The 101,232-nt window shown below is 29.1% G+C and overlaps 7 protein-coding genes across 7 annotated transcripts in view; 4 read left to right on the top strand and 3 right to left on the bottom strand.

Annotated features, from left to right (window-relative positions):
• The first annotated feature begins 2,573 nt into the window (after positions 1–2,573).
• Positions 2,574–6,061, top strand: LOC113385535 (alpha-mannosidase 2-like). The gene is made up of 8 exons (XM_026623388.1): positions 2,574–2,611; positions 2,998–3,136; positions 3,465–3,659; positions 3,804–3,956; positions 4,534–4,573; positions 4,646–4,764; positions 5,309–5,515; positions 5,806–6,061. The coding sequence occupies exons 1-8, from the start codon at positions 2,574–2,576 to the stop codon at positions 5,956–5,958; spliced, it is 1,044 nt and encodes a 347-aa protein (XP_026479173.1). The 3' UTR covers positions 5,959–6,061.
• Positions 6,062–6,722: 661 nt separating this feature from the next.
• Positions 6,723–8,803, top strand: LOC113386786 (spindle and kinetochore-associated protein 1-like). The gene is made up of 2 exons (XM_026624541.1): positions 6,723–7,280; positions 8,324–8,803. The coding sequence occupies exons 1-2, from the start codon at positions 6,815–6,817 to the stop codon at positions 8,656–8,658; spliced, it is 801 nt and encodes a 266-aa protein (XP_026480326.1). The 5' UTR covers positions 6,723–6,814; the 3' UTR covers positions 8,659–8,803.
• A 1,687-nt stretch (positions 8,804–10,490) lies between these two features.
• Positions 10,491–36,907, top strand: LOC113386974 (serine/threonine-protein phosphatase 2A 56 kDa regulatory subunit epsilon isoform). The gene is made up of 9 exons (XM_026624731.1): positions 10,491–10,844; positions 11,240–11,704; positions 30,024–30,223; positions 33,706–33,900; positions 34,218–34,408; positions 34,622–34,835; positions 34,945–35,064; positions 35,441–35,670; positions 36,478–36,907. Exons 2-9 carry the CDS (start codon positions 11,569–11,571, stop codon positions 36,641–36,643), a joined length of 1,452 nt encoding a protein of 483 aa, XP_026480516.1. The 5' UTR covers positions 10,491–10,844; positions 11,240–11,568; the 3' UTR covers positions 36,644–36,907.
• Positions 36,908–39,622: 2,715 nt separating this feature from the next.
• On the top strand, positions 39,623–67,246 carry LOC113384669 (THO complex subunit 2-like). Its single transcript, XM_026622419.1, is given in 26 exon segments — positions 39,623–39,828; positions 40,151–40,316; positions 40,383–40,505; positions 40,667–40,785; positions 40,856–40,989; positions 42,239–42,369; positions 43,302–43,415; positions 43,483–43,671; positions 43,746–44,438; positions 48,284–48,555; positions 48,707–48,824; positions 49,060–49,276; positions 49,466–49,593; positions 50,013–50,294; positions 52,279–52,587; positions 52,842–53,143; positions 53,442–53,643; positions 53,834–54,009; positions 54,453–54,487; positions 54,490–54,617; positions 56,616–56,862; positions 58,463–58,497; positions 63,065–63,247; positions 65,652–65,709; positions 65,777–65,841; positions 66,951–67,246. Coding segments are annotated over 26 exon segments (4,587 nt in total). The 5' UTR covers positions 39,623–39,766; the 3' UTR covers positions 67,050–67,246.
• Positions 67,247–67,504: 258 nt separating this feature from the next.
• On the bottom strand, positions 67,505–68,454 carry LOC113385369 (trafficking protein particle complex subunit 2-like protein). Its single transcript, XM_026623216.1, has one exon. The coding sequence runs from the start codon at positions 68,116–68,118 to the stop codon at positions 67,702–67,704; it is 417 nt and encodes a 138-aa protein (XP_026479001.1). The 5' UTR covers positions 68,119–68,454; the 3' UTR covers positions 67,505–67,701.
• Positions 68,455–71,184: 2,730 nt separating this feature from the next.
• LOC113387052 (ras-related protein Rab-1A) lies at positions 71,185–74,180 on the bottom strand. Its single transcript, XM_026624806.1, has 7 exons — positions 74,002–74,180; positions 73,070–73,142; positions 72,952–72,999; positions 72,821–72,868; positions 72,352–72,579; positions 71,792–72,012; positions 71,185–71,529 (listed from the first exon to the last, which is right to left on the bottom strand). Exons 1-6 carry the CDS (start codon positions 74,022–74,024, stop codon positions 71,815–71,817), a joined length of 618 nt encoding a protein of 205 aa, XP_026480591.1. The 5' UTR covers positions 74,025–74,180; the 3' UTR covers positions 71,185–71,529; positions 71,792–71,814.
• A 20,164-nt stretch (positions 74,181–94,344) lies between these two features.
• Positions 94,345–101,232, bottom strand: part of LOC113385534 (THO complex subunit 2-like) — a 21,786-nt gene continuing 14,898 nt past the window's right edge. The window contains 1 exon segment of the mRNA XM_026623386.1: positions 94,345–94,437. Coding sequence (XP_026479171.1) covers positions 94,345–94,437 — 93 coding nt within the window.

Raw genomic sequence — 101,232 nt, 5'->3', positions numbered from 1 at the left:
TTTTTAGATTACCTTCTTTCGCATCTGTTACTCTTTTGACAGATGAAAATTCTGTGCTTCATCAGCAGGTGACATCTGAATTAGTGAATATCCTGGTGCACTGACATTACAACCTCAAGAGATTTTACTGTCGATGTTTGCCTTGGACAAGCGATGGTGTGGTTACGCAAAGCATATCATTTGCTAGTGATGGTACATTGAAATCCATTACAAACCTGATGATGAACCTATGCCAATTCATTTGAGTTTTGTAAAGTGAGTAAAGTATCTAGTCAATAGTTCTATATTAGTATTTTAGATCAATGTCAATATAATTTTTATATACTATTGTATATTATATACATATATAATTTAATTTAGTTATATATATATGTATTAAATACAAGATTTAGATTTTTTTTGTATGACATTGAGGCATATTCTTGAAATGTTAATTTGCAGCCAATCGTCGAAGTAAATGTGTAATAAATAATGATCTATTTATTTAGTACGTTTCGACATGGTATGTGTGTCATCATTCAGCAATTTTTTTTAAACAATATTACACCAGGAAAAAATTAAACCACAATTATTTAAAAAAAAAACAAAACTTAAAATGAAACTACTTGGTATTGGTATTTTGCTTTGAGGGAAGTTACATGAACTTTCCGATGTGTGTAAATAATCGACTTAATCAATGAAAAAATAAATTAATTTATGAGTGATTGAAAGTATTCTGAGTGTATTTATTACACATAATTGAAAACGAACGAACACGTTAACTGGGAGTATTTTCTAAAAGCAAATTTTCAAAAATCAATAATTTTTATAATTGAACCAGTTTTCATAGGACTTCAATGGTTTAGTATGTTCATTAAGACCAAGTACTCTATCGTTATACCAAGTACATCGTCTAATTTTAATATTAACAAAACGTCAAAAATACTACTCATTTTCTCAAAATTTGATGAATTTTTAAAATTAAACTACTTGTCGTAAGGCCCTAATATTTCAGTAAGTTCTATAAGACCATGATACATTTTGCCAAAAAAAGTTCCATAAAAATCGGTTCAAATTTTTTTTACAACTGTCAATTACAAGAAAACGGGTCGGTAGATTTTCACTTAAAACTAATAGTATAAGGGCCAGTAAACTATTTGACTAACCTGTTTTCTCAGAGCTAGAATTTTTTTTAATAATATTTTATTATCAACCCATTAAGAAAGTACCAGTCTGGCAGTCATTCCGCGATTGCGTCAACATCCCTTCTATTCTTTTAACTGTTCAGAAAGCATATGTAAAAAGCCAGCCCATTCTGACGGTTGCAAGGGTCTGCCAGTCGAGTACATAATTGTCACGACGCGCAAGGGTGTGGGTGCATTGCCATACATAATCAACTAACACCCTTGTATTTGAATAATTTATACGCCATTTTGAAGGTCATTTTGAAAACATGCGATATACCAAACTTCAACTTTGTATCTCACCTTATGGCCGAGATATCATTGAAAATATGCCAAAGTGGCCCCTTTTTCAAACTCAATTTTTGGCGTAACAAAAAAAACGTGATTCTACTCATATTGGCTTAGACTACATAATGTATATTAATATATGCTAAATAATTCTTTATTATTAGCTAAAAAGGATAAAATAATTTTTCAATTAATGTTTTCGGATAGTGCGTTTTGTTTAATTACTTTATTATTAGCGTTATTCAAAAGCCCATTGTTTTCTCTGTTAGTACTGCAAAAATTAAACGATTTGTCGTAGGACCGTAATATTTTAGTATGATCTATAAGAATATGATATCCACTAATATGATCTTCTTTTATCTATGATATCCACCGTCAAAAAAAAGTTCATAAAAATCGTCGATTTTTTTTTTTATCACCTTATGACGAGAAAACGGCCCGGCCGATCTTTGCCAAAAACTAATCAGTTCGATTCCCAACCAATATCTTTCGAGCGGTTTATGAATTTTCAAAATCGATTCAGAATTGCGAGCTAAATCGTCGACGAAAACTTTTTCACTTTTCTGCGATTTACAAAGAAACGGCTCGGCCGATCATTGCACAAAACACTAGCCCTCATCGAGATACATCGAATGGCTTTTAAATTTTTGAAATCGGTCCAGCCATTTTTGAGAAAACGTCGATTTACGGCAAAAAATCTGTTCACACACATACACATACTTTTTCTAAATCTAGTCTCATTCGATTTAGAATGACTTGAAACGTCGAGAAAACATAAAATTAGCGAATCGTATTTTTTATGAAAACATAAACTTCTCCTTCGGGAAGTTAATAAAGTAAAATATTTAAAAGTTAAAACAGAAAGTTATGTAGTCTCGCTACATGATTAATAATGTATCAATATATATATATATATATATATATATATATATATATATATATATATATATAATACACACACACATATTATATATATATATAGATATATATATCATATATATAATATATCATATATATATCCTATATATAATATATATATAATATATATCTATATATCCTATATATCTATATCTCTATCTATATATCTATATATATTATTATCTATATGTATCTAATATTGAAATGATTTTCCCAGAGAGATCCATTCCACGAAGTTTAATGTGAGATTTTTATTGCCTCTCATACTTTGTTTTTAGTAAAAATATTATTTTGATGTCTATTCTGATTATAATTATATTTATTAATATTATTATATTTATTATTAATATAATTATATTAGATTATATTAGTTATGCTGAATGATAGCTTTCATTTACCTAATTTACGAAGATCAGCTCAATAGGAAATTTATTGCTTACATATACAATATTTAATATGGACTAGGGAGAAAGAATGATTAGTATATGTCTTGTGACATCATTTTTTGGATGTTTTGATGTCGATGAGAAATTTGGATGTGATGTGAACTAGAAAACTTGTATTAGAAATTTAATAACTAATAAGGAAATTAGTAATATTATATAAAGTCTATATATTAAACTGGTAGATATGGCGCTAGAAAAGGAGGTGAGAGAAGTGGAGCATATCTGTTTCTACCTGATTTGCCTGCCCAGACCGTACAAAATTCACTTGATTCAAAATCCGTTGTGGTTATTATTAAAGGACCGTTAGAATCTAGAGTTCAGGTAAATTATCACATTAACATTCTCATTAGACCATTAGGTTTTATGAAGTTTTCATTGTAACATATTTATTTTTATGATATAACACTTTAAAAATATAATCAAACTAATTTAAGTAAAAAGCAATAGTGTGTTTTACTTGGAATAAATCCAAAATATCATCAACTTTTTTACTTTAGTTTATCTTTTTACTCATAATGAAAAGTTCACAATCATAAATGCATAAAATCATGTTTTAATAATTATGGTATGTAAACTTATATTACACACTGAAATGAAAAAAAAGAGTTTAATATAAAATAGTTTCTTATGTAAAATAATATATATGCAGGTCAATTTACCTTATGTATTGCATGAAACAATAATGAGGACAATTCAGTCTTCTGACCTAGAAATGAAGAATCTACAATATTGGAAATACGAACACTTGGTGTTTGCTAATACCCATAATGCGGAATTAGCTATGAGAATTGCTACCGACATTTCAAACAAAGATGAATTCTTTACTGATTTGAATGGTTTGCAGGTAAATATATTAATAACTTTACTTAAATAAAGAAGTATTACTTTTTAAACAAAATATAGTAGACATTGTTTTTAATAGTAAATTTTATTATGAATTTGAAATAGTGTTTGAACATTATCATTTAATTACTGTTAAAAATTGTAGATGATTAGAAGAAAGCGTTTTGATAAATTACCTTTGCAAGCAAATTATTATCCTGTACCATCCGCCATGTTTCTTCAGGATGAAACTAGAAGGATGACATTGATATCTGGACAACCTTTAGGAGGAACATCACCTCGATCTGGCACTTTAGAGGTAAAAGTTAATAATTTGTTTTGCTATAATTCAAATAAAGTACATTATCATGTAATCAAGTATATATATATATATATATATATATATATATATATATATATATTCTTAAAAAGTTTATTTGCAACCAAATAGTTGTTATGAAAAGCAATTGATGATTTAACCATTTATTATGTATCTTTGGACACTGTATATGTGTCATCATTTAGCAAGTTAACAAGTACGAACTAGATAAAATACACAAAATTAAAATTTTATATATATTTTTTATACTGTTGTTCCAATCCCTCTGCCAGCCCTGGCTTTGCATTCACTGATCATATATTTTTTTTTTTTATGTTATGCTTTTAGGGTTTTAGTCATGTTGTCATAACTAGTAGTATTTTTATCATAATTGATGGTATTAAGTGTTTCTACCAAAATAAAAAAAAACGGTTGTTAAAATTAATTTCTGAAGCAAGATTCAAATAAAGTTATATTTCTATTTACAAAAATTTTTCAAATAATCACAAACTGTAGCAATCCAAAGTGAGAGTTTATGAAGCTATTTAATGAATGCGGCATTTAAATTCTGTTACAGATAATGCAAGACAGACGTTTGAATCAAGATGATAATAGAGGTTAGATCAGGAGTACTGGATAATAAACCAGTCTTAAATCATTTTAAATTGATCTTAGAAACAAGTGAGAAGTGGAAGCAGTGAGAGCAGCACGACGAAGAACCAGCAAATCCGCTGGATATTTGTCTAAGGAAGCATTATTGCAGAGAGACTTAATGCACTATCCAATTGACAAAATGTTGTATTCACAGGTATTAGGATTTTTTAAAATTTAAATACACTAATAAATGACATATTTTATAAATTGAGTAAATAGTGATTTAAATTATATTAGAGCTTAATAGAAATGGAAGGTTTTAAATTGTTCTCAAAGTTTATTTTTATATTTATTATTATAAACTTCCCGAAGAGTGTTTTTGTCTGATTTGCTAATTTTATTTTTTACGACGTTTCGAGTTTTCGGAATCGTTTGACACCAAAATTGGAGCAGGTTTAAAAAATTATGGAGTTTCATCAAATCTTCATAAGATTTCGCGTTGATTATTTTTGCGCGATGATCCGTCGAGCCGTTTTTTATAATTAGAAAAAATGTGCAAAATTTTTGTCAAAAATCCTGAACTGATTTTGAAAATTTTAAATTCATTGAAAAGATATCAATTGGTGATTAGTTTTTGATATATTCTTTGTTCTTTTGTTACATTGTTATCTATATCACATTTTCATTATAACTGTAAATAATATTTTCATATTTATCTCACTTAGCTTTCATCTAATATATATTTTTTAATTAATTAGGATGGTTGGCCTGAACATATGTTAAGAGAGTCTTCAATAACCAAAAATCCATCAGATTCATTACCTCCGGGCAAACTACCTACAGATGTATTCCTTGCATCAGTATTAGTAGAAGAAAATACACCTTCTGCTACAACAATTGGAGTTCTAATGCATAAACCTCAACACGACTCCTGTATAAGACAACAAAATGATGATGATTCAATGGTGAGAATACTTCACATAATCATATTATACTAAACATAATCATATTATTGCTATTAAAGTTCAGCTATTATGCAATTACTAAAATATTGATAGTGAGAAGAGCTGTAGGAACTTGTTAAAATCGTTTCTTTTTTGTTTAAGTCCCATATGCGCCATTGGGATATTGAAGATCATTCAACTACATTCATACAAAATAATAGTATAATATATTTAATTAATAAATTTCGAGTCAATTTTGAAATAATAGTAATAAATAGCATTGTAATCTCATAATAATTTTTGTTTTATAGATGAATTTTTCAACATTGTTTAATGTTCGAAGACCAAAATCTTATGTCGAAACGACTATTACATTTTTGAAAACATTAAGCGAAGCTAAAAGTGCTTTCTCTCCATTAAGATTTTGCCCCATGGACATCAAGGCAGTGCATGTTAATTTTTGAGTGGTATACAAATAATAATAAGCATAAAGAATTAATAAGCACCAGTGATTTATTTTTAATTTATTGTTGTATTGTGTTGTGCGTGTACAGAATGTTTGAGCAGGTAGAGACAAAGAATAATTTATATTTATAAATGTAGGTAATACAAATATTAAATAATGAATAAAAGACAACTGTTTCCAATTTACTTGTGTATCAAAATTATTTTAATAATAAGTTAATTAAATTACAAGCTATTCTATAAAAAGAGTTCAATATAAACATGCTATACTGTGACTATAAAATTTTATAAGGATATAGATTATATCAGAGGAAAGTGTTATAACTTAATGCTACACTGCATTATAACTTTTAATACTACTGCCAACTACTGAATTATTATTTTAGAATTGTTGGAAAAAAATCAAATCATATTGGAGTTTTCATAAACTTAGTTTAAGGCTTTGTGATGTCTTTAATTTTATATTTTGTTATTTGGAAATAAATTTGTGAAAACTGGATGAAATTAAATTTATTATTGTTGGATTAATTGAAATCAAATGATTTTTTATTAGTACCAGCATTTAAATTGCGCGCTTTTTATTTATGTTAATACATCCCTAACTTCATTTACGATTTTTGCGGTTGAGCTGACACTTCATTTGATTATTTATATTTTGACAACTCAGATAAATTTGTAAATCAAAAGTGATCCTTAAAGTGAAAAAAAAAGAAAAACAAAATTTTGCAATAGCTATCTTTCGGTCACATTCGGTTTAGTTTATTACAGTGCTGGTTTCTAAATTACTTTGCTCAAAATAAATGTTATTACAAATCAATTAAACACCGATATACTTTATAAAAATAATTTATTAAAATGTCTGAATTAGTTCAAATATATCAGCCTCTTAGAAAAAAATTAGAACTCATTGAATTATCAATAAAATTATCTAGTTGCTCAGAACAGTATAAACGTGATTTCGAAATTAAATTGAGGGATTTTCAACGTACTATTGAGGAGATAAAACAATTAGCACACGACAATGTCAGCATACAAGAACAACTACGTGATAAGCTGAAAATACTACAAGAAAATAGAAAAAGTCTTGATCAGTTGAGACGTTCGAAACCTGTGGTTATTGAAATTAATTCATCCTGTGCCAATATTAGTGATACTCCAAACTTAAATTACTTGTCGATGGGAGAAAATAGACACAATTTTGAATTGAGTCCTATAAATCAAAGTAATCTTCCTGTACTTACACCAGTAAGCAGAAAAATTTCCTTTGATGGAGTACCTGAAATTTCTTTCATTGAACCTGAAGAGTTTGACTCAATCCCACGTAAGTTTTTGAAAAAAAATTGCCGTGCATGTTATTTTTATAATATATATATATATATATATATATATATATATATATATATATATATATATATATATAATAAATAAAGGCAGCTTAAAAATATTATATTTATTTATTTAATTTAATAAATAATATAGCTCGAACTTGAATGCAATACAAAGATCATTATTATTTTAATTTTATACAACTCTTGGAAATATTATGTTGATTTTGATTAAAAACACGTAAGAACAGTTTTTGGGTCCTAGCCAAGATATAGTTTTTACAATTACAAATTTACTAATTTGTCAGTTTGATTAGTAAAGTGTATATTTTGTGTATATAACAATTGTTATAGGATCCCAAGCAAAAAAAAGATATTTATGTAAAGAGATTAATCAATAATAATTTGAAGCAAACAAATAACACATAGTTTATTCAAATAAGCAAACACGAACATAATTTTTAAAACACATAAACAGAAACACATACATATGCTATCATTTTTATATGTTAAATAAAATTAATTAATTTTATTTAATAAAATCTAAATTGTTTATTATATAAAGTCATAATAAACAATTTAGTTTTAAAATGTTAAATTCTCAAACTTATATATACAAAATGTTACAATAATATTACTTGGATTCTGGTGAGTTTTTTTTTTTTTATTTATAGAATTCTTACATTCAGTTTTCAAATAAAATTTGAGTTTAAATCTTCCTCATAACAATTTATCTCCTTTGCTGAATGTTTAACACTCAATTTATAAATTTATAAATGACGTTTTGTGGTTTACTGGGTATCAACATATATTTTAGTAATTTGTTTCTTTTTTCTTAATCCCCTTGAATGTTGAAAAAATTTATTTAATATTTATTTCTCTCATAATTTTGAAGTATTGAAAAAACAAGAATTGGGAGTTGAATTTTATCATTATCATTATTTTTATTATTACTAAGTATACTAAGCAAAATTTCTAATCTGAACAAATTAAAAATTTCTACACATTCCTAAAATTAATTGATTATTTAAATTTTCAGAGTACATGCGAGGCAGACAGAATGTGGAAGCACTTAACAAATTCATCAAAAGAATCAATGAGGCAGTTTATGATAAATACACTTTGATAAAGCTACCAAGAAATCAAGTCTCGAAAGACAAACTAAAATTGTATCTTGAATATAAAAGATTGCAGGCGACAACTGATAAGCACTTAATATTCATTACGGCCAGTGACTTAGGTTTAAAACTTCTTGATAAACAGACAAATAATTTTTTTGCAATGTTACGTCATGTAAAGCGTATTAAAGAAATGAGGGATGGAGGGGTAACAAAAATTTGCTTACTGAATACTGATTTCCAACCTTTAGTGTAGTTTCTCATCAGACATTTTAGTAATTCAATTTTTAATTTTATTTTCTTATTTAAAATAATAACTTGTGATATATTCTATTTAAACTTGTTTTCTTGCATAATCAAGAAAATAAAATGTAAATTATAGTCCTCTTATTAAATCATGCATCAACTCATCATTCGATATTAATGTTTTTTATTACAGTTTATTTTTTTGGGTTTTAATATTTTATCAAGTAATATAAAGCTATAAAAACTAAATTATTTCAAATTTAAATTAAATTAAATGAATGGTATGAATATGGAAACGTATTTACTGGTATGTTTTAGTTATTATTGATATTTTTATTAGCACTGCAGAGCAACTTGTTGGTAATTTCTATTATTAATTTTATTACATAAATTATTTAAATAATGTTTCATATGAATTTTTTGAATCATATTAGAAATATAAAATGATAGTCTAAGATTTTTAAGCACCTTTATTATACACTATTTGAAATTGTTGGCAAGTAGCAAAATATAAATCGAAACAGTTTTTATTATATCATTATGTACTAACAGAGTGAATTAAAATTTTGTCTTGAATGTTATGTATTTTATTAAATGTTTTGTATAAAATTTGTAATAAGATTTACTATTCTTAAAACAATAATACAGGCTAAAAGTAGAATTAAAGTATATCAGAATTTAAGCTTCTCATTTGAACTTAATTTCAATGATACTTTATTGATATACTTAAGCCTTGCTATACTTTTCTCATCACTTTATGAACTTTTTAGTGATTGAGTGAGTGAAATTAAATTAATTCAAAAATGATTTGATTTAAAAAAAAACATAAATTACGTGGGAAAGAAAGCAAAAGAACAACAACAAATTTTGACTAAAAATTACACTGGTCACATTACATTCCATGTAATTTGTTTCGATATGACTAAGCAAGGTTCATGATATCTAGAATGTCAATTACATATTTTTTATTAATCTACAACAGAAAGACATCAAGCTTGTTCTGGTGTCTGATCATGCCTTAGTTTGATTAGTCTAAATTTAATGTAGGTTTGTGTAACAGATGTTTGCATTCTTTTTTTCAATTTATTTCTTACCTATTTAAATTTGTTCGATGTTCTGTACGTATTGCAAAAGATAATAAAATTGTAATAAGTATTGCAAAATACAATAACATTGTAATAATAGTAAATGGACGATTCTGCTTAAAGTCATTGAAGTACTGATACTGAATGAGTACTTGTAAACTATACGTAGTTTGTTCTTGCAAGAAAAGCCAATTTGATAATATTATATTATTTTTTAGTTTGACATCAAAATTGTAAATAATATGTTAGCCAAAATTTGATCCTTGGTCGACCTTTTCCCGATAAACGGCTGCATCAATTTCGAAATTTTAAAAGCCTTTGGTTGAAACTTGATAAGGCGCTCATTATTTTGCAAAACAATCTGTCGAATCGTTTCTTTAGAATAAAAAGGATAGTTTATTTCAGAGAATTTCTCCTTCGGAAAGTAAATAAATAGCCAAATTATAAATATCTTATTTTATGAATTTAAGCAAAGTTAAAGACAAATATTTGTATATGCCGCCATTTTATTTCTATTTTAGGTCAAATGAGTTTAGCACAATTATAGTTTCAATACAAAAAATTATAATACGATATTAGGTTTTGTATCCTTTATACTTGACTATATTAATCACTTGAATCAATAATTATAATTTTAATCAATAGAACAACTAAAATTAATAATAAGCCTATCTGTGACTGTGATGTTTTCTAGTGTCCATCTATTTTCAGCCATAGGTACTTTCCGTGTGCGGCAATCCTATCTCAGTCTCCCCTGGTCTCGTCCAATCGAAAAATTCTTACTCGGTTTAGTAGTGTGTTGGTTGAATTAAATTACTTGCTTTAAGTAAAGAACTGTCAAATAAGTGTATTTGTAATATTATTTCAGTGACTCGTAGTTATTAGGATATGAATGTGATCATTTTCCTCTTTTACCGTTAAATGGTGTCTGTAAAAATGAAAAGTATTGAATGGGCCTCGTACTTGACGGCCCAATGTACGTACCTCAGGCTTTCTCGTCGCCAACCAAAAGAGTTTTTAATTTAATTTAAATTATCATATTTACATTCGCTGTGAAATAAAAGTATTCTCTAGCATTAGTGTTTAATTGGATAAATGAATCGTTTCAAAGGTGAGATGAAATTATTTTTGGGTGTATTTTTTCGTATTCAAGCGGCCAGTCAAAATGCAAAGCCACGATTGACATTGTAAATGCGGTGGCGGCACGCCTATGTGGAGCGATTTCTTTGAATTTGTCTTAAAAATATCATCATAAATAACTGATGTAATACAACGAATCATCGATGTAGTATTTTTTATTACTTTTCTACTTATGTGTCTGTATTAGTATAAGGAATGTCAAACTCTAGGAATAGATGTCGCATTCGTATTGCATTTTCGGGCTGTCTTATTAACACATGAAATTAAGGCTCATTTTATAAGGCCATTGAAATATTATTGTTGTACAATGATCCGAAATCATATTATGCAATATTGAATATAACACTAATTGCTCTCTATTTGCAGTTGGTGTCACTGAATTTGTCCAGCATCTACCTAACCTATCAACTGTGGTGAAATATAAGTGAATTTAATCAAAAGTGCAAACATTTTTCTACTACATCCATTATTATTTCGTGGACCAATAGTCATTTTAAAATATAAATAAGTACATGTGAATCTAAATTCTTCAGTGCCAAATTTTTTTAATCAAACACCAAACCAATGCATGGATATTGAAATATATAATTGTAAAGTTAAGTATTTATACCAATGACTATGAAGAAGTGATATTGTTTATTTTCTGTTTCTGATATTCTTCATCGCACCTATTGAGTATTTACAATTTAGTGAAGATGTCGGGTACATTTGTGGATCGAATAGACCCATTTGCAAAGAGATCACTTAAGAAAAAAAGTAAAAAGTCTCAGGGATCATCCCGATATAGAAATTCACAGGATGTCGAATTACAACAACTGCCACAACTTAAAGGTAAACTATTATATTCTTTTTGACATTTTCATATAGTTTAGTGATAAAAACAAAAAGTAAATCAATGTAAAACATAAACATAACAGATATCTTTGATCCAATATTTTTTCTTCAATATTAAATAATGGTTTATTTTTCTCAAGAATAAATTAATTAGGATAAAGAACGGGTCCGTAAAATATTAACCAGTAATAATTTGTAAGTTGATGATTTATAAATAAAAGTAGCTAAGATAATCTTAAAGAGATTTTAAGATTTAATATCTTTAAAAATGAAGTGAAATGAATTTTTTTTGCTGGCATTGTTTTGCTTTTCTAAATTAAGTTAGGTAAATATTGACAAAACTATCAATGTATTGAATACATCAAGTAATATTAATAATTCTTTGTTTATTAAAAATTTGTTTGTCGAGTTTGTTTGAATTTAAAATCTGGAGAGATATATTACCTTTAAATGATCCTTTGTTTTACTGGCTCATTTTTCGTTGTTTTTACTAACATAATATATAGTGTGATGATTTAATTTCATTTTGTAACATATTATCAAGCACGATATACCAAAAATGTACTAAAGGAATATATATATTAATAACTTTGGTTTACTTCCAGTACTAATATCGGAATAAAAAGCTTTTATTGTAATAAAACCAGTTAAATGATTTCTATTGATGTTCAGTAATAGAACATTACTCATTTTTTCCAAAAATTTGTTCGTGCTTGAAAGAACTGCCGACACTTTTTCCATTGCACATTGCACAATTTTGAGAACACAATTCAAAAATAAAATTATTAAACAGATAAAGTAAAATTTTTACTTGCAAATTATGAGTTGTTATTGTTTTTTTGAAGAATTTATCTGAATACTTGCACAGATGTTTCTCTATCCAAGTTTTTCTTCATAGGAACTTTTATCCATGATTATTGCACTACTGATATGCAATATATCTTCTGGTAAAGTCGCATATTGGATAAATAAAGTTTTTTTAAAAGACAATAGATTGAGGTTATTAAAATACTTGCCTCAAATTGTTTCCTCTCGATTGCTGGTTTCATCTAGTTGATGAAATACCATTAGTTATATTCATATCCGATAAGCAAATAAGATTGTATTACAATACAAAAGTAGAAACATTAAATAGTATTAAATCTGTTAAAATTTGTTATAAATTTCATAGCAATTTTCAAGTTGATGAGCATGTTGAATAACAGTTTGTGATTGTTTTGATGGAAGATTAATTGGCCCATCATATAACATAAAATTAATATTGGTATAATTCTACTATAATTGAAATAAATAATTGGTGAGTATATACGCTTTTTGATCGCCAATTTGCACTGATACGTTGATCTTGGTTATAGTTGATTTTGACAAATTAATTCAAGTATACAAGTTTTCATGTTACTTTTTATTTAGAATATTTAGTACCTATAGTTGGTTTCGAATATATTAAATTGCACATATGCCGCCAAAGGCGAGCTTCGACATACGAGCAAACTTTGAGATACGAGCTTTCGAGCGATTTTTTTTTGAAAAATCTTACTGGCAGAATAAAATATGAAATTTTTTGATATTATTGCTATTTTGTGATATTATTTTAGTTTTATGTTTTAATGATTACTCATGTCAATATATCTAGGATTATTTTAACGTTTGAAATTTTAACTATACAAACTTTAATAGTGACTGTACAGTTATCTATGTTGAGATTGCATTTTTTGCTTTTTGTATATTTACAAAATATAACCAAAGGGCTGAAGAAAATAAGGGATGGCAAGGATATACGATTGTTACACATCATAGTTATGTACTGAATTTAAATAGCAACAGTTGATAAAGGGTATAACTCCATCTAAGGCATTATAATAATTTATAAGCAGCTTTTTGTAAGGTGAGCATAAGTCGCAGTTTGGTCGGGGGCAGGCCCAGATTTGCACCTTGTGTCCCGGGTTTTTCTAAAAGCGATTTAGATCTGATACCGGATTGTACTGGTATTTCGAAAATTTATAGGTAAATTATCAAAAATTATGAAAACCGAACTGCTATTTTTTTAATTTATCATGAAGTAAGTGGAATAGAATTTTATACAATGCTCAAAAGCGAAAAGTATGAGATCGAAAAATATAAAATAAAATATCGTAGATAAAAAAGGTAATACATATAATCTAAAAATAAAGTTCTTACTAAAAGTCTGCAATTATGATATAAAAAAATGGTTCATAAATTTTTTTTATTGTATATTTAAATTGTATATGTTGTTTTAGAAACTTATTTTCGAGTTCTATTGTGGTAATAATGCTCAGCCAAGTGGCTTTTCAGAAGACAATCCATTGTTTTTCTTATTTATTTAATATTAAAAGGTTGCTTGAACTTTTTCCAATGGTGATTTTTTTAAGGGCTATTTTCACTTGGAAATATATTTTGATTTAATAACAATAAGTATGAAAAGTGATAAATATTTTCTAAATAGAGATTTAAGACATTTTTAGTAGATTCTATTGTTTTAAATGATATTTTAAATTTCAAACGGTTTTATATTTGGATTTAAACTTTATTAAATATAACTTTGAGCACATTAATTTAGACTTTTTGGAACATGTCAAAGTTCTCGTGTCACTTTTTTATTCAAAAACCAGTATTTTGTCTAAATAATGAAACCGGTTCATTTGCTACTAAATATAACTGTTTTTTTGTACAACTTGTAATATTTTAATTTTAAATATAATTAAAATTGCTTAGATCAATGTCACATTCGTAAAATTTATGTTAATTTCGTTTTTTTTTGCATATTAAAGGAAGTTCAGGGATGTAATGTTAAATTTTATGCATTATATACGAATTTTCGTTTTTTCAAAAAAATATTTATTTATTCGTCTACATTAATGTGGTCCCCTTCAAAGTAGTCCCCCCCCAGATATAATACACTTATGCCAGCGTTTTTTCCAATTTTCGAAGCACCCTTGATATTCACTTTTTGATATGTCCTTGAGCACTCTCAGCGATTTTCTTCAATCGAGGAAAACCGCCGTCCTTTCATGGGTCTCTTCAACTTTGGGAATAGGAAAAAGTCACACGGAGCCATATCTGGTGAATTTTTGCACTTTGCAACACTTTATTTCATTTTTTACGCAAAATTTAATACAAATTCTTTGACTTTTCAATTCTTCCATTGTAAAAATCGCCGAGCTCAGAAAAACACGTCGAACCTTAGCGACTACCACAGACAAAGTAAACAGTGAATATAGCTGAAAATTTCATCATACTTTAGGGGCATGTATACCAACACAATAAAAAAAAATTTTGACAATCAGACACTCCAGACCCGCGAAATTTAATTATTAGTAATTCCGGGTACTTTTTGAACACACCTCGTATGTATCAAGAGAAATATTGTGCGATAGATCACACATTTCTTATTATTAACAAAGGAGAAGTTTGTTTTTATCAAAAAATCCGATTCGCTAATTTTGTTTTCTCGACGTTTCAAGCTATTCTGAATCGAATGAGACCAAATTTGGAAAAAGTGTGTGTGCGTGTGCGTGAACAGATTTTTTGCCGTAAATCGACGTTTTCTCAAAAAACGGCTGGACCGATTTCAAAAATTTAAAAGTCATTCGATGTATCTTAATGAGAACTATCGTTTGTCAGGTTTGCGCTACGATCGGCCAAACCGTTTCTTTGCAAATTGCAGAAAAATGGAAAAAAGTTTCGTCCACGTTTTAGCCCCTAATTCTGAATTGATTTTGAAAGTTCAAAAACCGTTCGAAAGATATTGGTTGGGAATCGTGCTGATTAGTTTTTGGTTAAGATCGGCCGGGCCGTTTTCTTGTAATAAAGTGTTAAAAGAATGTTTTTCGTCGATTTTTATGATGTTTTCTTTGACGGTAGATACCATAGTCTTATAGATCATACTACGACAGGTCGTTTAATTTTAAAAATTCGTCAAAGTTTGCAAAAATTAGTATGTTTTTTTTCGGACGCTTAGTTCTTTCAAAAACTGTCATTTTTTGCACATTTAGCTCTGTATCTTCGAAATGGCTAGACCTGCCTTTGCTAAAAACTAATCACCTCTTCTCCCAATCTACAAATTAAATGTTATTATATTATTATAATTAATTAAATTCATTACAAATTGAATGTTTTTTAAATCATTCGAAACGGATACTCCGTTTTCTCAAAAACTCGATTTATATTTTCTGAACTCTTTGTTCCGTATCTCCATAACGGCTGGACCTGCCTTTGCCAAAAACTAATCAGCACATCTCCTTATCACTATGAATCGAATGTTTTTTGAACCATTCAAATCGGTTGATCCGTGCGCCCGAAAACGTGAACCAAAAAATGTGGGCATACAAAACACACGCACATACACATCCATTTTTTCTGAGGTATGCCAAAATGTTCAGAAACCTTCAAAACGTCGACAAATGTAAAAAAAAATATTTTCGATTTTCGGCCCAATACTATAAAACTATCCTACGGGAAGTTAAAAATCAAAAACTGTTCAAAAGATATTAGTTGGGAATGATACTGATTAGTTTTAGGTGAAAACCTACCAGGGAGTTTTTTTGTAATTGTTGAAAATAAAATTTAACGATTTTTATGGAACTTTTTTTGGCGATATATGTCATAGTCTTATAGAGCTCACTGAAATATTACGGCCTTACGACAAGAAGTTTAATTTTAAAAATTCATCAAAGTTTGAGAAAATGAGTAGTTTTTTGACGTTTGTTAAAATTAGATGATTTACTTGGTATAAAATTAGAGTACTTGGTCTTTATGAACATACTAAACCATTGAAGTCCCAAGGAAACTGGTTCAATTATAAAAATGATTGATTTTTGAAAATTTGCTTTTAGAAAATACTCCGAGTTAACGTGTTCGTTTGTTTTCAATTATGTGTAATAAATCCACTCGGAATACTTTTAATGACTGATATTTTTTTTTTGATTAAGTCGATTATTCACACATATCGTTATGTTATTATTTATCAATATTACTAGATGTTAATTATTTAACAGTTGTAATAATTATTGAAATTAAAAAAAAAAACACATATCGAGAAGTTCATGTAAGGCAAAATACCAACTTGTTACTTGTAAACAAATTGAGATATATAATTTCACCTATTTCAGTGTTTGGTTTTTCATGGATTGGAACAGTATTGATTTGCAATCTAATTTTCAAAATTATTTTGCTAGGAAGCAAAAGTGAAAATTGAAATATATTTAGCTAAATAATTAATAAAATTTTAATAAAGACGCTGTTTTACATATCTAACAGTGAATGACATACGACAAAAGAATCTCTAAAATGTGCTGGGCGCTTTTCTAATCTCTCAGTGCTGATACTCTATAAATGCTTTTTGAGTTTTTGTTTGATTGTTTTTCTTAGTCGAGACAAATTCGAAATAAAATTTTTATCGCATGTGGGAAACGGTGATCTAAACTGATTTTGTCTCGTTGTCAACACCTGATTCAGTTTCTGTACTATGTATACAACATGAACGCATTATTTTATAAAATATAACATAACAGTAAGTTTTCTAAAAATAGTATACGTGGAACAAATTGTGAAGCTCAAACCAACCAACAGCATTAGCGTAGCCTTCAGTCGGTGAACAATATTGTCAGCTTTTATTTTCGTAAATTTATGCAAATAGTGTTTTTGTTAATGAAAAAAGTGGATAATTTTTAATGAAATGATATAACTAACAATAAGCTTTTTATGTAACATATGGTATATTGTAACTCGTACATTTTTAAATACTTTATGTAAATATATAATTTAGTTTAAAATACTGTTTTCTTTTTACAAATATGTTATATTGAGATGATTTAAATATATTCTATTTTTATATTAAAATTATTTCATTATGACAATATGTAATTATAAAATAATGTTATGTAAATGAAATTAATTTAATATAATCTAACAAACTATGCTTTATTTTAAATAGTTTTTTTAGTTGAATTAAAATGCAAAAGTTAAACTAAAGGGGGTAATCTGGTCTATAATTTATAAAAAAATCGTTTTTTTATATATATTTTCGAAGTTTAACTATTCAAGAACATGTATACTAGAGAATTTTTGAAAACTTATTTTCGGAGGTTTGACCATAATAATTCTCCTGTATTCCCATCCTCCGAGAAACATTAAAAGCATTTTTCTCTAAACTGTTTTTTTCAACGCGATACCCACGATTTCTCAACTTCTGCTGATCCGATTGTATTGAAATTTTTTCAGTCTTTATGGAGTTCTCATCAGTGCGCACTAAGCTCATCCCTAAATTCCGACTTTTACTATTTTTACGAAATTCAATAATATCAAAGAAAGTTGTAAAAAACACTTTTTTCAGACATTTGCTATTTGTAAAAAGAATAACTTGCTTGTAGTTCATACGACTACGACAGTATTCTAACCTTTTCCACTCAGATTCCGCTGCTCCGGCGGTAATATAGGAATCTCGGAATTCGAGATACCCAGCTGTAAGTCTGTAAATATTTGTATATTGACACTAAAAAGTTGTCTCAAAACCTACATATGGTAGGTACACTCTTGGCATTGGCAGGTCTAGCCGTTTCGAAGATAAGGGGTAAAAAGTGCTACAAACGGTAACTCAGTCTTTAAGAGAACGGAGTGTCCGATTTTAATAATTCAAAAAACATTTTCTTTGTGTTGACAAGATGAACAACTGATTAAATTTTCATAAAGGTCTTGCGGTTTCGGAGATCTAGTGAAAAAAGTAAAAAAAGGCCATTTGGCGGTCAAAAATGATCATTAGGCATATGCACATACAATTATCAGATATTTTATAGAGATTTTAACAAGTATAAATTTTGTTTACATTCCTGTGGGTTCCGTACCAATGTTTATCCGTTTTCGTCTCGATGCAGTTAAAGTAGTACGATTGCTTTGAAAAAAAGTTCAGTACTTCCAAAATATTTCAAAACAAAGAAAACACTTATTTCAGTCCTTTTTCAAAAAAAAATTTTTTTTTCAAAAATTTGTAGTTTCTCAAAAATCAAATTTTTTCAAAGTATTTTTTTTTTTCAAAAATATGAATCTTCTTAAAAAAACTAATTTTATGTACGGGAAGTTTCAGCAATTTGCCTTAAAGCACGATGCCATGCGTCTCGCTAGTATAAAAACTATTTGATAAAACTGGTCAGTCGAATCATTTTTTTGTAATTAACAGCTAAATTATTAGGTAGGTTTTCACCCTTTTCGGTCTTTTGCCCACTCTGTCACCAAATAAAAGCCTTTTTACTGTTCCGGACGTATGTTTGCTCTCAGCCACCACGGCGACGTACTATACGAATCGTGTACTGTATGTATTCATACAGCCTTTAGTAATTATAAAACATAACTTCTATACAAAAGCAACACTATATAAGTGTATTGAAAAAATATATCTAAAGTTCACAAACAATCATTAAATCCTTGTTTCACATTCTAAACTTGGGTGTTCTGCTCTATCGACGGAAAATAATCCCGAGTACTACGATACCCATCTCCAAACTTAGGGGTAAACTTTCGTTACATCGACTTACTAATCAATTAAGTTTTAAATAAAAATTGCGCTAACAAATCATACGAAATTACCTGCTATTTCATTTTATCTATTTCTACCAAAATCAGTCAAAATAATTGTTCTATATGAATCTGCATTTGGCTTTTGATAGATTCACTTGGATTCACTATACTATAAGCTCCTGAATTGAACAATTTCTAACAAATTTGTTTCCGAACTGTTGAAACATTGTTTGCAAACATTGATCTCGTTTGTCTTCTCGATAAATCTCTGATCTTGATAAAATTACGTGATCTTTGCTTGCGCGATTGACCTGTTTTTTCTTTAAACTCAAGTAGCTTGTATTTCTACACAAATTCGAATATATTTTAAAGTATAGATGTCAATCAGTAATGTGCTTACATTCGTGATCCTTTTAGCATGTGCCGTTGGCCGTACTTGTTAGAAAGCACTACCATGTGCTTATAATCTACCATTTACCTGTGTAAATCGTTTGTTGATCTTGTATCGTTCACCAGTCTTCAAAATTGGAAGGAAATTGCTTAAATCGTCTTCCCGTTTTTTGGCCATTTTTGCAATTGGTGTCATTTTAAGAAATTCTACTCACCATATAAGGGGGGCAGATCATTATTCACGTGATTTTCTTTCAAGCACTTTTCACCCCTCGTCTCTCTTGATACCTGGTGTTTGAAAACTATTTTTCGGTAATTTTGAAAATTCAAAGAGTATTTGATAAGTTAGAACGACTGGTCCTGAATTAGAGGTTCCGGGTCGATCCAGCTTCAGGCAGCTTAATGTCAAGCAGTAGTGACAAGGATTTTCAGTTGGTAATGTGATAATGTAAAGTGATAGCGATATGTTCCCAAGTGAAAATAGCCTTCGTCTGCTATTGCTGCATTAATAATAAGCAATTACTATTATAGGGATTGTATAATAATCAGATTTATCACATTGAGATGAGACAACTGTTCGGGTTGTCAAATAACGAACGTCAGCTCATAGGACCCCAAAAATAAATTATTAATATACATAATTAAAACTAGTGGTGTATGGCATCGTGCCTTAAGACAAATTGCTGGAACTTTCTGTACCATGAAATGTTCGAGGAATATTAAATGTTTTCAATTAGATTAGTATAAATACTGTAACATTGTCTAATATTTATATAAGGATTATATAAACTGAATTAAAAGTTAAAATTATTTATTTAAAGTATATGAGTTTTAGAACTTTAGCCAGAATTAAAATTAAAATCTGAATTTTCAATATACAAAAAAATTTATTGGAGAAAAAATTGAGATTTTTTCACACCCAAAAACTAATCACCACTTCTCCCAATCTTTACAAATTGAATGTTTTTTGGACCGTCCAAATCGGATACTCCGTTCTCTCAAAAACTCGATTTCTATTTTCTGCATTTTCTTTGCTTCGTCTCCGTAACCGCTGGACTTGACTTTGCCTTGAGGTATGCCAAAATGTTCAGAAACCTCTGAAACGTGAACATATGCAAAAATTTTCATTTTCGATTTTCGGACCGTTACTATAACTTACTCTAGGGGAAGTTAAAAATGTTAATACCATCAATCATTTGTTGGTTTATTATAAGGTGACCATATTTTTTGCATGAAATCCGGGACGGATTATAATCTGTATGAGAGCGGTGGTAGGGGGAGGGGGTGTTGGTGAGCTAAAAATTTATATGCACATTTTTTTGGTTCCAATTTTCTAGTTGAGATATATTTAAAAAATATTGGCAATCAAAAAATTTTTAAAAATCCGGGACAAAACACCTAAAACCGGGACAAATATTGCTTTTAGAAAAAGTCGGGACGCAAGGCGGAAAATCGGGACTCTCCCGGCCAATCCGGACGTAAACGATATATTAATTAACTTCTTGCAGTATTGGGTCCCTTCTACCTTATGTTTTTTAACTTCCCTTAGGGTAAGTTATAGTATTCGCAAAAAAATCGAAAATGAAAATTTTTATATATCTTTACGTTTCAAAGGCTTCTGAATATTTTGGCATACCTTAGAAAAAATGGATGTGTGTGTGTGCGGATACAAATTTTCGTCGAGGGATTCGGGAACACGGATGAAGCAATTTGAATAATTCAACTAGCTGTAAGTGGAATTCTGTCTTAAGGCAATTAAGGCATCGTGCCTTGAGGCAAATTGCTGGAACTTCCCGTACCAAAAATTATAATTTTTCAAAAACAATTAACATTTTTGAAAAAAATTTACTTCGAAAAAATAAAATGTTTGAGAAACTATACATTGGACAAAAAATTAATTTTTTTTTGAAAAAAAAATTCAATTCTTTTTTTTTTAATTTTTTTTGAAAAAAAAATTTTTTTTCTTTATTTTGACATATTTCGGAAGATCTAAACTTTTTTTCAAAGCAATCGTACTGCTTTAACTGCATAAAGACGAAATATCAAAGCGCGTGAGGGCCGCGTCGCCGTGTAACGTGTATACATTGGTACGGAACCCATAGGAATGTACACAAAATTTATACTTATTGTTAAAATCTCTATAAAATATCTGATAACTTGATGTGCATATGTCTAATGATCATTTTTGACCGCCAAATGACATTTTTTTTTACTTTTTTTATTAGATCTCCGAAACCGCTAGACCTGCCTTTATGAAAATTTGATCGGTTCTTCACCTTGTCAATACAAGTAAAATGTTTTTTGAATTATTAAAATCGGACGCTCCGTTCTCTTAAAAACTGAGTTACCGTTTTTGGCACTTTTTGCCCCGTATCTTCGGAACGGCCAGACCTGCCTTCGCCAAAAACTAATCAGCACGTCTCCTTATCAATACGAATCGAATGTTCTTTGAAATATTCAAATCGGTTGATCGGTGTTCCCGAAATCGTCGACGAAAATTTGTATCCGCACATACATACACACACATACATACATACACACACACACACACATCCATTTTTTCTAAGGTATGCCAAAATATTCAGAAACCTTTGGAACGTCGAGAAATGCAAAAATTTTCATTTTCGATTTTTTTGCGATTACTATAACTTGCCCTACGGGAAGTTAAAAAACATACGATTTGTATTGATAAGAAGACGTGCTGATTAGTTTTGGCGGAGGCAGGTTTAGCCGTTCCGAAGATACGGGGCAAAAAGTGCTACAAACGGTAACTTAGTTTTTAAGAGAACGGAGCGTCCGATTTTAATAATTCAAAAATATTTTATGTGTATTGACAAGATGAATAACTGATTAAATTTTTGAGAAGGTAGGTCTAGCGGTTTCGGAAATCTAGTAAAAAGAGTAAAAAAATGCCATTTGGCGGTCAAAAATGATAATTAGACATATGCACATCAAATTATCAGATATTTTATGGATATTTTAATCATGCGTATCAATTTTGTTTGCATTTCTATGGGTTTCGTAACGTCGATTGTCCGCTAGACAGCGACGCGGCGCTTACGCGCTTCGATATTTCGTCTCTATACAGCTGAAGCAGTGCGATTGCTTCGAAAAATAGTTCAAAATTTCCAAAATATTTTAAAATAAAAAAAACATTTTTTGCCAGCAGTTTTTTTCTCCAAAAATTTAATTTTTTTTCAAAGTTTAAAGTTTTTCAAAAATTTAATTTTTTCAAAGTTTAAAGAAAAAAATTAATATTTTGTAAAAAAAAAATTAATTTTTGGTACGGGAAGTTTCAGCAATTTGCCTTAAGGCACGATGCCATGCGCCCCACTAGTTTAAACAAATATTTAAAGTGAGAAAGTAAAAGATGAAAATTACCCAAAATAATCATACCCGAAAAGACAAATGGGTTATATATTTTACAAATTATGAATTAGGAACTACCTATGCGAATATGTTAGTAAGTTGTAATAAAAAAAAGTAATTCCATCATCTTTGTAAAATAAAGCTAGTAATAAAGCTAGCAATTCAGCGCCACATAAAGGCTACTCTAAATTTTCATTCTGTATTCCTATATATGTATCAGCCGCCAACTTTGTTACGTTTAACAGCTGAAACCATATTTATTCAATTAAAGTCGGGCAGCTCTTGTTCGGAGAGGTCTCGTTCACACAGCTAAACAAATAACGTTCACGGCCGTGTATGTCAGCAGAGCTGGTCAAGATTTCAGTCCACGATATACATTATCTTTCCAGCATATTTAATAATAAAGTCTATATAATCTAAATCTAATGAAGATATGTGTAGATCTCTGAGATAGAATTTGATACTTTTTATAATGTGTAAGGTACGGGAAGTTTGCAGTAAATTTTCGTTTTTAATTCAATTTAGAATTACAAATTCATTTTTTTGCAGGTTATTTTTTTATATATCATTTCTTTTAAAATCTGAAGTTTCTAGTCGCTTTTACAAAGACAATGACAACACAATCTATATAATACGTAGTTAAATATATATTTTTAAGGGGGTTGTTCAAAGATGCTGATACATTAAAAAGGTCATGTGCATGAGGTATTATAATGAGAAAGAGAGCAGCTGGCATACAATAGCTCGCGGAGCGATGTAAAAATCGGTTTCAGAGGGTCATACATATATATATATATATATATATATATATATATAATATCAAAAAATCTCAAAATCGAAAAAAAAAATAAAAACCGAACAACCCCCTTAAATCTATAATATCAATATTTTATTTATTTGTTACTAGCGTTACCCGATCACCCGTTGCTTTGTTATACATATAAATAAAAATCAGAAAAAATGCTATTCTGTTACCAAGTATCCTTCGTCATTGATCGTTGAGCTGTATTAGATGCATCATCGAGTGAAATATCCCACTCAGCATCCAAATATATAATATAGACTTAGAAGCATATTTGCAGTAGTTAAACTGTAAAAACCCAACAACATATATCCCATTCTCAGTTATTTTTTAAATGTAGAAATATATTGATTTGCTATTTTTTCCAAAAAAATTTATCTGTTCCCATATGGGGCAAACACGCCCAATCCCTTAGTTTTAATTGTGAGGCGGTTGCCGAACTAAAAGCTACAATATTTACCCAATGTCAAATTCAAATTTCATGAGCGCATGTTTTTACAAATATTTACCAAATACTTATTGGTAGAATTAAAATGACTATTAATTTAATTCATCTCTTTGATAAAGGTTATATAAAAAATCAGTTGAATCTGAGATCAGATTAACTAATTGACCTTTTTACCCGCGGACTTTTAAGCCTAGCTCTATCCTATATTTATATTGTCTAAATTAGAATGTCTGTCTAATAAAAAAAATAACAAAAATGTCTTCAAAAAATAAAGATCGTTAGAAGTGATCAGCCCGTAATAAAAATATAATAAAACCGCAATAAAAATGTAAGCTTCTTGATTAACTTTAAAAAATACCAATCGAAATTCTCGATAATTAATATAATACCCCTTATGAAATAGGGGTTGGTGGTAAGAAACTTAGTTTCATGTGTTGAGACAACTGACCAAAAAAAACGAGGTGGCCAACCCCTACCACTTAGTTTCAATCAGAAAATGCGAAAACGTATCCGGGGATATACCTAACATTTTTTCAAATTTTCACGGCGCGGATGCACGGTTTATGATAATATATGTAATCACTATAATATTTAAAAAATATGGGTATATGGCAGGGGATTGAAAATTTAGGGTCATATAAATATTAAAAAATGAAAATTGACCGATAAAATAAAAAAAGTCTTCGAGGCGGCCAACCCCTACCACTCGAGTTCAATCAAAATATCCGAAAACTTGTCCGGAAATTTTCAAAATTTTTACGGCGATATGGTATGGTTTAAGAATGCATAACAATTACGTACACAGAAATATATCCATTTATATATATATATATATATATATTATATATATATATATATATACATTAGTACTACATGTATTAATTCAATCAATAATTTTATATCATTTTTTTATAATCGAGTTTTTTCGAGCCTTAATTTGTAGACCTGTGCCGGTATTAGATCACCAACAATGTGACGTCACAGACAACGGCTACCATGCGAATTTCGCGCGAATTTCATTGGATTTTTGCTAGAAATAAATTTGTAAATTCGTAAAATCGATTTTACGCTAGAATAAAGGTGTAGATGTTGGACGAATATTTGTGAAGATTTATTAATGAATTTTTAACAAATGCAGTTCTTTTACTCGTCATCTTCATTGTTTAACTATTCATGTTAATAATTATTAAAACTAAAATAATTATTATTGAACTTAAGTTAACTTAAGTTCAATTATGTAGTAAATTCAAATGGAATAAAAAGTAATCGGAAAATGAGATGAAATTGACTTGAACCGAATTTAATATTTTCACTTTTAGTGCAAATAGTAAAACAGCGTTTATTCTTGTAAGCTCATTTTTCTCACATGTTGTAATTCAAAAAGAATTTATTTTGTTCACAATTATCTAGCTTTCTTTAAAATATTCGATATGTAGTTAGGACAACGATTGCCTCTTAAAGACACCTAGCTAAGAGGTATTACAACACCTTACACGAGAACAAAATTACTGTGAAAAGTCGTCTTAGTAATATTTATAGTAAATTACTTAGAAAAGCACATGGACGACCCTTTGCTTATATCCTAATGATGTTTCTACCTTCTACTTACTTATTGCTTCTCAAACTATAGTGCAATTTTGAAAAACATGAACAAGAGTGATTTAGGTAATAAAATGATAATTTACATGCTCAACACATGTCTCTTTGTGCGAACATTCCTTATATGTATGCACGCACACACACACATACTATTTAATATATATATATATATATATATATATATATATATATATAAAATATTATTATTTTATATATGTTTTCACTTAAAAAACGCACCTTGGGTATCTTTAAAATACCGTCGTTATAAAGGTTACTAACTAGTTAAACAGTTATAAATAGCTCTAAGCTATATAGGCTAGCAAGTTTCTTCAAATAGTCACTTATTTAATTGTAAGATAAGTAGATTTACCTAATTGGTTATAATTAGCGGTCTATAATAAACAGCAAGTAATTAGGAAGGTGACAAATTATTTATAAATAGTTAAAGGTTAGCTTTAAATAGTACTGTTAGAAATTATTGCAGTTGAATCTAGTTATAATTAGTATCTTATTAGTTATATAACGCTTGTGTAATTTGTATTACGAAACCATAATAATAATTACATCACTAATTGGTAGATTAGGTTTGCAACTTTGCATCGTATACTTCAAATTCGAACTGGAGATGAATAATTGATTTGCGAGGTTAACTCAGGCTGAGAATATTTATCAAATAAAGCTGTAATTAATGTAAATAATATGTTGATTAATTCTTTCACCAACATTAATAATTGATTTCTTATTTTAATATTAACTCACAATGTTATTTGCCATTAAAATTTGAATTTCGCGGTATTAATTTTTAGGTGATGTCTCTAATTTGTATCAATGAAACATAAACAATTTATAAGATATCGAAATGGGCATGCAGTTTTACAGCTAATAAATTAATGTGTATGCTAAAAGTTATAAAATACATAAGCATTTTTGATAAATAGTAAATACGTGATTAAAATATCTATAATCAAAAAATTACTAATTAAAATATATCATTAATTATGCACGATACAGTCCAATCAGCTGATTGAGTAGGTACAGTCATTCATCGAATTCTGTCATTGAAAACAAACATTTCCTTAACATATTACTTTTATTTTGTTTTCATATAATTCATGATAGTTTTATTGATAAAACTAGTTATCGATTTTGCGACAAATAGCTCTTGAAATTTATTTGGTATTAAATAACCATTTTTTTGAATAAAGCGATGAGTTAAAAAATAGTAATGATTTAAATCATTTCGATTAAGTTATTAAGTTTTTAATATTCTAATAACATAATCCGGTTGGAAAACTTGTTTGCTCATAAAATTGTTTTAAAATAGGGTTCTGATATATTTTGCTTTCTATTTATAATTTTGTTAAAACTACATTCACTTGGTATATTTTTATCTGCACGCTTTGTATCTGTCTTATAAACAAAGAATGCTCATAACACGTTAAATAAACATTAGTTTGCTTCGCTGCAAATTTTACAATATGTAAATTACTTTTAAAATTGATGTTTTTACAATTTTATGTATACACTAATACTGGAATTAATAATATCAATTAATACACATAAGTATTCGTGTAACTAGTATTAAAGACACATGCAGAAATGCAGAAATCAATGCACTTATCCTGATAGTTCTTTAATTGAATTTGTCACAGAAAATCAACCATCAAACTTACGTATTTCAACATTTATGCTAGTACTTTTCTTCCTTCAAATCACCGTCTTGTACGTGATACAGGCATTCATTTATATAAATACATTAAAATATTTAATATTTTCGTTTGATTAACTTTTATTACGATCTCATTACTTTTTATTTTCTAAAATATAGATTTTTTTTTAATTTATATAGTAACACCAAATTAATGAAAACAATTACCAATTAAACTAGTATATTATCAAGTTTCCTTATCAAAGAAATATTAACTATTCTCATTACAATCCTGTTTCTCATGATACGTTTGCCGGAACTTGAATCGGACTGCAGATCAATTTTAAGAGATTTTTAAGTATGACACGTAAGTACTCGTACTAATATAAAAAACTAGTGTTGCATGGCATCGTGCCTTAGGCTGAAACTTCCCGTACTAGAATTAAATACTCCACAGTAACAATAAATATTGATTAATGATTAATAACAATTGTTTTATCTATTTTCAAATAGATAAATATACTATATACTTTATCGCTCATATTATATAGCGACGATCTTATCGCTTAAAACACTTGAAAATGTTTACATTAAAAAGAGATGCGGAATGAATCTATCTGAGGATATATTTCTTACGATTAGAATTATTATGGAAATTAGAATTTTCTATAAATTAGAAATTTATATTCAAATATAAAACTTTGTATATCTTTGAAAATTTTGAAATAATTTTTTTTTCTGAAAATTTTGATATTTGTTTGAACCGTACAAGTGAACTTTAAAAATTAAAAATCTTCGTACCGGACCCAAATTAAAAATAGTAACAAAATTAGTACTCATTTTTAAAATATTTATAAAATACCTGATAATTTGATGAACATATGTCTGATGATCATTTTTGACTGCCAACTATTTTATTTTTTTACTTTTTTCTCTGTATCTTCAAAACCGCTAGACCTACCCTTCCAAAAATTTAATCAATTCTTCATTTCGTCAATATAAGTAAAATGTTTTTTGAATCAAATTGCGCGCTTCGTTCTCTCAAAAACTGAATTACCGTCTTTGGCACCTTTTGCACCGTATCTTTGATATGGCTAGACATGCCTTTGCCAAAAACTAATCAGCACGTCTCCTTATCGATAGGAATCGAATGTTTTCTTAATCATTCAAATCGGTTAATCCGTGCGGCCGAAATCGTGGAAGAAAAATTGTTTCCAAATATACATACACACACACACAAACATCAATTTTTTCTAAGGTATGTCTAAAATGTTCAGAAACCTTCGAAACGTAAAGAAATGCAAAAATTTTCATTTTCGATTTTTTTGCGGTTACAATAACTTCTATGGGAAGTTAATAATTTTTCATGAAATTGTGCGTTTGGATAAATGGCGATATGTAATTTATACACCAGGTGTTCCTTGACAAAAGGCCTTATTATTATGCCATTTATCTTCTATATATATAAAAATAAGTCGGGTTTTCCTTCCTGACGAAATAACTCCAGAACGCACGGACCGATTTCGACAATTTTGCATTCGTTGGAAAGGTCTCGGGCTCCGCAAGGTTTATAGCTAAGAAAATTAGTGGTGCATGGCATTGTGCCCTAATGCAAATTGCTGGAACTTCACGCACCGTAATTAAAAATTCGAGTAATCATATTAGTGAGAATTATCAGAATTATGCTTGGTTAAGTCAACGAACAATTCTTGCCGCAAAGTATAATGATGTACACGCACTGAATTTCACCATTAAAACAAAAATTGCTGGCGATTTGGTGACATACCAATGATTCCGACTGGTCTTCCGTTTGACTTCAAACGATTGCAATTTCCAGTTCGCCTTGCGTTCGCAATGACAACTAAAAAGTCGCAAGGCCAATCGCTTAGTGTTTGCGGGATAAATTTCAAATAGATTATTTAGAAAATCATTGTTTTTCACATGGGCAGTTATACGTTGCCTGTTCACGAGTTGGAAAACCATCCGCTTTGTTTGTGTTAACGTCAGAGCAAAAAACAAAAAATGTGGTTTACCAAAGAGCACTTCAATGAAACGGATAATTTGCGGATTCACTTTCATTTACTTAGGGAAGTTCAACTAAAAAACACTTCATTTTTGTAATCGAAATAAATTCATTACTGTTGTATAATAAAATCAAATTTTTCCTTTTCAAATATAAAACAAAAAAAAAATTTCTTCATCTTTCTCACGAAACCATCTGGTGGCGAAACGAAGTTCGTCGGGTTTGCTAGTAAGATTATAATATAGCAATTATTATTGGTGTTAGGGCTATAAAATATATATTGTATAATTTTCAATAATATTTAGAAATAGTGGCATAAACATAAAATCGTAGTTTATATTATAAGGTGTTTCTGCAGGCTTACAAATCTTTTTGTTTTGAACACGATTTCAGGTGAATTGAAACTTATCAAAGCACGAGCACAGGTCTTATGTGAATTTAATTTCTTGTTGTACTATGTGCAATTAAATTTTGTTGATTCACTAATAATGATTTATTTCGTTACAGTGGAGGTATCCAGTGGTGAGCAAGAAGAATTGTTCATTCGTAAGCTGCGCCAGTGCTGCGTGGCGTTTGATTTCATGGACCCCGTGGCTGATCTGAAAGGCAAAGAAATAAAGCGCGCTTCTCTCAACGATCTAGTGGACTATATGACACACGGCAGGGGTGTACTGACGGAGCCTGTTTATCCAGAAATTATTAAAATGGTAAGTTGCAATTGTTACAACTATTATGCACTCTTGAGTCTTGGGATAGCATAGATTAGTCTTGGTCTTGGTCTTGGTCTGAAACGTTTAAGGTAAATGTATCTATATTCTGTTATTTTATTCTGTCTTGACTAAAATATAAGTCTGAACACGTCTGTGTATATATATTATGCACGTGGGTACTACCAGGGCCGCTGCTGGGTATGTGGACGCCTGCGTGCAAGCATTTTTGGTTGCCCTTGAAAATAACATAATAGGAAAATATCAAATATGTTTTCACAGAAAATTTGACCTTAAATTTTATGTTTTCTCTGCGTTTCTAGTCATTCTGACTAGAATTTGAATAATAAGTGTGTATATGAGCCGATTTTTGATTTTTTACCAATGTTTTCTCTTAAAAACGGTTAAATCGATTTCAAAAATTTAAGTCATTTGATGTAACTAGATAACGACTACCGTCAGTCAGTTTTGTGCAACAATCGGTCTCGCCGTTTCTAATCTTTCTAAAATTTTGTACACGTTTTAGCCAAAAATCCTGCATCGTTTTTAAACATTGAAAAACTGTTTGATAGGCCGGATCGTTTCGTCGAATTTAATTGTTAAATATTTCTTCTCGATGATATTAATAAAACTTTTTTGGCGATAGAGATCATAATCTCAAATATAACTAAATATTTCCACCTGACGACGATACGACAAGTCGTTTTAATTTTCGGAATATTATGTGAGGCAAAATTTATGTGATGCAATAGGATAAGCACTCGTACTGGTTAGTTTTGCCACACCATCGGCCGAGCCGCTTCTTTAGTATTGTCAAAAGTGTCAAACTTTTCATCCACGTTATAGTCTAAATTCGGGAATCGATCTTGAAAATTCAAAAACCATTATAAAAGGTACTATTTGAGAATTGTGCTGATTAATTTTTGTCAATGATCGGTCGAGTCGCTTTTTAGTTATTGATTAACAAATTTTTTTGGCGATTTTGGATCCTGTTCTTAATGATCATACCACATGTTTATTTCTTGTTCAATAATATTTAATTTTTAAACCATTACATGAATGATATGAATTAATATATTTTTTATATATAAGTCGATTATTTACACATGTTGAAAAATTCATGCATCTTGCTTTAAGGTAAAGTTGCACCTTACACCAAGTTTATACACTCGTTAAAAATTTGGAAACAAAGCTTTCAATAGCCGCTTTTTGATTCGATCTAGCTTTGAATACGTCCGCCTTCAGCTGATTTTGACTACGGTCGTCTTAACTCAGCGGATTTTCAACACAGCCGCACATGAGTTCAGCGGACTTTTTGGCCGCCTCTTAATCCAGCGGTCTTTCAATTTGACCGCCTTTTAATTCGGTGGACTTTCAATTCGACCGCTTTTTATTACGGCTGATTTTCGTGCATGGCCGCCTTTAAAATTGTTATTTTTGATTTGGCCGCCCCAAGAGGCGACAGAATTTCCCTGCTTAATTCTCTAATTTTTGAGTTCCTAATGCAGCGTGTGGTCTGGCGTTATTCTGGTGCAGTATGATGTCCTTCTAATTAAAGATTTCCTTCATCTTTTTTGGACCGCTGTCCTTAAATTATCCAGTTGCTGATCACAATTCTTCGAATTGAGCTTTTCGTTTGGTTTTAAAAGCTCTAAATGTAATGTTAATCAAATTCTTTATATTTTGTTTATTTTCTACGTCGATATGTGTACATTTAGAATAAAAATATAGAGCCGAACATGTAATAAACATGACAAAAATGAACAAATGTACTATAAGATTGTTCGCAAAGTCACTTCGTTTTTTTACCACCTGAATTTAGCTATATTTTTTTGAACCTAACATCACACACTTCTATAATTATCATATTATTTGAAAACTCATATTTTAAGGCTTGTGTGTAAAAAAAATTCTAATTAATGACATGCAGTAGTTATTGGATGGTGCCACTTTGAATACGGAAAGAATTAAGCAGAATTTTTGACATATTTTACTCTTTTGCTATAGAAAAGGTAAAAAACTGTTTAAGTCAAAATGAAATTGATCGATGTGTACTGGATTTTTTTTTTTATATTTTATTTGAACAGCGATCAGAACTTATGGGTTCTATGAGCTGTTGTGATGAATCTCTTACAAACTACGTTTGTTTTATTATAGATGGCAACCCAAACAGTTGTCTCATCTCTATGTGCTGAATTTTTATTATTACAATTGTTGTGATAGTGATGACTTTTTATTAGTGCAGCAATGCCGGACAAGGGCTATTTTCACTTGGAAACATATTGCTATCTATGTTTCCAAGTGAAAATCGTTGTCAGTGCTGCCTGACAACAGGCTGCTCGAAGTGGGTATCGAACACAGGACCCCTGATCCAGGTCCAGTCGTTATAGCCACTTACCTACGAGCGAGCCCTGTGTACGGAAATAACGTGTTGATAGTGCGACAGTGCCAAAATTGGTTTGCTAAATTTCTTTCCTGGTATTTTGATGTTCAAGTTGCACCAAGTCCAAGCTGATAAAAACGCGAGAAATGCATCAGTTGATGCAAACTGAAATTTGAAAAGATCTGGATTTTTTTTTTCGAAGTTCAATGTATGGTTTTCATAGAAAGAAAAGTGTGTCGCAGCACTGGCGTCCGCGATTCGCCTCTGAAAAGTCTTGAAAATTATCAGATTTTGAAGCGAATTGTCACTAGGAATTTGAAATGGGATGTAAAAAATACAATACACGCAATTGCCTACGAAACAAAAAACAAGAGCCTGCTCACAAAATAAGGGGAAAGATGAAATTTGCCAGAAAAAGGTGATGCTGTGTGTTTGGTAAGATTTTAAAGGTGTTGTTTATTTTTCAGCTATTCCAGAATAAGATAACAGTTAATTCGGATGCCTTATGTCATCAGCTGGATAAACTAAATGATATACTTCAATAGAATAAAGGTCAGAATTAATCCACAAGCAAGGTATAGTCCTGCATCAAGACGACGCAAGATCTCACATAAGTTTGGTCAATCGCCAAAAGCTTTTGAAGCTTGAATAGGACCCAATGAACATTCATCATATTCTCCAGCCCTGCCATCATCGGACCATTATTTGACCCGGTCACTAAAAAAATTTTTAGGCGGTAAAACCTTTACCTCAAATCAGCCTGTCAAAAAGCACTTTGATCACTTTGATTTTTTTGCCAATAACGACCAAAACATTTATGATTTCGGAATTATGCTTATACCAGAAAATTAAAAAATGATGACCAAAAAAATGTACGAAAATTACGTGTCAAAATGTCTATAAAAAACCAAGTTAGTCTCCGAACAACCCAATATAATGACCATGACTACTACAAAGAAAGTGTTTTTTAAAATAACTCGATTGGTATAATATAATAAATGAATGTACTTTAAGATACACCATAAATTTTAAGAAGAAATATAAATTTATTATAAATTGAAGTATATTTTAAATAAATAGATCAATTATTTATTTCCAGATTTCTGCGAATTTATTCCGAACGCTGCCACCGAGTGAGAATCCAGATTTTGACCCCGAAGAGGATGACCCAACGCTGGAAGCATCCTGGCCACATTTACAGCTAGTGTACGAACTGTTTTTGAGATTCTTGGAAAACACTGATTTTCAACCGACAATCGGCAAAAAAGTCATCGATCAGAAGTTTGTTCTCCAGGTAAAATTACTAACATTCGAAGTAAATAAACTTATTATTTATTATTTGTTTACTATTATTTGTAATTGTTTTATTTCTTAAAATGAAATTGAGACCCCGTATGGGAAACATAAAAATGAAAATCCCAAACTCTAGTTTAAAATAGAATAGAATAGAAATTAAAATAAGCCGATATAAGATCATTCATATTTCATTTCAAGATGTCAGTACAAACAATTTATTATAGCAGTATTTACGTGCATTCGAATAAATTATTTTTTGGAGAGTGTTGTACTATAACATATCTCGTTTTATTAATTTTTATTTTCTTATTTCAGCTACTAGAGTTGTTTGACTCGGAAGATCCAAGAGAACGCGATTTCCTGAAGACAGTTTTGCATCGCATATATGGAAAATTTTTGGGCCTACGTGCCTTCATTCGCAAACAAATAAACAACATATTTTTGCGTTTTGTTTACGAAACCGAACATTTCAATGGAGTTGGTGAACTATTAGAAATACTTGGCAGGTAAGTAAATTTTTAGATTTTTTATTCTCATTCAACAATACATTTTGCTAAAAAAGAACTTTTAAATTTTCGTCTATTTTATAAAAAAAAACTAGTACGTCTTTTACTTTGTTTTACAAGTGCTTTTGTTAACAAAAAAGATCACTTTTTGATTGGTACAATTATGTTATTCAACACTGTATTTCAGAGTGAATATTTTTTCATTTTTTGTAGCATAATAAATGGTTTCGCTTTGCCATTGAAGTCTGAACACAAGCAATTCTTGGTAAAAGTTCTTCTGCCTTTACATAAAGTGAAATGCTTATCGTTGTATCATGCACAACTAGCTTATTGTGTGGTTCAGTTTTTGGAAAAAGATGCTGCCTTGACAGAACCTGTTGTCAGGGGTCTTCTGAAATTTTGGCCAAAAACTTGCAGCCAAAAAGAGGTTTGTTTACATATAATTTTATAAAATACAGGATTCTCATAAACTTATTTTATAACTTATAATTAATTATAAATTAATATATTTAATTTATAATTTTCTATAATTTCAGGTCATGTTTCTTGGAGAGATAGAGGAAATAATGGATGTGCTAGAGCCATCACAATTCGCTCGGGTACAAGAGCCATTGTTCAGGCAAATTGCAAGATGTGTCAGTAGTCCTCATTTTCAGGTAAAAAATGAATTATTGGCATATTGGAATGCGTGAATGAATTATTGGTATGAAATTATCAGATTATATAAAATCTATTTCATGCATATATATCATAGATACCATTTTTTTAAATTGTCGTGCTATTATGTAAATATGTATATGATCAATTCATAAAATTTGTTATTTGTATATAAATTGTTTTTGTTTTATATATAAATATTTTACTTTTAAATGGAATATATAATTGAGAATGCTGAATTAAAATGAGATAATACCATACATATAAATTTTCCAAATTTAAAAATAAAACTAGTACTCTACAAAGTTAGAAATATTAAAATAGTTTTTTTTTCATTCAATGTTGTATTGTATATAATATTTTGATTTTTTGTAGGTTGCTGAGAGAGCTTTATATTATTGGAATAATGAATATGTTATGTCACTTATTGAAGAAAACAATCATGTAATTATGCCCATAATGTTTCCGGCTTTGTACCGCATTTCAAAAGAGCATTGGAATCAGACAATTGTGACTTTAGTTTATAATGTCTTAAAAACATTCATGGAAATGAATAGTAAACTATTTGATGAATTGACTGCAAGTTATAAAGGAGAACGACAGAAGTAAGTGGATATTTTATAATTCATTTAGTGTTTAGACTTTGTTTATAGAAATACATTTTTTATTCTTGTACTATTTATGTAATTTTTTTATAAAATCAGTGCTATTCACTCTTGACGCTTCTTAATTATAATTTTAATGTTAAGATAACTCATGTGTTATTTTGATATTTAGTTATTATTTGACTATTTTGTAAAATATAAATCTTCATCTGAATTCAAAACTTATTACAAGCATTTTATAAAAATGGTCAAAAAAAAATTATACAATCTGTTATTATTTGCTGTTTTTCTAATGTAGTCTTACAGAAAATGATCTCCTTTTATTAAAGTTCAACATTCAAAAATTCAACATTTTCAAAATATTTTATCTGAAGGCATTATCGAAAACAAAAAAAAACCTTTAATAATGCGAAATTGAATGTCAAAATACATATCCTTAAGTTATACAAGATTTTTTCATTTGAAACCAACATTATTTATTCTTTTTATCACAATAATAATTATTAATTACAAATGCATTGTTTTAATAAAGAATTTGACACTCTGTCATATATTTATATATTGATACCTTGATAAAATAAACTTAGTTTGAAATAAATATAGTAACTAATTTTGCCATTAAGTATAATAAAAGTACCTAATTGCCGATATATTTAATTAAAAATGATCAAAAAAATTCTAATAAATATCTAAAGTGTTCATATTGTATATCTAAATTGAATAAGGATTACTAGCTGCATAACCGGTTATGCTTATGCAAATTCGATACAAAATTATGGTATATTTCTAAAACGTTTATCTTTACAGAGAAAAGAAACGCGAGCGCGAACGAGATGAATTATGGAAACGTTTAGCAGATTTGGAAATAAGTCACCGAAAGCAGATAGAGTCCTCAAGCTCATCAGGACCACAGTTGCAGAATGCTGTAACGACAGCCGTAACCCACCATCAATTGCCACAGAAAACCAAGTGAAACATCAGTAATACATGTGTCAAGAACCAGGATACAATCTGAGCAACCTATAACCTTCCTGCTGCTACTGTGATCTGTCATGACATTTACCACACATCGACATGACATCAATCGGTGTATGAAGTTTCAAAGTGATTATAGTGCTCGTGCGTGTGTACTTATCAGTTTATACATGCACAAGTTGTATGTGTGATGCAGTTATGTTAAAGTTTTTATTTGTTTATAGTGTGACTTGGTTTATTGGCGAAATATGCAAAGACTTTCGATGGCATTTTTAAGAAAAGAAAGGTTTTGTAGAGTACTGAGAAATATATGTTTTAGATGTATAGTTCTCAGTATATTAATTTGAATAATTTCTCATAATTTTTGTTTAGTCATTATTTTTGAAAGAATGTTTGGTTCAAGTTGTTCATTATTCTCAAATTTCATTCTTTCAATTTATGATTTAATATAATGTAAATGATGAATTGCATTAACATATAATTCCTGTAACCTCGAATGAGTTTTTGCTATATATGTATAACATTTTTATTATAATGTTTGTTCATACCATGTCCATTTTATTTTCTTTTTTTTTGTCTTAAAAATACTAATTTATATCATAGTATTAAATCTAGTTATATACTAATTTTAATGAATTAATTTTTTAAACTCATTTAATTTTTTGTATTAATTTTATGTGAAATTGATGCTTAGAAGCTTTACAATTCATATAAAGTAATAATTTGTGCCCTGTCAAATACAATAGAGAATTGCCCTCCATATTCTGAAAGCAGCCTAGAGTTTATGAATATATATTTTTATATTCCGACTAGCTGCATTTTTTGTTGCAAGTTCTTTTTTGTTCTGTAATATATACTGCACTGAACAAGTTTTAGTATCTTAATGATTTTTTTTTGCTTGTAAAATTTTGAAATGGCTTTGATCGAAATGTATATTAGCAAATGAATATAAATGAGTTTATATTTGAATATTTACACGCATGTATAAAATGCATAAATATTTTGATATAAATTGAATGATTAAATTTATGACCCTAGTGTGTTTGCAGAGGTGGTATGAATTAAATAAAATATAACATAATATATGTAGGATTAATTTTGGTTCTGTAACTATTTGTCGTCGCTGTGTACAATTAGATTTAAACATGTATTTTATCTAAAAGAGAAGAAATCTATTATTTCTATGACATAAATATTCAAGTAATGTTTCTTGTCAAAGAAAGATTAATATTGAAAAAAGAATGTATGTTTAAACCGTAATTTTATTATATCCAGTAACTGTTAATATTATATTAAAGATATATTACAAAGTAAAGAATAATATTGACCTGAAAAACTATTATATTATGTACACATAATTAGGAGTTATAGTCGTTCTATGGACATTAGAAATTTATGATTTTCATATTTCACTGTCTCACAAAGATTCACGACGAATGATACACGGCAATTATATCTACTTTAATACTAAACAAAAACATTAATGCTGTTTATCTTTGTGTAAAATAAAAATATCACATTTTTGAAACATGTTTGTGTATGGAAATCATACTATATAAAAATTCATTTGATGATCCTGTACATCAGTGATTTTATAAAATCTAGAAATCTAAAAAATATCTAACTCAATGTGCTTTATGCTTTCATAAGTAAATTTACAATATCAAATATTTGGTTTCATCATTTGCTATATGTCGATTCTTTTACTTCTCAATATCATAGACCGAATGTGAGAAAAGATACTGTTTGATACAGAAATATTGCAAAAGCATTTGCACTTTATACTTTCTCTTTTATTCAAGTTAATAGTACATTATTTCAAATATGTAACAATATGATGGATATTAATCGTATTGTATATAAGGATTCATTATGATCATTTAGACGAAAAGTACACTATTTTATGATGCATGTACTCTTAATTTGAATAAATGTAATAAATATTAAGTATAGCATTATATAAATTGGTCATTTTTCAAAAAAAAAATGTAGCATAGAAAAGTATATTAATAATTAAGAATATTTAAATAAGTAGATACAATTTGTAGGGGAGTTACAATCACAACTTCTGATACACAAAATAACCCAATGCATTAATGAAACCTTACTGTATGTCCATCAATGAAATCTATGCAAATGAAATGATTGAAATTGTTATATTGTATAAAATATTTAAAAAGGATGTGGATGTTTTACTTTCATTTTGCTTATATGATTTTGGTCTATTAATTGATTATATTTACTTTCAAATAGTCAGCATTTATATTTTTTAATTGCAATTACACAGAATACAATATGTGAACATACCCCTGCCATGCAGTGAATCAATATGTTATATTATACATCAAGATAAGTTATAACTGTTTAGGCTGTAACTTTTATGTTAGATCCATTAATTAATATTATTATATTGTCTAGGGTTATATCAATTCATTTCCATGTTCTACAAAATATTAAAGCGAAAAATACCAGACAGCAAAACTTTAAACAGTTACCAATCTTTGCATGTGCAGCATCAACATTTATATTCTTTCAGGGTTTAATAGAAAAAACGCCGTTATTCAACTTTTATTTTAACGTACCTTAAAACTAATTTTTGGACTTCCTAGGTTTTATAATTTCCAAAGTAACTGAGATTACTCGAAAGATTAAAAAGATTAAAATTTTGAAATAAAAGTTGACAATTTATATAATTTTCTAATGCACTGTATTTTAAAAATATTTTTTAAAAAAATATTGCCTTTAACGACGATTATATTAAATTCAATTAATTTATTTGATTAAAAATCAAATTAAATTATTTAGCTCTTTTATTCAAATGTAGCGCCACTGAAAGCTGCATTATGGCCGAAATCATTTTAGGTGTAAAGTTTTTCGGCCAAATTAATATTAGAGATTTCTTTCGCAATGTCCTATCTACGCGCTTTTAACAACCTATTACTCTATGGAAACTAGATTCTGGCATTTGTATCTTATTCCAAGTCGATTTGACTTTGTACGAAATTTTGTTTGATTACTTGTGAGAGTTATAGTTAACAAACAGCGTTGTAGGTTATTATCGCAAGGCAGAAAAGTTAAAACGTTGTTTTAAAACAACTATGTTCATAAAGCACTTATAAAAATGTCTATAAACGTAAATAGTGAAACATGGAAAACTTGGGAGAGATCTGGTAAAACAGAATTGTGAGTGTTGTTTATTCTATAAATTGTAACAATATATAGAGAATGTTATTGATATAATATAATGAGTTAGCAGCAGTCGTGAAGACACTTTTAATTATTATTTTTTGTCTTGGTTATGCAAATTTAACCTAACCAAAAACCAGAAGGCTTCAGAAAAATGTGTCGAAATAAAATATAACATCAAGCCTCGAAGTATAATAGTAATAATCAATTAGGTCGAACTTTAGTACAATTACATATTTTTGCAAGCTTGTTTATTTTTTATATTATACTTTAATGATGGTGCATGATGTTTTCTCTAATTTCTTATAATATTTTTCAGTTTAAAACAATGTAAAGCTACAATTAAAGACAATGCTAGGACACCATTATTATCAAAATCTGGCAAACTAACTGGCTTGGGCCGAGCTATATATGAGTTATTTTCAAACGGCATCAAAGGCACCATAAGGAGAGATGCAGTTAGTTCTGCAGTTGGTGAATTATGCGTAAGCATCATTATATTATATTATTTGCATATTTTTCTTTATATTGCATTGTTTTATTATTTTCAGCATTTGCACAATGATTTACCATCAATTATTTTGGATGTTTTAAATATATTAGATGCAGAAACAGCATTAAGTGATCCAGAGGAAAGGCAGATTTTCTGTCAAATTACTAAAGATACTGAAAAGGTTAGCATAAAAAGACAATATGATAAGGGAATTATTCCTGATTATTATTAAAATTGTTCAATTTAACCCTTTGTGCTTTGATACATTTCATACAACATATATCACGGCAGTACTTTATATGTTCATATGGATAATAAATGTAATATACATTTTTGTTATAGTTTCTCTCTGACAAACTCTTGAAAGAACGTCTAGAGATTGATACATTAAATGAAGCTGGGATTTTGAGCACATCTAGAACGTTCTATACAAAATTTATAAAAATAAAAACTAAATTATAGTAAGTTTTTATTACCATACATAAAATGTATCACTTTTCATTACATTTTTGACATGAAATATATTTTTAGTTACAAACAAAGAAAATTCAATTTATATCGTGAAGAAAGTGAAGGTTATGCTAAACTGATAGTAGAATTGAATCAAGAAATTAATGATACAATAACCCCAAAGAATATTTTGGAAGTTATTAAGTCACTGATTGGTAAGTTGTGTGTTGATTTATAATCACAATTGAAATTTACTACAAATTAAATTCATTTCATGCAAATATTTGATATCTTTACTATATTTTTTATTGTAAAATTACAATACTAAATCATTGTTAATAAATTTCTCTTAGCTTGAACATAATAGTTACATTAAAAGTATTGTTTTGACTAAGTATATTATGTATGCATGCCAAATTTGTAATGTTCATTTTAATATAGTTGAAATGATTCAATTAACAATGCTATAAATATATGAGTTAACTAAAGAGTAAAATATTACTAGTATATAAAAAACTAGTTGATAATGGCATTTTGCTATAAGGCAAGTTCAAGGCATCCTGAATTGTGTAAAAATTGACTTAATCATCTAAAATTGTGATTCAGTTATTTAGATAAAATTTACAACTGTTAATTCTGAAAATAAAATTTTTGCTTTTGAAACATTTTTTTAAGGAACTTTAAAAAGTTATTATGTGAACTACAGTAGAACCTTGATTAACCGGACGAATTGTTGTCGATAGGCATCCGCATAATCAAAAATCCAGATAATCCAATGTATGAAGAATAATGTTGTGTATTTATAAAAAATAATAAATACATACATAGATAGCAATGAAAATCAATGTTTATTAAGAAATTAACATTTTATTATGTATGAACATATATATTTTCTTAGATTATATTACATATATATAATAAACTGCAACATAAATCGCGTAAAATTTGAATTGTAAGTATGTACATACATATAACTCTGTCGCGATTGGTAGTTATATGGATAATTGCAAATCCGTATAACTGAGGTCCGGATAATCAAGGTTTTACTGTATTAATGTCTACTTTAAGTAAATACTGTCTCAATTATCTGAATCATGTACGTAGTGCTTGATCTTATTTAATGATTTATTTTAGATTAATGTTAACATTTTTTACATTTTTTTTAAAAAAATGCTATCAAATTTTTAAAATTAAATTATGTAACTTGTCCTAGGGCTGTAATATTTTAGTATGATCAATAAGACCATGATATATATCGCCAAAAAAAGAATCGTAATCGCCGAGAATTTTTTTCAACAGTAACTTACACGAGCCGGTCTATCTTTACCAAAAATTTAAGAATATCAGATACAAAATCTAATTTCATTTGAAAAATTTGGTATGTTTATTTAACTGATTGATGATCATGTCATTTTCAATTCATTATATACTTAGAGTTTTATTATCGTAACTTTTCCATTGCAGGTTGTTTTAATTTAGATCCAAATAGAGTATTAGATGTTATATTGGAGTCATTTGAATGCAGGCCGGATCAAGGAAATTTTTTTATACCTTTGATAAGATCGTACATGCCAGATAAGAAAATTATCTGTGAGGTAAGAAAATTGTTTCATGAATAGAAAATGTATTCATTTAAAAAAGAAAGCTAATTTGCATTTATTATCTATTATTAAAGAGCCTTTGTTGATTTTTGAAAATGTATGGTCTTTTATTTTAGTTCAGTCATTTAGTAGTTTTTCCTTAAAAGTTTTCTGGAAGTTTTGAAGATTGGTGATTATATAGATTTTGATGTGATTTTTACGAATTTCAACTTTGCGTTGATTTTAAGTTTAATTTAGTATAAAGCTATTCTTGCAAGAAATTTAATATTGCATCAAATTGTATGATTCAAAATATTCAATCATCGGCAAAAATGAAAAACAAAAATAGTTAAATTATGTTATTTCTAGATCAGACCTAAGCAGAAAGTCTCAATTCAACATTTAAATTATTTATTAGAGAGAATACGTTCAAATGCAAAGAGTAGTCAAATACCGCGAGGGTCCATGGCTGCGCGAGCACCAAATACTTTGCAGCGCTCGTACGCTAAAACTATTGATTTTACAATAAAAAACGTTATTGAATAAGTTAAAGAAAATTCTGTCTAGTTTAATTTCGTATTTAGGTATTTTGTTGTAACATAAGTCGGAACGGAGATATCGTTAAAAAACTTTTGACGCTATTTTTCCTATATGGCGGCGGCAACTGCGAAAATTCGAGGTCGCAAAGTTGAAATTCATAAAGATCATATAAAAATCTATAAAATCACAAAGTTTCAAAACTTCTGAAGCAACAGCTTTTTTTGCACCAAATGACTGGGCTATTTGCTTTAGCAAGAATTACCATTTTAATAATTTATAACTTTTAGTCAAAATAATCGAGTACTCAAAATTTTATGATTTCAATTTCTTATAACATTTTGTAATTTGAGAATATTGTATAAATATTCTTTTAAATAATAATTTGTTTTATATATTATTTTTTATAGGTACTAGGTTTCAAATTCAATATAGATCCTTATAACACTCCGAAGTCGTTGTATAAAGTTACAGCTTTGATGCTACAGCATTCTGTAATAAATTTGGATGATATTTATTATTGGGTAATAATATAATTAAATTTGAACATTGATCATTTTTTAATGTTTATTAATTTGTTTCATTTTGTAGTTGTCACCTGATGATAAAATATTATGTAGACAATTTGAAAGAGAAATGTCTGATGCCAAAGAGTATGTTAGAAGATTAAACATAATATCTATCAATAAAGATAAAGATAAAGAAACTGACTCGAATGAACAAGATAAAGATAATATCAATGATCGTTATGAATGCAATCAGAAATTTAATCTCTGCCAGGTACATGAAATTTTAAATCATTTTTTTTTTATATTAAATTAATCCAAATTTAAACTAATACTAATTTTTTGCAGGCTTTAATAGAAATTGGTGATTGGAATAATGCACATCAACTTTGCTTGAAACTGCCAGAAAATTATGTTATTGATCAACAACCTATAGCAGTAGCTCTGTGTAAATTGATTCATTATCTAATTGACCAGGTCTATCGTAGTAAATGTAGAATTGCCAAGAAAATCAATTTAAAGCCAGTGCAACATACAATGACTAATCTTGGTCCAAAACAAGCACAAACATTTCTAGAGCTCAAAACTGATGCCATACCAATGATTGTATTTTTGGGTCCTTCTTTACATTATGATCCAGTTTTAGCAAGTAAAATTCTACGTATTTGTGAATCAGCTCTAGCTGAAATGGATGTTAATTCCTTGAAACTTCCTAAAGACAATAATAACTTGTACTATGAGATATTTTCAATATTGGACTCGGCTATACTGCCAGCTTTATCATTTATGGATTGTAATTGTTGTATCGCAGAGGAGATTTGGAATATTATTAAATTATATCCTTATCAATACCGGTATAGTTTATATGGTAGATGGAAAAATGACACATTCCAACAATATGCAAAACTTCTACGAAGGAAGGGAGAAACACAAAAGGAAATTAAACACTTAGTAAAAAGAATAAGTAAAGAAAATATTAAGCCCATTGGAAGATCAATTGGCAAGTTGACACATTGCAGTCCTGGATTTTTCTTTGATTATGTGAGTATTTTATAACTGTAATTTATTATCTTTTTAAAGGACAAAATTATGTTTAAGCCAGGAAATTCAACTGGTAAATAATAAGTATTCTTGGTGATTGTCATTCTAAAACCTTTGAGACTAAAATTGGAAAAAACATGTATTTGTGTATAAGAGTCGGAATTTGATCTTTTGTCAAAATTTTTGCAAAAAAGGCGGCATCAATTTTAAAACATTCAGAAGCGGTTCGATGAAACTCGATGAGTACTCGCGAGACGATAGACCGAGCTGTTTATTTTGGAATTTCCAGAAAACTACAAAAATTCTTGTCTACATTTTCACAAAAAATCTTCGACAGATTTTGAAAATACAAAATCTGTATTAGGATATCTGTTGGAAATCTTGCTTAGTTATTCTTGAATAGTTTGAATAAAACATTGATTTAAAAAGTTTGAAGAACTTGCTTAAAGGCAATAATACAACTTATACTTAGATTGTTAATAATTTTGCTTCAAAATGTGGAAATACTGTGTTTGTACAATATTTGAATAGAAGTATTGCATGTAAAAAAATACATTACAGACATTATATTTGATAATTTAAACAAGTTCAAACACTTGTATAATATAACTTGAATAAATATATATAATAAATAGTAAGTTATTGTAATCGTCCAGAGGTTTCTGAATATTTTGGCATACCTGAAAAAAAAAAACTGATATATGTATGTGAGTGTGTGCGCGTATGCATGGATACAATTTTTTGTCCACGTTTCCGGGGCAATGGATCAATCGATTTGAAAGATTTAAAAGCAATAGATTCCTATTGATAGGGAGATGTGCTGATTGGTTTTTGAAAGGTAGTTCTAGCCCTTTCGGAAATACGGAGCTAAATGTGCAAAAATTGCAGTTTTTGAAGGTATTAAACATCCGATTTCAATGATTCACAAAACTTTCTGCTTCTGGTGACCAAACAATTGTTTTTGGGGAAAGAAAAAAATTTGTTTTTATTCTGAAGTAAATTTTAATTTCAATTCTAACTAAAGTTGTTACGTACTCCAAATAAATAATTTTAACTATGGAATTTTAAATCCGCTTGATCCAGTTTTGTTTCTTTACTTTTCATGTAAACATATATAAACATCGTCTTACAATTGATAAGCTCTTACATTTTACTTATAAAATAAGAATAATGAAAGTTACAGTATTTATAATAATATATTGGATAACATTTCCAAAGTTCCAGCAACTTGCTTTAAGGCACGATGTCATGCACCATCAGTTTCAATGTTTCAATTGATTTGTATTTTTTAGTTATATTACCTGCAAGGTTTGGAGATATTATTTTAGTTACACTTGTTTAATATTTTAGTTCTTTTTCTTTGATAAAAAAAGGAATAGATATATGTATATGTGTGTATATATATATATATATATATATTCAATAGATAAGTCCTGGATTTTTTCAATATATTGATTGTTTCTTTTCCGAACAGTAAATCCAATAATAAAAAACAATTTGTTTTTTGAAGATGTTTAATACGACGTTTCGGAACTAGGTACGTTCCATCATCAGGTTTATTCTGTCAAATACAATGTTTAACATTGTATTTGTTTAACATTGTACACAATGTTTAACATTGTACAATGTCAAACATTGTATTTGACAGAATAAACCTGATGATGGAACGTACCTAGTTCCGAAACGTCGTATTAAACATCTTCAAAAAACAAATTGTTTTTTATTATTGGATTTACTGTTCGGAAAAGAAACAATCAATATATATATATATATATATATATATATATATATATATATATATATATATACAATATAGAATTTTGTGATATGAGTGGAACAAATATTAAATGTTAAATATGAACAATACAGCACTCAGATTTTTAACAAACACTTTATTTGATAATTAGAGACGTTTTGAGACCGTGGTATGCCTTATCTTCAGTAATTTCAAAACAGTTACTTATATACTACACATTCTTCAATATTTTATTTAAATTACATTTAATTTTTGAAAATACAAAAAATACCAACTATCACTTGCAGAGCTTGACACAGTACTAAAATATGTGAAACATACAGAAATATTTTGAACTAGTTGGTATTGGTATTTTGCCTTGAGGCAAGTTACATGAACTTCCCGATATGTTTAAATAAACGACTTAATCAATAAAAAATAAATTAGTTTATGAGTGATCACAAGTATTTCGAGTGGATTTATTACACATAAGTGAAAACGAACGAGCATGTTAACTCGGAGTATTTTCTAAAAACAAATTTTCAAAAATCAATCATTATTTTATAATTGAACCAGTTTCCGTAGGACTTTAATGGTTTAGTATGTTCATTAAGACCACGTACTCCATCGTTATACCAAGTAAGTCTAATTTTAATTTTAACAAACGTCAAAAAACCTACTCATTTTCTCAATCTTTGATGAATTTTTAAAATTAAATTACTTGCCGTTAGGCCGTAATATTTTGGTAAGTTCTGTAAGACCATGATATATATCGCCAAAAAAAGTTTCATAAAAATAGTCTTAAATTTTTTTTCAACAGTTAATTACAAGAAAACGGCTCGATAGATTTTCACCTAAAACTAACCAGTATCATTCCCAACTAATATCTTTCGAACAATTTTTGATTTTTTAAAATCGATTCGGTAGTATGAGCTTAAACGAGAAGATCAACACTTTTTTCCAAATTACAAAGAAAAGGCTCGGCCGATCGTCGCACACAACTGACAAACGATAATCCTCATTGAGAAACATCAAATGGCTTTTAAATTTCTGAAATCGGTTCAGACGTTTTTGAGAAAACGTTGATGAAAGGTCTAATTTTGACACATTCCAGAAGAACGATACCAATTTTTGCAAACTTTGACGAATTTTTAAAGCTAAACGAGTTGTCGTAGGGCGGTAATATTTTAGTTTGATCTAGAAGACTATGGTATCTACCGTCAAAAAAATAAGAAAAATCGTCGAAAAAGGTTTTTTTAACATTTCATTACAAGGAAACGGCCCGGCCGATCTGTACGAAAAACTAATTAGCACGATTCCCAACCAATATCTTTCGAAATGGTTTTTGAATTTTCAGAATCGATTCAGGATTGCGGGCTAAAACGTGGACGAAAAAGTTTTCACTTTTCTGCTATTTATAAAGAAACGGCTTGGGCGATCGTCGCACAAAACTGACAAACAATAGTCCTGATCGAGATACATCAAATGTCTTTTAAATTTTTGAAATAGGTCCAACCTATGTTAAACATCATTAATAATTTATCATTTTTTTCAATTATCTTATTCTCTTCAATAAATTAATCTGTTTTCACACTTGTTGATTTTAGTATGCGATCGCGCACTCCATTTGTTTACATTATAATAATACCCATCCTCTTTATTCATCTCGATACTTAAGATTTGTTTAAAATATTTCACATGTTTTAGTACTGTGTCAAGCTTTGCAGTGATAGTTGGTGTTTTTTGTATTATCAAAAATTAAAAGTAATTTAAATAAAATATTAAAGAATATGTAGTATATAAGTAACTGTTTTAAAATTACACTGAAGATATGGTATACCATGGTCTCGAAACGTCTGTAACCAAATAAAGTGTGTGTTAAAAATCTGAGTGTTCTATTGTTCATATTTAACATTTCATATATATATATATATATATATATATATATATATATATATATATATATATATATATATATATATATATATATATTTATATATATATATATATATATATATATATATATATATATATATATATATATATATAACTTTTTACCTACTTATGAAAGTCTCTATATTGAATGCTAAAATTTGTTTGTTGTTTTCAGGTACTTCTACAAATCCAGATATATGACAATCTCATTATTCCTATAGTTGATTCACTCAAGTACCTCACATCATTATCTTATGATATATTAGGTTATTGCCTCATAGAAGCCCTTAGTTCTCCAGATAAACAAAGGATGAAACACGATGGCACATCAATTTCACTCTGGTTGAAGAGTTTAGCTTCATTTTGTGGGGCTGTCTTTAAAAAATATAATATTGAATTGTGTGGATTATTGCAATATGTTGCAAATCAATTGAAAGCACAAAAAAGGTAGGTAATGTTATTTTAATGCCATTTCATATTTATTATGAAAAGAAAAGTACAAGTATAAATTTGTCAAATTATATTAAAGTTGCATATACTAAAATTTCTAAGGTTTAGTTGTTAGGATTTTTTTTAATATGCTATTCTTATGTTTTAGTACTGATTTGCTGATCTTGAAAGAAGTTGTCTTAAAAATGGCCTGTATTGATGCCGCAGAAGAATTGACTGAAGAACAATTAGAAGCACTTGCTGGAGGTGAATTACTCAAAGGAGAGGTAATTAAATTATTGTAATTTATATTTTTAAACATATATTTACTTTTGCAATTATTGAAAAATAAAAAGCAGAAGAAAATATAAGAAACAATTCTTTAATACATTTTAAACTAAAATAAGAATATAATTCCAATTTGTTTTCTAAATTCAATATCAAGTGTTGTATCAAATCAAGCTAATATCAGAATGATTTAGATGGTCTGTAACCTACTAATTACGATATTTTATTCTGTAGGCTGCATCTTTCAGTCAAGTACGAAACACCAAAAAATCATCATTGCGCTTGAAAGAGGCATTGAATGAACATGATTTATCTGTGGCATTGTGTTTACTAATTGCACAGCAGAAATATTGTGTTATATATAGAGAAACAGAGTATACACATTTGAAACTTGTTAGCAAGCTCTATGATCAATGTCAGGATACGTTAGTGCAATTTGGAAGTTTTCTTGGTAAGTTTTTTTTTACCTTTTTTCTTGATATTCTTTACATTCATTATTTTGTGAACAAAAATGTCATTTTACTCCTACAAATTATTTTATTATTGTTTCAATGTTCAAATATTTTCCTACGTTAGAAACAAAATATGAAAATCCTATTGTCTTTGGTATAATTATTCTGATTCTATTTATTTATTACAGGTTCCACATATTCAGTTGATGAATATGTAACTCGACTACCTTCAATACAAATGATGTTGCAAGAATATCACATACACACTGATGTAGCTTTCTTTTTAGCACGGCCTATGTTTACTCATGCCATTAGTGTAAGTAGTTATTGCTGTGTGTGTAATTAAGTATTTATTTCTGATCGTACTCAATAGTTGCAGTAAGCAATTTCTTTATAAGATAAGTTTGAATGGTTACCTTTTTACTATTTAGTAAAACTGGCATTGAAACAATAGTACAAATAAATGTATAAAATATTGCAGAATATGTGATAATTTTAAAATTTATTCTGTTAACGTAAGACAACTGTTGTGTATGTTGTCATATTAATTGCCTAGTTCTGGATACATGTTTTTTGATGTTTTGAGCATTTGAACTGTGTCTCCAGAAACTTTTGAATTTTGATTATAACAGTTATGAAATAAAAATAAACTGTCAATTCTTTTCTCCATCTTCATTTTATCAGATTACCAACAAAAATCATTGATCAAATGCTGATTATTTTCTCATTTTCTAGCAAAAATATGATCAATTGCGTAAAACTGATCCAAATCCACGCAAATTAACAGCGGCTTTGAAACAAGCAAAATATGCAGAAGCATGTGAACATGTTATGTCACCGGTAGTTGCATCCGTTCGGACATTGCATCCAGCAAGAGTTTGGGAAGATATGTCACCTCAATTTCTCGTTACATTTTGGTCTTTAAGTATGGCAGATTTACATGTGCCTGTGGAGAGCTATAATAGAGAAATTAATAGATTGAAGCAGTTGTCACTTGAATTGTTGGATCAACAAGATGTAAGTTTTATTATATAAGTTACTAAATATATACAAATATTTAACTCAATTTTGATTTTTTGCCTTGTATATAGAAAATATTCAATAAATTTTTATTGAAATGTTTGTTAATATCTTGAGGAGTCGTATATTATATAATTTTTAAAATACAGTGCTACCCCCGACATTCAAGTTGAATTCGTACCTTACGACGCTCATATGTCGAATCGCTCATATCTCGAAACAATTTGTCCCATATAAATACATTGAAATGCCCTTAATTCGTTCCAGAGTTGTGGTTTCTGGTAAGTTTTGAATATAAAAAACAAATTCACTATTTATTAATTCAATTTTTTTTTTTCTTCATTTTTGATATTGCGGAAACACGTTAGACATGTTTCGTTGAACAACCCGATGCTCAAACAGCTTCAACTTTTTTGTGGTAATTTTAGAGCTCTAAAAGCGGCGTATAAATTATTGTAAGGCTGTAGTTAATATAATAATAACGGGTAGTACTGCCCTAGGGTGGGACCATGAGCTGAATCAAACTCCAACTCTATTCAGGGAAGAATAGTGTGAGAGATTTCCCTTTCATTGCAGTACCCGAAATGGGATTATTTTTAAATGGAAACATATTTTTGACATCGCTATCGCCGTTGTCAGATTGTCAGAGCGAGCGCTCTAACTTGCAACCGCATCCACTGAAGTCCTTCTTCTATTTGAACACAGTACATGCCTTCGATAATCCTCATATTTTTAATGATTTATTGCTTTATTTCAAGAGATGTGGTTCTTTTGTTTGAACTCACGGTTCTGAAAGTAAATAATATTTCGCATAGAGATAAAGATGCTATTAGGTTCATATAAGGATTTATACAAAAACCGACATTTTAGAAAACAGGTTTTCGAATTTTAATTTTACCAGAAAACCGGTTTTCGAATTTTATATAGAAAATTAATTTTTGCTCGTATTTTCTGTAATAACAAAAATTTATCCGCAATTTTAGTGCGATTTAAAGCAGTATTTGACTGAATTTATTTATTGTTCAATTTTATAAACAAAATTATTTTGATTTTAATAAGTAGAACAAAAAAATAATAGTTAATCTGAATTAAATAACTGAAAATAATTATTCGTTATTCATGCGTCATTTTCACATATATAAATGAAAATAAAATCACAGTGAAAGAACAGTTTTCGAATAAATAAAAATAATACATTTTTAAAATTAAAAAAAAACGTATTAGGTACATGTTGATACATACTTGTTTGTATCAATTTTAGAAAACAATTAAGTGAAAACAATTAAGCTAAACCCCGAGTATTTTCTATTCTGAGCAATTTTAATTAAAAAAAATTTTAATTATTTTTTTATTTAATAAAATATGATATAAAAAAATTGAGAATATCTATCGATTTGTTACTTAGACGTGTCCTTTGTTTACTCACAATATTTCCCAAAATAGAAAATACTCTCTTACTTGCGACCGAACTTAATTGTTTTTAAAGCCTGATATATTAATTCTAAGTTGTTTGTCCTTTTACTTGTGGTTTATAGTCACATATATACACTGGTATAAAAATCTAAATTAATATATACATTAGACAAAAGATAACACAAAACTTTTGTGGGAACCATAGCAGACTGATAGGATTCTAAATGCTATTGAACCAATATGATTCCAAGAATCAAAACGCTTGCTACTATCTTTTATATTTGGCTATATTTGTTATTTTCCATTTATACAGTGAAAACCGACTTTTTCTACTAAAAAAACCGGTTTTCGAATCCCATAATTTTTGTCAAAAAACGGTTTTTAAAACCGGTTTTTGAAAACTGACAAACCGTAGTTCATATTCAATGATGTAACTTTGGTTTTCACCTTTTATGTAATATGTCTAAAGTGGAATGGTTAAATATTAATATAATTAAACAAAAAGAACACTAAAACTTTTTGTTTTGAATATAGTGACTTCAAAACGTGTATGGTCTTATCATTTCAGAGTGCTAATAAAAATAAAAAGGAACAAGAACGCCATATGGCTCTTATTGAAAAATTGCAAGACGAGCGCAAGAAGCAGCAAGAACATGTTGATAAAGTTATGTATCGACTGAAGCAAGAAAAAGATACATGGTTTGTTTCAAGATCTAGTAAATCGGCGAAAAATGAAACAATTACTCAATTTTTGCAGTTGTGCTTGTTTCCGAGATGTATTTTCACTGCAATTGATGCTGTCTTTTGTGCAAAGTTTGTTCATATCATCCACAGCTTGAAAACAGTGAACTTTTCAACATTATTATGTTACGATAGAGTAAGTGCACATTTAATTATTTTTATGTATGACATGACAAATTTATATATTTCATTTGGATTAAAATGTATTTTTATTACAATATTATTATGTGTAATTAAATAAGTAAGGAAGTGTGATACTTTTTTCATGCTACATTAAAAATCTAAATTTTTAAGGATTCATACATTTTTTATGCCTCATATTCAAATATTTAATATTCTATTTATTTATTCACATTACACCATTTTACAACATTTACTCATGATTTACAGATTTTCTGTGATATTACTTATTCTGTAACCCTGTGTACTGAAAATGAAGCGCACAGGTACGGTCGTTTCTTAGCTGCCATGTTAGCCACTGTTACCAGATGGCATTCAGACCGATCAAATTTTGAGAAGGAATGCGCTGATTATCCAGGTTTCATGACAAAGTTCCGTGTCAGCAACCAGTTCAGTGAAGCTAATGATCATGTTGGATACGAAAACTATCGACATGTATGTCATAAATGGCATTATAAACTAACTAAGAGTATGGTTATGTGTTTGGATAGTAAGGATTATGTACAAATTCGGTTAGTATTACATATATTAATTTATAAGTTACATGATTTATAAAAGATATTGGAGTCAGTTTTTTCCATATCATGGTTGCTATCATTGGAAATTTATCTGTTGCCCCATATAAGGGAGAAAACTTTATATATATATATATATATATATATATATATATATATATATATATATATGATTAATAAAAAATGATACATAAACAATGACCAATCTGACCAAATTTTCAAAATCTACTGAAGTGTTAAAATAGTTAATAAGAATTCTTCACAAAAATATTAAATATAACTTTTCAATTTTCAGGAATGCATTGATAATATTAGTTAAAATTTTGCCATATTATCCAATTTTGTCAAAACTCGCACAAATAGTTGAACGAAAGATAGAAAAAGTGAAAGAAGATGAGAAGGATAAACGTCAAGATTTATATGCGATGGCTTTGAGTTATGGAGGACAACTAAAAGCTAGATCATCTCAGATGATTAGAGAAAGTGAATTCCATCAAGTAAGTTTATTTGCAATATTATTATTATTCCAATTTGAATTCTTTGTATTATATATTTTTGTATTGCCTACAATTTATGAACTGATTTGATTTTACTAGACTATTTGATTAAATAATGAAATTAATTATTTAACTACTTATCATATTTTCTGTGGGATTGTTTTTTTAAAGTATATTATTCTTTTTTTAGGTGTCCAAAAGTAATGATGCATCTTCAATCAACTCAGGAGAATCAAAACATAATGGTGATATAAGTAAAAACGATAAAGAAAAATCAAAAGATCCTGGTAGAGATCGTGAAAGAAAAAATAGAAGTGGACAAACTGATTCTAATAAGAATAGTGATAGAGATAAAAGAGATAATTTGTAAGTATAAATTTATGTAAACTAAGTATTCCATACAATTAATATTTAATTAGTGATATTGGTGTATACAATCTTCTATAATATTCTCAATTGTAATATGTACAATATTTATAGTCTTGAAAAAAATATTAATGCTGTAATATATTATTAAAAATATGACCAGCAAATTTGTCAAAAATAAAAAGAATAATTAATAATAATAATAATAACACATTAAAAATGTATTATTCACATTTACAAAAACAGACTAATGTGTCTCAGCAGAATAAACATTTATAGATTAATGGATTGATTACTATTAAAGGTATGATCAAACTTGATCATACTATTCGAACATAGTCTTTAGTTTGAATTATGCATCAATTAAAATTAGTGTAAATCACATGAGTTTGTAATTTGAATGAGTTAACTAAATTTCAATACATTTATATATTATCTTATAGAAAAGAGAATACACCTGCAGAAAAAGAAAAATCACTTAAAAAGGAGAAGGACGATTCTCGAACAACAAAGGTGATAATGAAAATCGGGATAGAGATCGTAGTGAAAGGGATAAGCGTAAAGAGCGAAAGGAGGAAAAAATGAAAGAAGAGCAAAGGCAATACAAGGTATTTTTTTGCTTAATTATATACATTGAAGTTCATTATTCTCACATGCTCCATCGAGCAGTGATTTTAAAAACAATTATGTTAATAATTAAACTACAAAAACAATATGAAGTGTTTGAATACAGTCTTTAAAGGAGGCGACAGTATAAAATGGTTAATCTAACTTTGTTAGATTTAGCAAGCCCTAAATCTTAGCAGACTTTTTTTTATCTTTGACAATCATTGGTCCTATTATTGGTTTCCACCTGAACGTACCGCGCTTAACCATTTGAACAATATACTAGCTGTAGTGCAATATGCACTTGCTTTGTTTTTTTTTTTTAATGTTTATCTAGAAGCTACTATTTCAATTGGTACCAACTGAGTTGCAAACTTTATCAGTACATCTTTTTATTTTTTAATGTCATAAAAATTTTATAAACTTATTAACTTCCCGGGGAGAAGTTTATGTTTTCATCAAAAAATCTTATTTGCTAATTTTATATTTTCTCGACGTTTTAAGCCATTCTGAATCGAATGAGACCAAATTTGGAATAAGTATGTGTGTGTGTGTGTGTGCGTGTATGTGAACAGATTTTTTTTTGCCGTAAATCGACGTTTTCTCAAAAACGGCTGGACCGATTTCAAAAATTTAAAAGCCATTCGATGTATTTCGTTGAGGACTATTATTTGTCAGTTTTGTGCGACGATCGGCCAAGCCGTTTCTTTATAAATCGCAGAAAAGTGAAAAATTTTTCGTCTACGGTTTAGCCCGCAATTCTGAATCGATTTTGAAAATTCAAAAACCGTTTGAAACATATTGGTTGGGAATCGTGCTGATTAGTTTTTTGGTAGAGTTCGGCCGGGCCGTTTTCTTGTAATAAAGTTTAAAAAAAAAGTTTTTGACGATTTTTATGATTATTTTTTTGACGGTAGATACCATAGTCTTCTAGATCATACTAAAATTTTACGGCCCTAAGACAACTCGTTAAGCTTTAAAAATTCGTCAAAGTTTGCAAAAATTAGTATGGTCTTTTTGGCATTTGTCAAAATTAGAATTTTCATCGACGTTTGCTCAAAAACGCCTGAACCGATTTCAGAAATTTAAAAACCATTTGATGTATTTTGATGAGGATTATCGTTTTTCAGTTTTGTGCAACGATCGGCCGAGTCGTTTCTTTGTAATTTGGAAAAAAGTGTTAAACATTTCGTACACATTTAAGCTCTTACTACCGAATCGATTTTAAAAAATCCAAAACTGTTCGAAAGATATTAGTTGGGAATGATACTGATTAGTTTTAGTTGAAAATCTACCGAGCCGTTTTTTTGTAATTAACTGCTGAAAAAAAAATTAAGCAGATTTTAACGTTTAAAGTCCTGTAAAAAACTGGCTCAATTATAAAAATTATTGATTTTTGAAAATTTGCTTTTAAAAAAAATTCCGACCGGGTTGACGTGCTCGATTTTTAATAATGTGTAATAAATCCACTTTGAATACTTTTAACTACTCATAAATTAATATATCTATCATGGATTAAGTCGATTATTTACCCATTTTGGGAAGTTCATGTAACTTGCCTCCAGGCAAAATACCAATACCAACTAGTTTGGTAAAACATTTATATTTTTGCCCAAACTACCTAAACACATTCAAAAAGCTCTCGAGCACTTTTGTTTGCTTGAAGGCGCACTTTTGGAGAAAAACAAAAATTTCCGCTGCCGGACTATCGGGTTTTGGGGACTGTTGGGTGCCGGATTAATGGATTTCTACTGTACTGTAATTGATAACATTTTTTGTTTGAATTGTTTTTTTGAATATAGAAATTGAGTCATTCCTATAATAGAGCATATTATTATAATTAAACAAATTTATTTAGAATAGTGTTTTATATTTAAAAGTCTCATCATTTGATCAATAATATTAAAATCATCTAAAGTACATAATAAAATGTACTTATATCTATGTTTTTATTATTATTTTATAATGAAACTTACACATTACATATTTTCATCCAACAGGAAGATCGCTACAATGATCCACTCTCACCTTCTTATGCTCCACTCTCACCTTCTTATGCTCCACTCTCACCTTCTAATGCTCATCGGTATGGTTCTGCAGGAAGCATTGGTGTTTCATCATGGTCAACAGGAAGTCAAGAAGCTGGTATTACATCTGCAGCCAGAGATGACCGGGAATTATCTTCAGTATCATCGAATGGTTCTAATTTGCATAGGCGAAGTCAGGAGCCACCAGAACCTGATAGAGGTAATATAATATTCGAAATGTTCATTATATCAGTATTTTACATGAATTTGTTCTAGTGAAATCTATTTTATATATTTCTGCATCTTATTAATCGGTATTCGGCCGGATAGTATAAATGGTACCAAATATTCCAAATAACAAAGAGTAGCCGAATAGTGGTTCCAAGTCTAGGCATAAAACTTAAATAAACATGTAGCGCGCTAGTAATATAACAATTACTGATAGTAATTCCATTAATACAAACGAGCTTAGGCCCCAAAAACCTGCCGAATATTCGGTATTCGGCATTTTGCCGAATATATTATTTGTTGCAAGCAATTAATATTCTTTAAATATTATATTACGGTACGGGTCGTTCCAGCAATTTGCCTTAAGGCACGGTTTACAATAAAATAAAAAAACAAAAAAGATATCGCGTCACTCAAAGTACGAAGTTTTAGATCATTAAATCAGTCAATTCAGATCAGTGAACATCAGGATATCTAAGAATTGTATGTTTTAATTTTATTTCATCTATTTCATTATTATGTTTTATTTTATTATTTTAATTTTAGGCGAAGTCTTGCGTCATTCTGCTCGACTCAAGCTGATTATAATTTAAGGGGCACAACTAGTGTAACCGCCTAAAAAGGAGGTGATTTTTGGGAATTTATATTAAAAAACCTACTTTATCAATCATTTCAAAATTCTAAAAATATATTTATACATGTTTTAAGAATACATAGTAAAATTTTTGAAGAAAAAAATTAAATAGTTTTTAAGTTATCGTCGATCACCAACGGTGCGACAAAAAAAGGCCCTTAACTGCTGCAATGATTCCGGCCTTCTACGTGGACGAAATAAAAAAAAAAAATTCTCGTTAAACTAGATGATATTTTCTGTAAAATGAACTACGATAAAAGAAATAAATCAAAAATTGACAAAATGGCGGCGTTTTTTTTTAAAAAAAGTCGAAATTTACCCAAAATTTTGGTCGCTTTTCGACTGCCAAATTTCGATTTTTGATCCGATCAAAAAATCGATAGTTCATTTTACGGAGAACTATATACAGAACGTGTAAAACGAATTTGATAGTGATCGGATCATTCGTTTTTGAGTAATCACTGCAGCAAATTCGGAAAATGGGTTTCGAGAAAAACGCGTTTAAATATAAAATGATCGTTGTACTATATACTATATGTATACTTTTTAAACGGCTGTAACTCAAAAGCTATTTGAGATATCGATTTGAAATTTCAAAATGTTATTTTTAAGGGTGTAATCTACCGAAATATGAAAAAAAAACAAAAATCGATTTTTTCAAAATTTCACACTAGTTGTGCCCATTAATAGATTTTTTTAAAGAAAATACCCATTACGACAGTTTGACGAGTTTCAGTAGAGATGAGTACATATGAAATGCCTGTCAACCTAGTGTTAATAATGCAGATTGACAGTTTTTAATATTGATACTATAGTAGTTACCAAGAACAAATAAATATATATATATATATATATATATATATATATATATATATATAGAATTACAAAACATGTTTCCAATAGATCTAATTATTAATTTTCCTTTCTTATCAAAATTATAATTTATTTCTAATTACAGATGTGAAACGACGTAAACTGGACGCTTCATCGAAGGTTAGTATTGAAGTGAGCTAGCCTCTTTCTCTACACAATTTCCTAAGAAGTTATAGAGTTATTGCAACTTGGATTTGTGATAATCAAAACCAAATGTAAAAATATGCACGCAAAATTTCCAAAGTTGTGTTCTATCATTTAAAAGTTGTGATTGAAATAGTGGTTGTGTCTTGCCCTTCTAAATACGACACAAATTTCATGCCATGGAGAAGTTTAGATTATTCTAGAATTTCAACATAATTTCTGAAATGCAGTAAAACTAAAAGAAGATTTTTGATGAAATTTGTCAACTCGGCTGTGTACATTCATCTTTACTATTATTTTTTAAAAAATTATACAAGATCTAGTTTATCATTGTCTTTGAAAAAAAATTGTATACATTAATTAGTCATTTAGTGCATAAATTATAGTTTTCTCGTTATTATAAAACAAGTGAAAGAACTGTGATAAAATGAAGTGCTTTATATTTTTCTTTATTGTATTTTAAATATATATTAAGTATTTATTGCAATGTATGTACAGTGAAGATGTGCTTCAAATTTTAAAAAGTACCTGATATTCAAAATGCAAGATTTTTATTGTTTGCAAATGGCATATGCTAAAAATTAATATGTTCAAGAGCGATATATTCAAGATTCATCATAATTGAAACCAATAATGATATGAAAATATGACGGCTAAACTAAACTAAAACCTTAAGTTCTGATAAAGAATACATTGCATTTAGAAGATTGTTGGCGCAAGATTAATGAAGGAAACAAATAATTAGAGAATCACCATCTACTAAAATATTCATAATAAAACGAATACATCTGATTTATTCAAACTTTTTAAAAAATAATAAAATTGAAACTGAGTTAGCCATATTCAATTACTTTGAATATTTCTATCCAACGTTGCTCATTTGTGTCTAACTACAGTTCCATCTAAGAAGAACTATATAATTGAAATCAAAGTCTGGTGGCAGAAACCAAACATAATTGAAGAAAGGTAAAATCAAATGAATATATTTAACTATTATTATATCGAGAGAGAGAGAGAGAGAGATCCTATCATACCTGTGAAGAACATGGAGCTGAATTCAAGTACAAAACAAAGGAAACTGAATTTTTGATGGACATTCACTGAATTATTGTCATACGCATTGAAAGCTTTTATAAGTGAGAAAATTATGTTTATTCTTAATCATGCCATAATTACACTATGCAAGCAACATGACTTTTACAACACAAGATAACAAATTCGAGCACATTAAATAATATGAACTATTAAAATGGCTTTGGTGCGGTTCATTTATATTAAAGGAGATGTTTTAATGATGCAGTATATTTACTATAAAAGAAATGTTATTAAACACTTTCTTACAAGAATGGCTGGCACATTTTTTTTCGGAAGAAAATTGAGAGAGGAGCAATCTTATTAAAATAATTATTAATGAAGATTTCGTAACAATGAAGGAGCCAATCTCAATTCGCAGACCAAATGGTAGAAGGGGAAGTACCTGGAAGTATATGGAATATCGACAAAAAATCAAATAATCAAAATAACAAAAAATGCAAATTGGTTTATATTGAAAATTACTTGCAAAACAAATTGTGTTTCTTGATAATACGTTCTGAAATGTTTTAAAATTGCAAGTATTACAAAATTTAATGGAAGCGAGGGATCTATAAATGTTAATAAAACTAAGTCAATTCACAATAATTTTAAATGATTTCTATTTTGCTTAAAACTCATATATGTAACAATAATTGTGAAAAGGCTGCATATACTAGTATATTTATTTTTTGTTCAATGCATACTATGGAAACTCAATTTATATTTGTCCATTGAATTGGATTGGATCATTTAGGAAATGACACTGGATATTTGTATTCGTTTGGATCATAATTTATAAATCATGTTCCGAAAGACAAGATGTATCATGAATTTAAGTTTGCGTTTAAATTAAAAACTAGATGCTCAATAAATAATTAATATGGATTTCATGGTCAATATGGTTAAATAAATTAAATAGTTATGTTTGGCTACAAGACTATATCTGAGGCAAATAAGGAACGAAGAAAAAAATAAGGGATGAAAGTGATTTTAAAAGAATTTTTGTTCAAACATGGCCTAAAACATCAGGAGAATCATATTTATATCTATGGTAGAAATCCTTTCAAATTCAAGTGGTGGTGGTGGATTTTAATCAGAATTGAAGAGAGTTTGAGGAACAAGTTTTGGTTGTATCAAAGAGGGTTCCAACAAGTGATGCTTCAAAAAAAAAAGTATGCAGAATGAGTTCATGCTGCTAATGTTGTGATAAGTGGCTGTTTTAATCGTGCCTGAATCTATTATCTCAGAATTTTGTTTTACTATGAATTCATGAAGACTACAAAATAAAACAACCAAATCAAAATCAATGAAAAATCTAAGTTAGTGGATAACAAATCAAAATAATACAAGTATCAAAAGATCAGTAAATAAAAAGTGGATGCAATATATTGACAACTTGGATTTACATCTTCGAAATCAATATGTTTTGATTATATACTTGATAATTGAAATTGAGTGAAAAAATACAAATAATAGTATTATGCAGAGATTTTTATCAAGATAATTAAATTACAATTGTCCAGAAGAAAATTCTAATCGTAATATATTCTGTGCATATTTAATTACTCTGATTTTAATCTAATAATTAAATTCATGAAGATTCTTAAATAGACAGAAAACTAATTGAGCAATTAATATCCAATTGTTATTAAACATTCAGTATTAAATAATCAAGAATATAAAAATGGATCTGGATTGTTTGAATCACTAAACTAAAAAATCATTGTATTTAAATTAAATAAAGAACGGACGTACTCATAAATATTGCCAAGAATATACTAATCAAGAAAATATTAAGTTGAAGTCATTCTATGGAAATTTAATGCTACAGCTGCTTGACAATTGTGTTGTATCTAAAAATCTTCTATCTATTGGTATGAATTTGGACTATGATTCAGTTTTGATATGCCCCTTCAATTCATACAAATACTTCTTTTAAGGTGAGTTGAGATATTATCTTCAGAATATATATTTTTTATGCTCTGAATATAATATTTCTACACATGAACACCGTCATTAATGAAAATCGATCATAAATTACAAACAATATTAAATTGATTGTATATAAAAATACTTGTTTGACAAATTTTACAAAAATTGTCTATTTCTAACTTCATTTGGTTTGTTACATTATTATCGTTTATGATAATTCAGAAATTATATAGCTGTTGCTTTTTAGCTGTTTAACTTATTTTCAAAATTTGTTTTGGCAGATTGTTGGAAGTAATTTAATTATTACTTTCATTCTGGTTTTCACTAATGAGTACTAATTTTTATGTCTGTTAAGATATATTGTTTGAAGAGTGCTATTTTATAATCACTGCATAAACTTGATGTTAATCCTATAGCGTTAACAATAATTTTGATTCATATTTGATATAGAGATTTCACAATCAGTATACTTGTTTATTTTGCAAAATACAGTTTTCACATATTTTTCACTTAATTGCAATTGCCGCGCAGTATGTCTTAAACTTTATTATAGGTAATTATTATAGTTTTTATTATAGGTAATTATTATAGTTTTTAGAATAAGTTATCCTATCGAATAATGTTATAAATATTTACGTATTTATATCAAAGCCTTGTCTTTTCCCAATGATATGATTTGATAATCATAATTCTTATATGTCTCCAAACAGTCTGGTTTTGTGCAAATTTTAAATTATGAAATTCTTTAATGTGTTCTATGGAGGAAAATTATCGCTTGTCTAATTTTCACAAAAGAAAATTGCTTTTACAACACAAGATAAGAATTTCGAGGATATTTTTATATTTGGGTATGAATATTTGGTATAAAATTTGAAGAATATGAACTATTATAATGGTTTTAGTGCGGTTTATCTATTATAACAAATGTGTAACAAATTATAACAGATATGGAATTGTTTTTAAAAACTTTCTTGCAAGAATGGGTGGTTCAATTTTATTTTCAGAAGTAAATTGAGCAAAAGCAAGCTTTATTTTCTCAAATTTTCATCATGTGTTTTCCGGAGGGAAATTATTGCTTTTCTAATTTTCACAATTTTAAGTGATACAATCATTCAGCAACATTTCTTCATTGGTATACGTATTAGAAACTTTACATTATTTAGTTGTTATGATGCGAAAGTTCTCCTCTAGAGCACTTATTCAGTTATTTTAATTTGTCGTGGACATATTTTTTTTTTTTTTTGACAATTTATTTTTGTTAATCAAGACTTTAATGTCTTATTTACAAAATTGATATGAGGTGGACATATAATCTCGTATTTATTTTCTCCAGTAGAAAATAGTTGAGATGAGCAAACATTAATGTACCAATATAGCAACGTGTATAATAGCACCAAAAATATCTGGTGCTTTGGTGAATTTCTCAGCACTTGGGAGAATGAGCCAGTATTTGTTGAAATCATGACATCATCATCTCCATCAAGCAGAAAGGGCGCAATAAGCGCGCGATCACATTCATTGCATATCTTATCTTCAGAATCACAGCGGCGGAGCGGGCAAACAAAGTGCGGGCGCCAATTTGGACGCGGACATCAAGTCGACGACCGAGAGCAGGAAGGAGCACAGGGCCAAAAATAAAGATAAGGACAAATTTAATATGGCGGTCATTGGAGACGATGATCTCAAGCTGAGGAAGGAGAGAAAACTTGGCAGGAAGAGGGTGAGTTTAACTCATTTTACTGACAGTGCGAACTGATTAAAACATATTTTAATCGGTCGAACCGTTTCTTCGCAATTAGCGGAAAAGTAAAATTTTTTGTCAACGTTTTACCCCACAATCTTGAACCGATTTTAAAAATTCAAAAACTGTTACTGAAAAAAATTGATTGGGAAACGTGATGGTTATTTTTTGGTAAAGTTCGATCGTTTCATTTCTTTGAAATTGAATGTTAAAAACATTTTTTTGTAATTTTAATAATACGTTTTACGACGATAGAGTTTCTGGACTTAATAATCATTCTAAAAAAAACTAGCTGTAAGTGTAATTCTGTCTTAAGGCAATTAACGCATCGTGCCTTAAGGCAAATTGCTGGAACTTCCCGTACCAAATATTATTATTTTTTTTAAAAAATTAACATTCTTGAAAAAATTTTACTTCGAAAAAATAAGATTTTTGAGAAACTATAAATTGGACAAAAAATTACTTTTTTTGAAAAAAAAATTTTTTTTAAATCTTTTTTTTTTTGAAAAAAAATGTTTTCTTTATTTTGACATATTTTGAAAGATCTGAACTTTTTTTCAAAGCAATCGTACGGCTTTAACTGCATATGGAGACAAAATATAAAGCGCGTAAGCGCCGCGTCGCCGTCTAACGGATAAACATTGGTACGGAACCCATAGGAATGTAAACAAAATTTATACTTATTGTTAAAATCTCTATAAAATATCTGATAATTTGATGTGCATATGTCTAATGTTTATTTTTGATCGCCAAATGTCTCATTTTTTTTACTTTTTCCCCCATATCTCCAAAGTCGTTGGACTTGCCTTTCCAAAAATTTGAACAGTTTTTTATTTAGTCAATAGAAATTTGACTTTGACGTTTTTTGAATTATTCAAATCGGACGCTCCGTTCTCTTAAAAACTGAGTTACCGTTTTTGGCACTTTTTGCCCCGTATCTCCGGAACGGCTAGACCTGCCTTCTCCAAAAACTAATCAGCACGTCTCCTTATCAATACGGATCGAATGTTTTTAAATTATTCAAATTGCTTCATCCGTGTTCTCGAAATCGTCGACGAAAATTTGTATCCGCAAACACATACATACTACGCACACACACACACATACATCCATTTTTTCTAAGGTATGCCAAAATGTTCAGAAACCTCTGAAACGTAAAGATATATAAAAATTTTCATTTGCGATTTTTTTGCGATTACTATAACTTACCCTACGGGAAGTTAACTAGTTGTAAGTAGAATTTTGCCTTATGTCAGGTTGCATGAACTTCCATAAAAATTAAATAATCGATTTAATAATTAATATTTTTTAAGTTCCCGAAATGTGTAATAATTGACTTAATTAACCGAAATTGAAACTTTACAGACACATTTTAATTATTACATTAAGATATAATAAGAAACGGTAGTTACATTGAAGGCTTGTAAATTTTTGAAATCGGACCGTTTTTGGAGAAAGTTTTTGAGAAAACGTGGAAGAAAGATCAAAAATCGACTTACATTCACAAACACAAACACATACTTTTACTAATTTTGGTATCATTCGATTCAGAATGGCTTGAAACGTCAAGAAAGTTAAATTACAAACGTATTATGTTTTGTTAGTTACATTTTTAAGTAAAAAATATTAAAAGAGTTAATTATATTGAATAGATTTTGTTTCTCACTTTCCAAAGTTTTCCGCCCTGGACACTAGCTCCGGCTGCCCCTACTATAAATCCATCATTTCCTATCTGTATACCTGTATCAGATCAACCTGCTGTTCTGTCTACCTTTCTTCATTTCTACCTTTATACCTGTTTACATACTCTGTCTATCTATTCACCACTAATTATATTTAACTATGAATCAATAATAATGATTTTTAATGATAGTGTTTGAGCAACACATGGCAATTTAAAAGAAAGTTATCAATTCTTCATTCCGTCTATCACAAGCAAAATATTTTTTAAATCATTATTGCACTTTTCTCCATATCTCCGAAACGTCTGAATCTGCCTGTGGCAAAATCTAATCAGCACATCCTCCCTATCAACACGCATCGGATGATTTTGAACCATACAAAACACACACACAAACACAAACACATCAATTTTTTCTAAAAAATACCAAAATTTTCAGAAAGTCCTGAACCGTAAAAATATGTTAAGATGTTCATTTTCGATTTTTTTGCGATTACTATAACTTACCCTTCGGGAAGTTAAATTAATTGAAATTGAGGGTAATTTTCCGTGTATGTGTTAAGAGCGTTTAAAATGCAAAATTTGTACAAAATATCTGCAATAGTTTTTTCATTATACTCATAAATTAATATGTATGTTTTAAAGCAAAATGTCACTTACACATAGTTCTTATAAATTACTAATGACGAAATTCTGTTACAGGACCGATTAGAAGAAGCAATATTACTCACAGAAAAAAGAAGAAAGGATGAAGAAAAAGGTATGCTAACCTCTATCATTTTAAAATAAAATGAAGTAAAATTAATTACAAAAAATAACTATTACAGGTAAATTACATCAAAACGGAGACCCTGACGAAATTCATCATCGGGATAAGCACCATCATTCACGCGTAAGTTTCATATATGAAGTTTGTAACTTCTAATTAATTCCTTGTAAATCTAACTAATTCTTTGTACATAATTTTGTTAAATTTTGTTTTTGCTAGAGAATTGAATTTGCCAATTTTGATTTTTTAACTTTTAAGTAATTCTGTATTTGTCACCAAAATTTGCAAAGTATGTGCAACTGCGAGTCCAAATAATCATAGTCCAGTCATTTAAGCTTAAATTAGGTAAGATTCTCGGAATTCGAGATGCCCAGCTGTAATTCTGTAAATACTTGTATATTGACACCCTAAAGTTGTCTCAAAACCTACATATGGTAGGTAGGGTGTCAATACGATATGTAGGTTTTGAGACAACTTTAGGTTGTTAATAAACAAGTATTTACAGAATTACAGCTGGGTATCTCGAATTTCGAGGTGAACCTACTATAATGACTGGACCTAAGGACTGGACTATGAAGTCATTTTATGAAACTCGTTATCACCTAATGTTGATTAGTATTTCGAATCGTTCCGCGCAACCATTTCTTTAGAATTTAACGTTTTTGCAAAAAATCCTGAACCGATTTTAAAAAGTTAGTAACTATTCAAAAGATATGATTTGGGAATCATGCTGATTAATTTAGCCTTTTGTTCATATTTGTTGAAAATTGATTAACATTTTCATTAACATTAACATTTTTGTGCGATGATAGAGTTGATGGTCTAATTATGTATAACAATATCTTAATAATATTATAGGCCTACGAAAATAGGTTTAATTAGAAATCCAATTAGTTAGGAATAAAAATAACTTAGTCCACACAGTACACACTTAACAAATGAAACATATTTTCAGAACTCAAAGTAAAATGAAATGCATTAAATAAATTATTAAATTTATTTAATAATAAGTTTGCTTAAAAGAAGTTGGAAATCGCATTGATCAGCTTTTAGCAAAAAGCCTACTTTATGTTTGAAATAAATAGTTGAAAGTTTTGTCAAGTTTTAGTTTTTATTGAATCAGTTGATTATTGACACATTTTATGCATTTGCCTTAACCAAAATTAATTTGTATCTTGATTTGTAATTGCTTTTCTTTAATTTCTTAATTTTCTAAATGCTTTATTTTACAGGAAAAGTCACCTTATCTCCAAAAAAGAGATCGAGGGCATGATAAACCATACTCATCAAAAAAACAATATTATGATTACAATGAAAGGTATTATGACTAAGATTTATTATTCTTGAATATATTCTGTCTGAAGTAAACAGAAACAATGAGATGAAGAGATGAAGAGATGACGACAATTAAATTTTAGCTGATAATTTACCAGAAAATTACTTTTAAATTGTGTATAGATCAAGATATGAGGTAGAATATAAGATGCATATTTTTTTAATTTTAATGAAACTCTAATTGTAAGTACAACCCAGATGTAGATTTAAAGTGTTTTATATAATGTACATGTTTGTTTTAACATATTATCAATAAATGTTATAAACTTGGTTCATTTATTTTGGTTTTACAGCAGGGAATACAATACATATCAATACCTTAAACTAAAGAAGCTATAATGGTCTGTAAATTTTAAATTACTATTGATGTATCATCTAATTTCAAATGAGAAAAAGTGAATTTAAATTTTTTAGTTCAAACTTACATTTACAAACATTAAAGAAATGATATTGAATAATAAATGTTTCTAGTGTTTATGTGAAAATCCCCTAATATGGAAGCTCTTGGTGTCATGGTGCTAATATGCTGGTAAGCCAATATTTGTTATAGATAATATGAACACACTTATTTAGAAGTACATTTAGCAAATGAGAGTAGGCAACGGGAAATATATAGTTAAATAAAACTGATAATTAATCTATAATATTTTATTTATGAACGGCATTGCCATTGACAATAATATTTACATAATCACTGAACTTTTTTGAAATAATTTCATCTCCGGGAGCACAAAATGGATTGCAGATTGCATTACTGTACAAAGAATGAAGTCTTTTGAACATTGTTCGAACCTCGTTGTCACGTAATGTAGTGCTGGATGAATTTATAACAATTATAAATTTAACTTTGGTGTTCGTGACGTAGCCAAAGATTTTATAAGTTTCAGTCGAGTATAATTGGCCAAGGTACAATTCTTTGCTGTCCTTAACAGCACTTAATCGTTCTTCCACAACATCGAGAGCGGCATGAACTTCGTATTGCAGCTCGAGCTCATTGTCCGAGTCTAAACAAGAAAAGAATCGTGGCGCGTTATTTTTACCAATTATTGCAACGCACACTGCCATCAGGAAGTTATAAGATAGTAGTAGTTTTTCCAAACCAAATCAATCTAACCAAATAAGTGAATTCGACTATTACTGTGTCCTATTAATAATTGTTAATTTTGTGTTAAATATGTCACTATTTGAAGAGAATTATATATTTATATTATCTATGCAGGTATGTACGATATTATAGGTTATGTATGTTTTGACAATTCACAATCAGTTATCAGAATCAGTCATCTATGCAACGGTTCAATCAAGCTTTATTTTAGCTAAATTAAAAAAATCAGAATTTTATTATCGCTAAAAGATGATATAACTAGGCGTTAGTGGCGTTTTGCCTTAAGATTACCCGAAAACCCGATATTTGTAAATAATCGACTTATAAAAATTGACATTTAGCAACGGCTCATTATTTCAAACTTCAATGCAGTGGTATCCAACCTTTTTTGCACCGCGCCCCCCTGCTCTAATAAAAACAATTGTTGCGCCCCCATTAAATTTTGCAGCAATTTAATTTTATAAATACTCAACTGGTATTACCTGGGTTATTTTTGAAAATGGTACTTTACTATGGTACGCGACCACCATAGAACAGCTTGGCCCCCCATGAGGAGGCGCGTCCCGCAGGTTGGAAACCGCTGCTTCAAATGAGTGTTTATAACTAAACCATTTTTGGTAAGCCTATAGTTTATGGTTAAAATTGAATTCAACAATTAATTATTCAATTTTAACCATAAACCATAGATAAAGAGTATAAAACCATAAACTATAGGCTTACCAAAAATGGTTTTAGTTATAAACACTCATTTGAAGCAGCGGTTTCCAACCTGCGGGACGCGCCCCCTCATGGCGGGCCAAGCTGTTCTATGGGGGTCGCGTACCATGGTAAAATAAATGTAATTATAAAGAAACCGCTCGGCCGATCTTTGCCGAATATTAATCGCCAACATTCCCAAAACTGATATATTTCAAATCGCTAAAAAGGTTTAAGCAAAAAATATTCAGAATTCGAACGTATTAGCCAATTATAAAGAAACCGTTTGTCCAATTGCCTATCGCAAAATTGATCAACTCGATTTCTTATCGAGTTTCATCAAACGGCTTTTAAATTTTTAAATCTCTGCAGCCGTTTTTGAAACAACTTCCTGAAGGAGAAGTTTATGTTTTCGCCGAATAATTCGGCTTATATTTTTGACCTATTTTTGTGTCAAGACATTCTGAACTGTTTGAATCGATCCGATGTCTGATTTTCTTTAGAAGAAGGAAATAACTTTTACTTATGCCTTACGTTTCGATATTTCGAGCTCAAAAGTATAAACATAGATAAAAAAAGACCAGTGGCGTCGGAACCAAATTTTTGATGGGTGGGCTCTTTTTTTTTGATAGACATGTTTATCAGCCAGTGGGTTTTTTTTTAGAGATATCAGCCCATATAATTTTTTGAAATTGATGGGTGGGCTGAGCCCCCCCCCCATCAAAATTCATGGGTGGGCTCAAGCCCACACAGCCCACACGGTTCCGCCTTCCAGTGGCGGATTAGGCTTTCTGCCGCCTTAGGCCCTATCTGATTTACTTTTTTATTTTAGCAAATATTTTTATATTACATCACTAACAATTAGATATAATTTTTGGCTTCCCGAAGCGTAAGTTATAGTAATCGCAAAAGAATCAAAAATTATTTTTTTTGCACAAATTCACGTTTCAAAATCAACATTTTTGTTTATTGAATATGGTATCAAGTTAAAACTTACTAATGGACTAATCACGTTTTTCTTTTTAAACACATTTTACCTGAATATGAAATCAAGTTAAAACCACATGTACTATTCACGCTATTTTAAATATATTTATATCAAAAATTTGGCATAGTTTTTCTAAACTAATGTTATCTATCAGTTAATCAGTAATTTCGAAATCGTCGGCAAACTTTTTTTCCGCACATAGCTTACACATTACACACACACTTATCGGATACAATTTTCCGTGGACGATTTCGAGAGCGCAGATCAACCGATTTGAATGATTAGCTTTTGCCAAAGGCAGTTGCTGCCTTTTCGAAGATAAGGAGCAAAAAGTGCAAAAATGGCAATTCAATTTTTGAGAGAACCGCGAGTTCAATTTCCAAATATCTCGAAAAACATTTTCTAATTTTGGGAAGGATTTTTTCAAATTTTCTGTTTCATTATCATACTAACTATATTTAAAAGCAATATTACCACATTTAAAAAAAAACTGATACAAAAAAAAATCCGAGTTGAGAGATATGTATAGCACTATAATATACCGAGCGCAGCGCACAGTCGAGCAGTTCGACTCCCGAGTGGAAAGTGTTAAAGCATACCATTTCTAACATAAAAATCTATGATATATAAAATTGAGATTAAGCTATTGGGAACAAATTCTCAACTGTTTATTTTGAAAATAAAATTTTCACACACTTATGCATACCATAAGAGCCCCACGAACAGAAGCAAATTTCGAATTTGAATCTCATACAGACTACAAATTTGCAAAGTATGACTACAAATGATTCTGCATTATTTTCAGATCTTATTAATGAATATTCTCATCCCCTGCATAAACAAAATTGTAACAAAAACAGCACTTTTTTTCAAGTATTTATATCAATAAACATTTACACAAATTCGTTTGCGTTGAAAATATTTCAAAGTACCACATATTACCAACTAATCTATGTTACTTTCAGTTAATACTTACAAAGCTTGAATAATTTATAACTAATTCTTAAATTTTTAAAAAAGCATTTGCTACATAATGATTTAAACAGTGGTCATTTGAAAAGAAATAATTTCATTCAACAAATTTATCAATATAAATCAATTTTTTTAATGTAAATATAATAAGAATATACATAACTTAATACAGCTTATATATATTAACCAATAGTACTTCTAAATATTCTGGATTTAAAATACAAATTTGGTAAATACAGACTGTGAATTTCTTACACAGATTCTCAGAAAATGTAAAGAATACACAGCACATATTACTTATAGTGCTTTTTTTTTTAAATAAATTATGAAGTTTTTAATAAAACTGATGATACTATATTTTATTACGTAAACATGATGGTGTATCAAATTATTGTTTGGATTCTCTAATATTATCTATATTATGTTTTGTCTTACAATTGCATATATTTATTTATAATAATCGTGTTGGAATACCAAAAAGAAAAAAACATACATTTACTTTTATTATAAAATATTATGTAAGGAATATAGTTTTATGAATATTTAAATTTATCGCCAACTTCGTTCGTCCATACTTGCTTAAATTCACTTATATTATTATCTCTTAGAGTAGCTGTTTAACCCATCATATTAACTCATTTGATATTACTTAAATTTTACTTGGTATTGATTTAATATTGTGTAATTTAAATACAAGGCGTCCATTGGGCCAAACCTGAAATAAAAATGACACTAAAACATAACTATTTTATAATATTTTTCAAATGTTACAGCCTTTAAAGAAGAATAAAGCAATGAGGTGGTATATGATAGAAGATTAACTAGAATTAATAAGAGCATAGAAACAACTACATTATTTTTCACTTATATGGGTAATCTCTTGTCTGAATACATTTAATAGCCATGGATCTTCAAGCAAAACCAAAAAATCTATTTGCAAATGTTAATAATATATTTTATATGACATGATATCTTACCAGTAGCATATTGGAACATTTATTCAACAGCAGCCAGACTTATTAGTCTCGACTGGTCTGCCTTGATCAATCTTAACTTTGCTTGCGGTATCAGCAGAGCTGCTTGGTGGACCAACTCGGTTCTTGATTTCCGCAGCCATTGTCATAAATGCTTGTTCCACATTTGTTGCGTTTTTGGCTGATGTTTCCAAAAATGGCACTCCTAACTGGTCAGCATATTCCTTTAAAAAGAATGTGATTACATTTCACATAATTTGCTAAAATTAAATTTCAGTCATACTTATAACAAACAGTTCAAGGGCTTGTATTCGGAACCTAAAATATTTGTTAATTAGGAGACTACTGCTCACTTATTTAGCTTATATCAGCATTTATTGAAATAAAATTATATTCTATTGTTCTATATTCAAACTTTTCAAAGCTATTTGCTTAAGAAAAGAGTCTACTATTTAATAATTGATTTTAAACAACAGTGGGTGAACTCCAACATAAAAGCAAATTATTTTCATCTCTACAAATAAAAAATCATTTAACAAGCCAAATTATTTAACGATGAATACCTTAGCAGTAGTGTAGTCTACAACTTTCTTCGTAGTTAAATCACTCTTGTTGCCTACAAGTAATTTATTTACACTATCACAAGCATAGCGATCAATTTCTTCGAGCCATTGCTTAACATTTCCGAAAGACTCTTGATCTGTGCAATCATATACAACAATGATTCCATGTGCCCCACGGTAATATGATGAAGTTATAGTTCGAAACCGTTCTTGACCTGCTGTATCCCACTGAAAGCCACAAAATTCATTATATATATATATATATATATATATATATATATGTGTGTGTGTGTGTATGTATGTAAGGTATTTAAAAAATATTAATACACAATGCACAAACACAATGCATGTCAGAATTGTTTATGATTTCATAAATAATCAATGTTTACTGTTTAAAATTTATACTATAAATATTGATATCTTTGAAATATTTCATTATAGAATTTGTGCTATAGATAATGATACTCACAATTTGTAATTTTATGGTTTTTCCATCTAAGTCGATAGTTCTAATTTTCTGAAAAAGTGAAATATGTATTAAATATGCAAAAAATTAGACTATATAAACAAATTATTCAAAAAATATACATATATACTTACAAAATCTACACCAATTGTGCTTATATAACTTTCTGTATAAGTATCATCCTGCAATGAAGATAAACAAATCAAGCGAAAACTATTACCATATTTATTGGATATTAAATTTTATTCATACCGCAAACCGTAAAAGTAGACAAGATTTTCCAACACCTGAATCACCAATCAAGAGCAGTTTAAACAAGTAATCACTGAAAAATAGATATAAAAATGAAAATCAACTAAAACTAGTTTTTGTAATGTTATCATGCTGGCATTCAATAATCTCGGACTTGACCAATATGCAGTTGTTCTGATACAAATTTGGAAGGTTAATTATTGTAGCTCAACCAGCGTATGGAAAAAAATATTAAGAATGTATTAAACTTTCATAATATTAATACGTAATAAAAATATTGCTTTTCATGACATATGTATTATACAGTTTACAAGGTGTACAGTTCAACACAAATATTATTATTATTGTTAAAAATGAATGATTATTGTATCACAGGGTCTTTGAGCCTTCAAAAAAAATTTAAAAACTACTTTTTTTTCACTCAACACTTATTTAAAATAAGATAAGTGACATGATGTGAGATCTGTCATTCAAATACAGGTGAAAATATATGAATTCCTAAAATTCTGAAATTAAAATTGTACTATAAAATGTCAAAAAATAGTCTTCATTAAAAGTTGAAGTTTTATGATAATTTTAGTATTAATTTAACAAAAACTTGATAAAATATTTATTTTTAGTCTCTGAAAGCAATGCAAAGTTGAATCGCATTTCTTATCACTGTTATATTTTTCTTTGTGTTAATGTGTTGTCAACTTATACATTAATGACTCATAAGGTACGATTCTAGATTTTCTACACGTCGTAAAGGGGTAATCATATGATGAATTTCTTATAAAATATAATATTAACGTTTCGAATTATTTATGAAATTTGTAAGTTATTTGAGGGAACACCTAGATTTGACTATTGGTCAAGGTAAAAATGATACTGCTATGTCATTTCCACTAGCATTGTTTTTTGTACTCAAAGCATATAAATCTCATACTTACTATTCTGGATTCATTGTGGACATACTATAATTGAAACTACTTTATTCTAAATTATATCACTTGATATTCAAACACAGATTAAAGAACGCGTTGACATATGTTGGCAAAAAGTAAATGTTAAAATAATTCAACTGGATGTGGTGGAACAATGGCTACCGCCTACCAGAGACTGTAATTGACGTAACGCGAACGCAACGCAATTCGTAGAGAACTTTGCCACTTGGCAGTGGCAGATGGCAGATTGTTAACGTTCGATTGATTCAATGATCGGCAGGTGGCGACACTGGTTGTTGCAAACTTAACTTCATTTGCCCGTTGACATTTGTCTTTCAAGATTCTTTCAGTTAAAAATAGTAATTATTATATTTGCACATATCAATAGTGAAAAAGTATCTAGTGACTAATCATAAAAGTTAGAATTCATCTTATATATAAAAATGGATCGCAAAATGTGTTGGTAAGCGCATAACTCAACAACGCCTGGACCAATTTGGCCAGTTCTTTTTTTAAAATGTTCGTTGAAGTCCAAGGATGGTTGTTACGGAGAGAAAAAAACGAATAATTGCCGGGAAAACCCTAAAAACAGACCTTTTCTTCTTTAATCGAGTAGGCAACGCAATTTGTAAAAAAAACAATGATCTATGTCATGACATTTTGTGTAGTTTTTGACAATCTAATTTTGAATATATTTATATAAACATAGAAATATCTTTCTATTGATCAAGCTATATTGGCAGCCAAAAACTTTGATGTAAATTAATTAAATTTCAAAATTCAAGAACAAATTACAGGCGAATCAGTTGATTCGGCAACTAACCAAGACGATCCACCGGAGTTTTTAAACTCGCTGGATTTGCTAGGATTGTCACCTCACAATCTCCAATTAAAGGTCGGATCGGCAATTATAATGTTGCGAAATATCGACCAACTATATTCAAAGTATAGTATATAGCAGAAGATGTTCTCGCACCATGCATCCCAATGCGTTTCCAGTGCGTTTATGGTATCATTAAGTGTTTGTGGTATTAATTTAGAAAACCCATGTTTCTCACATGGAAAATTGTATGTTGTTTGCTCCCGTATTGGTAAACCATCAGATTTGTTTGTCTATGCGCCAGGTAATCAAACAAAAAGCACTACAATGAAAATTGAACTGATTTTTGAATTATGATTTACATTATTAAAATTACTTACTTTTAAATGCTTATAGTGTTTTATTTAATTATTTTTAATTCACACCGAATTATTACCAGGGTGACGGTTCTGTTCAGAATAATTTTTTGCAAAGAATAGAAAAAAGGTAGGCACAAAACACCGCCACATTACAATTTTTTTTGACAGGACGAAGTCTGTCGGGCCGGCTAGTTTATAATATTTATATATTAGTTTGTAATAATTTTTTTTATCCAGTTTCGTATATGAAGATAGTAAAAAATAACCGGTACAAGTAGTTATTTTGCTTGTCAGTCATAATGGTTTTCGTTTATGTAAAAACTAATGGTACATGACGTCGTGCCTTAAAGGGTTATATACAGTTTTTCTAAAAATTGACTTTTTTATTTTATTTTCTGAATGTACATATATTTAAGAATACACACAAAAAAATCATATCATTTTGGTAAATATTTTCGAAGTTGCACGCAAATTTGAAAACCATTATTAGAAGTTTTCGAATTGGTGGTGGGTCTCTCCTGAATTGGCCCTGGATTAAATGACACCATGGCAGATGAAAAAAAAAATTTTTTTTATCGCATGTAATTTGCTTTCCAAACTTTAAACGCGTTTTTCTCGAAATGGTGTTTTCAAAATCGGTGACTAACATATCTCGAAAACAGCTAATCAATTTTGACAGGATCTTCTTAAATATATTCTTTAGTTACGATTAATATTTTGGTTTTTATAAACAATTTAAGGTCAAAATTTTGGCAAAAACCCGTTTTTTTTAAGTTAATTAATTTAATTTAACATTTATTTAATGAAATCTTTTTGATTTTTTAATTTTGGATGATTTACTTCAGGGATAGAGAGGTCACCGCAAAACGTGTTTTTCGAGAGGTGCTCCCGCAGATCTGATTTTTACCTGTAATTATTTTTATAATGTAGTTAAAAGATGTCTTTATATGTGTATAAATTTTTGTATCGATAGATTCAATAGTTTCCACAGGAAATATTAAGGCAAGTTGCAGAAACGTCCAGCACCATAATAAAAAATGTTTAAAAACTTAAGCATTAAATGATTAAATTTTAAATTAAATTAAAATATTTTGAAAACTTTCATTTTTTTTCAAACCGTTTTCACGATGCGTAGCTCATTTATTTAGTCCAGGCGCAATATCGAAGCTCGTAAGCGTAATTATAAATATTGGTACGGACCCAATACAAATATATGCAAAACTTGTACATATTATTAAAATTCTTATAAAATACCCGATAATTTGATGTGCGTATGTCTAATGATCATTTTTTTTCGCCAAATGGTATTTTTTACATTTCTTTCATTGGATCTCCGAAGCCGCTAGACTTGCCTCCCTAGAAATTTAACCATTTTTTTCATTCTATTAACAAGAAAATGTTATATCCGAACATACATAAATACATACTACACACACACATATATATCAATTTTTTCTAGGATATGTCAAAGTTTCAGAAACCTCTGAAACGTAAAGTTATGCAAAAATTTTCATTTTAAGATTTAGGGATTATTATTTACTATAACTTACCCTACGGGAAGTTATTGAGCGCCTTTAAGGACTATATAAATAAATTGACGTTTGAAACTATTTCATCAAATTTGTTTTATTCACGTTTTGAAGGTCTCTGAACATTTTGGCGTACCTCAGAAAAACTTGATGATTGTGTGTATGTATGTATGGATACATATGGAATTTTTCGTCCACGTTTTCGGGCGCACGGATCAACCGATTTGAATGGTTCAAAAAACATTGGATTTCTATTGAAAGGAAGATGTGCTGATTAGTTTTTGGCAAAGGCAAGTCCAGCCGTTTCGGAGATACGATGCAAAGAGTGCAGAAAATATAAATCGATTTTTTGACAGAACATTGGAGCATCCGATTTGAATGATCCAAAAAACATTCAATTTGTAATGACGATGAGAAGTGGTGATTAATTTTTGGAAAACGCAGGTCCAGCCGTTTTGGAGATACCAAGGTAAATAAGCAAAAAATTGCAGTTTTTGAGAGAAATAAGCATCCGATTTGAATTATTCAAAAAACTTTCTTTTTTTGTTGACAAAACAATTGCTTTTGAAAAAAAAAATTCAATTTTGTTTTTTAATTTCCATTTTTTTTAATATCGAAAATAAATCGAATTTTAATTTTTTTCTAGCTAAAGTTGTAAAGCTCACTAAAATAAATAGTTTTAACTTTGCAATTAAGTTTATATAATTCTTATAAATATTAGACAAATGTCCTTCATTTTGAATTCGATTGATTAAGTTTTGTTTATTTAGTTTCCTGTAAACATATATATTTGAAAAAAAAAATGAAAACATTTAATATTCCTCGAATATTTCATTACGGTACCGGAAGTTCCAGGAATTTGCCTTAAAGCACGATGCCATTCACCACTAATTTTTATCTCTTCTACTATCCCTGTGTTTACAATTATAATAATTATTTGCGTTTGGGTTTCTTTATTCGTGTCGTTAATCATATGAGGCAGCAATTATTAAGCAATATTTCTCACTTCGGAATCTATTACTAGTGCTTGGCTTTGACAATATTTTTTTATTATTTGTACAGCTATCAGAACTATTGCAAAGCTCTATGAGCTCATGAAATGTCGTTTTATGTGTTTTTTATTTTTTAATACATACTTCCAATTGTGATTTGGGTCTTTATTTTCAAACGGTTGCAAGGTTGAAGGTCAAGCCACCATTGCAATACAAACGCTTCTATCATTTTTTGTTTGTTTAACATTACAAATTATACAATTTCTGAATACTTTTAGAAAACTTTAGAATACCTGGAAAAAGAGTGGTCATATGTATTCAAGGTTAATCAGTATTGTTTTACAACTTGGTATTTTGCTGGTATTTGTAAATGTTGTTGTATTTTGGTCTACTTATCTTATGTTTTCAGTATTCAGTAATGAATATCCCTATAGATAATTGGCTATGTAGTAATATTAATAACTGTTTTTCATATCAGCGAATATATTTATGAATTTATGCTACATATAGAGTACATGAATTCCTTTCAGTATTTTTATTATCATTTTCAACTTTAAATTAAATTGGTCCCCAATTTCAGTAATAGTGGAGATAGATATACGAGGTGTGTTCAAAAAGTACCCGGAATTACTAATAATTAAATTTCGCGGGTCTGGAGTGTCTGATTGTCAAAATTTTTTTTTTATTGTGTTGGTATACATGCCCCTAAAGTATGATGAAATTTTCAGCTATATTCACTGTTTACTTTGTCTGTGGTAGTCGCTAAGGTTCGACGTGTTTTTCTGAGCTCGGCGATTTTTACAATGGAAGAATTGAAAAGTCAAAGAATTTGTATTAAATTTTGCGTAAAAAATGAAATAAAGTGTTGCAAAGTGCAAAAATTCACCAGATATGGCTCCGTGTGACTTTTTCCTATTCCCAAAGTTGAAGAGACCCATAAAAGGACGGCGGTTTTCCTCGATTGAAGAAAATCGCTGAGAGTGCTCAAGGACATATCAAAAAGTGAATATCAAGGGTGCTTCGAAAATTGGAAAAAACGCTGGCATAAGTGTATTATATCTGGGGGGGACTACTTTGAAGGGGACCACATTAATGTAGACGAATAAATAAATATTTTTTTGAAAAAACGAAAATTTCGGGTACTTTTTGAACAGACCTCGTATGTACAAAAACCATTAAAAGTTCTTGTTTTATTTTGGAGTATTTACAACGTTTGATTTTGGTATTCTATACTTTATTTTAAAATTCAATTTTTTACTTGTATTTTTATGCTATTTCAAATTAACAATATAAATTATAATTAATTTTAACTGAACATTCCAAATTTTAAAAAGTTATTTTAGAAAGCTCTTTTCTTCATTGAAATTAGAAAGAATCAACAGATTCATGAACTATTCCTTCGACATTTTTCACATTAACCTTAGTTCAACTGGTTAATTTCACTGAATCTATCATTTCTTCCACGATTTTACCCATGTTTTAAAGAGTAACTTGAGCAAAATAAAAGAGTGCTAAACAGAAATGGCGCTAAACGAAGCAGGGTTGAACATTGACATTTCAGTATATATATGCTGTATATATGTACATGCAGTGGCGGATCCAGCTTCGACGCCAGGGGGGGGGTCATAATTGGAAGGTTTTTAGTATGTAACAAATTCAATATATATATATATATATATATATATATATAAAAGATAGAGCGGGGCTTAAAGATCCGCAGGTAGAAAGGTCTACCACCGATATCTCAAAAACAAGTAAAGTTAAAGATTTCTTAAAAACAATATTTGAAAGTACAGGGAAAAATTGTACAACCAGCCATCACATTGATTCTTACGACGTTTAAAAAAGCATTTTTACAAGAGATAAGTTAAATAAATATTTATTCCAACTCTCCCGATGAATATTTTGGACAAAATATCAAATCAAGGTTATATACAAAGATATCTTTGTAAAAAATGTATCCATAAAATTTATATTTTGCATTGGCTAAATAATGTAGCTATTATTTCGTTAAATTCCATTAAAATTAAAAATAATACATTGAATTGTTTGTCCTCTCGCCGTCCGATTTTACCGCGCCCATGGGGTAAAAAAAGTCGAGCGACAAATTTTTGAAAAACAGCAAAAAACACATTTCTGCAGTGATTAATTAGCTGGGAAATGTACTAAACATAGTCAGATAGTTTTTTGTTTGATGTGTCTTATTTGTTGTTATGTTTTTCGTTTAGTTTTCACAATATAATTGCTCGTAAATAATTTGGACCCTCCTTACCCTATATTTTTATTAAAATAATCTGCGTCTTTGACGTGGTTCAAAATTTGACCTTTCCTCGACGTTTGCTCGTCTGAACCGATGTTAAAATTATTACTATAAAATGAAACTGGATAAACGCTTGCGTTGATTAGTTTTGTGAGTCAATTGGTTGATCCGATTCTATACTATTGGCAGAAAAGTACAAAAATTATCGTCCATGTTTTTGTCAAAAATTTTTTACCGTTTTAATAAATGGCTTTTGGCGAAGATCGGTCAAATCGTTTCTTTTTCATAATAGATTGTTAATTTTTTTTTGTGATTTTAGTGAAACTTTGCATGGCGATAGAGATTCTGCTCTAAATGAACATACTAAACAATATTAAGGCCTGCGACAAGTGGTTTACTTATGATAATTAAAATTTGGATTATTTGGCCGCGCTTTCAGAAAATTTACCGTGTGTATGTATTCGGCTTCGTATTTCGTATGTGTTCGTTTTCCACCAATGTAGAATGTTTAAACCATTTTTCAACTAGTAGGTATTGGTATTTTGCCTTGAAGCAAGTTACATGAACTTCCCGAAATAATCAATAAAAAATAAATTGATTTATGAGTGATTAAAAGTATTCTGGGTGGATTTATTACACATAATTGAAAAGAACGAATACGTTAACTCGGAGTATTTTCTAAAAGCAAATGTACAAAAATCAACAATTTTCATATTTGAACCAGTTTCCGTAGGACTTTAATGGTTTAGTATGTTCATTAAAACTCTATCGTTATACCAAGTAAATCGTCTAATTTTAATTTAAACTAACGTCAAAAAAACTACTCATTTTCTCAATCTTTGATGAATTTTTGAAATTAAACTGCTTGTCGTAAGACCGTAATAATTCAGTAAGTTGTATAAGACCATGATATATATCGCCAAAAAAAGTGTCATAAAAATCGGCTTAATTTTTTTTTTCAACGGTTAATTACAAGAAACCGGCTCGGTAGATTTTCACCTTTGAAAGATATTAGTTGGGAACGATGCTGATTAGTTTTAAAAACTAATCAGTATTAAAACTAAAATCGATTCGGTAGTATGAGCTTAAATGTGGGCGAAAAGTTTAATACTTCTTTCCAAATTACTAAGAAACGGCTCGGCCGATCGTCGCACAAAACTGAGGAAAGATAATCCACATCAAAATACATCGATTGGCTTTTAAATATCTGAAATCGGTTCAGGCGTTTTTGAGCAAACGTCGATGAAAGATTTAATTTTGACAAACGCAAGAAAAAATGATACTAATTTTTGCAAACTTTGATGAATTTTTAAAATTAAACGACTTGTCGTAGGACCGTAATATTTTAGTATGATCTATAAGACTATCGTATCTACCGTCAAAAAAAAAATCATATAAATCGTCGAAAAATTATCAATATCTTTTGAACGGTTTTTGAGTTTGATTCAAAATTGCGCGCTAAAACGTGGACAATTTTTTTCACTTTTCGGCTATTTAATTTTTCTTAAACTGTAATACCTAATTTAAAATTATGTATAGAACATGTATTCGCAATACGTTTAGAAGATCCTTGAATTTTAGGAGCCTTTGACTCCACCATTCGTCTATAATAAGTTAAATATTCAAGTAATAAAATGAGTTTGGTAACAAAATACATAAATAAAATCATTATGAAGTAATTTTGTTGTTGAATTAGTGTTTTTTCAATATCCTAAAACAGGCTCAGGGGGGGGTCATGACCCCCGTGACCCCCCCCCTGGATCCGCCACTGTGTACATGCGAATATATATGTATATATGTACATTCGTTGATACGTTGTCGATTACGTATATAGTTGTAAGAGGATTTGTCTATTCTAATTATAGAGCGAAAACAAGGGCAAAATGCTTTTATCCTTTTCATTGTATGAATAGCATTTTTCGTGTATAATCACTACACTTTTCTGGGTTTTTGTACTCACGATTATAGGGAATGTATATGTTGTGTGTGTTGGCGTATATATTTATTTTTATTCTAGAACATTTATTTCGATTTAAGAGGATATGTGTATACCTGTCTGAATTCCAGTGTTTTGCGATTCTCTTACATATAAATTGATTTTCGCATTTCAACGCTTGTGTACCCTTGGGTGAGATTCCATGCAAAAGTGTGTAAAAGTGTGCTGTTTCTTTTTCTAAATATATAGCAAACACAAGAAATATTCTCTGTAGAATTCTCGAGAAAAAAATAGAATCATTAAGCCGGAGTAGTCAAAAAAACTGGTCAAAATCATCTGTTTCAATTTTTTTGTACTTCTTCTTCATATCTTATCAAAAACTGTACCTTGGCCAAAAATATTGAATGTCTTTGAAGCATTTCTTTCTTGCTAAAATTCGTATAAAATACATTGGCGTAAATTAACTTTATAAGTCGCCATGGGTATACTATTATTTCACACCTAAGACTTATGTTAATCAACTTCACTGTAAATTATTTCTTCGTCAATATGAATAAATTCAGCAATAAAAATATAGAGCTGACTTAACGATTAAAATGATATCTTAGATTTATACAGAACTTTCCGGTAAACCTAATGTTATTTTTTACATAATTTCAGCGATATATTATGTACATTATGTCATTTTACTAAATGTAATAACTTAATTAAAACCAATACTTGGTTTGGCCGAACTGCAATGAATTTTTGCTCAATAATGTTTCATTCTTAAATGTTTTTTATACTTAAAATAAATAAATAAAATTATTTTCTTCGAAATATCTTGTATTAACAACTGTTTGGACAAAGTATTCGAAATTCTTCATGAATTCAGTCAATTTTATTCTATGTACGAGTCCTGCTCATATCTGATGAATTTTTTTTAAATATAATTTTTTGATTATACACAACTATTGTGTTGAAATTATATCCAGTTTGGATTTGGGTAAGATAACTAGTAGTGAAAGGGGGGGTACTCCAACTCAGTATAAAATAGATAAATATTGATAAAATCTTCTTATTTCGAAGACTTTCCTTGTAGAGTGAATAATGTATAATTAGAATATTATTTTGTAAACTTTATTGTTCACACAGGACACATCGTATCCGAGACTTAATCTCAGGTATTATCATGAGGCTAATACCTAGTGGAAAATTGCTGGTACTTCCCGAACCGTATTTTTTTTGAAAATTTTGAAAAAATTTGATTTTTGAGAATATTAAAAAAAAAGACTTTTGAAAATAATGATTTTCTTATATTTCAAAATTATTTGAAGTTTTTGCGACGAAATATCAAGCGCGAAAGCGCCGCGTTGCAGTTTGACAGATAAACATTGGTACGGAAAATTTGTACTTATTACTAAAATTTCTATAAAATATCTGATAATTTGTCCATATGTGCATATGTCTAATGATCATTTTTTACCGCCAAATCGCATTTTTTTACTTCTTTTATTGGATCTCCAAAACTGGGTTTTAATCATTTTGTCAATAAAAATAAAATATTTTTGGATCATTTAAATTGGATGCTTCGTTCTTTCAAAAACCAAATCACCAATTTTGGCACTTTTTACTCCGTATCTTCAAAACGGCTAGACCTGCCTTGGCCAAAAACTAACCAGTTTGTATACTTATCATTAGGAATCGAATGCTTTTTGAATAATTGAAATTGGTTATTTTTGTTCTTGAAATTGTCGACGAAAAATTGTATCCGCACAAACACACTTTCACACAAACATACATCAATTTTTCTAAAGTATGTTAAAATGTTCAGAAAGTTTTGAAACGTAAAGATATATACAAATTTTCATTTTCTATTTTTTTGCGATTATTATAACTCACCCACTAGTTAACTATAACAGCTATATAATTAAAAGTTAACTATACAAAGTAAAATTCATAATGTGCTATATAATGCTCAGGGCCCGATGTTATTATTGACTTAATCCTTTCATTTTTATGTCAATATAATCAATATTTATTTTTAGTTTTTTAACTTCCCGTAGGGTAAGTTATAGTAATCGCAAAAAAATCGAAAATGACAATTTTTATATATCTTTACGTTTCAGAGGTTTCTGAGTATTTTGGCATACCTTAGAAAAAATGGATGCATGTGTGTGTGTTTGCGGATACAAATTTTCGTCAACGATTTCGGGAACACCGATCAACCGATTTGAATAATTTAAAAAACATTTAACATGTATTGACAAGGAGACGTGCTGATTAGTTTTTGGCGAAGGCAGGTCTAGCCCTTCCAAAGTGCCAAAAACGGTGACTCAGTTTTTAAGAGAACATTGCGTGTGATTTTATTCATTTAAAAAACATTTTACTTGTATTGACAAGATGAAAAACTGATTAAATTTCTGGGAAGGCAGGTCTATCGGTTTTGGAGATGTAGTAAAAAAATAAAAAAATGCCATTTGAATGATTATTAGACATATGCACATCAAATTATTAGATATTTTATGGTGATTTCAATAATGTGTAGCAATTTTGTTTACATTTCTATGGGTTCCGCAACATCGTTTGTCCGTTAGGCGGCGACGCGGCGCTTACGCGCTTCGATACTTCGTCTATATGCAGCTAAAGCAGGGCGATTGCTTTAAAAAATTTGTAGCCAACAGTTCTTTTTCCAAAAATTCATTTTTTTTTCAAAAATTTAAAGTTTTTCAAAAATCTAATTATTTCAAAGTTTAAAAAAAAAATTTGGTGCGGGAAGTTCCAGCAATTTGTCTTAAGGCACGATGCCATACACCGCTAGTTTTACTAGTCTTCGGTATGATAAGTTCGCATACGAACACGTGTACACGCACAATATCCAATATCGATTGACAAGTGCTGGTGCCGTAATGCACACCGTCCACCTTGACAATAATACTCTATATTTAATAACTTTCTCGATAAGACATTGAAAACAATGCTCATGAGAACACGGACACGCGTTCCTTTTTTATTGTCTGTATTTACAGAAATAATTACATAAAAATCTTTATTATTTTATGTTGAAACAATATTTATATTTATTCACGAAGGATAAAATGTTGAAATTGTCATAAACCGCTTTCACATTATTGAAATTGTCACACCAAATCGAATTGATTTTTTTTGTATCATAATGTTTCAAGACTTCTTGATCACTTTGTCAATGGTATGTGATTATACATATATGTATGTTAACCATTTCCACTCGGATGCCGCCACTTGGGCGGCAAAAAACTTTCAAGTTCTGCAATTGGCGAGTGGAAAGGGTTAAGACCTAAGATTCTATCGATTATTAATTATATAACTTCGATTAATTTGACATAAATATATAAAATAATACATTTGGAAAATTTGAACTGTTCGATTTTATTGATAATTCCGTGAGGCCGACCATTTTTGACAAAATAGATATTTCACAAATACGACACAATAAAGCTATATAAAAACAAACTAGTGGTGCATGGCATCGTGCTTTAAGGCAAATTGCTGAAACTTTCCGTGTTTATTTAATTAGATTTTTTGAGATTTAAAATTTTTTTAACCTTTTTGAAAACATTTGAAAAATTGAAAATGTGCCTTTTTTAAAAATACTATTTTTTTTAAACTTGGAAAAGATTTGAAAACTGTTTTTTTTTTGAAAATTTTGAAAGTGTTTGATACCTATTCATCTCGGTTTATTCATACTGTTGAATATCTGATCTTCGACCGCCATATTGGCACTAAATTTTTTCTTGCAAAAAATTGATCAATTCTTCCCTACGTCAATACAAGTGGATTGTTGTATTAAACCATGTAAATTGGAAATTGCTTCGTATCTCCGAAACGGCTGGACCAACTTTTACCAAAAACTAATAAGCACTTCTATTTATCAATGGGAATTGTATGTTTTTTGAATAATTAGGTTAAGCGGTTTTGCCGAAAACATCGAAGCAAAATTGTATCCATATATACACACGCATACATATATACATCAATTTTCTCTAAGATATGGCAAAATGCTCTGAAATGTAAAGATTATTCATTTTCGATTCTTGGACGGTTTAACAAGTATTTTATATACAGGATACGCCAAAAAACTTATTTTGACAATGCTATAAAGAAACTACTGCACATTTTCTCTAATTAACTTCCCGTAGGGTAAGTTATTGTAATGGGCCGAAAATCGAAATTGAAAATTTTTACATTTCTCGACGTTTTGAAGGTTTCTGAACATTTTGGCATACCTCAGAAAAAATGGATGTGTGTGTGTATGTATATATAAATACAAATTTCTAGTCACGTTTTCGGGTGCACGGATCATCCGATTTGATTGGTTCAAAAAACATTCGATTCCTATTGATAGGGAGAAGAGCTGATTAGTTTTTGGCAAAGACAGGTCCAGGCATTTTGGAGATACGAAGCAAAGAGTGCAATAAAATAGTATCAATTTTTTTTTTCAAAAAAATTTTTTTTTGTATATCGAAAATAATTCAGATTTTATTTTTAATTCTGACTATAGTTCTAATATACTTTAAACAAATAATATCAACTTTGCAATTCAGTTTATATAATTCTTATAAATATTAGACAATGTTACAATATTAATAATAATCTATTTGAAAACAATATATTCCTCGAACATTTCGTTACGATACGGGAAGTTCCAGCAATTTGCCTTAAGGCACGATGCCACACACCCCACTAGTTTCTTTTTCTAATTTGAAAATACAATCCTTATCCGATTAATAATGGAAAATAAATGGATTCGAATGGCTGCCTCGGCTAACAAATAAACGTTATTTTGCCTATTTTGCTAACAAAAAAGAATTTATACAAATCATTATCAAAGTATCAGACTTAATGGACCTTTGAATATATATTATTTACAAAATTTTGGTTTTACATTATTAAATGAATGCACTAAAAGCATTACAATTCTTAAGATTAATAGAAATATGAATGTTTTTTAAATCATTTGAATCGAATGCTTCGTTCTTTCAAAAACTAACATTTTTTCCACATTTAGCTTTATTTATAACGATTGTATCCATACATAACGCACACACATACACACTCACATAAATTTTTTTCAGAAACTTCTGAAACGTAAATTTGTGCAAAAATTTTCACTTATGATTTTTGGACGATTACAATAACTTACCCTGCATGATGTTATATATTTGAATGATTTAATTAGAATTCAATTATTTTTTTATTCCGAAGGAGAAGTTTATGTTTTCATCAAAAAACCCGATTCGCTAATTTTATGTTTTCTCGAGCTTTCAAGCCATTTTGAATCGAATGAGACCAAATTTGGAAAAAGTATGTGTGTGTGTGTGCGTGTGTGCGTGTGCATCAACACATTTTTTGCCGTAAATCGCCGTTTTCTCAAAAACGGCTGGACCGATTTCAAAAATTTAAAAGCCATTCGATGTATCTCGATGAGGACTATTGTTTGTCAGTTTTGTGCTACGATCGACCAAGCCGTTTCTTCGTAAATAGCAGAAAAGTGAAAAGTTTTTCGTCCACGTTTTAGCCCGCAATTCTGAATCGATTTTGAAAATTCAAAAATCGTTCGAAAGATATTCGTTGGGAATCGACCTGATTAGTTTTTGGTAGAGATCGGCCGAGCCGTTTTCTTGTAATAAGGTGTTAAAAAATTTTTTTTCGTCGATTTTTATTATTATTTTTTTGACGGTAGATACCATAGTCTTCTAGATCATACTAAAATATTACGGCCTTACGACAACTCGTTTAGCTTTAAAAATTCGTCAAAGTTTGCAAAAATTAGTATGGTCTTTTTGGCATTTGTCAAAATTAGAACTTTCATCGACGTTTGCTCAAAAACGCCTGAACCGATTTCAGAAATTTAAAAATCATTTGATGTATCTCGATGAGGATTATCGATTCTTAGTTTTGTGCGACGATCGGTCGAGCCGTTTCTTTGTAATTTGGAAAAAAGTGTTAAACCTTTCGTCCACATTTAAGATCATACTACCGAACCGATTTTAAAAAATCAAAAACTATTCGAAAGATATTAGTTGGGAACGATACTGATTAGTTTTAAGTGAAAATCTACTGTTTTCTTGTAATTAACTGTTGAAAAAAAAAATTAAGCCGATTTTTATGGAACTTTTTTAGGCGATATATATCATGGTCTTATAAAACTTATAAGATATAAAATATTACGGCCTTACGACAAGTAGTTTAATTTTAAAAATTCATCAAAGTTTGAGAAAATGAGTAGTTCTTTTGACATTTGTTGAAATTAAAATTAGATGATTTACCTGGTGTAACGATAAATGTTTGGTCTTAATGAACATACTAAACAATTAAAGTCTTACAAAAAACTGGCTCAAATATTAAAATTATTGATTTTTGAAAATTTGCTTTTAAAAAATACTCCGACCGGGTTGACGTGTTCGATTTTCAATAATGTGTAATAAATCCACTTCGAATACTTTTAACTACTCATAAATTAATTTATCTATCATGAATTAAGTCGATTATTTACACAAATTGGGAAGTTCATGTAACTTGCCTCAAGGCAAAATACCAATGCCAACTAGTTTAAATAAATATAATATGATGAATTATGCTAACATATATCAATTTTTCTGAAATTTGTTTTAATTTATTGCTTCTTTGTTGAATCAATATTAAGGGAAATGGAATTAAATTTATTTCTTTTTTGTTCCTATGGGTTTATTTCGCCTGAATCGTTCATGCATATAGGAGCGCAGTGAATGCCTAGAAACAATCTGAGTTCAGAAACCATAATGTCGCGCAAAAAAGCCAAAAAAATATTGGGGATTGTAAAGCATTATACTTGCCTTGTCCCCCCACTTGGAGTGCCTGACAGCCTAACCGCCTAACACTGGCGCACTTGTCGCGCACACAGGCTCACGGCGGCTCACGAAATCGCGCGGCCTCAACTCTCAACAGTTGGTTGCCGAAGTCCGTTCAGTGTAAACGTGTTCAGTGTTGTGTCGCTTTATGTGTATATCCCTCCGTTCAAATCGTTCAAATATCAAAACACCCGCCAAGCAAATTGTACATAAAACTTACATCTGAAACTAATACTCGAAATCCCTTGTTGTGATATAAAATTATAATTGATTGTAATATTGTGTTGTAATATCATTTCTCCCTGTGTGAAAATTTTCAGTGTGTGTGACCAGACACTTTGCGTGCGCGAGTGTTGGTTTTAGTATATATCGATTTGAGCCCTTTTGATGGAAATACAGTATTCAATGAGGTCAATTGCTAAGTTAAATATGTAGCCAGGTATGTCAGTCTTGAATCTTATAAAATACGATTGACTTAGTTTTTAACTTATTTGCGAATATTGTAATTTTGCGTTCCGGAAACTTGGGTTTTAGTGTTGCACATTACAAATCGGATTATCTCCGAACATGTGGCGCGTGCTACAGTACGTTGCAAAATTTTCTTTCGAGCTAAAGGAATTTGTTCTAAGTAATTGTCTAGCTTTACTATTTAAATTTTTTATTAATTTTATTCTGCAATCTGCTTTTTACAAACAAAAGCAGCAACTGCTAATAATACACACCTATTCCACGTTTTACACGGATGATAGGTTCCATAAAAAACCGTGTAATTCGAAAAATTAACTCTTATTTGGAAAAATCGTGCTATAACAGTCTTTTAGACGGTTTTTAACATGGTGAATAACAAACAAATTAAACAAAAAATAAATATTAATTTATTTAATATCATACACATTTAATAAATTATAAGAATATTAATTTATTAACTTCGCGAAGGAGAAGTTTGTTTTCATCAAAAAATCCGATTCGCTAATTTTATGTTTTCTCGACGTTTCAAGCCATTCTGAATCGAATGAGACCAAATTTGGAAAAAGTATGTGTGTGTGTGTGTGTGTGTGTGTGAACAGATTTTTTGCCGTAAATCGACGTTTTCTCCAAAAACGGCTGGACCGATTTCAAAAATTTAAAAGCCATTCGATGTATCTCGATGAGGACTATCGTTTCTGAGATCGGCCGGGCCGTTTCTTTGTAAATTGCAGAAAAGTGAAAAATTTTTCGTCCACGTTTTAGCCCGCAATTCTGAATCGATTCTGAAAATTCAAAAACCATTCGATAGATATTGGTTGGGATCGTGCTGATTAGTTTTTGGTAAAGATCGGCCGGGCCGTTTCCTTGTAATAAAGTTTTAAAAAAAAAAATTCGACGATTTTTATGATTTTTTTTTGACGGTAGATACCATAGTTTTCTAGGTCATACTAAAATATTACGGCCCTACGACAACTCGTTTAGCTTTAAAAATTCGTCAAAGTTTGCAAAAATTGGTATCGTTTTATTGACATTTGTCAAAATGAAATCTTTGATCGACGTTTTCTCAAAAACGCCTTAACCGATTACAGAAATTTAAAAGCCATTTGATGTATTTCGGTGAGGACTATCGTTTGTCAGTTATGTGCGACGATCTGCCGAGCCGTTTCTTTATAATGTGGAATGGTAGTGTTCGTCCACATATAAGCTTATGCTACCGAATCGAATTAAAGAAATCAAAAACTGTTCGAAAGATATTAGTTGGTAATAATACTGATTAGTTTTAGGTGAAAATCTACCGAGCCGTTTTCTTGTAATTAACTGATGAAAAAAAATTTAAGCCGATTTTTATGGATTTTTTTTAGTGATATATAGATTTATTTTTTATTGATTAAGTCGATTATTTAAACATATCGGGAAGTTCATGTAACTTGCCTCAAGGCTAAATACCAAACCAACTAGTTTCAACTTTAAAACAAATATAAAAACCTATTAAATATTGGATTTGAAACGAGTTTTCACACTATTAGCCTTTTTACAACAATCCCTTCACTTTGAAATATTTATATATATATACATTTATTAAATTGGGCTAAATGACCGACTGGTTAAAGGCCTTAAATAAATAAATAAATATTTATTAACGCTTAAAACGATTTGTATCACTTTAAATGTGCCAAAATAAAACACTTGTTTAAAAAATAGATATATCATAGTTTTCAAGTAATAATTAGGAAAACATATCAACCTCATTTAGATATTATTACGTATCATTTTAATGGATAGATTAGAAATTAGGAAAAAACTAGTGGTGCATGGCATCGTGCAGAACATTAATTTGTTCAAAAGTTTTTTTTTTTTGAAAAGTTAAAAAAAAAAATCGATTTTTGAGATTTTTAAAATTTTTGAGAAAAGTTGACTTTTTTGAAAATTTTGAACTTTTTTCAAAGCTGCGTTAGCTGCGAAGGGGCGAAATATCAAAGCGCGTAAGCGCTGCTTCGCAGACTAAAGGATAAACAATGTTACCTATTAATAAAATATCTAATAAATTGTTGTGCTTATATCTAATTATTTTTTTTGACCTCCAAATGGTAGTTTTTTTTTTCTTTTTGTATTGGATATCCGAAATCGCAAAACCTGTCTTTCCAAAAATTCAATCAGTTCTTTATTTTGTCGATACCAATAAAATGTTTTTTGAATTATTGAAATCGGACGCTCCATTCTTTCAAAAACTGAATTAGCATTTTTGGAACTTTGAAACGGCTGAACCTGCCAAAAACTATTCTTATCAATAGGAATCGAATGTTTTTTTTTGAAACCTTGAAATCGGTTGATCCGTGTTCCCGAAATCGTCGACGAAAAATTGCATCCGCACGTACATACATATACACACACATACATCAATTTTTTTTAAGGTATGCCAAAATATTCAGAAACCTTCGAAACCTAAAGATATGCATTTTCGATTTTTTTGCGATTACTATAACTTACCCCACGGAAATTTAAAAATTCAGATCAGGACGTGTGCAGACAAAGACCAAAATTGAAAGAATTTTAGACACAAATCATCAAGCACAAATTTTAAAATTGCCCACAAGTGACCCGATAATAAGTGAAATGGCGCGTAAAATTGCTGAATACTTACAGAACAATTATTTTAATGTTATAAATGCCTGAATATAGATCGTCTTAAAAATTGCAACAACATTTTGTATTGTGAAATCACCTGTGATTCGGAGACAATGGCACAATAACATGGATACATGGATAGTAATTGTTTTGTTGTAAAATTACGTATCATCAGACATGTTTAACGCTTTAGTTTTTCAATTGATGCTAATTAAATCAAATATTTTCACGAGAAAAACTTGGCATGATAGAAAAAAATCGTTTACTAGTGAGATTCCAGGCGCACTGCAAAAGTTATGCTGATAATCTTGTAATTGATGACGCATCAAAATCTTACTGACAAACCAAAATAAGTGATTTTTGAAAATAATGTAATTATAATTACATTACTATGTATTTCATACAATTTTTAAACATATTATTCAATACATATACAGAAATTAGTACATTCTAATAATATGCTTTCTCACTATACACCTTTTGCCTTCTATTTTAGATGTAAAAAATAGCGGGTAAAATAGTATTGTTAAAAAATGTGTTTTTGGTAGGTTTTTGATAATGAGAAAACGTCTTAACGCCGTCTATGCTTAGTTTTGTGGCTATTATCAACTACAAAATATTCATCTGTTATATATCACAGGATTTAAGATACCAGATAGTTTAATGAATAGAATATATCTTATTTTGATATCGATATTACTAACTATTCTTCTGAAAGATTTGTCAATTTTCAAATTTCAAGTGCAGTATAAGCAATATCTGATTCCAAACTAGGTGTACTATCACTGGAATGCAATTGCATTCTTATGGGAACATTTTTACCAACTCCATTTTGATTAACGCTTTGGGGACGGCTGTCCACCTCAGTGGACAAACATACTCTGTGAGGCACAGGCTATTTTATAAACAATGACTCAGTTTGCACCGAAAAGTTGAATAAATTACATATAACAGTGATAAACAGTATTGTATTTTGAAAACAATTTTAAGTTATTTTAGTGGTATTTTTAGCCTTTTTCTTTGCTATATGGTCTTTTTTTAATATTTAAAACGACCGAGCGCTTTTAAATATGGCAAAACGACTGGTAAATTTTGTGAATTAAGCAGTAGTGAAGATGAGTTCCAAATAGACATTCATACGGACAAATTTTACTATTCACACCGATGATAGTGATGAATGTGATGATGATATTATCCAACCAACAAAAAGAAGAAGTTCGACAAAATAAATTAAGAGCGGGAAGACATTAGCGAATGTACCGATTTTCCTTCAATAATCGAGTTTGACATACATCAACAAATACCCCGACTACAAATACCAAGCAATATGACATCCAATAGATTATTTTACATTATATTTTACAAATGACTTATTAGATAATATTTTTTTTTATATTATATTTTTTTTTTGAACAGCAATCAGAACCTTACGTCCTATGAGCTGTTGGGCTGAAACTTCTCCTTACTTCGTATTTATTTTAGATGGTAACCCAATGGTTAATCCATCCATATTTGATGAATTTGTTATTAGAATTAACCTAATAGGGCTGACATTTTATTGATGCAGCAATGCCGGGCAAGGGCTATTTTTACTTGAAAACATATTGCTATCAGATAATATAATAGAAAAAACAAACTATTATGGCAGCACAAAAATGAACAAATATACTGACTAATTAGTGGCATATTCTAAATGTGAGAGAAAGAAAAAGGAATTGTATTGTCTGTTATGAGGATGAAGGCGGCGAACAACATTTTATTGTAAAACATGTCAAAATCAACCAACTATGCATTTTAGAAATTGTTTTGAACGTCACCATTCTTTATAAAATGATCAAAAATAAATTAGTATTATAAATGCATGTCCTTCAATGACCACAAATTTTTATCAAACAAATTGCATAACAAAGTAGATCGTTTTGAAATCGGTGCCGTCCCGAAAGTGTTAATATTAATATCTTGATAATTTTTTTAATGAATACAACAAGCCGTTAATATTTTACTTTTTGCATACCTACTGGACATTGCTTTCATTATATCTTTTATGCATTTCATTCATTATGATTTGTGATATTGCGCAATCTGTTTACAATGCAAACTTTGCAAATACAATAGATAATTCTGAAATGTTGCATTCTGCATACATAACAGTTCGAGATTAATTATATAGTGTATATTGTTTTTTAAGCTTTATATTACTCATTTTTAATCTTTTTGTGAGCAGACTTTGCCCATGGTTTGGCACAGTATCAGCTTGACAGAAAATCTTTGTCCTGAAATTTCAATAATTATAATTTACTTATACACTTAGTCATGCAATGTGTCAACACAATTGCTGATTTCAACTGTTGATGATATTTTTGGAGTATTAAGTAGTATTAAGTAGCATTAAGTGTATAGTTTTCTAGCCAGATTTAATTATTTGAAATTATGAATTATATATGAGTTAAACAATTAGATCTTTATATTTAGAAAAAGGCGCAAATGCTTTGTTATACAAAAACTCATAGTTTTATTTGTTGGTTTCATCGTTGCTCAGTGATAAAAGCTTTGGCCCTTTCATCCACATAGTTCCATAACTGCCTCGATCTGATATCAAGTAGTTCTGAAATCCGTTTTTACTTGAAATATTAGGATTGAATATGCGAGCACGTGAAAGCCCTTTCTCTGTATAGCAGCGTCAAATTAAAAAAAAAATAACATCAATACGAGAGAAATTACGAAAAAAATAAATTGAAAATTGAAAATATATATTCCTTATTGAGTGTAGTTTGTATAAATAAATTCATTATAGACAAAACGAGCAGATACATTAAATTTATTAATTGTAATCTCACTAAATCATAAATTCGCGTTCGAGAACTACTAATCTGATAAGTGTTTCAATAACACTTTATTAATATTAGATTAGAGCCATTTTCGCATAAAAATCATTGACTCATGATTTATCTATTACTGACATAAACGTAAGTAATAAATAGCTTTGTTGTCAAATATTTACGAGATGATTAATAACATATAAATTTTATTAGGGATACGCAATAGAAAATTGATGACATCAAATATTTTACATTTTTCATAACAATTATATATTTTTTCAACAATTATAGTGATTTTTTTAAATTATTGCATATATATTTTTTAGATAATTACGTTAAAAAATAATTTAATTTATAATCAGTATTTCCTCGTAGACAAATGTTCAAATTACCATTTAATTTGCTTTTCCTCCAGCTAACTGGTAAAATAACAATATTATTGCTGATTAAAAAAATGCACAACCGCACCCAGTCTCTTCTTCTAATATTATTTATTTTAATAAGATCTATTTTTAATATAAAAAGAATGCAGAGGAGTATAGGTTAACAGATTATATAAATTATAAAATAAAATCAAATTATTTTTTAACTCAATTGGCTAAATATATATGCATTATTTTCAAAAATCACTAAAAAATATAGTTGATATAAAGAATGTACAAATATTTATGCTATCAATTTTATATTAAAGTATCCTTGGTAAAATTTACAAGTTATTAGTATCAAGTAGGTACTTAGCAGATTATATAAATTATCATTAAAAGAAAAACTTACTTTTGGCTTTTTAAAAGCAATTCGGTCTACAGATCATGTTAATGCAGGAGCACTGACAACTCAATGCAATAATGGAAACTTGTTCGAAGAAACATACTATTTCTCCGTTTGAACCTTATCTCAAAATTAGTATAGTTTAGCTGTTATGATGACTGTCGCTACCTTATCCTGGCACAACCGTACTCAATCTTAAGAAAAGTTTCAAAGATATTTGCAAGGCACATATTTTTATAAAAATCTAATATATATTCTCTATCTATCTATCATATATATGATTACCACATATCAAAGCAATGAATAACAAAAATTAAATATTTCTTTTATATTTTGACACATTTTACAAAATATTTATATGTCATGAAGATCTTTGAATAACAAACATATTTTATGAATACGTTGATGTTTAATTAATAAATCTTTATTGAATTTGTATTTAATATGAAACATTAACAATTGAATGATCGATGAACGTAAAACTTACATTGTATGATGCTAAAAATAATACGATGCACATTATTATCATTGCCAGTGCTATTTCTGTGTTAAATTACATGATAAAAAGTTGACTGCATTTTAAGTAAAAAGTAGTTCACATGGAAACTTCTCTCTTTGATTGTATGGATTTCAGAACTGAAATGGAAGAACTAATTAGTTTTGATTCGTGTTTCGTTAGTAACAGTTTTCATCATTAGTAGAAACAAGTCAACACAGTGACTTATTTGAAACAACCATCGAGATAGAAGAAAATTTACATTAGGAAAGTTGACTTGTATTTTTTGTTTTATTTGTTTATATTGAAAAACTTTTACTGAATAATTTCTTTCATTAACATTATATATAAAGATACAAAATGATACTAAATACTATCAAAATTCCATGTATACGCGGTGGGATCAGGTGTTTTACATTTAAAATGCAACTTCACTAGTATTTTATTATGCCACATCAGAAAGATGCAGTTATGATAAGATTGTGCGTTTGATTTTGTGCTTTTTCTAGGTTAAGTTTTCTATTAAGGCTTCAATAATCGAGTTTGACATACATCAACAAACACCCCGAGTACAAATACCAAGCAATATGACATCCAATAGATTATATTATTTTATATTTTACAAATGAATTATTAGACAATATAATAGAAAAAAATAAACCATTATGGCAACAAAAAATGAACAATTATACTGACTAATCAGTGGCATATTCTAAATGCGAGAGAAAGAAAAAGGGATTGTATTGTCTGTTCTGACAGAAAAGCACCAGGAGGAGGATGGCGAACAACATTTTATTGTAAGACATGTCAAAATCCATTCATTAAAGAACGTCACCATTCTTTATAAAATGATAAAAAATAAATTAGTATTATAAATGTATGTCCTTCAATGACCACAAATTTTTATCAAACAAATTGCATAGCATACGCAATGAAATCAAGTTTACAGCCGGTACAGTAGATTGTTTTGAAATCGGTGCCGTCCCGTAAGGGTTAAAAACCTGATCGATTAGCAAATATTTAGCACGTTAAAAGCATGTTAACAGTAACAAATGACTATGGAGTAAATTAGTTTTACAAATCATATGCAAAGAAATAAATCAATTTAAATTTTAAATTTTCCACTTTATTTCATTTTATTCGAATGTGGTTTGATTTTGCACATAAATAAAATTTTTATCACAATTCTAATGTAAATCGTGGAAAATTTTGCCGTGAAGCAGATATATTTAGGACACCGTGCCGCTCCATAAAAATACTAACGCCATAAAAGACAATAAAGTTTTACAATGATATAAATGTTTACATCTCGTGTTTATGAAATCAGATAAACTCATGTGTTGAAATCAAATCATATTTACAATAATACTTTGATTTAACAGCTTTTCTTCTATGCATTGACAAAATAGATTATGGACTTAATCATATCAATAGTAAACGACAAGTTGTTTGTGTGTCCGTTCAGAAAATTGTTATGATATTATGGAATTTTCGTATGTTTTCAGACGTATATGCATATGTCGTGCAATAATATAAATATTAGGTTTGGGGTTTGCACATGTGTAAACATATTTTGAGTGAAATTATGATGTAGCGCTAGTTTGCTGGTTATCACAGAGATGCACTAAGAATCATCAAGTAATATAATAATGCTTAGGGTTTGGTGAATCTTAATTTGTTATTAACTTTCCATAGGGTAAGTCCAAATCTAATCAAAATTGAAAATGATTTTTTTTTAATTATGTCACGTTTCGAAAATTTTGGCATACTTACCTTAGAAAAAATGGATGTGTGTGTATGTAGTATGCATGTATGTATAGATGAAATTTTTCGTCGACGTTTTCGGGAGCATAGCTATATTTATTTAACGTTTTAGGGAGCATTTCTTTCTTTTTTGGAAGTCTAATATATATATATATATATATATATATATATATATATATATTATATATAGAAAAAAATTATTCATAAAAAAATTCGAACATGGTTATCGAACAAAAAGAATTTATAAATCCTTATGTAGTACACACATTTTTTATATATTATTTCTAAATTTAAAACTTTTTTAGTATTATACTATGATTCATTAACACAGTAATTATTTGAAATTATTTTTGAAAATTACAAATACCACTAATATGATTTTCTATCATAAATTATTAAGCAATAGAATAATTTGGCTATCATACAAAAGAATAATGATTATTATCTTCCCGTAGGGTAAGTTGTAGTAATCGCAAAAAATCGAAAATGAAAATTTTTATATATCTTTACGTTTAAAACAAATGGATGTGTGTTTGTGCCTGTAGCGTGTGTGTTTGCGGATTTGATTTCGTATTGATAATGAGATGTGCTGATTAGTGTTTGGCGAAGGCAGGTCTAGCCGTTCTGAAGATACTGAACAAGAAGTGCCAAAAACGATAACTCAGTTTTTAAGAGAACGGAGCGTCCGATTTTAATAATTCAAAAAACATTTTACTTGTATTAACAAGATGAAGAACTGACTAAATTTTTGGGGAAGGCAAGTCCAACGGTTATGGAATAAAAATAAGTTGATGCCATTTGGCGGTCAAAAATGTATTGGACATATGTACATCATATTATTAGATATTTTATAGAGATTTCAATAATGTGTACACATTTTGTGAATATTTTTTTTGGGTTCCGTACCAAGATTTTTAATTACGGTACGGGAAGTTCCAGCAATTTGCCTTAAGGTACGATGTGCCCCACTAGTTAATTTCTTGGAATAATCATAGTATTTTAACTTCCCATAGGGTAAGTTATAGTAATTGGAAAAATCGAAAATGAATTTTTTTCCATAATTCTACGTTTCGAGGATTTCTGAACCTTTTGGCATAACTTGCAAAAATGGATTTATGTGTTTATGTGCGTAAATGCATGTGTGCAGTATGTATGTAACTAATATATATATATACTAGCTGACCCGGCAAACGTTGTTTTGCTAAGTAAGTTATTTTATAAACAATTTCTAGAGTATCTAAAAAAATTAATACTTTTTGTGTAAGGATGTGTTGTTTGAATTGCTATATACAATGAGATATTATAGAAACAATAAACCCCATTAGTTTGTATATATTTTATTAATACAACCAAACTGAAAGTTTTATACACTTTCTATAGAAAACATGGCATAATTCAATCCAAGTCTTTGTTGGTCTTTCGACTTATATAGTCATTACAAATTCCATTTAATCGATTAATGAATGCGTTTCAAATTTTTTGAAATTTTTTTTGGATTCTGGATTTTGTGTATAATTGTAAATAATACTATTGAGCTTATACAAATTTTTCAAATTTCTGCGAGGAGAGATACAAAATGATTTAGGTATCTCTTTTTTGACCTGCTTTTTGAAAAGTTTCTAGTAATATTCGATGAATAAAAGTAAATTTAATAAAAAGTATATATGTAGGACAGGGCAAGGCACAAAGGTCCAATTTGACTTTAGGCAAATATAAATTTTATTATGAAAATCAAACCAATTACATCACAACAAATGACACATTTCAAATGAACAATTATCTGACTACGTTCAGTGAAACTACCAGCTACTTCATCATTGTAAAAACGTGCTTTTTTGCTGTCTTTAAAAAAATTTATCTAGACCTTTTTACCCTATAACGGGGTAACTTGGAACGGCCAGATGGCAAGCAGGTCTAATGTCATATTTTAATTTCAAAGGTATTTTACAAAATAATTACATTTTCAACTAATTGCTAGAAAACTACCAATGGAAGAAAATACTTTTACTATGGATTTTCAAGATTACCATTTATCTCCCAATACCAAAGTCATAAAATCAAGGTTATAGCTGATTATACATATTTTCCCTTTACATTCAATACTGCTGTTAAACAATGCTTAGCTTTACTGGTTTTTGACACTTCGGTCGTGGATCTTCATATATTACTATCCATTCTTGAATAAATTCAGAAAATTATAACTGGAAATAAGCTATTCGACAAAATGTTCCTTTGATCAATTCCAAATTTAAGTTCTAAATCTGAATAATCTAGAAAAGGTTTTATAAATACAATGAGTACATAATTATACAAATGAGTTCTTTCAGAGCATTGTGTTTGAGAAAAATATGATTTGTCAACCATACTGAGTTATACATAGTTCGCTTCACTGTTTATACGAATGGGCAATGGCACTATCATTATATTATAATTGTTAATTATTTATTTAAAATAAATAATTTTATTATTAATTCCTTACAAATATTGAATTGTCATCCATACGTGATTACATAGCTGTCATTTGCTTATTGTTATTCCAAGTCGAACGGGATAAAAGGTATCCTATGTCCTTCTCCTGGCTCTGAACCAACTTTACCAACTTTACCAAAGCCAATTTTCAGTTAAATCGGTTCAGCCTTCTTGAGTTATAAGTTCTGACGATATATCTCCAGAATGCACAAACCGAATTCGACAATTTTGCATTTGCTGGAAGTCTGGGGCTCCGTGAGGTTTATAGCTGGGCTGGGTTATATATATGAGAACCAAAAACTAATATTCTATCACTATAGTTAACTTAAGGTAGTCGATTACTTCAATTAGACCTTTTTATTGTCGAATCAAAGCACATTTGCTGATAATATATATATGCCAATAGTTGTAAACACCTGAACATTTTATAAGATATGTATAAAGAAATTAAAAATTAACAACAATTAATGTATAACTATTTACATTTTATTACAAATTTGAGGTATGGAGTCAAGAAACTATATTTCAGAATATTTTTTTTATTAATTTGTTGATGATTATACTTATTGCTGATATATAATATAAACACCTCAAATACTCTATTTAAATAGTATAAACAAATATACATAAATACTTAATTATATAAATAATTACATTCCATTTTCAAGAAAAAAATTTCCCCATCGTCATCTAGCATCGCTTGTATTATTAAGAATTAATTTATTTGCCACTTTGTATTAATTTTCCGTGGCGATTAAAATATTTATATTTTCACGTATTAATTTTCAAATAATGGTCATTAAGAAATGCATATTAATACATTTGTATCAAAACAGAAACACGAATGACATTTGACAATCGAATGCAAATGTCATGGATGAAATCATTGATAGTATCATAGATTGAAATAAACTAATACATGGATAGTTTATAAATAATTAATTTTAAATTAGAATGAAATAAAGGGATAAAAAAGTATCCTATGTCCTTCTCCTGACTCTAAACTACCTCCTGCCAATTTTCATCTAAATCGGTTCAGCCGTTCGTGAGTTACAAGTGGTAGCACATAAGGCGATCCTCTTTT

The sequence above is a fragment of the Ctenocephalides felis genome, unplaced genomic scaffold, assembly GCF_003426905.1.
Source record: "Ctenocephalides felis isolate EL2017-DRISC unplaced genomic scaffold, ASM342690v1 CF-g0.4_SCAFFOLD_03571, whole genome shotgun sequence".
NCBI classification, from domain to species: domain Eukaryota; kingdom Metazoa; phylum Arthropoda; class Insecta; order Siphonaptera; family Pulicidae; genus Ctenocephalides; species Ctenocephalides felis.
This window is presented reverse-complemented; position numbering and strand designations above follow the sequence as displayed.

Coding starts and splice junctions, on each gene's coding strand:
- LOC113387052 (XM_026624806.1), bottom strand. CDS start 74,024: ATGTCCACAATGAATCCAGAATA. Junction 73,143..74,001: donor TCCACAATGAATCCAGAATA/GTAAGTATGAGA, acceptor TCTATTTTTCAG/TGATTACTTGTTTAAACTGC. Junction 73,000..73,069: donor GTCTACTTTTACGGTTTGCG/GTATGAATAAAA, acceptor TCTTCATTGCAG/GATGATACTTATACAGAAAG.
- LOC113385369 (XM_026623216.1), bottom strand. CDS start 68,118: ATGGCAGTGTGCGTTGCAATAATTGGTAAAAATAACGCGCCACGATTC.
- LOC113386786 (XM_026624541.1), top strand. CDS start 6,815: ATGTCTGAATTAGTTCAAATATATCAGCCTCTTAGAAAAAAATTAGAA. Junction 7,281..8,323: donor AGAGTTTGACTCAATCCCAC/GTAAGTTTTTGA, acceptor TTAAATTTTCAG/AGTACATGCGAGGCAGACAG.
- LOC113385535 (XM_026623388.1), top strand. CDS start 2,574: ATGATTTTCCCAGAGAGATCCATTCCACGAAGTTTAAT. Junction 3,137..3,464: donor CGTTAGAATCTAGAGTTCAG/GTAAATTATCAC, acceptor ATATATATGCAG/GTCAATTTACCTTATGTATT. Junction 3,660..3,803: donor CTGATTTGAATGGTTTGCAG/GTAAATATATTA, acceptor TAAAAATTGTAG/ATGATTAGAAGAAAGCGTTT.
- LOC113386974 (XM_026624731.1), top strand. CDS start 11,569: ATGTCGGGTACATTTGTGGATCGAATAGACCCATTTGCAAAGAGATCA. Junction 34,409..34,621: donor CTATTAGAAATACTTGGCAG/GTAAGTAAATTT, acceptor CATTTTTTGTAG/CATAATAAATGGTTTCGCTT. Junction 35,671..36,477: donor TATAAAGGAGAACGACAGAA/GTAAGTGGATAT, acceptor TTATCTTTACAG/AGAAAAGAAACGCGAGCGCG.